Consider the following 144,179-nt stretch of genomic DNA (forward strand, 5'->3'; position numbering starts at 1 on the left):
GGATAAGATGCCGATTTTTGTGCCGTGTCAAATAAATTATAGATGAAGAAAAAAAAAGATGCCGATTACATCTTTGCGTTATCACTGACAGTGCGAACAAAGTATTCGTTGTGATAAAGTAAACAGTGAAATGCTGATATAACACTCAAAACTAGACGGCTCACGTGTTGTCAAAATGAGTCAACTTTTCATTGAATGCATTTACTAATGCCCATGTTCCATCCGTCACGACAGCAACAATAAGAACGCGAATACATAGACAAGGCAAATTGAGTACATACATCCCTCTCTACCTAGCAGCTTGATGGGTGAGCACCGATTCATCGATGCTATTCCCATTCATTCTATGTACGACCATTGAAGTGTTCAGTTCGTAGTTCGCGCGATCAAATTTAAATTTAAAGTTAATAAAGATAGTTTGCTAAGTGTTAATCACGTGTATTCCATCGATCGATCAACCGTATACAGTCCACTCTAAACTAATCCGGCCAGGGAATCGTGAACAAACTTTGAGTGTCACGGGTTTCACGTTTCTAACCCACGTCTTATGGTCCATTGATGTGGAACATAAATTGGTCCTTCGAGCCGGATCATAGCACAGTGAATGAAAAGTGACTCAAAGGATCGGTATCCAGTTCATATAAGGTTTCCTTCCAAGAAGGAATCATTCCAAGAACACGTGATAAAACAGCAGATCGAAAAGTACAGCCGTCGCGAAGTACAGTCGTCGCGTGCGCGTCGCGAGGTGAAATTGCGAGTCGATACAAGCGAGAACGTGTTCAAGGACGTTTTGCTGCGCGTGTGCTACGTTGCCGTTTTTGTGTGAAAGAGAGTCTCGATACGAACACTGTGTGAGAAAAGACCATCGAACAAAAAAGTAGTAAAGTGAGAAGTTTCGAAATGCCGCTAGAACATTCACCAGTAAGAAATATGCTAGAAAATCAAAACCAAGTGGACCAACTGCAAGAAGGTCAGAATGTTCCACTTCTGAGTCGAAGCCGAAACAGTAATACTCCAACCGGACAACATTCAAGGTCCAATTCGTCCGCTTCATTTCACGGATTCAATTGGGAGGAGGGAATGGAGCTGGAGTCGATGCGAAAATTGAAGGGCTTGTTCCGGCAGAGAGGACAGATCGAACAGAAGCTAGTGAGGATTCAGTTGACTTTGCAGACGCAGAGTAGTATGACGTTAGCCCAGTTGCAGTGCGCGGAGAAGAAACTAGTTGTAATCTACAGCGAGTTTAGCCACTTCCATAGTGAAATCATGGCCTTGATTCCTGATGAAGCATCGGATGAGCAAGATGAAATTTACTGCACTTTTGAGGATCGTCATACCGAGTTGTCGAATCACATCCAGGAAAGAATCAATGCTGCTACTCAAATGCAAACCGTGAGGTCATCTGTTTCCCCACAGGTTATTATTCAGCAGCAGCCGTTGAAAGCACCTATTCCTACATTTGACGGTAATTATGCTAATTGGCCAAAATTCAAGGCGATTTTCCAAGACCTGATGGCACAGTCCAGGGACTCAGAGTCATTAAAACTGTACCACCTAGACAAAGCATTGATTGGATCCGCAGCAGGTATATTAGATGCAAAAATAATCAACGAGGGTAATTATAAGCAAGCGTGGAAGGTGCTAACAGACCGTTACGAAAACACACGTGTAATCGTTGAGTCACACATTCAAGGATTGCTTACCCTAAGAAAAATGTCTCAAGCAACATTCAAAGAATTGGATGGCTTGCTAACTGAAGCAACCGGTCATGTTGAAGGCCTACGGTACCAAAAACAACAGTTAACGGGTATCTCCGAGCACATCGTGGTGCATCTTATCGTCAGTGCCTTGGATAATTCGACCCGCATGGCTTGGGAACGTATCCAGCAAAGAGGTGTGCTCCCGAAATACGAACAAACAATCTCCTTTCTCAAAACCAGTTGTCAAGTGCTGGAGCAGTGTGAATCGTCGCAAGCTTTCTCCCAACGAACCGCCGTAAAATCAAAGTTTTCACCAGTCAACAACAAAATGCCATCGCTCAAGACTAACGCAGTTACTTCAAGTTCCAGCAAGTCTTCAGGTTCCTGCCACTTTTGTGGAGGTTCACATCTTAACTTCCAATGTGAGGAATTCAAGCAGCTGACAGCAACTCAAAGGGCAGAAAAGGTTCGAGCAAAAGGTTTGTGCTTTAACTGCCTCCGGAAGGGACATCAGTCCAAACAGTGCACGTCTAACAACACGTGTCGAAAATGCAGCCGCAAACATCACACCATTCTCCACGATGATGCTGAAAGGAACAGCAGTCAGGATTCAAAGGCCGACATTGCCGCGCCAAAGCAACCTGTCGCGAATAATCAACCAACTGTTGTTCAACCTTCTGTTTCGGTGGTGGATAAACCAGTATCCACTACATGCTCAAGCAATCACGTTTCAACATCAAAGACCGTCTTGCTGTTGACTGCTGTCGTTCAAGCCATTGATGAACATAACCAGTCCCACCCTTGTCGAGTCCTACTTGACAGTGGGTCTCAAGTTAACTTTGTCACCGAGAAAATGGCAACCCGCCTCGGTTGTTCTAGAATGCCAGCAAATGTATCAATCACTGGAATCAATGCCCTGAGAAGTCTAGCTCGTGATAAGGTGTTCGTTAAATTCCAATCGAGCTACGGAGACTTTCAAGCCAACATCGAGTGTCTGGTTACAACCAAGGTAACTGGAACTATTCCTAACCGAACGATTGATTTCAGCTCCTGGGAACTTCCTGAAGGCATTCAACTCGCCGATCCACATTTCTTCCAGCCATCCGAAAAGGTTGACATGTTAATCGGGGGAGAATTGTTCTTTGATCTTCTTAAGCCCGATCAAATAAGTCTTGGTGACAATTTACCACAACTTCGAGAAACTCATCTTGGATGGGTGGTAGCTGGAGTAATAAACGAGCCGTACATTTCGAATGCGGCTATTCAACACGTCAACCATGCTTCGATCGATTCCATCGAGGAAATGATGCATCAATTTTGGAAGGTGGAGGAAGTACCAAACGCATCTCCATTTTCATCCGAACAGCTGTCCTGTGAAGCCCATTTCCTGTCGACGTACAAGCGCGATGCAACGGGTAGGTTTGTTGTAAAACTACCGTTTAAAGAAAACCTCAACCGGTTGGATAATTGCCGTTCTTTGGCACTCAAGCGATTCCTTATGTTAGAAAAACGATTGGAGCGTAATCCCGAGCTGAGGCAGCAATACAACGATTTCATAAGGGAGTATGAAGACCTCGGCCATTGCAGAGAAGTTAAGGAAGCTGAGGATCCAGGTAATATGGATACGTACTATCTGCCGCATCATGCAGTATTACGACCGTCAAGCTCAACCACGAAGTGCCGCGTCGTATTCGATGCTAGTGCCAAAATGGACCCATCAAAACTATCGCTCAATGAGGTTCTTCAAGTAGGACCAGTTGTACAGAATGGCATATTCTCTATTACGCTGCGATTCCGTAAGTACGCTTATGCATTTTCAAGCGATATAGAAAAAATGTACCGGCAAGTGTTCGTTGCGCCGGAAGAACGCCGATTCCTCCGATGCTTTTGGAGGTCCGACCCGTCACATCCATTAAGGGTTCTCGAGCTTAATACCGTTACTTACGGAACAGCTTGTGCGCCATACCAAGCAACAAGGTGTTTGGTACAACTTGCCAAGGAAGAAGGTTCCGAGTTTCCCATCGGCTCTCGAATCTTGACTGAGGACTTTTACGTTGACGATGCGCTTTCTGGCGCTAACACGTTGGAAGAAGCTCTCGAAAGCCAACGTCAATTAAAAGAACTGCTAACCAGAGGTGGTTTCCATATTCACAAATGGTGCTCCAATTCGGCAGAGTTTCTAGAGCACATTCCACCAGCCGACCGAGAAAGGAAGGTTCCTTTTCATGAGTACGGAGCAAATGAAGTAATAAAGGTGCTTGGATTGTTGTGGGATCCTGACGGCGACGTCCTCATGATAGCCAATCCGCCGAAATGTTCTTTTCCGGATGATGAGCTAGCCACGAAACGAATGATTTATTCCGAGGTGGCAAAATTGTTCGATCCACTCGGACTGTTTGCACCAGTAATTGTCATGGCCAAACTCTTGGTACAGCAGCTTTGGAAAATATCAGCTGGATGGGACGATCCCATCGACGAAACCATCCGCGAAAATTGGGCTACTCTGCGCGCATCCCTTCCAGACCTTGGACGCATTCACGTTCCAAGGTGTGTTATGTTCCCGAATGCGATTGCATATGAGTTGCATGGTTTTTCCGATGCATCGAACGTGGCGTACGGTGCATGCGTCTACTTGAGAAGTATTTTCACCAATGGATCCGCCAACCTACGTCTTCTATGCAGCAAGTCAAAGGTTGCCCCATTAGACGATGTCTCCATTCCTCGTAAAGAGCTCTGTGCCGCTCAGCTGCTTTCGAAATTGATCAGCCAGGTCGTTCCCGCGCTTCGAATGAACTTTCGAGAAGTTGTTCTCTGGTCGGACAGCACCATTGTTCTGGCATGGCTGAAGAAACCGTTAGATCAACTTCAGACGTTCGTAAGGAATCGGATTGCTTTGATACGAAAGGATACTAATGAGTATCGATGGAGTTATGTTTGCTCGGCCAATAATCCCGCCGATATCGTTTCTCGAGGAAAGCTGCCAGAAGATTTAAAACAAAATATTCTCTGGTGGAGCGGTCCAAGGTTCCTGTGTGAAGTAGAATATGACGTTGAAGACACCGAAGAGATTTTGGAGAATCTTCCCGAACTAAAAGTCCACGTCATAACCATGTCAGCTCACGATTCGTTTCCATTCTTCGGAAAATTCAGTTCTTTTCGGAAAATCCAGCGCACCATGTGCTACGTTCTACGGTTTATTCGAAATTGCAAACGGCCAAAGTCTAATCGTGTGAAGCAAGTACATCTTTCCATCGAAGAACTACGTCAAGCATCCGAAGCAATCGTCAAGGCGATTCAACAAGCACATCTTGGGGAGGAAATTAAGCGAGTGATTTCCAACCAAACATGCAAGCGTCTTGGTAACCTGCGTCCAGTGTATGAAAACGGTTTACTACGAGTTGGAGGGCGATTAGATCGCTCAGTACTGCCGTTTGCTGCAAACATCAGTTAATACTTCCCGATAAAGATCCTGTAACGAAAAAACTCATTAGAACTTTGCATATGGAGCATCTTCACGTCGGCCAGGCCGGTTTGATCAGCATCATTCGTCAAAGGTACTGGCTTTTAAATGCTAAATCAACTGTGCGACAAGTAACACGATCGTGCGTTACATGTTTCCGAACAAAACCCGTTGAAACCAAACAGCTAATGGGAAATCTCCCTACCTCGAGAATTGTGCCATCACCACCGTTCGCAGTTACTGGCGTCGATTATGCCGGTCCATTCATGGTGAGGCAAGGTTCTTATCGTCCGAAGCTTGTTAAGTCCTACGTCGCAGTTTACGTATGTATGGCGACAAAGGCTGTACATTTAGAGATTGTGTCCGACTTAACAACGGATGCCTTCTTGGCGTCTTTGAAACGGTTCATTAGTCGGAGAGGAATGGTGCAGCAAATTCACTCTGACAATGCGACCAACTTTCATGGAGCAAGCAACCAACTGCACGAGTTGTACCGACAGTTTCAGAATCAACAAGAGGTGAAGAAAATCCAGCAGTTTTGTGAAGTACGCGAGATACAGTGGCATTTCATCCCACCAGACGCACCAGAGTTCGGTGGTCTCTGGGAAGCGGCGGTCAAGGCGATGAAAACTCACCTGAAGCGAGTCATAGGGAATGCAAACCTCACTTACGAAGAAATGGCAACCATTCTAGCCGAAATAGAAGCCATTTTAAATTCTCGTCCGTTGTTCAGTTTGTCCAACGATCCTGCCGATCCACAGGTAATAACACCAGCTCATTACCTCATAGGTCGACCGTTGTCTGCACCAGCTGAGCCATCTTTAGAAGACACCAAGGTGAACCGACTCGATAGATGGCAACACCTCCAGCTCATGCGTGAGCATTTTTGGCGAGCGTGGTCAAGGGACTACCTTAATTCTCTCCAACCACGTAAGAAGAATACCAGAGCAACGTCGAACGTTCGACCTGGCATGGTCGTTCTTCTCCACGATAAGACGCAACCTCCGCTCAGCTGGAAACTGGGCAGAATCACCGGAGTGTATCCTGGTGACGACGGCTTAGTGCGAGCCATTGACGTATTTTCCAACGGAGCAACATACCGTCGTCCAATCAACAAGGTCTCGATAATTCCAATCGAGGACAACGTCTGCTCTGCCCCGGTCCTTTGTTGATACGAAGTTTCAACCCGGGGGGAGAATGTTCCATCCGTCACGACAGCAACAATAAGAACGCGAATACATAGACAAGGCAAATTGAGTACATACATCCCTCTCTACCTAGCAGCTTGATGGGTGAGCACCGATTCATCGATGCTATTCCCATTCATTCTATGTACGACCATTGAAGTGTTCAGTTCGTAGTTCGCGCGATCAAATTTAAATTTAAAGTTAATAAAGATAGTTTGCTAAGTGTTAATCACGTGTATTCCATCGATCGATCAACCGTATACAGTCCACTCTAAACTAATCCGGCCAGGGAATCGTGAACAAACTTTGAGTGTCACGGGTTTCACGTTTCTAACCCACGTCTTATGGTCCATTGATGTGGAACAGCCCACTATCGCACAGAGACTGCATTTCACTAAAGTGCCTCACTGCATCAGCCGCTCTCGATGCTGAGATCCGCTGCAACTAGTGCGCTATCTATTGCTACGCCACAGCTGTGGCCGCTTTCCGTCATCGCTGGTATCCACTGCACTGCTAGTGCTGCTGTTAAGGGAGGACGACTGCTGTTGTCGCTGTCTAGAACTATTATGAGCGGCTCCGGCTGAAACAGGCTCTTATATAGGCCAAATAGCATGTTTTCAATTGCAAGGTATATGATCCTGTCGACCGTGCTTGGGAAGCAAGCATATAACGACCAATCAGAGGTTGAATTTTTCGTTTTGACAAGGCTTGACTATTTTCAATAGTACAATAGTGTGAATAATAAAATTACAATTATCTTATTTTGGGAAGAATCTTAGAAGATTTTCCAATCTATTGCTGCAAGAACGAAGGAAATCCATCGAATACTAACCGATTTATTAGCATTTGAAATTGGACATATTTTTCACTTTTTTCGGTTTTAGATTTTCATTTCACATCCCTATGTAGCCGAACTTCCTGAGAGAAGTATTCTACTTCAAAACGTTGCATTATGCGGGTGGTACTGAAGGGTGGTACTGAAGAATTCTCTCGACGAAAGAGCGGCGAGAGCTCGCACGGTGTTTTTGCTGTTTGGTTTTGTATGAGGATGAGAGAGACCGAAATAATTCTTCATCACAAGCGCAAGATGTTGGTTGGTACTCAAAATAAAGAGAAAGAGAGAGATTTGGATCACCACTTATATCGGTTTCCAAAAAATCAAAAAATGGGCGAGGAGTGGATACGGTTCAAAAGTCAAGTGCCTTTTTCGCAAAAAAATATTGGAAACTTATTTTGTATATAATAAAGTTTGCTGTAACATATAAAAAATAATGATCTGATCTTGTTTCAAAAGGAATATCAAAGGTATAGTGGTATAAAACAAGAATTTTAACGGCAAAACCCTTATTCTGAACATAATTGAACATAATCAGATAGCTCAGTAAAATTGTGAAATAGGTACCTAGTGTCTTCAGCAAAGTTGTTTTTCATGTTTTTGGAAAAAATGGTAAAAATTGTTGATTTTTCGAGAAATTATTTATTTTATATCTCTGGTAGGGGGATCCATCGCGGATCTGTTGATGTTAAAAGCAATATCATTTTTTACTCTAAAACTTTTCCGAAGACAGCATTGCTCTAAAATGTAACGTTCGCGAGAAAATGACTATCGACCGATTTTCATTTGTGGACCACAGTGTGGCGCGGGAAGGCATTTTTAGCTTAAAACTTTCAAAATTTGTGAAAAAATCTTAAAAAAAAATTACCGACATTTTTTTTTCCACAATGTTTTTGGAGTTCTACGTCATCACTATAAACAAAAAAGAAGCCTACCTGATAGCGAATTTCTTTATTCCACTAGCTCACCTCGTTTTGACATGGAGCCCACCTAACAGCTGTCGAAATCCTTCTCTATTCGCTCTATTTTGACCCAGTACTGAAATGCACCGTGGAAATTTGTCAGTTCCAACTCAACCACCGCGCGTGCTTGGTTCGGAAACAACTATCCAGCATCTCTTTTTTACTTGCGTTGTAAATCGTATTGTTGTTTTTTTTTATTCCTCGGCAGATTTGCCCTGCGGCAGTGCAACAAAGAAATTCGCTATGAGACTCATGAAACTCAAATCATCTCCATCCCTCTCTATATTCCGTTGCTGGCAAGCGATTTTCGTTACAATTAGCGCTCCCTAGCTTTCACTTTTTGTAACCAATTGTACTAAGCGTATATACAGCGACGATTTCCCCTCAGGCGACACTAGCGACCCTTTCGTATTATTTGTGAAAACTACGTCTGTCAGTTGAGATTTCGTTTATTTTAATTTGGATGTTAAAAATTAGTATCTAACTTGTAAGTTTTCCACTAATAACTCAAGAAAATGTCCGTCAAAGATGAAATAACGCAGTTTAAGTTATGGGCTACAAAACTTGGATGCCCATTAGAAAAAATTCCACCGGACGAAACACTCAGAAAGTATGTTTTCATTTCCTCTACTACGATAAACGAAACATTTTCAAATTTCAGATACATTCGCGGAAAGCAAAGCATCGTTTTTCATCACATAATGAATGAAGTTCGTCCCCGACAGGAAATATCTACCATGCGAAATAACGTTCTAGTGGCTAAACTTCGTCAGTTTCAAAAACTAGGCAATGTTGTGGCTGTATGTCATGCAAACATTCGTGCTCTTAGAGTTTTTCAATTTATATTCGTTTTGTTTTAGAAATCCAAATTGAATCAAATGCCTGAGGAACTGAAAAGGTTTGAACAGATAGAAAAACTAAAAACTAAATGTAACGAAACTGAAACTCGAATTACCAACTCTATAAACTCCCTAAAAACTATAACAGCTAAGATTAAGCAAAAGAGTAAGAATCTCCTCTACATGGATTGTTTTCCTTTTAACTAATAGTGTGTTTTATTTTCAGACATTCAAAAAGTGCATCACACAACGAAATTGTCCGAGATAGACGACAAATTATTTTACCTCAGAGCAGTGAACAACGCGCTGACTAAAATGTCGAAAAAGGAGGTTGAAATTAAGGAAACGATTGACCACTTGATGCCCGTTAAATTGCACGATTCTACGAAAACCAAAGAGGATGCTATTGGTGCAATTCAACGGTGTCTGCAGTATCTTGAAGAATTTTATTCCAAATTTGCGGACCTGAAACAGGAAGGATGTAAACAGGCCCAGCAAAGTCTCTGGAACAACATGAGGGTCGCCCTGGCGGGTATTCCAAACTATCACCTTTGGACTGTCCTGATAGAGATGAAGGAGAAACAGTTGCTAGAAATTGCTGAAGTTGATCGACAACAAAATGAGCTGGAAAAGGAAGTAACCCTTTCAGATCAGGATATGCTTCAAGTAAATATGGCAAGGCTCTGTGGATCCCACATCAATTTGTTTATTGACCTTGTCTCAATGAAGCATTCGGTTCAGTCTCTAAGGGAGGACTATTTGGCCAAGTATACACCATTTTCACAGATGCTGGAGACAAAGATGAATTTGCTGAATACTGCTGTTAAGGGAGGACGACTGCTGTTGTCGCTGTCTAGAACTATTATGAGCGGCTCCGGCTGAAACAGGCTCTTATATAGGCCAAATAGCATGTTTTCAATTGCAAGGTATATGATCCTGTCGACCGTGCTTGGGAAGCAAGCATATAACGACCAATCAGAGGTTGAATTTTTCGTTTTGACAAGGCTTGACTATTTTCAATAGTACAATAGTGTGAATAATAAAATTACAATTATCTTATTTTGGGAAGAATCTTAGAAGATTTTCCAATCTATTGCTGCAAGAACGAAGGAAATCCATCGAATACCAACCGATTTATTAGCATTTGAAATTGGACATATTTTTCACTTTTTTCGGTTTTAGATTTTCATTTCACATCCCTACGTAGCCGAACTTCCTGAGAGAAGTATTCTACTTCAAAACGTTGCATTATGCGGGTGGTACTGAAGGGTGGTACTGAAGAATTCTCTCGACGAAAGAGCGGCGAGAGCTCGCACGGTGTTTTTGCTGTTTGGTTTTGTATGAGGATGAGAGAGACCGAAATAATTCTTCATCACAAGCGCAAGATGTTGGTTGGTACTCAAAATAAAGAGAAAGAGAGAGATTTGGATCACCACTTATATCGGTTTCCAAAAAATCAAAAAATGGGCGAGGAGTGGATACGGTTCAAAAGTCAAGTGCCTTTTTCGCAAAAAAATATTGGAAACTTATTTTGTATATAATAAAGTTTGCTGTAACATATAAAAAATAATGATCTGATCTTGTTTCAAAAGGAATATCAAAGGTATAGTGGTATAAAACAAGAATTTTAACGGCAAAAACCTTATTCTGAACATAATTGAACATAATCAGATAGTTCAGTAAAATTGTGAAATAGGTACCTAGTGTCTTCAGCAACGTTGTTTTTCATGTTTCTGGAAAAAATGGTAAAAATTGTTGATTTTTTGAGAAATTATTTATTTTATATCTCTGGTAGGGGGATCCATCGCGGATCTGTTGATGTTAAAAGCAATATCATTTTTTACTCTAAAACTTTTCCGAAGACAGCATTGCTCTAAAATGTAACGTTCGCGAGAAAATGACTATCGACCAGCTTTTTCATTTGTGGACCACAGTGTGGCGCGGGAAGGCATTTTTAGCTTAAAACTTTCAAAATTTGTGAAAAAATCTTGAAAAAAAATTACCGACATTTTTTTTTCCACAATGTTTTTGGAGTTCTACGTCATCACTATAAACAAAAAAGAAGCCTACCTGATAGCGAATTTCTTTATTCCACTAGCTCACCTCGTTTTGACATGGAGCCCACCTAACAGCTGTCGAAATTCTTCTTTATTCGCTCTATTTTGACCCAGTACTGAAATGCACCGTGAAAATTTGTCAGTTCCAACTCAACCACCGCGCGTGCTTGGTTCGGAAACAACTATCCAGCATCTCTTTTTTACTTGCGTTGTAAATCGTATTGTTGTTTTTTTATTCCTCGGCAGATTTGCCCTGCGACAGTGCAACAAAGAAATTCGCTATGAGACTCATGAAACTCAAATCATCTCCATCCCTCTCTATACTCCGTTGCTGGCAAGCGATTTTCGTTACAATTAGCGCTTCCTAGCTTTCACTTTTGGTAACCAATTGTACTAAGCGTATAAACAGCGACGATTTCCCCTCAGGCGACACTAGCGACCCTTTCGTATTATTTGTTAAAACTACGTCTGTCAGTTGAGATTTCGTTTATTTTAATTTGGATGTTAAACATTAGTATCTAACTTGTAAGTGTTCCACTAATAACTCAAGAAAATGTCCGTCAAAGATGAAATAACGCAGTTTAAGTTATGGGCTACAAAACTTGGATGCCCATTAGAAAAAATTCCACCGGACGAAACACTCAGAAAGTATGTTTTCATTTCCTATACTACGATAAACGAAACATTTTCAAATTTCAGATACATTCGCGGAAAGCAAAGCATCGTTTTTCATCACATAATGAATGAAGTTCGTCCCCGACAGGAAATATCTACCATGCGAAATAACGTTCTAGTGGCTAAACTTCGTCAGTTTCAAAAACTAGGCAATGTTGTGGCTGTATGTCATGCAAACATTCGTGCTCTTAGAGTTTTTCAATTTATATTCGTTTTATTTTAGAAATCCAAATTGAATCAAATGCCTGAGGAACTGAAAAGGTTTGAACAGATAGAAAAACTAAAAACTAAATGTAACGAAACTGAAACTCGAATTACCAACTCTATAAACTCCCTAAAAACTATAACAGCTAAGATTAAGCAAAAGAGTAAGAATCTCCTCTACATGGATTGTTTTCCTTTTAACTAATAGTGTGTTTTATTTTCAGACATTCAAAAAGTGCATCACACAACGAAATTGTCCGAGATAGACGACAAATTATTTTACCTCAGAGCAGTGAACAACGCGCTGACTAAAATGTCGAAAAAGGAGGTTGAAATTAAGGAAACGATTGACCACTTGATGCCCGTTAAATTGCACGATTCTACGAAAACCAAAGAGGATGCTATTGGTGCAATTCAACGGTGTCTGCAGTATCTTGAAGAATTTTATTCCAAATTTGCGGACCTGAAACAGGAAGGATGTAAACAGGCCCAGCAAAGTCTCTGGAACAACATGAGGGTCGCCCTGGCGGGTATTCCAAACTATCACCTTTGGACTGTCCTGATAGAGATGAAGGAGAAACAGTTGCTAGAAATTGCTGAAGTTGATCGACAACAAAATGAGCTGGAAAAGGAAGTAACCCTTTCAGATCAGGATATGCTTCAAATAAATATGGCAAGGCTCTGTGGATCCCACATCAATTTGTTTATTGACCTTGTCTCAATGAAGCATTCGGTTCAGTCGTTAAGGGAGGACTATTTGGCTAAGTATACACCATTTTCACAGATGCTGGAGACAAAGATGAATTTGCTGAATACGATGGACGATGAGGCAGACTCCATCTTGGAGGACTACATGCTTCAATCCACCACGAAAGATTACAACCAGGGTCAACTAGAATTTCTCAGTAAGGAGATTGAGCGAAAAAAGCAGGAGATTAATATTCAGAGCAAAAAGTTAGACAACCATGAACAATCTCTTGCTCAGCTCCGAGATATCTACGCAGAAGTGGACGCTCATTCAACGCGTATACAGGAGGAAATTCAGCTACTGAACCAGATCAAAGAAAAGGTTTCATATGTTAAAAGTTTCAGTTGTTACACAGTTCATAATATGCGCCAGAAGACTGGAAATCAAACGTTGAATCTTAGCGAGCAGTCGATGAATCTAACTCGATTGGAAAACAAACCGATTTCCCCTGGTTTCATATACTCTCCGGCTACGCTGCCACCTTTGCGAAACGAATTGACGCTTCTAGCTGGAACTCCATTTTACAAATTCAACCGCTCTAAGCACACCGTTTTTGCCCATGATATTCACATTTGCCTTTCGTCAGCAAGTGGCGAATCGGACTCGCTGCTGAGCCTTCTGCCGGCCTCTTTCTCATCGGCTGAGCATTCACTGCATGAGGTTAGGGCAATTATCAAGCTAGATGAGCTGGTTAAATCCTTCCAGCAAAACGTTTGTCCAGAGTTGGACAAGGTTACCCCAAATGGTGCCCAGTACAGGCAGCTGTGGCGGGCTAATCATGAAAAAATCTGCGAATATTTGGACGAAACTGAGGCACTGCTAGGTAACGCCCAGCAGATGATTGAAAAGGGTCGCACCTACTATGACTTTGTGCTAGCCAATGCGCTTCGGAAGTACGTGCCTCCAGAGAAATTGTTCAATGGAAGAAATTACCGCGAATATGAAAATGAGTATATGATGTATTATCGGATGATCAACGGTACGATGGGAGGAAAGTGAACTCGTTTGTAAGGTAAGTGTGGAATGTTCTTTTGTTTATCAGGATTATGTGCACAAACGGTTCAACCAAAAAATATTATTATAATGAAGTTTAACTTTATTATGTGATAAATATGATATAAACAAACTTTTTTGATGTCGAGGGTGAACATCTAACAGCTGATCCATATGTACGATTGTTGTTAATGTCTAAAGTCAGAAGGCAAACTTCTTTACATAGAATCCAACATAATAATAAACACAGAATTTAACATCGAACGGGTTTTGAGGAATCATTCCACATGCTTTCAAGTTAAATGGAGCTCTAATGTATATAATAGGCTTCTGCTCTGACTCAAGGCAAAGAAGGCATAAGCATGGTGTGCAGTCAATTTGTCTGAGTCCCTCACGTATGAAGCAGCATCTTCACCAGATCTCAAATCACTTGAATTTAGCGTGGGCCTCGGAACACTGCTGACACGATTGTCCCGCGGCGAGACAGGGGTTTGGGGATGGCCCAATAAACCTACTCTAAAATTACGTAACGCTGGACAACCTGCCCCCCTTCAAATTTGCAATTTTGAGCAACCATTACAGTTACGTAACGGTCTCAACAAAAACAGACATAACTCATCGAAACTAAAAAATAGCGATACACTTTCTTTTATAAAAATATGACATATTTTCTTAGTTTGAATTTTGAAGAATACTTAAATAATGGAAAAATGAAGATAAGAGCGCTATCACGCGAAAACATGTTAAGGAGGTACTTTACTTTTATACCTTGTAACTTTGTTAGAATTTTTCGATCTTCTACAAACTTGCCTGAAATAGTTAGGTTTATAATGTAGCGAAAGAAAATTATCAAATTTATCAAGAAATTAACAAAAAATGTTTTCAAATTTAGTGTACCCCTTTTACACGAAAAAAAACTTGCCATTCAAATAAAGTATTTACAAAATCGAGAAATTTTCTAAAAGACATCGAACCGCTAAAACCATTTCGTCACACACACCGATGACCCACTATTTTTGATTTCGTCCCACTTAGCGCTGGAGTCGAACCACAGACAAACAGACGTACCACGAAATTAATTTTTGTCGATCAAAATAACGGTCAATCAGAATGGGTTACAATCATGCGGAATGGCATTGATATACTTTTTCCCTTTGCACTCTGTTGACAGTTGTCGAGCGCCGTGCTGCCAAAAACAGCAGAAAGGCTGAAAGTTTATATTCTGCGGAATATGTCCAGCAGGGGTCGCACAAGTCAGCCCGAACCACCATGTTGTTAGAATTTTTATGAAGTAGTACGTCTGTTTGTCTGTGGTCGAACGTCCCAGAGAAATACGCGCAGTGCCCACAAATCTATTTATCGATTTCAAATAGGCATATGACACGATCACATCGATCGAGAACAGCTATGGCAAATTGTGCACGATACGGATTTCCGGACAAACTAACGCGGTTAGTTAAAGCGACGATAAATCGAGTGGTATGTGTGTATGTGTAGTTTGGGGGGGGGGGGGGGGGGGGTAGTCTCGAGGCCTTTCAAATGTTCAAATGTTTGGCTTCGCAGACGATATCGACATTGTGACTCGAACTTTTGTGGTGATGGCGGCGGATACGAACATCGGACTAAAGGCCGAAGCCAAACGGAATGGACAGGACATCAATGCATCGGAGACAAAGTACACGGAATGAAGGGATTCAGGAGAAGACAGTGCTAACTGCTCACCTTGAGTTCAAATTGAAATGAAATTGAGGTGGTCGACGAATTCGTGTACTTGGGCTCACTGGTAATTGCCGACAACGATACCAGCAGAGAAATTCATTTATGACAGGCAATCACGCATACTGTGGTCTCCGGAGCATGCTTTGGTGGACTGTAGATGAAGAACGGAACCTGGAAAAGGCGAATGAACCATGAACTGCTGGAGCTGCTTGGGGAGCTATCTATCATTCAACCGCTAAGATTGTCAGGTGCGATGAGCTGGGTATATTGAAATGGTTCTGAAATCAGTCCGTCAAGAACGAGATGGAAAGGTGTACAGCGGGCAAAGTGGATTGATCAGGTGGAAGACGACCTATGGACCCTACGTAGACTGCAGAGCTGACGAAGTGGAATTAAGACTCTTACGTACAGCAAAGGCCACACCACGGCTTAGGACTGTGGTTAGTGCAGGCCAGCTGTAAAAACCAGAGATAATTCGCCATCAACGAACAGGGATGAGTGTCAGATGTTTTGATACAAGAAGAATGTAGCGCGGGCACTGGTACTGCAGCAAAGGGCTTGTCAAAATGTGATACGATACTAACAGAAACAAAAACAGCAGACCCATATTTTCCGGGACAAAAAGCCCCGCCTGAAAAAGCTGAAGTTCGAGGATGATTGAGTAGCTAAGTCGTTCTCAAGAAAAGCATGAGTTTTACAAGAAATTAAACGCATCCCGCGCCGGCTTCGTCCCGCGAACCGAAATGTGTCGGAATAAAGATGAAGGAATCTTGACGGATGGATGCGAGGTGATTGACAGGTTGAAGCAGCACTACGGTAAACAACTGAATGATGTAGTGGCAGGAGATCAAGACGGCAGCTGAAACGACTTCGTCAGCACAGTGGGTGAGATCGAGCAGCTCAAGAACATCAAATCAGTTTGAGAAGATCGCATCGCTGCGTAGCTTTTAAACTGGGCCCGTATAGGTTTGATTCCAGTCTACACCAGCTAATAGTCAACATCTGGGATACAGTACAGCTTCCGGAGGAGTGGAAGGAGGAAGTAATATGCTCAATAGGGCGCAAGTTAGAATAGGAGAACGAGATTCACGATTCTTAACGCAGTCTACAAAGTGCTCTCCTAGATCATCTTTCGACGTCTCTCGCCGCTAGCAAGAAGGTTTGTAAAAAGTTATCAAGCCGGTTTTGTGGGTGGGCGATCGATGACGGACTAAATCTTCACGCTGCAGCAGATTCTCCAAAAGTGTAGCGAATATCAAGTACTCATTGATTTTAGGACCATCTACGATACTATCGACCTTGTAAAGCTATGGAAAATTATGAGCGAAAATGGTTTCCCGACGAAACTAACAAGACTGATTAAGGCCACGATGGACCATGATAGTGCTGACTGTTTGACTTCGGTTTCGACGAGGCGCCTCCTATTCAACATTGCGCGAGACGAGATTTTCAATAATCCCACAGCCAGTTCATTTGCTTCGCTGACGACTTGGACTTTGTCGAAAGGACATGGCAGGCGGTTGCTGAACAGTACATCAAGTTGAAGTGTAAAGTAGAAAGGGTTGGATTGAAGGTAAATACGTCGGAGACCAAGTATCTGCTAGCAAAGGGAACCGTGCGCGATTGAGTACACATACATCAATGTACATCAATGAGTACTTGATATTCGCGTGTATTAATCGACATAGATGAGCTCCAGGTGGTCAACGAATTTGTATACCTCGGATTATCGGTAGTGTCAGACAACAACTGCTGGAAAGAAATATCGCAGGCGTATTTTAGCTGGAAGTCGTGCCTACTATGGACACCATAAGATCGTTAGGTGTAGGAAACTAAGTCCCCGTAATAAGTGCACCATGTAAAAAACGCTTGTACGTAACACAGGTAGTCTTCTACGGGTACGAGGAGCACTTGCCAGCACTGACCGTCTTCGAATGATGTGTGCTTAGCATCATTTACGGCGGTGTATGTGAAGATGGTGCATGGAGGTTAGGGTTACAATGACTGTATGGGAAAAATTTCATTAACAAATTTCAAAGATGACCTGTGCAAAATTTCAGTGCAATTTTACATGGTTTACGGGTGCCCCAAAGCGCTCAAAGACATGATTTTAAAGCCATCGAAAATTCGCCAAAAGAAAAGTACATGAAATTGGTAAAATTGGAAATTTTTTTTTAATGCTAAATGATAAAAATGCATAAAACGCATACTTTTTCATGGCATCCGAGAGCCTAATATGGGATATTTTAGAATTGACTTTGAAAATGACTCACAACTTGCTCCAAACCACTTGTAAATTATTCGAATGTTTATGAGGCATCCTGGACTTGATTTTCATTACCTTACCTTACCAAACAGTCCCATGCCGTGGTGTGGCCTTTGCTGTACGTAAGAGTCGTCTCCATTCCACTCAGTCCATGGCTGCAGTTCGCCAACTCTGCAGTCTGCGTAGGGTCTGCAGGTGGTCTTCCAACTGATCGATTCACCTTGCCCGCTGTGCACCTCTCCGTCTCGTCCCTGACGGATTGGTTTCAAGAACTATCTTTACCGGGCTGTCGTCTGACATCCTTACAACATACCCAGCCCACCGCAACCTGCCTATCTTAGCGGTGTGGACGATAGATGGCTTCCCAATTAGCTCCTGCAGTTCGTGGTTCATTCGCCTTCTCCACACTCCGTTCTCCATCTACAGTCCACCGAAGATGGTACGCAACACCTTCTGCTCGAAGACCGCAAGGGCGCTTTGGTCCTCCACTAGCATTGTCCATGGCTCATGCCCGTAGAGGACTACCGGTCTGATCAGCGTCTTGTAGATGGCTAACTTGGTGCGGCGACGAATTATACTTGATCGGAGCGTCCTCGGGAGACCAAAGTATGCACGATTTCCTGCCATAATGCGTCGTTGAATTTCTCTGCTGGTATCGTTGTCGGCAGTTACCAGTGAGCACAGATACACGAACTTATCGACCGATTTTCATTAGAATGGCTAATTTATTTTTTACTTGGATGGTAACGTTTGCGGTAAAAAATGGACAGAAATTGCCGATTTTCTATAGGATCACCTTCTGACGAAACTACCCATTCAGCATCAATCATAGTAGTCTGACAAGGATTTTCCAGAGAATTTCGTAGTGTTTTAAAACCCCCTCCCCAACCCCTGAGTGCGTGACATCATTAATGGATGGTCCCTAACCCATGTCCAATCGAGCTGAAATTTTGTACAGGTCACCTGTTTGAGTCAATAAACAGAATGTATATGGCCGGTTTTTAAAATTTGACCAGACCCTTTTCCCTGCAACCTAATGTAAATAATACGATTTAAACAGTTCTAGTTTTTTGCTTTCAAAATGTTATTCTCTACATTTATTTGGACATGCAAGGGCTGTATCTAGTTAGTACACGATTTTCTCAGTTTTCAAGTACAGTGCTTTTTTGATTTTATCAATAGTCATTTTTATTACTACTCGCCACATTCACGCTCGATTTGCTCACGCTTTTTTCGTTCCCAGACAACCAGAAGTCGCATAAGATTGCACGGATTACCTCGTATAAAGTTCTATGGCACATCAGTATCGTATAGCTGTATAAACAACGTATGTGTTTTATCGCATATGGTGTTATACGTATAATGCAAAAATCTGCCGTATCACATCGTATCGCATATAAATTTAGTCGCAAAAGGTATCATTTTGTATCACCGTCAATGACTAAATTCATGAAAACAAGCTTAGATGACTAAAAATCGCATAAGATTGCACGGAATACCTCGTGTAAAGTTCTATGGTACATCACTATCGTACAGCTGTATGAACAACGCAAGTGTTTCATCGTATATGGTGTTGTTTAGCGAACTTCTTGCGATGAGTGTAACATTCTCGCACAGCAATACAGATAAACTCATATCATGTATATTCAAACTTTTATTAATTCCACAAAGTGATGAATATACGCGAAAATCAAAAGTCTCATGTTTAGTCGCAAAAGGCATCATTTTGTAACACTGTAAACGACTGAATTCATGATAACTAGATGCTGCTAGTGTTTGCACAGCTTACATCGCACAAGATACTACGATAGATCATTTCCTTGTATGACCAATGTGAATGTTTAATCAAATATAACGTTGTTTTGCGGAATCTTTGCGACAAATAGGTAATAAACCCGGATTCAAAAACCAATTAACTTTTCCAATGCTTGGATAAACTCACAGTAAATCCACACACTGACGAATATGCGCGAAAATCGAAAACCTTACGCATTACAGCGTATCACATATAAATTTAGTTCCTTCCCGCAGCTGCTGCTCCTTAAAAAATTATACACAGAAAACATCTGCGGACAACTCGGATCAATGATGCAATACTAAGCATAATATCTTTGTTGAAAACTTGCCTTTAATTGTTGTTGAATGCGGTAAAATCACTCAATTTTGTTTAAACAAATAACACAGCTCATCGAGCGGCCATGACAGTTCAACCGAAATGTAAACAACAAACGTTCCCGCAAAAATTCACAAACTAACTCGCAATACGAGATCTAATTAGATTCATGCTTTACGATGTCTTTTGGACATTTATACAATGAAACTAGAAAGTAATTACCAAAAGTCAGAGATTTCCGACAGCGAGACCACGGGGGAGTGCAAAGAATGCTGCTTGACAATCTAAAAGTTCGAGGTTCGAGTCCGGATGGAAACCCAAATGTTACAGCGTGTGCCCAAGGGAAAAAGAAAAGAATGGTAAAAATTAAACACTGACATTTGTAATTTGCTATTTCTTGTAATATGAATAGCAAGGGATAAATAATGACTACTGTTCGCTGTATTTTTTGACGTGGGACACGTCTTTGTTTACTATACTGGGATGCATTCTGTAAAATTGGAAATGAAACGGGCAAATGTTGCGTCAGATTTCAAACGCTAATAACAGCATAACCACATGATGGATAACAATAACCAATATGTTGTTGGATAGATAAAATGTATACCAATTTTGTAATGTGTTAGTTATCACTCTAATTTCATTGCTAAGCGGTAAAATTGATAATAATTTCAATAACAAATTTACGCGAATAATGAACCAATTACATGCGAGCATTCCTAGCACAGACGACGTGAATGGACACCATCCGTTCCCTGTGATATTCCCTGTATCAATTTCGAAATAAAAATTGACAGAGTCTCCCCGTCCCAATAGGTCAATTTATTTTTGCTTCCATGAGCTTAGACTAATATAATGTCTCGAAGGTAAAAGTTTTCCTAAAAGTTTGAAACAATACCCATCCTTGAACAATCTCTAAACCTGCGTGTTAGGTACTGTAGAACCTAATAAAAACTGATGTCTTGAAAGAAAACATGCCAGTAAGAGCAACAGTACCACTGGAGTATAGAACCGCAGGTCTCTCGTCGTCTATGATTGCATTGGTACTCTTCTATTCGTACTGCAGCAGTACTATTCGTATTGCAGTGGTACACTTTAGTTCGTACATTTCTATTCGTATGCAATTGAGGAAAAACTACAATGCTGCTGTTGATGGTGATTGAAAATTTATTTCATAAATATGATTGCCATGAATTACTCAACAAGAATTGTAAATTTTTGCAACGGATATTTTTAAATTTTATCTTCGATATTCACAAAATAATCGTGACCGGATAGTATCGAAAGAGTAAATTCCTAAATATATATATTTATAGAAGAGTAAGAACCTGCGAATGCTTGTGATTTTTTAGTTTATTCAGTAAGATTCGTACAGAATCTCTTTTTATATTTCAAAATTGTTAGATGATTATCATTATCATTCTAAGCTTTACCATAATAAACGTATATTTCCTGTCTTCGTAATACAGCGAATGTAGTTGCAGGCAAATGAAAAAATTGTCAAGCAAAAAATAAAAATTTAATTGTGGATTTCTACGATTTTTTGCTGGAACTTGTTAGGAATTTTGTTCAAAATATTTTCTTATGTTTTCCAATTGATGAACCTTTGTAAGGGCTTCCATATTATTTTGAAAGTAATATCCATACTATAGATTTGATTTAGTTAGAGTTAAATAAGACAAAACCATTCATTATGATAACGTAAGATTATTGGATTTGGTTTTTGAGGATATAGAGATAATTCTGACTTTGACGCATTATGAGAAATTCTTGGTGCTTCTTCAACAAGCACGATATGCTTGTGCCTTGTTAAATACATATTTTTTTGCACAAAAAAAAAATACTAAAGGCATAACATCGCCAAATATAAATGATATTTCTTCGAGTGTTGTTGAATATATTCCAAAAATTGATTTCCAGGGGAGGCTGAAAATAAACACATTGATTCTGTCTGCAGACTCTGTATATTTTGTAACAAAAATCCCCTAATTACAGTGTTTAGTCCCACGTCACCATTTCATACAACCCTAGGGCTGTATACCTTTTAGTATTTTGTAGGTGATTTAATCGCATGTTATAATAAACTAATACGTAGGAATGCATGGCGAACATCGCATAAATATCTGAAATAATTTGCTAATGTTGACTTGTGAAGTTGCATTAAGTAACAAAAGAACCCGTAGTGTATATTCATATATCGCTTATATTTTCGTTTCAAATCGCAAATATGAAGTTGTAGAGTGGCATTAAATAGTGAAACAGCTCGTATAAGTTATTAAGCTTTAACAGTTTAAGTCGCATATATGAACTTTTTTCATCGTAAAAGTTTTTTGATATTTTGGAAATGCACGCATTACGCACGCAACATTAGCAGCATCTTGTGCGATGTAACTATCACGTATAAATGCACGTACAATGCGATGACTGTTTGCATTATACGCGTTAATTGGTTGTCTGGGTTTTTATCAGGTTTTTTAAAAAAAATATTCTAAATCAAGAATAATGCACTTTCAGTTGTAGAACGAGAAAGTGTATTTGGAATATAATTTTCTCTTGTAGGGTAAGAGCACCAGTTTTGGCCGCAGTATGTTATGTATGAGAAATGTTTGTCCTTCTTCCTTTGAAAAATATGTACAGTGCTTTTTCGCTTTTATCAACAGTCGTTTTTATCAATACTCGCCAAATTCACGCTCGATTTTCTCACGTTTTTTTTCGTTTTTGTCACGCTCTTTGAAAAAACACTTTAAATCAAGAGTAATATACTTCCAGTTGTAAAAAAATTATTCGAAACATCATTTTCACTTGTGCTTTGTGTCCTTGCATGTGTATAGTTTTATTAACTCAATTTATATGATAAATTTTCTGAGGCAACCAAGTGTCATATCTGTAACAAATAATTTGTTTCATAATTTTGAGGAAAATAAACCGTGAAATATGTATTTCATTGCTTTTGAAGCAAAAATTACGTATTATTCGAGCAGTTGAAAAAGAAGATCTGTGAACAACACAAATAGCCCTACAGTTTGGTCCTCATAGTGCGTGGATTTAAAAATTAAAAAATCTAGCGGTTCCACAATTTTACATTAACAAGCAGTAGGCTCTGCTAGCTATGCTAAAGAATGGGCAGCACAAATCATATTGATATTGCATGTATAATAGCCGCGAGAAAGTCCGCGAAAATGCAATGGAGAAAAATATCATAAACTAACCTTTTCTTGTTTATTCATTTGAATTTTGAACTTATATTCCATTCAACTATGAAAGTGCATCATTTTACTCAAAATATCCTAAATTTCAATTGAATCCAACCGAAAATATTCATTTTTTATCATTTCGCTAAATTCACGGTTTCGCCAAATTCACGGTAAAATTTTTTTTGACCGTGATAAAATAGAAAAAGCACTGTAATTGAATAATTTCAACGGGGAAATCAGATGAAATCGTCTATATCCTGCACTAACAATGAGTTTCAATAATCAAATTATGTTGTATTGTTCACATATTATCCAATCAAAAAACTTTTCTAGGCTCCTGTTTTGGCCAGAGCATTTCTAAATTGGCCACTTAGGTCTCCTATTGTGGCCAATTCGCGAAAAAGTTGAAGTCACACGAATTTATTTTATATTTTGACTTTATAGGTATATTTTAACAGCAAAAAATTCTCGTTTTTGAGCTAACCAAAGGGTCAGTATATATAATAATCAAACTAAATAATGATATTATATTCACACATAGCTAGCACGGCAAAGTACTTCAAGTTAAAATTTGTTTAAACTTAGTAGGATGTTTAATAACACTGACATCACATCATTGACCTATATCAATTTTTCGTATGTCATTGATCTATATTAAAAAGCTTCCTCTTTTCTTTTTCACATAGAAACATTTTCGTATTATTTTCTACCATCAACTTCGGTAGCTTAAGTGCCATTTATTATAGTCAGGTTATGGTTGAGAGTCCGAAGCGTTAGTTTGGTAAATACAAATGAAGCTACAGAGTTGCAAATAATCTGGTGAAACGGAGATTCTCTAATCCCAAACCAGTTTTGTAGTTTCACATATCTCATGCGTTTAAAATATCTGCACGAAAAGCTCCATTCATTTCATGTTTTGCATAAACATCAATACGTTACCATGGTTTTGTTTACATATGGCCAATATCAGGATTATGAATCATGGAATTGCATCAATATGTGGCCAAGAATGGAAGCTGTAGGTAATTTTGATATTGCAGAGAAAAATCACACCAAAATGTCTACTTTTTTATACATGTGCTGTAGTAAGTTTTAAACAAAGTTATGCTCTATGAAAAATAGCTTTTTTTCCTGTATGGACTTCCTCACTGCGACCAGAATTGTGAGATATGCCCGGGTGTCTGCTGTATCCCGCACTTCTGTTAATAGCAATACCTCTATTGAAATGGGGCATGCTTTTTATTATTGTTCATCAGTGCTTGTGTGTAACGTGCTACTCTCTTCCTTACACGCTTACTGTTCTACTATACCGATACTCGTTCCTCTTGCCAAATATCACCAATTATAATTCCCTGGAGAAGTTTCATCGTGCGTCCTTCTGGCCAAGTTTTATTGATAAGAGGGACTTATTTTTTGTTAAGAGGAAGTCACGCAAAGGTATTTGTAGATTTCAGCGTAAAGGAAGGGTAACTGGTGGGGAGCCTGAGAATAAACCCATGCTTAAGTCCTTTTTGACATCGGATCGCCTGATTCTACTAAGATTCGAACCCACGGCCATCCGCTTGACAAAGCGGACTCTGTAACCTTGCGGCTACGCAACTCCCCAGCGATGAATGAAAAATTGCTTGCAAACTACCTAAACGTTAGGCTGTATAGTGAACTGGAGGAAGCATAGTTAGTTCCTTTATTGAAACTAAAATACAAATATTTATTTGCTTAAGTTTGCAATAGTTTTGTTGAATAGTATCAGCAGGTTCAATGGAAGACTTCGAATTAGGAGTAATCAAGATTCTTTTTCACAATTATCAATTTTATTCTATCATGGCCAAAACTGGTGCTATGGCCAAAACCGGTGCTTCTACCCTACCTTGTGTAATTGCACGTGTATAGCATTGTGCATATAGTTTTCTGAACTCAATTTATCTGATCAGTTTTCTGGATAGGGCAACCAAGTGCCATATCTGTAACAATTTATTTGTATCATAGTTTTGTGAAAAACGAACCGTGAAATTTGTATTTCATTAACTTTGGAGCAAAAATTATGTATTATTCGAGTAGTTGAGAAAGAAGATCTATTTATAGCTCAAATAGCCCTACAGTTTAGCGCTCATAGAATGACGATTTAAAAATTATAAAATCTAGCGGTTCACAATTTAACATAATCATGCATTAAGCAGGTATTATACGAAGCAAATATTTGCTATTTTTCAATACAGCTTTTAGTTTGTGCAAATAAAAATCGTACCAAAAATAGCAAATATTTGCGTCGTCTATTACCTGCTTTAGACTTTCCTAACTATGCTAAAGAATGGGCAGTACAAATTAAATTGATATTGTATGTATATTGTTTATATTTTGTATATAAATTTCAAAACCTAAATTTCAGAATCCAACACAAAAAATCCATTTTTATCATTTCGCTAAATGCACGGTTTCGACAAATTCACGGTCAATTTTTTTTTTTACCGTGATAAAATCGAAAAAACAAAATTGCTGTAAACGGTATACATACATACAAATCAAGAGTCATCTAAGGGAAAGAGAATTGGATTGTTTAGCTACTCACGGATTTCTGTTTTTTATATATCAGCTAGAAGAGTGTACTTTTCTGAGAAAAAACGTGATTTTTCAAAATTTAAAATCATTGTCCTTCGATTTTTAAATAAAGAATAAAAATCGCTACAACGACAGTGTGTATATGGACGAACTGTCATTTTAGCGATTTCGAGCAGTTTTAATTCGTGATTTAAAAAGTGAATGACAGCGATAAAATTTTTTTTTGAAAATCACGTTTTGCTTAGAAAATGCAGCTTTTGCAGACACAAAAAACTGATATAGCTAAACAACCCAATTCAAAAAACTTCAAAGTTGAACAACTCTGAGTTGATTTGTTTTTTTTTTTTTTTTTTCATTAAATGTGGCACTCTATCAACTAGACATGTGTGCCGACCATATCACCGGCGGCGGCGGCGTAGAAAACATTTTACCTCGGCGGCGATCGGCGCGCCGGCGTGACGCCATTAGTTTTCATCAGCGGCGGCGGCGGCGGCGTGAACGGCGTGACACTAATTACCACTTATAAAATATTGCGCATAATGTGTGCTTTTGTACTCTCATGTTCGTTTTTTTTTAATTGAACGTTCATAAATAAAAATGTATGCGTCAGAGTTATAAGAATGTCAAAAATAGAAATAAAATTGGTAAGATATCAAGTAAACAAACAATTGAATAACCAGAAAATAATAAACCAAGCAGAGTAAGTACAAACAAGTGTAAATCCCAAAAAAAAATCATCAACGAGCCCACAACAAAAAATTACATGGAATACTGTTCCCAGAGACGTTTAGTTTAGGAAAAAAGATAGATAGTTTTTTGATATGTTGATTTCGATTAACCGTAGACCTTCTTTGGGAAAATTCGATAAATCTTACGTTAGAGAGTCGTTTTTAACTTTCATACATTTTGTTAGGTTACCCATGGAATAACTGAAAAAATGGGAAACTCTTTTCAATCGAATAGAGTTCTTCGGTAAACACCACAGTTTCTTCATTTTCTATTGCGACTTTTGGGATAAAACTGACCAGAGGTGAAGCATTAGGTCCTCTTCGGGTAATTGTGATTGTGACGCGGTGTTGGTAGGAGCAACGAGGTTTCGTTAAGACTCCTCCCTCTTGACAAAATAAGTCTTTCTTATAACAGAACTGTTCTGAGGAATATTAATCCACTCCAGGGAATTGTAAATTGGTTTCGATAAGGTTCCTTCATCTTGACATAATGGCCAGAGGGGAACGTTAGGTGTAGTCTCACTCCTGGGAATTGTAATTTGGCAATATTGGTAGAATAGTAAGAGGCTCGTTATAGTAGAGCAGTAAGCTTGAAACGAAAGGGTAAACTCTCTCACACAAGCACGGATATAAATGAAAAGCGTACATTCACTGCCAATAATATGAAGTGCGGAATACAGGAAACACCTGGCCAATGTCACAATAGATCAAATGTCTCTGGTTGCAGCGATGAGTCCGCACAGAGGAAAAAAAAATTAACGAGAAATCAGCAAAAAATATAGTCGTGCTTGAAAATGTTGACGAAAAAACTATCTACAAAAATGTCTGTTTCAGCGCAATATGATCAACTATTTAATTTGCGCAAAATTTTCAGTGAATTGCCGCATTTTGATCTCCAAAAAAAAACTTTGTATTCTAAAGAAAATTACCAAATAAATAATAAAAAAAAACACGTGTCATTTTTCATAAATTTTTTGAACATTTTAAGACTGCTCATACGTTTGCATAAAAATAAAAAATACATCTGCATAAAAATAAAAAATAAATGTTATGATAACTGAAACAATTTTCTCGAAGCAAACTGTCGAAGCAAATCACTGATAATGACATTGATATTTTTGATTTCATTCGATAAAAAAGTCTGAATATTTATTGTCAAATATTGTATCAAATTTCCACAAATCAAAATAAATTACACTTAGGTACATTCGTAAATACACGCTCAGGAGAGGGAAGGTACTTAACGAAGTGTTACACTGCGTGAGGCCACCATGCAAAATTGCATTACGTAGGGGTGAAGGGGTATTGAAAATTTCCAAATTCCGCATTACCTAATACCTATACGAGTGTTCCCTTATCGGCTGTGATTTGCGGTATTTCTATAACCAGGAAAAAATCCAGCATACACAATCACTATCGGCGCGGTAAAGATTTTCTCGGCGGCGCACCAAAAATTTCTTCGGCGGCGCACCAAAAATTTCTTCGGCGGCGCGCCGAGTCCAAATCATCGGCGGCGGCGGCGTGCGTAAAAGTGTCGGCGGCGGTGGCGCGGCGTGGCGGCGCACAGGACTACTATCAACCCCGTAAATATATCCAACAGGGAACCTAATACCCAGAGCATTCTTCCCATCGACGTCCCGGGATGAAATTTTCCGGGACTTCCGATTCCCGGGAACTTTTTATCCAAATCCCGGAATATTTTCTGCAATGAAAATTATTGGTAAATCGAGGTAAATTTTTAGACCCTTACGAAATTGTGTATACTTTTAGGCAATGTTGAGAAAGATTGCATAACCATTTGCAAACCCGCCCCTGAACAGTACGAATCATCCCTTTCACACTGCATCTAAAATACGTTCCTTAGTATGCTAATGGAATGTGTTGGAAAATTTTTATCTTTGACTTCATCGGATTTCGGGAAGTGGAGCTTCAAAGCGTTCAGAGTTTCACTTTGTTGACCGATGAAAAATGCATAGAATTGATGAAATTGTAGAAATCGAAACCTTGATACATGAGACGTCGAGTTCTGATATTCTCTCGAAAAACATTTTTAATCGACTTTCTAAGACCAGAAAAAATCGAACTAGGAAAGTCTCCCAGTCCCAGGTTTTTTTCAAAAGAAGATTTTTTTAGATAACACCAGATCTCGACGTTTCATACATTTCTAAGAAATTTTTTTTTGAATTTTGGATGAAATTTTCTTCCGAGAAGACGAAACTTTGAGGCCTACCGCTGAGGAAATTAAAATAGTAGATTTTCATTGGTACTCTATTGCTCCTGTTAGTGTCCGTCGTTGCTCCCCCCTTTCACATTCAAAATAGTTATCAGTTTGTTATCGAAAACTGATCAATCTTTTTTTATTGTTTCAATGCTTTCATAAATTCGAATCATTAAATAATGTTTTTAAGCTTTTCTCATACTTATGACAAAAAAATCCGAATTAAATAAATCGCCGCTTTTTTAATTTTTCTTTGCATTTTTTTATCGAGAAATGTACCCTCTACCAACACCATTTATATTATAATTCCTAATATTTACTGAATACAAAACATTTTCGGAAAGGGCAATAAAAAGTAGAATCACAATATTATATATGAAATTTTTTATTGACTAGATAGCTTAAATCTATACGAAAAAAAACTATATTCATGTTCCTAAAGCTAGTGAGGAAAATAATTCGAAAGTCTGCTTCACCTGACCCATTAGGGCAAAAATAAACGACAAAATACTGGTCTTCGGTTTTAAATGCAGAACACCCACCAGGAAAAAAACTATAATGTATTTAAGTAGAACCTTTACTAACGGGGTTTTGGTTTTTATTTCAAACTCTCACAATGCTAGAGCATGGATGAACGTCACGATGCGTGATTATTCGGCTCTTTGTAGTAACGTGTGAAGCTTTGGAAGTTAGCTAAATTGGTAACCGTTGTGCTAACAGAGTGATAATGCATCGTTTCAATTACACAGAACATAACATAGCTTACGACTAAACTTATTTGGGGTACTCGGACAACTACTTAGCACTTTATTAGGAATAGATGGGGATCTTACAAACTCATAGCTCTAGCGAGTCGCACTCGAAAATCGCGATAAAGCATCTTGCCACCGACCGGCACTCGGGTGAGATACATATCAAGACTCATTAGACAGAGTGCCTTTCCATTCATGGGAAACTTTTGCGCCAACTCCGGACTGATGTCCAATCCTTCCGATTGGGCAAGGTTGATCAGCCAGGTCCAGACGTTGGCACGGGTCCAATCACGTGGATCGATCGGCAAACCATCGGCACCGTACTGGATCTTTTTCGACGGTGGCGGAGGGGGTGGTGTTTGTCCGTTGGAACCACCGCCTGTCGTGTGTAGGTGCTGCTGCTGCTGTTGATGATGGTGATGAGACAAGTGATGGTGGTGGTGATGGTGACCGTTCATCCAGCGGCGATCAGTTTCATTCGAGAGCACACTGACGGCTGATAGATCCAGAGGTGGAACGCGCCACTTTGCTGCACTTTCGACCTGCATGTTGAGTGGGTGGGAGTATTTAGCTGGAATCTGCGAAAGGGAAAAGAAGAAAAAAAAAACGGTAAGTGGCTGTTCTCTAAATGATTTGGATGGTTGTTTTGCTGAGAATTGAATGCTAATGAAAGGCCTTACAGTTTCCAACTCAATGCAACCATGATCCGCTAGAATATTATTTGGGTGATCCCGGCTGCGAGCGCAACTTGTTTATCTTACCGGGATTTCCGGTACAGATGTAAACGAAACAATTCAACTCTTGTGCAGCGGTAGCGGCGAGCTGCGAAAGCGAATGCAACAAATGGATTGCTCATCTATACACTTCAGAGAAGGAACCGGTGACCTTGTGCAATGTACGTTGCCGTTATTTACTTTAGAACTGTAGTTTTTTTTTAACCAAGCCGGAAGCCGCACGGTTGCAACTGCGTGAGTATAATAGCATGTGGCCGGATGGTAACCGTTGCAACAGTTGTTCTGTGCGGTTGATCCGCCATAAAATAAACCACCGATTTCAGAGGAAATCTATACGTTCGCAACTGTATGCAGAAGGATGGGGAGGGTGATGTTGAAATTCAAACAATTTATCAAGACGTAAACGTAAAATTTGAAATAACAGTGCTATGTAAGCAGAAATACCTTAGGCCTGGAACAAACATCAAATATCAGTGCACAATTCACAAAAATAGGGCTACCATTAATGCATTGCGAGCTGACAGCGAAAATTCAACAATGAGTATATAAATATAACCTGAAAATAAGGCACAACATTTTTTCTAATCAAATGCAACATTGTCGTAATAACACCGTTTGTATTTTGCTGAGGATCTTTAATTTCATTCGAGTAAGTCCTTCCTGCAAACGAAAATACTGCGCACTACTATGTATACTACATTGTGTTGTTAGCGGTAAATAATAGAGATTTTCATCAAAGTTTAATTGCGTCATATTTGTGCGGAAATGGCTTTTTTGGCAATTTTGATGCATTCATGTTTTGTGTGAAAATGTGCACATGGAACGTACAGTTGTTAACCAGAATGTTTTTTTTTTCATGTTCCATATATGTGAGCAGTTTACTAACATTTTGGGGCAGCCCGCTTTCGCTGAACGTGAACATCCGTCAGTCGCGAACGTATTCAATTAAACAAAACCCGTATGAATGGAGCTCAAGCTTCAATGAATAAGTTTGTTTTTCCTGTTCTCATATTTTGTTTGGCTGTTTGGTGGAAAGCGGACGGATCAAAATAATTAGATTTCATCTCTCTCGCCGTATTATGCCATGCGGTACAAAAGCCAGCTGATGGGAACAACTGTACTGCCGAAGCCAAACGTCATCGTATGTCGTGTACCCTTTGAAAAGCCATCATCATCATCAGAGTGGTTTATGGGAACTCTACAGAAAACGCTACTAACCAGACGCGAGGGTATTCCAAAGGATTTCCGCTTTGTTTTTGTTGTTTTTTTTTGTCGTTGTTTCTCTCCCGTTAGCGCATGCTGCTCTGATACGTATGTTAAAATGACACATACACACCGCATGACAAGCGTTGTTTATGTTCAACTACGTACACTTATTTTCCCACATGTGTGTAGCCAGCAAGCCGAAAGAAGGGTGTTGGTGGATGGACCACATTTTAGCGAGCAAGAGGAAGGAAATGTATCAACAGTAAACTAGACGCACCAAGAGCAAGCACATCGGTTGCCTCTCACGCGCCTTCTTCGATGTTTTACGTGTATTAACGGCGGCGGCGCGGCGGGAGCTAAATACAATGTCGTACCGGAAAGCGTATCCGCTCGGCAGCGGCACCTTTCGGCGCTTTCATCTAATGGGCTGGCGTGCAGGCAGATCAATGTTCCAATGACAGAATGTTTGCTATTTTTCGCGTAGGGTGATGTATCATTAGTGGACCAGTTCGAAAATGTATCGTAAAAGTTTATCAATCTTTACATGCGGGAATAGTCCGCAATCGACCCGTATCATCTTAAAATTTTTTCGGGTGGTGTTCGAAAAGTTTCATTAGAACGTTAAAAAAAGAGTTTTCGAGCACAATTTACCGTTAAAAAAGCCTTGATCGTTAAGGTTTGATTTCAAACCACCAAAATGAAAATAAATGTTCGAAGATTCTAGTATTTTTTTAGTGAAATGCCTCCTCAATATTTGAAGCTCCTGTAGAAAGACGCGAAAATATTTGCTGGAAAAATCTGATCAATTCAAATCAAGCCTAGGGGAACTGCTCCATTATTCATCTCATTAAACCGATATTCACTAAGAATGCACGGATTAAACGCCAGCCAGCCAAATTTTCACGAAATCATTGAACAAATAAACTAAATATGCTTACGTGCTCTTATGGAATCGTTTACTATTGTATATTCAGTAAAATTAGCTAGATTTATCCTGAATTTCGTAAAACAAATCATTTTTCACAACGCTTCCATATCCATCTCAAAACTTGAATCACTGCTCAATTATTCATCTCACGACGCTCTCATATTCATTACACTGTTAATCATGAATGAATCACGTTATCATGAATGAACGTAGCCGTAGCCCGTCGTAGTAGGTTACCTAGATATCCACTGCAGTTGTTTACGTGCAAAATTGGTAACCTAGGTAACCACTACAGTGCTTAAGATTTATGTCAATTACACTAAAGTCGCTTTTTACGCGAGGGATACATGTCGCGTAAAAAAAACACGTAAATTCCGGAATCCGCGTAAAAAACGTGTAAATTCCGGAATCCGCGTTAAAAAACAGCGTTAATTCTGCATTCCGAGTGAAGGGAAACCGAAATCCGCGCATAAAATATTACGCGTAAATTCCAGAATCCGCGTAAAAAAACCGCGTAAATTCCGGAATCCGCGTAAAAAAACTGCGTACATTCCGGAATCCGCGTAAAAAACCCGCGTAAAAAGAAATCCGCGTTAAAAAACCGCATAAAAAACGACCTTAGTGTATGTCGGAATAATTCAACATTTTCAGTATGATTTTTTCGTATTAACAGAAACTGATTTGGCAACTTTTGATTTTCTTCAACGCAGTGAAAACAGATGAAAATACATACAGTTGAAATTTAGGAATTGTTGAAATTCATCTCATATATTTCTGCTGATTCAAGCTTGTTTTTTGAAATTTCAGGTGAACAATTAAAGTATTCTTAGTGTAGTGAGTGTTTTCGTTTAGTGATTAAAATAAAAAGTGGTCCGCTAGTGATGAAAAAAAACTTTAGTTGGTTGCTGAACGAGTCCCGTTGTAGCCGTATAGGACAATGCGCGGATTTTGTTTTCTGAGGTAGGTGATTGAATTAAATGAGTCTTCGAGTGCAGATGCCCGACTATACTATCAAATTTAGTGCTTTTAAGTGAGTTTTTGAGGATTATACTTTATGAAGAATCTAAAGTGAACTAAGAAGAATCCATTCCACGGATTAGCAGATTGGTTTAAATAGAAAATATGCGTGTTTTCCTGTTTTCAATTTTGTTTTCATATTGTATGAGATGAATATATGGGCTGAGATGAATAATAGAGCAGTTCCCCTATTTTGTTTCATGACTGGACATGCCTGCTTTAGAAACACTAGGTTTTTTTAGGTTTTTACTGAATGTGTTTCTGAATATGAATGGTGAATCTTATTAATTCTAAGATAAAACGTTTGTAAAACGATGTTAGGATTGCAAATTGAAGAAAACCAAATAAAATGGGAAGACGAAAACTTCTGGTATATTTTAGATATAAAGGTAAAGTTCAAACTATTTTCGATTCACTCTAAAGCACATCAGCTAGAATTTCAGTTAAACATTATCATATTATCATTATCTAAAAAAATTAGAAAAAATATCATAAACTCAACAAAAGACCTGCACTGAAAAAAAATCACACGCTCATACCAAATACTCTTTATACATGAATACCAGTTAACCAACCCAATCGTTTTAACAGGTCGAATTTAATGGAGTTCACGGTATTTTGACGTGTTTTGGCACTTGACGCATTCTACCATTGAAATCTGAGTGTAAAAAGATCGATTTTGGTATGCATGTCATGGCAAACCGAAGTGTAAGACACTTGATTTTGTGCTGCGAAGTGAAACGCAAGTGTATTCCACTTAGATTTGAAATGTTTCATCTATTAGCACAGAAGTAAATGGAATCCACTTGACAGTAACGTGTCGATTTTTTATAGTGTGGCGTAGTCGGAAGGTTTCGCTTTGACAAGCGAGTTGTCCTTGGTTCGGATCTTAACATAATCCAGCCATCCGGCGATGTCAATGAACTTAGGCATGAAAACTGACCAGAGGGACACATAGTTGAAAACTTTTTAGGGTATCCAAATTGGCGTTTTTCTGCAGGAGAAACGAGGCACGGTATAGTGGAGCAGCAAGTTTGAATAATAGAGGCGCGGAATAACGTTTGCGTTAAGAATATGGACAAAAATTGACGAGTTTTTATGGGTTTACATTTACACGCACTGACGAAACTACGCATGCAGCATCAATCATAATAGCCCATGAGTCAGCAGAAAAAAATTGACAGCTCTAACAACCGAACTCTAACCGTGATGACGAAAACAGTAAAGCTACTCCGTTCAGAAGTGTGCGCGTTCAAAGAACGGTACTCCGTTGCTTCGAAAAAAGGACATCGTGCGGCAGTTCCTGGACACCGGATACGCCCGTTCCGCCATCTACAACATCTTGGCACTAACAATCAGAACATTGAAAGAAAGCTCGGTTCCGGATGGCCGACGACCCTGAGCGATAAGACGCTCCAAAGAATGCCGAAGAGAAAGACCGAAGGAAAAGTGGCTACATCGCTGTGTGCGCTCGGCCAGGAGGTCGGTGCAACCGGCTAAACAGTGAAAAAGTACCTGGCGAACATGGACATACATGTCAGGAAGCAGCAGTCCCGTTCACTAGTCTCGGAGCTGCAGGAAATGACGCCTGAATAAGATGGTCAAGTCGGTTTTCCCGGCAAATCACGACGTAGCGGTGGTGATGGACGACGAGACCTGTCTTAGCCTGGATGGCAACGACTGGCAGGGCACTTCGTATTTTACCTCCCCCACGAAGGAAGTGAGCAACGATTTAATCGATAACCTTTAATCGTTTTACAGATAACTAAAGTTCGATGTGTCGCAATCAATTTAATGTGTGCCACTTTAAATATTTTTGGTTTCTGTCTATTCCAGTGCTACCAGAATGACTGAAAATATGGAGATCGGAAACGAAGTTGACCAACTCCAAAGCCGTTCGCTAGATGACGTTGCATCATGCTCGTCTTCGATATTGAACTCACCGGAGGTCAACGTCGTTGATTCGGAAACCTTTTCCGATGGTGTATCTACTGCTGTGGAGGATACAGCGATGGAAAGCCATGAAGAGTCGGCGCAAGTCCAAGGGGCTCTTCATGGCAAGAAATTTCCGAGAAGACTGTGTGGCTCGGAAAGGAAGCGGTTCAAGAAGTTGCTTGAAGATGGGCACGATAGAGACGAGGCCCGTCTTCTCGCAATTAACCCTTCGAAAACGAGCCAAAACCAGACAGTCAAGAGACCGAGACAGATCGACTCCTCTAATTGCAGTGAAAGCCAAAAAGGAAGAAGGAATGTCAGACTTCTACTGCTACTCGGAAGGAGTCAGTGAATAGGCGGATGGAGGTGATCAGAGGTAATGCCACTAGGACTGCAAATAGCCCGGTCGGTAAACCTAAAGCACCCCCTACCTACACTGAAGTCCTGAGCCAGTTCAAGGTTGGACTGATGCCTAAGGACTATCCGATGTCTCGGCTCTCGACTACCATGATGGAACTAGTAGAAGAGTCCACCCTGGCTATAGTCGTTGATAAGAGAAAGGAACAATTCAAGCCCAAATTCACCAACCAAGGTCCGGGTTTATGGTGATAGAGTGCCAGAACCAGGAAACTGCAGACTGGCTGAAAGGAATTGTTCCGAGTATCAAGCCATGGGAAACAGCTGATCTGATGGTTGTTGATAGTGAATCTATCCCGAGACCAGAAATTTTAGCTGTCTTCTTTCCCAAAAGTGAGTAAAACGACAATGAAACCATATTGGCTCTGGTTGAAGGCCAAAACGACATTGCCACTGGTTCTTGGAGGGTGTCAGAGCGCAAGCTCATCAAGTATCATGTGCAGCTTATCCTGTCAGTAGACGAAGCGTCAGCGAAAAAAATCGCTGATTGGAACTACAAACTGAATTATAAATTCGGAATTATATACCCGCGGAAAATCAGGGCTGGTCGAAATTTCAAAAGCGCCAGGTCTGAATCCACGAAAAATGCTTTAATCGCCGAAAAAGTTCTGCCTTCACTACCGAGTGATAGCAAAAACCGGTGTAAACACCCTGTTCAAGGGAGCACACCTGATGGAGAGCAAAACAAGCACTCAAAGGTACCCTTGAATAATCACCGTACGCAGGGGGAGCGAAAAAAGCCTCCGGGAGCAAAGCTGTACCGAGATGGACGACAAGAACATTAAGTTCATCCAGGTGAACCTGCATCATGCAAAAGGGGCAAGCGGAATCCTTTGTCGCAGGTTCACCAAAGAAAAAATCAACGTGGCTATTGTCCAAGAGCCATGGGTGAACAAAAATAAAGTCTTAGGACTTTCAACAAATAAGGGTAAGCTCCTTTATGATGATTCTGCGCCTGCACCAAGCGCTTTTGGTAAGTAGTAATACCAATTTTACGCCAATTACAGAATTCATCGGACGGGATATAGTTGCTGTGCAAGTGGAACTGCCAACGACACGGGGAAAAGCGGAAATAATGGTGGCCTCCGCTACTTACCAGGGGAACTAGAAGAAGCCCCTCCCAGGGAAGTGCAGGAGTTTATAGCACACTGCAAGAGGCAAAATAAGCAGTTCATCGTTGGGTGTGATGCAAACGCCCATCACACAATATGGGGAAGCACAGACATAAACAAGAGAGGTGAGTGCCTTTTTGAATATATACTATCTAATAATATTGATATATGCAATCGAGGTAATAATCCAACTTTTGTAAATGCAATTTGACAAGAAGTGCTTGACCTAACCTAATCGAGCGCTAAACTATCGGGAACCAAAAACTATCGATACCAATGGGCCGTTGGCCTACAGTGTTCCAGGCCGAAAATTTGCAATTTATGTATGTGCACAAGTCTGTTTGGCTAGGAAATACAGGCATGCTAACATATGCATTTTTTCTGATGGCCAAGCAGCATTTAAAGCACTAAAAGCCTTCACATGTACCTCTAAGCTAGTATGGGAGTGCATCCTTTCACTGAAACAACTGGCAGAAAGGAACCAAGTATGGTTATACTGGGTTCCTGGTCACTGCGGAGTGGTAGGCAATGAAAAAGCCGATACGTTAGCTAGACAGGGGTCATGTACCGATTTCATTGGCCCAGAACCGTTCTGTGGGGTGTCATCAAGCGCCTTGAAAGCAGAATTGAAAACCTGGGAACATAGGACAATACAAGAGAACTGGATATGCTCAGTAGGGCTACGCCAGTCTAAACGCTTTATAAAACCAAGCGTCAAGAATAGCCAGCAATTGCTTAGTTTAAATAAAAAGGGACTAAGAACAATTACCGGACTGTTTACAGGACACTGTCCAAGTAAGCATCACCTAAAACAAATTGGTCAGTCAGATGACGAAATTTGTCGTCTCTGCGGGTTCGAATGTGAAACCGCAGAACATTTGCTCTGCCACTGCAGTGCACTAATACAGCGCAGAATAAGAGCCTTTGGAAAAGGAACTTTTGAGGTCTGGTCGGCGAATCCTAATGAGGTAATACATTTCATACGAAATTCAGTGCCTAATTGGGAGAAAGGGTGCGATATGACAACGACGATCACTTCCATCAATAGTGATATGTCTGCCACGAGTACCTAGACTAAAGAAGAGGTATACCACAAAAGATCAAAATAATGGTCGCAGTGGTCCAAATCTTACAAAAAAAAAGAGCAACGAGGTGAAGTTTATTCCACACACCAAGTTCCTCAAGAAGGTGCTGCTGTGGCTGACAATCAGCGAGAAAGAGATGTCAAAGTTGCTCTTCTTTTGCTCCGGACTGGCCGTGAACGGGGAATTTTATAATACGAAGTGCCTGCCGGAAGTTGCTTTGTTCATCAAGAAATTTTAAAATAGACTTCTGGGAAAGGCTGTAAAATGGAAATTTGAAGTCGGAAAATATAATATACTTAGTCAAATTTCTCGACTAGTTTTCAACGGATTTAACGAAGTTTTTGCAGCAATCGATTGGAAAAGCCGCAACGCGTCAACCAAAATGCAGAAAGTTGCGCTTTTTGGATGCTAACTATTGTACTATTGAAAAATGTCGTGCCTTGTTTTGAAAGCAGATATCGACGAGATTTCAATCAGAGGGAAGATTACGTGAATTTCGTAAGCTATTTATTTATTTGTACAGTCAAAAAATACATGTCTAGACAAACTAAAATCGAAACACTGAAAGCAATTGTCTAATACGCGACACATACGTTTAATCTGGTTGTACATTCTGTAGTACGTCCTGGATCTATATGTGCTAAAAAGCAGGCCTGCGGGTGCGGGTGCAAGCTTTAGCGACATCTCTTTTGACATTGAGTAAGTTCCGATGTATTAACCTGCAGCGCTCTTAAGGGTTTTTTAGGTCATGTCATGGCAAATGACGCACTGAAAAACTTACGAACTTTCGTTGAATCGTCTTGATTCTATTGATTCCGTTTTGGTAATTCTGGTAAACAGTACACATCCTGAATGTATTTGCCAATCCGGAAGATGAACCTGCACTGAGAAGAGGCTTTCGAAATTACGTACTTGATTTTTTAACGTTAGTAAAGGTCTCTCAGATCAAGGTCAAATACCATCCAATATGTTTTTTTTCGGAACCGGAGTGATATCCAAAAGACGGAAATCGGTTTCAGACGCCATTTTGAATTGAAAAATGTTGACTTCCGGTTTCTGGAAAACAGTCTAGAATGTCCAATTACCAATAGGATATTTCTTCCCAGACCGGAATGAAACTCTAAAGCTTTTACAAAGTCCAAAAGCATTTAAAACAGATTAACAACCAAAAATAGCACCTAATTTAAGTATTTCTTGAATCGGAATGTGCTTCAGACACTTGCAATCGGCTTCAGACGCCAATTTTAATTTCAATATGACGAGTTCCAGTTTCGAATGCCTGATATTCACTGTGTGGACTCATCACTGCAACCAGAGACATTTGATCTACTGTGAACCCAGATGTTTTATGTATTCCGTACTTCATAGTGTCGTCAGTATTACTATTAAAGTAAGCGACACGCTTATCAGTTATATCCGTGCTTGTGTGTGAGGTTTCACCCTTCCGTTTCAAGCTAATTACTGCTCTACTACACCGAGTCTCTTTTCATTCTACCAATATGGCCAAAATACAATTCCCTGGAAAGGACTAATATTCCACTGGTCAGTTTTAAGATAAGTATGAGTTATATTTTGTCAAGAGGAAGGTATAGAAACCTCGTTTTTTCAGCCAATATCGCGCCATAAATACATTTCCCTGATGAAAATCCATTATACGTTACTCAGACGACCTTATTATAGAAGAAACTTATTTTTGTTAGAAGGAAAATCGACAGAGGTACTGTAAAATTCAACTTCAATCAAGAATATGTGGTGGGAAGCCTGAGAATAATCCAATGGTAAAGTCTAAAAACAACAACCCGAATGCACAGTGGTCTCAACTCAAAAAATCGTGATCGTTTTAGATTTGACTGTGAAATATTGATTTTATGTACCCAGTGTCTTCAGCAAGTTTATTCCATATAACAAGGCCTTTCTTTTGGCGTTTTTGGTTTTTTGATCATTTCCCTAGTAGTTAGATATAAAAACAATTTTTTCTAATTTTCAAAATATCAGATTGCTTTCTTCAGCAAAGGGGCCATCCACATACCACGTGGACAGCTTAGGGGGGGGGGGGGGGGTTGGTTAATATCCATATATTTTAGAATTTATATGGACAGTTGTCTACGGAGGGGAAGGGGGGGGGGTCAAAATCGTTAAAAATATGTCCACGTGGTATGTGGATGGCCCTAAAGTTGTAGGAAAATCTATAAGAAAAAGAACTGCTGAACACTGTAATCTTCTATATGTACGTCTGATATGACGAAATAGAGTTTTGTGAGGAACACTCCTCAAAATTAGTTTTTCGTCCATAACTCTTTCTGTAATCGACGAAACAATTCAAGATGTTCTAAGATTTTGTTCATTTTGCTAAACCTCGCATTTTTGTAGAATGTATTGGTTTGATATTTCCATTTGTTGCAAAGATACTTATAGATTTTTGCTAATTTTGAGGAGTGTTCCTCGTAAAACTCTATTTCGTCATATCAGACGTACAGATAGAAAATTACAGTGTTCAGCAATTCTTTTTCTTATAGATTCTCCTACAACTTTGCTGAAGAAATTGTATTTGAAAATTGTATTTTGAAAATTAGGAAAAATAGTTTTTTTATCTAACTACTAGGGGGATTGCTCAAAAAACCGAAAACGCTTAAAGAAAGGCCTTGTTATAAGGAATAAACTTGTTGAAGACACTGGGTACATAAAATCAATATTTCACAGTCAAATCTAAAACGATCACGATTTTTCGAGTTTAGACCACTGTGGAATGGCCTGATTCTACTAAGATTCGAACCCACGATCATCCGCTTGTCAAGGCGGACTCTGTAACCTTACGGAGCTCTCCAAACGTCGGAAAATCAAGAGCATTTAAGAAGAAATCGCACTTGCATAAACGTGATTCCATTTTATTCTCTCTTTAACACGTTATTAGTTCCTTAAATTTCGTTCTTAGATAATCTTCCTGTACAACAAAAGGGTTCTGTGCTACAATACTTCAGATAAAGGGTATGCCAAATCTATTTTTCGCTTTTGATAAAAAGAGAATGCCAGTATATTTTTTGTTTTTTGGAATCCCCCTTTGAAAATAGTCTAAATAGGTCCACTCAAGATGCATCACCCTAGAATGCGTTTATGCTATTTTCGGCAAAAATACTCGGTTGACGTCGACGCGTTGTTCGCTTACGATCGCCACACAGGAAATTACGACTTCAGCGCAATGTTTTCATCATTCGGGATGACTAGCAGCTGAGTGGCAGACAAGAAATAATTAGCACCGGTGTGTGGTGTGGATGGCAGGTGGAAACGCTTGATACAATGTCGGCACGGAAGCCAGCGGAATCAATTCCTTTTGCGGCGAACACAACATCAAATACTTCGGATTTGTTGTGCTCAAGCCCTAGATCAAAACGCAGCAGTAATTCAATTAACCGGTCAGTCCCATCAAAAACCCATTCAAAATTTCAAATTAAAAAAAAAACAGAATCAACCCAATCCGATTTGCTGCTTAATTTCAGAGTAGAACAGAGATAGACGCAACAACCAACCACCTTTTAATCGCGGATCTTCACAGCCGGGTGAATCAAGGAAATGAAGAGGAAAAAAAGGTGTATAATGTACGTCTTCGTTTCTGTGCCTGGCCTTCTTGAACAAGGTAAAGGAATAGACGGTGTATCTACTTCTATCCTGCCCCTATAGGCGTATAATGCGCCGCCAGACACCAACACTGGAATAGACGGGAAGCAATGCTTTTAATAGGATAATTACATAAGCATCGACCTGTTAGGGGAATCGCGGCCGCACGGGTAGGAAGTCTCCGCCGCGACATACAGGGCTGACCGTACATGTCTTAGCCACCGCACCGGCAACAATGACGAACTGTGGCGGCAAATGACTCTCGTGTGGGCTGAATTCGACGACCTCAATATTACGCCTGGAACGGAGCGGAAACGATCGTTACAGTCGGTACGCCGGAAGCGCGGGTGCTGTTTGCTGGTCGTGTCTCTTGCGGGCATTCCCCCGCTACGCCGATCGAGAGATTGGTGCAAACAAAACACGCGGCATTGTACTGATAGCTGGTTAATCCAGGTACTTTTTGGATTCACATTTTACTTATGATTTGTTTCACTTAAAAAAATGTCCAAAAACATCTATCATATCTGCACTTGACAGTTTTTACAACATAAAATTTTTATGATTTGTTACAAGTGCGATAAATGTTCGTCCATTTTTTTAGTGGAGCCAAACGATAAGTTTGGTGAATTTTATGGAAGATATGTTCACGGTGAGATGCTTTACAGTCTCACACTCATGACATTTTTACAAGCCTGTTCCTGATTCCACGTAATCCAAGGTTACATAAAACTAAAAAAGACTTATGGCAAAATAATTTTTTCTATAAACGTAACTGATTAGTATTGAAACATCGTAGAACGCAGCAAATTGGGGAAAACTCCTAGGGTGAAACATTTTTTAATCAAATCAAACTCCTCGAAATTGCTATGATGATTTTTGTTTTTATTTTGATTCTGAAACATTTTTGCAAAACAGTCGTTACAAATCGTTTGCCGAAATGAGTCGAATGGTATGGTGTTTTGGTCTCTCCAGAAACTCCAGAACTTTGGTCTTTACACATGATTGGAAAAAGTATGAAATTATGAAACAAATTTTAGAAACGAGAAAAATTTTTTTTTCGTATTCTGTCTCATTTTTCAGCAAAATTTGATACCTTATTGGATATTGAACGTCTTTGGCATCAGTTTCTGTTGTCAGTTGGTGCAGAAAACCAAACCGAAGATGTTCAATACCCTACCTAATCTGTGATTTCTTTCTCAGATACTATTATTTTCTTCTAGTCATATCTTGAATATGTTAAGTGTGCCCAGTATTAATTTGTTATTATTTGTCATTTTATTTTAATAAATTTTCTCTCGTATAAAAGAGATAATTGGAACGCATGTTAGATTTTCACTACTTTCATCTTTTCGTAATATTGCTTTAAGATTTTGCTTGATTTTGAACACATTTGCGATCAAATAGGTCAGTTAAATTTTCCCTTGAGTATAGAAACATTCAAGAAAATATACACGTAGAATGGATTGTAGAGATAGCATTTGTAGTGAAGGAAGTCTGTTTTTTTCTTCAAAATATATTTACTCGTTATTTTTCAGACCGCGCAAATATAAATATTGCAGTGCAACGCAACCCGCACACGCCGTCGTTCAGCAACTACAATTCTCCGCTCACATACCGCATCACACACATAATTCAATAATCATCCCCCGCCACCCCCTTGGTGCAGCATCATCTGCTGCTTCAGTTTTGCGATCGTTGTCTAAAGCGAGTTAGCTCAACTGTTTCGTCTGCATGTACCAACACCTATTTGCATATCCACACGCGGCGACGCTGTCTGGTAGAACCGGAAGCACAAGTGGCGCGATTCTTACCCCACGCAAACAAACGCTTTACAAAAGTACACGTATGACTACAGCGGAAAAACAGAAGAGTGTTTCTCTTGTCGATTCTGTTGTTGCTTCGAATCCGATCTGGTCGAACCGCCGCGCGTATCCGTTGGGGATCGGGACCGGAGCTCTGCATGTAAGCTAATAAAATTAAGCAATTAGGGAAACAGGAAATCTAATTTAAATCCGGAACGGATCAGTCGTATAAACAAAAAAATATAGCCCGATTATTCGAAGGGATATTATTGATTCCCTTTGGCGTTTATATGATCTGCACTCGAGAAGTGTGTATCATTCTCGATGCCGGATTTTGACGGAACATCGATCTGGTGCAACGGAAGAAGAGTGGAAACAGATCCTATCATACGCGTAGCAGACAGTGTGGCATAGCAAGTGAGGCAAAACTGTTGCATCCGATTTTATCTGTCTACTGTCTCGACGTCGTCGTCGGTCGTTAGTCCAGAACATACAGATGATCACCTTTAATAGTTACTGGCTGAGTTGCAGTTGATTTATATGCGGTATTTTAATCGGCTTCCTCCTCGGCACCCTGTTCTGTGTACGATGACGCACAGAAAACTGTTGCTAACTTAGTTAAGTAACTTGGCGACACACGATTGCTTTGATTCATTGAACTCGAATAATCTAGCCGCCAGAGCAATAGCGCACTTCCTTCGATTAAGAAATTAGTCTCTTCATACGTCTAATAGCGGACAACTGAAGAATGTCTCATTCTTCTATAATCAGCCTCTTTCCGGCACGACTCAGTGTGTACGGCGTATTCTTCCAGGAAAATAAATAAAGCTCCAATAAATTGGAAAATAAATAACTAGCACAAAGCCCATCTGGATTTCCTTATTAACTACTGTACTACCGGCAGCCTGGCAACCGGCATTCAGTTTTTCTTCACCATTTCCTTTGCCACAACTGGCGGACTTCTTTCCTGCTGCGTTTCTTCTGGGTCATCTTCCGCTGGCACCGTCTAACGTTTCCCCTTTCTAACAGGTTAGACTTGGTGTGACGGGATGTGTGCCATTGTACCAACGTACAATTCCTCTACACATTATTATGGTTGATTATAGCAGCACATTGAACGGCGGACGTTATTAGAACGCATCGATGGGATTCTTCACACTTGTACAACCGCCCGAAGGGACGATTTTAATTAGCCACGGTTTGAATTAATCGACAGGTCCAGTTTAGGCGTTTTGACGAAAGGAAGCACGCTGCCCTTTTCTAAAAAGATTACTTCCGTGCATTATAAGGGTTCGATGAAGTGGTGTTCAGCCTTTGTCAGAATAACCTAAAAGTTTTCGATTTTCAATGGCGTTGCGAACTTTAATAATCTACACCATCAATAATAACAATGGCGTAGTATTGGAAGTGATCTACAAGAATTTATCAACTTTTTACTCTCCCCACACTACGAGAATTTTACTATCAGAAGCACTCCCTAAAGGTGCCCTCGCGGCCCACATCATACTTCTGTAATAGAATAAATATAAGACCATCCGTTTCATGTAGTCAAATCTCAAGTTCTGCAAGGAAGTAACATGGGTCTTCACATTTTATTGTACTTATTTATTGAAGGAATTTTACTCCGGCAATCCAAAATTAGCTTGAGAGAAATGGTCTTTACAAATACATATAATTTTACCAAGAAAAGAAAGCAGAGTATCGATAAAAATCAATTTAAATGAAAAATGAGCTAAAGTTTACATATTACTCAAGAAACTAATATAATTCTAAACTCTAAACCTAGTAACACGAATTTGGCGTTTTTGGGGTGTTTTCCACCCTACCAGTTTCTGTAAAAATTCACATTTTATCAGCTGTTTTGTTTAGTTTATGGTATTCTTGATTTATCTTTAATCGATTTTTTAATCAAATTCAAAGTGCAGTGCTTTTTCGATTTTATCACTACTCGCCAAATTTACGCTCGATTTTCTCACGCTTTCTATTTCGATTTCATCGCTCTTCTTTAAAAGAATTCTAAATTAAAAATAATGGAGTTTCAGTTGTAGAAAGTACATTGAAAACATAATTCTCATATGTGCCTTGTGTCCTTATTACATGTGTATAGTTTTACGAACTGAATTTATTTGCTCTTTTTTCTGGATAGGAATACCAAATGTCATATCTCTTACAATTTTTTTGTGGTATAATTCTGTGAAAAATGAATCATAAAAAGCGTATTTCTTTGATTGAAGAGCAAAAATTGCTTTTTATTCGAGCAGTTGAGAAAGGAGATCTATTGAAAATTACAATTGCTGAACAATTTGGTGCTCATAGAACGTTGATTTTTGACAGTAATAAATTCTCGTGGTTCCATAGTTTCACATAAAAAAACCTCCTAACTGTGCTAGAATAGGCATCTAATATATGAAATCAAATTTATATTGCATGTATAATTGGCTTGACCAAGTTCGCGAAAATTCTATGGAGAAAATATTATCAACTAACTTTTTTTGTTTAATAGTTTGAATCTTCAACTGATATTCCATTGAACTATGAAAATACATTATTTTACACAAAATATCATTAACTTAAATTACATCCAACACAAAAAAAACTATCATCTCGCCAAATTCACAGTGAATTTTTTTTTGGCCGTGACAAGATCGAAAAGCACTGCATTGACATGAAAAGAAAAACGATAAAAAATAAGTCGTACACTTAGAAACATGAACTTATACAAATATTTAAATAAATCTTTGCGAAAAATGTTAAAATACGGTAAATCATTATTTTTAAAATTTTACAAAAAATGTCATCTCATGTAGTTTTGAATTTATTTTTGACAAAAATTTTAATTGAATTTGATCTTCTTTTTGCCAACTAACCTAATAATTCATTTAACGGTGAATATAAATTCTTGAGCTGTCGAAACCTTTAATCCTGCTGCTCTAAAGCTCAAACTGGAAAACATGGAAGATTATATCTTTTAAACCATTTCTTTAAACTTTGGCACTTTTAGTAAATCCAGAAGTTGTTTGCCAAGTTCATCGCTTCTTCGTTCGCTACATTTAAGTCTCTAAACTTTTTAGCTTTGTATAGGTCGATAACGGCGCCGGCTACGTCCTTACGGTTGGTTAGGAAAGGAAGGAAGGATTTCAATCGTTGTCGCTAGAAACCTAGTTTACCTCTGCATCTCTAACAGCTGTTACGGAAAGGAAGCATACTTTTGCCATCGTGACGAGTGACGGATTTTTATACTTTCACCCTTCCGTCTACCACTTATAATTCTACTGAACTTCTTTACCGAGTCTCGTTAGTTACCCTGCCAAGATCGGCAATTATGATTGTCGATTCCAGAATTATAATCAAAATTAGGCCCAAGAGAAAATGGGGGAAAAATGAAAGATAAAATCTTGATTTTATAAATTAACAAGATAAAGCTGGCTTTCACAAATACAGTAGCACACAACTCAAAAAAATCAGAGTAAATTCGAAAATAAAAAGTTGACCAATTTTTCTACGTTAACACTATTGTTAGTGTTTGACATTTTTAAAAACCAACAGCAACAATGACAAATTTACCCGCAGGATTGGAGCTTCGAAATCATTTGACAGAACATAGAGATAGGTAACAGAAATGTATGGAATCATGTAGTTGTTTTCATTTTCGTCAAGCTATAAATCAGCACATTTCGTAGTTCGGACTTTTTGCCATTTTTTTGCTGCTTTTCCCGATTTAAAACCTAATTTGAAATATTCAATTAGTGTTTAATTGATTTTTTGTCCAGCTGCTGGAAACGTAGCATTGTAAATAAAACAACGATTTGCTCTCGTTTTCCTCAACGCATGGCACTGACACATTTGCACGTAAGTAAGTCATGCAATGCTGTCGTGCGTGGATTTTTTTACATTGAAAAACAAAAAAAAATTGTTTTTCGCAAAATAATATCCGAAAACATAAAAGAAAAATTCTTCAAACTACGCTTTATCGATTTAGGACGCTGATCCACTCGGTGGCCCACGGACATGAAGCCTGGACGCTGAAGGAAACTGTTCGACGAGTGCTCGGAGTTTTTGACCGTAAAGTTCTGTGATCGATACTTGGCGGTAAATTGAAAGATGGTGTGCCGCAGGCGCATGAATCACGTGTTGACACAGGTGCTTATTACGGCAGTCACTTCACGGTGAAATATATTTCACTCTCACGCTCACTTCAATTTTTTAGACCTATTCCCGATTCCACCTCAAGTGAGGTGACAAAAATCACCTCCGTGGAGTGAGGTTAACAGTGAAGTGAAATTGAGAACAGGGAAAGTGAAATGAGATTGTTTCCCAGCTCAAAAATGTCTAAGTCCCAGAAAGTCGTTTTTTCCCGTTTTTTTAGATAACACCAGATCTTGACGTGTTCTGCATTTCTAAGACATTCGGCATCAAATAAAAAATGTTTTTTTTTTCGGTATCGAAAATTTCCTGAACTAGATGGCATTTTTTTCATCGGGCAAAAAAATGAAAAATTGACCGCACGGATCAAACTCTGATTCGCTTCGTTACTGAAGAGTAAATCCAATATTTACCATTAGATCACAAATCAATCAACTTTAAGACTTATGGCAGCTTCGTGGAAACATTTCACCGTTCAAAATGAAAAATTGACCGCTTTAAGGCACGGATCAAACTCTGATTCGCTTCGTTACTGAAGAGTAAATCCAATATTTACCATTAGATCACAAATCAATCAACTTTAACACTTATGGCAGCTTCGTGGAAACATTTCACCGTTCAAAATGGTCGTGAAATAATTCCACGCGAAACGTCGCTTTTTCCGTTCTCACTTCACTGATATGACTCTCATAATAACCCAGATTCCACGGCAGATGTCACTTCGCGACGTTTTTCTCACTTACGTGAGTCCCGTAATAGGATTTTGTTCACTTCACTCTGATTTCACCGTGAAGTGACTCCCGTAATAAGCACCACAGGTATACAAATTTGCTGATATAGTGAAGGTAATATTGCGTGGCAGGCTTCAGTGGGCTGAACATGTATCAACAATGCCCAAATTCTCTTTAGTAGAGAATCCAAAAGAGGCCATCGACTCCATGGTAGGCCTGGCACTCGGTGGATGTGCGCAGTGGAAGAAGATGCATGATCTGCTGGTGTACGAGGTGACTGGAGTACGATTGTCCAAGACAAAAGAAAATGGACACCTCTAATTCATCAGACGCTAGATCGGTACACGGTCCGTCGGCCAGTAAGTAAGTGAGTAAAGTAAGCTTCATCGGTTAAGATTGAAAACAGGGTAGGGCGTTAGTACCAAGTTTATCCACCCTTTTTACCGATTCACATTTTTTCGGCTTTTCTTCAGGTCAGGTTAATTTAATGAGTGTTCCTTCGTGATTTATCATTTTTTGTTTGTTTATCACATTACCGTTGAAAATACGGCGTTTATATCTTGAGATGTTATGTACTGATTAGAGGTGCTTTATCCGCTCATGAACTGATCTAAAGAGCTGGTTCTTCAAAGTAAGTAAGTGATCTACCGCTCTTTTTCAAAGAGCGGTAACTTACCACTTACTTCAAGCAAAAGCCGATAACTGATGTTGTTGATCAGACACCGAAAGCCATGTGAAAGCGGAAACGAAACGAGAGCTTATGATCGCGAGCGGATTACCTGCGAGCTGATCAAAAGAGCCGGTTCATCGGAAGAACCAGATCAAAAGATTTTGTTCGTTCAAAGAGCTGACACTTCTGATCAGCTCGCGAGCAGATTACTTGCATCAATACAGATTCATAAGATCAGTGAACCAGTTCTTTCGCTCTTTTCGTTCCACTTTTGCCATCCATGAGTGTGCTTACTCAGCGTTAGCTAACCCGTGCACTTGTGTGTGGACTGTGGCAAGTTAATTTTTTTCTTGCTCTCGCGGCTGGTGGATGGTTATGCATAACAGAGCAGATAACCGGTGGCAGCTGGCTGCTGGGAGTTCTATTGCAGTTTTGTGCTCGATAGAAAGGATGTAAAGCTTTCACATGGCTCTCGCTTGCTATGATCCGCACACTGTAGTTTTTCCCACCTCTATGTACTGAATTATGAGAAAGGATGGAAAATATTCACTGCGATTTCACACAAAGTTTAGAGTTTTAGTGTTTCATTTAGTGTGTATTCTGCAACTTTCTCGAATGTAAGCATTGTGTCTAGCTGTAATTTATTATTATTATTATTTATTATTATTTGTATTTCGTAACTTAAGACTTCTGTCTTTTAATGTTACATTGTTAACTCTTTTGAAGTAGAATAGGCATCACACATAAATAACAAATAGTAAAGAAACTTCATGACAAAAACTACTCAAATCACAATAATACTTGAATAACTAAACTACTTATTTAAAATGCTCAAAACATCCTCTTCTAAATGGTGTGCAAGAAGGTATGTTGGCCAAACTATTGGGTAATGAATTCCAGTGTACTACACCTCGTACGAAAAATGAGTTCCCGTACTTTGACGTGCGATGTCTTGGTATAAGAAATTTCAAGGAACGATTACTTCGGGTCATAATTAATTTTCTATGTAGATAACCAGGTTGCTTCGTTTTCAACAAACCATGTAGAAATAGGCAACTACGCAGCTTACTAAAATTTTCCAAAGTACAACCGATTAGGCCATACTGAAGGTGGGAGACACGAGAAAACCTGTTTAAGTTGAACACATAACGCACACATGAATGTAACGCAACTTTTAGCTTATTAAAAACAGTGACTGGTACATCGTCAAGCAAAAAATCACATGCCAAAAAATGGGGAAAGATTAAACTCTTAAAAAGTTTCGATTTTGTGTTAGTTGCGAGGAACGACGTTGTTGTATAAAGCGAGCGTAAACATTTATAAATTTTATCACATTGTGAGAGCACATATTTATCCCAACCAAAATTAGATTGGATGCGAATACCCAAACTAACAGCATCCTCAACAAATTAGACAATTTCATTGCCTAGAAACAACACCGGTTTCAAGGTACCATGTATAGAGCCATTGTTAATAAAAACTGCGTTTGTTTTTGTACAATTCAATGTGTGCTTATTTCTTGCGGGCCAATCAAAGACTCGTTTTAAATCAGCATTAATTTTATGAGCTATTTCTACAGCCGAGTTATTACTACATCCATAATATAACTGGACACCATCCGCAAAAAGATGAATCTTACAGTTTTTGATGACTTCAGGAAGGTCATTTATGTATAAAGAAAACAAAATTGGTCCCAGAATAGGACCTTGTGGGACTCGGGATGATACAGGCAGAAACTGAGAAAGTATTCCATTATTGAAGACTGTTTGAGATCGCCCACTCAGATATGAATTTATCAGATTTGATGCATGTAATGAAAGTCCAAAGTTTGATCTCAGTTTTTGACATAAAATTGTATGTGACACTGTGTCGAAAGCCTTCGAAAAGTCTAATAAAATTAGAACAACGGGCCGACCACCATCAAGTACAAGACCAATATCATCAATTATTTTTAGCATCGCGGTTTTTGGGCTGTGTTTAGTCCGATAGCCGGACTGAAACTGATTTAACAGGTTCTTCCTGGTTATATAATCACAAAGGTCCATTTTGATTATTTTTTCAAAAATCTTAGACAAAGCGCAAAGGATGCTTATGGGTCGCAGATTATCTATCGTGTTAGAGTTGGATTTTTTCTTAATAGGTATAATCTTGGATTTTTTCCAAGCATCAGTAAAAACACTTGTTGTGATTATAGAATTGAAAAGATGTGTTATAGGCTCAACCAAAATAGGGCAAATATTTTTTATGAATTTCATTGGTATTAAATCGACTCCCATAGCATTAGAACTAATTGAGCACATAGCTTTAATGACATCAATTTGATTAACTCTACCAAAATAAAAGCATCGTTATTGAATTCGTATGTTCCGAGGGTACTAGAGAAAGTCGAGTTGTTTTGAGAAAAATGACTACAAAATTTGTGATTAATTTCACCAGCAGTGAAATTGTTCGGTGTTTGCAATGATAATTGACCAACTCCTATAGTTTTCAGTTTTTCTTAGGAGGCACATTCCTTAGTAGGCATATTCATGTCAAGGCGGGAGGTAAAATAATTTTGTTTAGCTGTGTCGAATTCTTTTGAACTCAAGATGAACATCCGAATTTTCACTTCTTTTCCATTCCTTGTACAATATATCACGGTTAACAATTGCCATACTTATGGTTGTAATGAACCAAGGATTACGCTTTTCGTGACACGAAATAGTACGGGTGGGAACAAAAGTATCGTAAAGATTCAACAATACTTTCTCGAAAAATTCCAACTGCAAATTAGGGTTATAATTTAGTGCTATCGATTTTTTCGTGCTCAAAATTTCAGTTTCGTATCCAAAGATAGAAGTTATTTATTGATCGACTTTCAATCAAAATCTGAAATTTAAATATTGAACATCACAAAACTGGCAAAAGCTACTGCAATATTTCCAATGTTGTTCAGCTTCATAAAGATACGGTCGCTAGGATTGTGCAAATGTAAAAATACGTGGTTCTATCTCAGCAACTAAGCGATCGGGGCTTCCTTCAAAGAAAACCGGCCGAATTGAAGAAGACGGATCTGGACCGAGGACTATCAGCTCCGAAAATTGCGGAACAGATTGAAAGCTAGTTTTCCATTCAACTGACATTTCGTACGAAACCACTCTCATGAGAAAGGTCTTAAGGGCAGAGTAGCACTTAAGAGCCTGTTCGCGAGAGCCGCAACCACCTTTCTGAGGGACGTTGTTTTGATGTTCTTCGATTGAGCTGAAATTTTTAGGAAGTTTTGCAAAATTTCAATTTTTTTCATTGAGGTTAAGTTGGGTAAAACGGCCCTTGAAAAACGACCAAATTCTAAAAAGTGCAATAACTCCTGCTAGACTTGATGGATTTTTCTTAAAATTTGTGGTATTATTTTACACTAAAATACTTCATAACGCCACAATATATGGCAAAAAGGTAACATGACGAAAAAATGCATTTTTTTTTAAATTGTCAATTTTCAGGACCATCCTACACTTCTCAACATCGCCTGAAAAAATATCTGAATACAGCGATTTGTAGAGCAACTCAAGAGCTTTAATATCATGTGTAAGCCAAGTGTGCCAAATGGGGTAAAACAGCCCTGGAATGTTTTTTTCGAAAAACCCTCAAATCCACAAAAATCACTATATTTCCTGCTAGACTTAATAGATTTTGCTGAAACTTTGTATAACCATCAGAACTACCTACTTTACCAGTAGATACGCCATTTGGGGTAAAACGTTCCTTGAAGATTTTTTTCGAAAAATGCCGTCCAAACCACCAAAACTGCAAGAACTCAGGTTAGATTTGATAGCTTTACTGAAAATTTAGATTATTATTCTAGTTAAATACGAACTTAAGGGCAAGATGACAAAAGTGACAAATGGATTTACATGACGATAAAAAAAAATTTTCTTGGAAAATACTTGGAGATTTTCGGAGTGCTATTGCTCTACAGAAAAGGTCCAGAACCCGTAGTTAGCATTTTATAAAACAACAAAAGAACTTTTATTTGATATCAAATCCAGATGCACATGGACATGCATATTGGACAAAAACACTAACTAAAAAGGTCTGAAATTTTTCTCGACTTTTTAACTAAGTTCAAGAAAAGCATCAAATAAGGTAAAAGATATTATCGATACGACGCGACGCTTGCAAAAATAAAGAATTCCCACCGAGTTCCTACTTATCCGTGGAACAAATAAAATTATTGTCTGCACGATTTCCTGTAATATTTATATAGGCAACACTTGGCGTAAAGGAAAATGGTGCTTTGATCATGGGTAGAAATTGTTAAGCATTTGTGTTCGTAGTCGTGATTTTTTCAAATGATTGTTAATTTTATTGATACAACAGCAACCAGAGTAACATGATTTTTTGGCCAACACTCTGGAAAAAAGCGAAGAATGAGAACGATGACAATAAATTTAAAAGTAAATCAAATAGAAAAGATGAACATGAAACTCAAACAATAACTTACTTTATTTGCTTCAACAAAACTCGAAATATGGCAGTCTTTCAGCAACTGTCTTATCGATAATATCTTTTATCAGGTTTGATGCTTTTCTTGAAACGTAGTAAAAAAATTAAGAAAAACTTCAGTCCTTTCTTGTCAGTTCCCAAATAATGCATCTGGATTTGATAGCAAATAAAAGCTCTTTAGTTGTTTTGTATAATGCTAACTTCGGGTTCTGGACTGTTTTATGTAGAGAAAATAGCACCCCGGAAATCGCCAAGTAATGCCAGTAATAATCTAAATTTCCAGCAAATCTATCAAGTCTAACCCGAGTTCTTGCAGTTTTGATTTTGACGGCATTTTTCGAAAAAAAAATCTTCAAGGAACGTTTTACCCCAAACGGCGTATCTTCTGGTAAAGTAGGTTGTTCTGGTAAAGTAGAGCGGTTATCCATCCATTTCGTCAATCTATTTAGTCTAGTAGGAAATATGATGATTTTAGTGATCTCGACAGTTTTTTGAAAAAAACCTCCCAGGGCCGTTTTACCCCATTTGGCAACCTTGGCTTACACATGACATCAAGCTCTTGAGTTGCTCTACAAAATGCTATAAACAGATATTTTTTCTAGCGATGTTGAGAAGAGTAAGATGGCCCTAAAATTTGACAATTTTTGAAAGAAAAATGCATTTATTTTTTTTCATTATTGTGACCGTGCGTTTTGAAGTACTCTTAGTGTAGAATAATACCACCAATTTTCAGAAAAATCCATCGAGTCTAGCAGGAGTTATTGCACTTTTAAGAATTTGAACGTTTTTGGACATATCATTTCCAAGGGCCATTTATCCCACTTAACCTCAATGAAAAAATTGAAATTTTGCAAAACTTCCTACCTTGAATAGACAAACAAACACTGGAAATTTCAGCTCAATCTGAGAACATCAAAACAACATGCGGTTGCGCCTCTCGCGAACTGGCTCTTAAGAAGCCATGGTTGTCAGCAAAAAAATATGTCATGTCCCAGTACTAACTGGCATAAGGTGAATTGATCAAATGAAACGAAAGTAATTTTTGGGTCTGATGGTATCACAGAAAATGGCAGCTAACCGGCGAAAGTTTGAAAAAGGAATGTTTGCGGCCTACAGTCAAGTTCGGCGGTGGTGAGGTACTTTACCAACATTTTACTGAGCATGACTTTGATTTTTTTTCTGCAGATAGAGTCATAGATCCTCACAGAATATCTATGGCTATACCCGGCGTTGGAGAACATGAGTTCATCGATGGAATCAGAACCAAAGAGGTTTACTTGGACATTTCGAAGCGAAATCTACCAGCGTCTGCACAAAAGCTAAAGTTGGGGCGCAGTTAGCGCAGTTAACGCAGCAAAGCTGGTTTCGTAGTGGTTCAAGGAAAAGCGTATCAAGGACATTGAGTGGCCAACTCTCTAGAATATTTGAAAAGATTGTATTATAATCTCTCATGACGTATGACCGTTTGGTTTATTAGTGAATTGATTGATTGTTCATGTACACTTTATTTTTCAAATCAAAACATCTTAGCTAGTGTACACTAAATGATTTTTCCACACCACATGACAAAGGTTCATGTGACGCCAACCCTTTGATATAGAGTTCAAAAATACAATAATAAACCATCGGCGCGAATCGCGTCAAAGCTACGGACTTCTGGTTGCTGGCTGCGAAGTACGTAATGAGCCTTGTTATCAGCTCTTAATGCACCTTCGTTTATCGGGTTGCTTCACATCGTTTCCGTTTGCTGCGATAAACAAAAATAGCACACCTGAGCGAGTCATGGCAAAATTGATAACACGGAAGCACCGAAAATAGATATACTACGAATTTAGTCATCATGTTTATTTTAGCCACCAAATTCAGTGCTTCATCAATACAGCAGGATGTCGCGGCACTTGCCGTCAAATATTAGCTACCTAATCGATGCCGAGTGTGTTTTTTTGAGTGCAAAACGTGACACATATGAGTCATATCTAATATCCGTAGATACTGTTTTCCTTGTAACAGAGGTAATTTCCGTCCGAGGAAATCGAAAATAATTGCCAAAAGGGTAATTGTACTTATATTCAACCAACATCAGCTTGATGATGTGGCATCAAATCTCAATGTCATAAGTCTAAGCGGAGCTCTTCAAGTTCACCTAAGCGTCTGTGCTGTCATGTTGCAAATCGAAGGCGCCCCAGTAACGGCATGATTGGTTTTCCGCCATCATCATCATCATCATCATCAGCACCGCGAGCGACAAATTCGCAATCAAAGCAATCCACCGTTGATTAGCCGCCTGCTATGGTCGGTACGACAACGAGGCGGAGTGTATGTGTACAACACGGAGCAGGAAAAAAGCACATACCACACTCGACCGCCAACGTACTGTCAGATTGTTGGTCTACCGTCGTCATCGTCTCTATCGCGTAAGCAACAGTCCGCCGCTATTTGAAACAACATCCGCCAAAAAAGAGCACTTAAAACCGATCATCTCATCTAGTTTTGGTATGCGCATAGCTTAGCGTTACACAGAGCCGCATCGTCGTCGTGCCGAACGGAAGAGGACCGTTGCGCTGGCGGGAAACAGGAAAACCCAGACACACACCCAGAAAACCGGCATGCGTTTTTTCTATCTCATTTTCACAGCGGATCCGCTTGCGGTGGCGGATAGCGATGGATGGCGATGTGCTGTGGAAATGAATCAACAAACAAACCATTCAGCCAACAGGAAAAATAGCAACCCGGCATTTTGCGCAGCTTGTAGCTGGAAGCCAGTGGCGGCGGCGGCGGCATCAGGGTAATGGAAGAATATTCATATCTTGAAAATGTGTCTGAATACAATTCGATAAATGCGGGGCTGGCTCTGCCGGTTGAAGTATTAATAATAGATTTCCTGCTCAGTAAATGCCAGCTTGGCTTGCCTCATTTCGTCACACTGGAAATAGATTAGCACCCGATGACGGGTAACTTTTACCCTGGGATGATGGCCAAAAGAGTTAGTGATGGAATGGTCCAAATATATTAACCCACTTTGACCTAGTGGATGGGATTTTGTGAGCTAAAATTCAATTGGTTTTTCGAAATCTCTGGGGACAAAAACTGGCAACACCAGCAATTTGACATTATAAATTTTTCGCATGTAAACGAAGTTATGAGATTAGTTGTGTTTGTAATTGTTCTGATCTAGTTCCCATAGTTTCTTGTAGAAAACTTTTATGTTACTGAGAAGCCTACGATACAATGAATGCTAAAAATATGATCCAATTCGCAACTTAGGTACTAAATGTGACTTTTTAAAGTTTTTAACTTTGGAGTATGTTTTCTACAAAATTTATTTTCATTTAAAGTACAATCTGCAATTGCTAGAATAACCACTCTGAGAGTATTTGCAAGTTCTAGAAACAATAAAAAAATTCGATATTCCCAAGAACTAACAATGGCAACACCATTCCAACAGGAAACACATACTTCTGTTTGTGCACAATAAAGAAAACATGACCAACCGCGCGGCAAAACACACCCGGATGCAGTTGTTCTTCTACTTTGTTCGCACCACTGCTGCAAGATTGCCTCAATTAGCGCTTCCCGTACGTCATTACAGTATCGCCATTCCCATCATCGTGCTTGGCTTCCGATCGTTCCCCACACTCGCTCTGAACGGGGACGATTTTCCCAAGATTTGAAGAAAATTTTATCACCGCCGGCTGTTTTGTGATCAAACCAATTTTCTCATACACGCCATCCCCCGGTGGAAAGCCGCAGCGTCGCTGCCTTGGCGAGGCAAGTGAAGTGTGTCTGCGTGTTCCGAAAAAGTACCAACCGAAGATGGGAAACAACATACCGGGTCGTAGAAACCAATCCGCGAGAGCACAGGGAAAGCGGAACGCCACATGTTGGCTTACGGTTTCCGCCCGAGAGCGCAGTCTGTTTTCGGGGGCTTCTTTACGCCTGCGCTAGAGAATTGATGACTTTCTAAATAAATTTTCTTCAATGTAACCGGATGGGTGACCTTTTCCCTGTTATTAAAAACTCGTCGACCCGGAACTCCAGTTACCGACTTAAAATCTGGCTTCGGCAATGAATGGAAGAAAACAGTAAAAGCGCTGACGGTTGCGGTTTACTGTTAAGCTCATGAATCGCAAAAAGCTTTTCCTAATCCAACGCCGACGTCAGAGCACGTTGCAGGTTCAGTTACCTTTACCTGACCGTTATCAATCACACGCTCCAATGGCAATGGCAAATTCGACGAAGCATAAAGCAGAATTTCCCACTATTGTACTCTTCGACCGCTGCACTTACTCCGAGCCGGGAGTAGCTAATTCATTCATCTGTGGCTATTTCATTGGCTTCCATTTCTCAACGGAATCTTGCAGTTGTTGAAAGTTCTACGCCAACAATAGACCATTGTTTTTCCTCGATTCTTGCCTGCACCCACAATCTAGATAAAAATTTACCCATCCAAGTTCGAAATGTTTGCCTAGACTAATTCCATCTCCTCATCGCCAGCGTTGCGCCAATGAAGACCAAGATTGCAATGTTTTTCTGCTTCTGTTCTAGCTTGGAGTGCAAATAAGCTCTGTAACAAATAACAGTACCAGAGACTGAGAAGGCGGATGGAATCATTAAAAATTAACAATGCTTCGCCAAAAACATAGAGCCCAAAACTTTTCCCAATGTGTTTTCCTCACGTTCCAGCGGGCGCGGGAAATTCCTATCCGCTTTCACGCTGAGCAGGTGATGGTGCGGGAAATGCGCAAATCCATCCGACCGATGCATGCTGATAGCTAGGCTTCCAGGAACTTCACGAAACCGCACCAGCGAAACGCGATGAGGCGGGATGATATTGGGATAATAACTTAATTATTCTACCACCTTGTTATTACTTGCAAGTTGCCTCGTCTGTGCCGGTCGGAAGGCGTATTCCCGTTTTTATACTACGCAATCGATCGGATCTAATGATCGGATCGCAGCCCAGCCGAACACGCACGTGGAACGAGAGAAAGTAGCAAATGAGTTCATTCAATGAGAGGAAGATCCAATTTGCCTGCGATTTTTGGACATGACGAAATCGCCCGTGAATGGTGGGTAGGATAATTTTTTCACTTTTGAGGATGAATCACCCGGTTTGTTTGCGTTTTCATTGTGAAACTATATTATCACGCAATAAGCTCTGGATAGATAATAATAAAAAAAGGCTCAGAAAATTCAAGACGAAGCTCAAATACAGATGGAAAAAAAGTCGAATTTATTAAAAATTCCATCAACATTGGCCCAATTTTATTTTTATTAATGACGAATAAATTACACCTTAATTAACATCAAACAATTGTTTAAATTGTCATCAACTGGAATGGAGCGAGAGGGTCCTTTTTGGTTTTTTTTTGGAAAGAAGGAAATCATCACTTTGCTTTGCCGAATAAGTTGTTTGAATCTATATTTAATTTTGGGACTTCTTCCGTAGCTCTTATTAATTGTGAGCAGCGTTGCCAGCCCTTCAGTTTTTCCTGGATATCTCCAGTGTTTTTGGGCACGCCAGCGAAACAGCTGGAGATTGAATATCTCCAGTTTTTTTTTAAATTATTCCAGTTTTATCCAGCTTTCTACTTGTCACCTTATTTATTGAATTCATTCCCCTTCAACGTATGATCTTTTCTTGTTTAAATCGAATTCCAGTCGCAACTTCGAAATTTAGAGTACGCCAGACTTTATATCTAGTGACTATAATCTCCATCAGTAAAAAATCAAAATAGCAATGCATTGTCTCTTTCACTATTTTTGTTGACATGAAATAATGTGGTGCAATATATGTATATAATCGTTATTTACGCAACATTTTTGAACCGAAAATCAAACAAAATCTGCAGAAGCTTCAAATTTTATATTTTCTCTAGTTTTTTTTTTAAATTCTTCCAGTCTTTCTTGAAAAAAAGGTTGGCATGGCTGAACAAAATCATAACAAATTGAACATTTCTATCCAGCTTTCCACGAGCGGTAATGGCGGATGGATTTGACATTTAATGTAGGTTGTCAAACTATAGTTCATTAGATATTTCCATTGAACTAGTACTAGTTGGGTGGATTTGACATATAATTATACTAGTTCAATGGAAAAATCCATTGAACTAGTTGTATAACAACCTCCATTCTATGTCAAATCCATCTAACTAGTTTCAGTTCCATGGAAATATCCAATGAACTAGCAGTTTGACAACCTACATCAAATGTCAAATCCATCCTCGATTACCGCTCGTGGAAAGCTAGATATGCTAGCTGCTGGCAGTGCTGACAACACGGGCGCAAAATTTGACACACGTCATTGACTTGACAGTAGAAAAAAGCAAAGATCGGATTTTTGCAAGGTGCGACACTTTAGAAGCAAGCCCATTTCGGCGAGTCAAGCTAAGCTAAGCTAAGCTAAGCCCATTTCGGCTGATGTTTCGCGAAAATTAGTTACGATCGCACTGTTTATTAGTGTTAAGTGAAAACCTAATAAGAGTGGTTACGCGACTGTTACGTTCCGGTATTTGTGGAAAATGTTCTAGTCGCAACCGGCGCGAAAGTATAAACAACACCGAGCGAGAAAAAAAAGGATGTGAAAAATAGCAAGATTAAAACGTTTTGAAGGTTTTACAGTGAAACCAATTGTGTAAACTGATTAAATTAGGTGCTCTGTAGCCGGTTTAGCATATTCACAATAAACAATCGCAGATTAGTTGAAAAAAATTAACATTCTATGAGGGATTTCCGAAATACGATAGTATGCAGGAGTAAGCCATCGGTCTTCCCGTTCTTGGATTCCGTCCTGTTTCACGTTTAAGTGAAAAATAGCCATCATAAACAAGGAAATATTTTAGTATCATGCAATATTCATTGTTCCTTCCGTCGTTTTTTGATTTTTAGTTAAAAAAGAAAATAAAGTCATCGGTCAGCCGTAGTGGTCGTAACGAAAACGTGGACTTTTGATTTTCACCGTTTCAACTTTTTTGAAAAATTATTACTCTGAGTTTTATGGTTTGACCATGAAAGAAGCGCGTGATATATTCCATCGGAATATGACAGCTCGGATGAGGATGAGATCTGATCTATCTGACCCTCCCTTTTAATGAAAATTGAAAACAATTGGTTGTAGCTTTCGAAGAATTTCGCCACTTAAAAAGGTTTTGCGAAATTCAGAGGTAAATAACTTTATATTTGAAAGAAAACTTCATAGAATTGGCGTGATTTTATTTCGATAATGTCAGATTTCGCTTGGAAAAGAAACGAAAAGTTGTTTTCGGAACATTATTTTCTGTTTAGCTTTCGCCTAATCCGCAGCTTATTATTAGTTTAAAGTATATTCTCTTTTAAGTAGCGTCTAAATATTTTTCAAACATTAATCTGTTGTTTTAAAATTTTCTGAAATGTGAGTCTGCAATATTGGCAGTTCCCTTCGTTTGTTTGAGAACTAGATATGAGAACATACAGAATACATTGGATCAATTGTATGAAAAAACAATTTCATTGCTCTTATTAAATGTAAAGTGTTCCGAGACAAATTATTTAGAGTCATTAGTGTAACCCGGGCTGAAATTTTTCAGTGCTTTTGCATGGAAGTGAAAATAACCATCATAATCGAGGGAATCTTTTACTGTCATGCAAAGTTCATTCGCTCTTCTTTCGTTTGTTAGCTTTTAGTAAAATAGAAAGTCAAGTCACCCGTTAGTCGTAGTGGTCGTAATGGAAACGTGTTCGTTTGATTTTCACCGTTTCTACTTTTCTATAAACTTATTACTCAAATTTTTAATGTGTGATCGTGAACGATGCGCGTGAAATATTTCATCAGAGTATGACAGCTCGTTACAAGGATGGTAACTATAGGTAACTTCCTTTTAAGTGAAAATTGAAAGCAATTCGTTTTAATTTTCGAATAATTTCGCTACTAAAAATGATTTTTATCAGCGTCGAAATTTTCCCCAAACGTTAATTTGCTGTTGTTTCAAAGTTTTCTGGTAGGGGAGGATTGTACAAAACGCACCAGTTAAGCGTTTTCGCGATTTACAGCGCTTCAAATAATTTCAAAGCGACATTGAACGTGTAGGATCTATTTATTGTATGTTTATGACGAAGTTTATCATAATGTACTCGATTTCAATGTCTTTTTTGGTAAAAATTACCATTGTCGCCAAACAAGCCCGTGACCAAAACGCACCACAACAAAAGTCAGTATACTCCAAAGCAGGTGGCTAATATGCCACTAGCAGAAATCAGCACGCGAAGTGAGAAGCGCTTGAAGTCTCGAAAGTAAAATCAAAAGTAATGGCACATGCTCTGAGTTGTCAAGCAATCTCCTGCAAGCTCTTCATAGTGCATTCTGCCCCGATTTTAATTTTGATTGTTTTCAGGTAAAAGTTGACGAAAGTTAGTAAAATAATTTGAAATACTCATAGTTTTATAAACTACAAAAGTTTAAAGATTGGGGAAACCATATTTTTTTGTATTATTTACTAGTCAGTTAATCATATCATTAAAAACCTACTTCATCGTTCAGCACAATGAGATGACTATACGATTCCTTACTAGGTCGAATAATCAATCTAACTTCCTGGGGCGCTGATCATTAAAAGTGATCGACATTCAATAATCGTCCACCATCGTTGCACACATTGGCTGGTAATGCCAGATAATTTTGGTTTGGCGGCTTCTCGATAATTTTGAAACCCATTGAACCCAATTCTAAAGGTATAATTTGCACCCTTGCTTAGCACATTAGTCAACCACTAAACTGAGCCCAAGGCAGCTCGGGATGTAACCTCGATTCGGTAATTACTATAATTGCCCGTAGTTATACCGATCGGTCGTAGCCCATAGCCATGCATGGATAGAAGCTGGTATTGCACGTGCACCGCTCTCTGCTCTAGAGCCTATTTGGACATTTTCTATCCTCTACATTTGGTCGATCGTCGCCCGTCGTCGAAGGTAATTGGAGTAAAACCGATTGCCTTGCGGTGCGTCGGCATGACGACAGAATTTTGTTGCCTCGACTCTCGCTTTCTGGCTCAAGAACTGAGAAAAGCAATGTTAAATATGATTTTGAACATACATCCAATCACATCTGTGGTAGTTATTCCATGGTATTCTACAACCAACTTGAACTACTCTAATATACTCGAAAGTTGATAAATGGAAAGGGTGGGTGTTTTAAATTATAAACTTTGTCTTTTAAGATTTCCTAAATGAATCATATTTTCCAAAACGAAATAATCAACAATTCTACTTATCTTTTGCTAGAATATATGTGTTAAAGTTGAAACGACAAGTTTATTTCATTTTGAATAATATTTCAGCGTTTGATAGATGTATTCAAAATTAACATTAAATATAAAATCGCCAGATCCCTGCGGGCGACTATTGTTTCCCAAAACAAGTTTCGCATAGGCCCAGCTACTGCTGATATCAACTAAACAGAAAGTGATGCCCCAATTAGGAAACTTACCTTCAATGAATTTACCGCCACCGGTGACGAAACACGTGCCCTCACGCGTCTCACGATCGATTACTGGAGTAGGTCAACAATGTACGGCGCAAAGTTGCAGTGCACGATTTTGGGAACCGGCGCCGTATGACGTCTGCTCGCTGGTTTTGTGTCTTCCCACTTTTCCGGTGCGAGTTGGTGTGTGCGCTTAGCCCAGTTTGCCACTGCTGCCCGTCACCAGTTGGGTGCACCTTTGCGTGTAGGTACGGTTGGTGCTTCCTGTCTCTGCGTTTCCCGAAGCAGATGTTGTTTTCTTTCGTTTCGTTTGCAACGCCTCGCTACACTTCCGCCGTGCGGTTCTTAATCCAGAGGCGAATATCTCAAGAAAACAAGCTGATTATATAGCTTCCGCTTGTTTCGCTTTGTAATTTTCAGGAATTATGACGTAACTGTCTGTTCTATGTATCGCCTATACCGCTCCCACTCGAACTATTAAGTACAACGTTTCTTTCCAATACTTGAACTATTCACATGCTCCACAGCACTCTAATATTACCCGCTCTAAATCATTCACGAAATCCAATTAGTTCAAGCAAAGCTGATGTACTACACGTTGCTGTTTCCACCATCTGCTCAGCTACAGAGTATCGAAGATTATCTTCAGCGTATGCAGAGTTCGCTCAAATCGTTTCCAAAAAGATCTCCCATATGTCACTAATCGAACCGAAATGAATGAAAAAGTGATCCACTCAAAAGGTTTATTATATCTGTAACACGAGACCAGACCACATCTAATTCGTGCTGAACACACACACGCTCTCTATCTTTTCTCTTCTGGTTCGGTTGGTCGATCGGCGGCTGCTGCTGCTCTGGATTTTCTTTTACTCCACCTCTAATCTGCTGACCTTCTTTTATGCCCGGTTTCACAACAGCTGTCCTTCACCTTATGCTGCGCAAACAACACTAAACAACTGTCGCAGATGATCTGGCAAAATACAGAGTAAAGAAAAATCGAAAGCTGCCACACAAGATAGAACCACACTCGCCGGTTGCTTCCGAAAAACTGATGGTTAACTTTGGCTGCAAGCTGGTTTTGTACCGATGTAGCGATCGTGCTTTGTCGCTGGGTTTCGGAAACACGAGCGCGCTTCGCGTCCGGCAGAGCCGAGTGGGAAAGAGCTGCCAGATTGTTGGCGATTTTGGGTTGGTGATTTTTCATTCAATTTTATTCAGGCTGCAGGAAGCTTGGGATAAACCTAGTTGAAAATACACTGAAATCGCTTTTTATACGAGGGTTACGTATCGCGTAAACAAACAACCTTAGAAAAACATCCATCGTCGATAAAGGATAAGGTTGTTAATCGATAATTTATCGTAAACGCCGATAACGATACCGTCTGTTATCGTTATCGACGATGACGCTTACGTCTTCAGACATTATCGTCATTATCAATGACGATAGCTACTGGACGGTATCGAATCAATAACGTTTGTTTATTACCATCCACTGCAATACCATCATTAGCTTTAATAGATATATCATTTAGATGCATTTTAAATGCAAATATGACAATGCTACATACCTTACTATTCGAATTTGTGCTTTTAAAAGCGCCTCATAAGCTAAAACAATTAAAACTGAGAAATTTATTTTCCTGATGAGAAGCGAAACATAAACAAATAAGGAAAAGTTTCTTCCTGTTGCCTAGTGATGTTTCGTCTCCAACCCTCCGAAGTGAAATAACGTTTCCTCACCCCGTGCCTGCTTTTTGATCAAGTCGTACACCATTCGCTACCACAGCCGACAAAACTGGCATAAGGCGTTAGTGAACTGATAACGTCTAGTGACTATCGTTATCGCCGATATCGTTAATGTTTGAAGACGGTATCGTCATCGTCATAACGATACCATACGTTATCGGTAACGGCGATGACGATTATCGACGATAATCTATCGTATTAACAACCTTGATAAAGGATAAACAAACTTAGATTTCGAATTACTGCTCCCTTAAATTTTTCTATTATTATTTTGCAAGAAATTTACAATTTGGAATTAAACCATCTTAAAATTTTGTTCATCACTTTCCTTGGTGCTTATTGTTTACGGAGAATTAAACATACGTGTGTAATTACCAGTTTTGTATGAGTTACCCATACAAGTATAAAGCTGCAGTAGAAACTTTTGAAGGCCGTGGAAACAATGTCGCGAAATAGAACGGAATATAGTAAAAATAAATTCTCATGTGGAAATATACTCAAGATTTTTAGTTCCCAATTTTATACATCTTCGAATTCAAGGTGGAAAAACCAAACTGTAAAAAATATGAACGAATTCCGCCCCAGCTCGACCAGATGCTCGTAGCACCTGGGCTGGTAGCAAGTCACTTTCTAGTGACTTGGTCACTAGTCTGAGGTTGGTCACTAATTTCATCCTACAAAATGAAAGAAATTTGAAAGTTTACGACAATTCAAGCAGGGACTGCGGTGTTGAAAGGCAACCCACGTGGACTTTATTTTTGCTGACTTTTATATTTTTATATATTATATAAATACTATTTCGTCAAGTCAAGTGCTATAATTGTTGTTACAAAAAATAATGTATTCATGGTCAATTAACCGTTATATTGTGTTATCAAAATATTAGAAGCACTTCAAAATTTATTAATTTGCTTGTGGTTAGTTAATGTATACAAATTTTTAGGCGACACTAACTTATGTAAATATATACCATACCAAGTGGCAAAACCGCCATGCAGAATTTCAGGTCAACCGGACTTCTGGGAGTCGTGCCTCAAAGTTTTTGTGACCGAAGAAATTGTTAAAAGCGATTTTCAAGCCAAACGTTTCGGAAATGCTTAAAACATCGAGATTTATTATTTATTTACTAATTTCGTCATCCAATTATACGTCTAAATGATAATTGGTGTTTGGACTGGGAAAAGCCGCCTTGAGTAAACTTTAGTCTTCATTCAAAGCGGCATAAAAACCCAGTATCTTTTGTACAAACCAATCACAAAATGAAACTATAACATTATAGCAGTACATTACACTTCACAAGCAAACAAATACAGTTGAAAAGTTAAACTATTATCACGTCGGTTATACCCTAAGGCCATCTGTCGAATTGGCTCATGCAGTCCGTAGTTGGTGCGATGTGACCTAACCCGCAGCAGCTGATTGTTCCGTTGTGGTCGAAGTGGACAGTGTAATTGAAGGAGCGACAATATAGCAGGGCAGTCATAAACACCCAATAATATTCTATGGGCGGTGCTTGCTGAGATATCCTTACGACGTTGCTCGAGTGGCGCTAAACCTATCAGTCAGGGTTGATATTTGTTGACACTTTTGAGTGAAAGTGAAAAAAAGCATCCATAAACGTTATTTTTTTACAATCCTTTCAGAGTTCTCCTTTCCCGCTTTTTGCATGGAAGTGAACTGTCAAAACACCTCACCACCACCTCATGCGATGAAAGCAAGACAACGAAATCAGTTTATCACTTAACGTAGATTGTCAAGGCATCGGTCAGTGTAAGTGAAAAAGTGTTTCGGTTAGGTTTATTTTGGTTGAGTGGACTGTTTGTTTTTCTTTTTCGCTTTGAAGTGAAGATCATTTGGTTGGATTTGTCGTCAAATTTTATTCCGTAACCGTGAACGATGCGCGCGACCTATTTCATCTGAGTATGACAGCACGTTACTACTACGAAAATCTAGTGTAACTGAAAGAGTGCTGCGATCATTGGAAGTGAAAATTGAAAATGATTGGCTGTAATTTTCGAAGAATTTTGTTGGGGAAAATGACTTTTATCATAGGGCGGTCGAGCATCAGGATTTCTCCATGGTAGCATACGGCAAATTTTGCGAACAAAACATTTCTGTATTCGCTCCAAACGGTTAATCCAGAACTCATAGTGTGGATTCCAAACTACACAGCTAGTTTCAAGAATGGAACGTACTAAAGAGCAGTAAAGAGTACGCAGAGTACCAAGATCAACGATTTCTCGTCCAATTCTGAAAATTATTCCCAGCTGTCGATTCGCCTTGTTGATAATCGTCATATAATGTTGTCTGAACGTCAAATGGGTATCCAACACCACGCCAAGATCAGTTACATTGTCGCTCCGTCTTAAATACGTATCTTCAATGCAGTAATCATAAACTAAAGATTGTTTTTTGCGACTGAACCTGATAACAGTGCATTTTGAAATGCTGATTGACATACGGTTAGAATCACACCATTGATCTAGTATTATTATTATTATCGATTGATTTTTTTTCCAAACAATTTTCACATAATCGCTTCCGTCTTTGTTTTCCATGGGAAACAAGGTGTATGGTATCAGCACTTAACTCGAGGGAAGAAATATCGGGAAAACATCTTATTCCGAACTGTGCATCGAATGTCTCTCTGTCTATGGGAATGGAGTTTTGTGACTATACAAGGGTCTAGAAAAAAAGGTTGCTGCACAAATAAGCTGAAATTTTGTTTGAGGATATTTTCGAGCAGACGAAACTTTTGAGTCCTATCGCCAATCATAATTCGAAAAATTGATTTCCAGTGGCACCCCACTGTTTATGTCATACGGTAAACAACAATTCGAATGTTGTTCTCGAAATGATCATTGACTGAACTACGAATGAAATTATTTGAATAGCACGTGCGGTGCACGGTAAGCGGTATCGCTAACAATAGCAATAAAACACTTTATTTGGTACGCTGTTTTCTCCTAATCTCTCTCGTCAATTTTCTGTCGCACTCATATTTCTACTAAACTCATATTGAGAATGGCTTAGGCAAAAAATCATGATTATTGAAAACTCAGCCAGCAGAGTTTTACTCGGCCCGAATTTGTCACAAATATATGGTCGGCGTGCGACCAGACCGAACCAAGCGCCATTTTTTAAAAAATGAGTTATTAACACCAGTCGATGTGAGAATGAATAATCTATCTTTGATGAAGAAACGAAATCATTTGAACAGTTCATTATGACATTATAACAAAAATTGTGTATACCAGCTTGCAGGAAACATACGAATCAGTGAACTAAAGTATCGTTGGTAGTGACACAAAAATTGAAGTCTAATTGAAAGCTGTTAAACAATCGTCAAGTGCTACCAGGAAACCGTTACCATCAACTCACTTTAAAATTTTTTCTTCATGACTCCCGGAAAGCGGATTGAAATTTACGATCTAAATCTAAAGAAAAGATTTCCGTATCATTTAGTCCAGTTTTGATCGTAAATAGCAAACCTAAGGTAGGCGTTTCCCACACTTGTCTATTTCTATCCTTTGACTGTAACTGACAGACGGAAACCTAAGACATTGCGTTTCACAGGACAAGTCACTTCCGGAGGAAATCAAACCCTAACAGGACATGGAACGAAATATCCCATTCATTGTTCAAAGCTGGATCGTCCCATATAAATCAAACCGCTTGCGCATCGGGTCTTCTGGCGTGCCGGCCGGCGATGGCTGTTTTAATCCCTATAATCACCGGAGGCATTTGCAGTGCCAACACTCGTTATAATTAGTCGGGTTTTGGTTTATGATTGCAGAAGCAGAGAAGAAAGCACTGAAAGTTCTTTGCTGCAGGATATGCCGCCCGAAAATACATTCGGATGCGACTCCGGCAGCAGGATGACAATGTGGACGTGTTGTGCGTTCGTACCTGACGAAAAGAAAGAGGAGAAAGCACCTTGCCCGGTAATCATTGTTGTGCGATTATAATTATGCTCTCGAACAATGCACGAGGACGGAAAGCGTAGATTAAACCAGGCCGAAGAGAAAAAAATATCATCCTGTTTTATTTTATTTTTTATTTTGTTTTGCTCTTCCTCTGCAGTATTCAAAAAATATCCCTTTAGATTGTTTTTCATCCTAAACCAAACGAAGAAGGCACGAGGAGCGACCAGATTAAACCAAAAGAAGGAAATGAAAAAAATGACGCTTATTTTAGATACTTTCGAAAAAGGATGCAGTATGTCTGCAGCACAGCTTAAACGTTCGAACGATCTAACAGCCATTCTGTACCTACTTAAGGATAAAGCTGCATAACGAAGAATAAAAATGATTTACATCCGGACACACGCCTGGAAGAGAACTGCCAAAACGCATTGGTTGTTGCTTGAGTTAGTCCGTGCCATGTCATGTTGCACATATGTCAGATTGCCTGATAATTATGCAAAGTAACTTAGAAGATGTTGATCTTTTTTTGTTAAGGGGTTTTAACTGCATTGCAGTCATTTAACCCGTGATTCAACCCTGAAAATATTGATTGTGCTCTGGTATAATTATTATGCAGCAAGTCCTAACTCGGTAGGTACTTTGAATGGATGGCGCAACAGTTCACGTATTTTTTACAAAATTTTTTACAAGTTGTGGGTAATGTTTAAGGTATAATTTTCCCACATCACATATGACTCATCCAATATAAATAGGAACTGCAGAATATAAGACAGTTATGCTTAGGATGATGAAACACCCGACACTTCTAAGTCTCACTTGGACTGCAATTAGTGATTACTGTTTATTGGGACGACACGTCTTCTGAAGATTTGATTCGTGTTTTCGACAGTGAATTGTTGATTCACAGGATATTTTCGAAGCGAGCAATGAAGATCTATTAAAAATGGTATTCAAATAGTTGTCACATATCTGACATTTTTAACATTTCTGACAGTTTTCACTGACTGCTCCCAACGATTAAAATTTGTATAATTATTATAGAACCTATCCCTCGTGTCATGTCATGTGGTCTTCTCACCGCTTTTAACCATGTGCTTTTTTCATTTCGCCAAAAATGCACTTTTTTACATCACAGAAAACATTGAATTGCTACATTGAAACAAATTTATCAAGACAAAATCATTTTATTTTAAATTCATCCAATTTCTCTTAAAAACATATAACATTTTTGAGATTTCACAGGTCAAGTTCAACTTGTTCGCTCTTCATTTTAACCGTAGCCAAGGTTGCATATCCAATCTTGCGGTGTCAATTCTATTCAATTGGTCGCGTGCCGATAATTCGCTCCACAAGTAAAATTTTGAAACATGATGTACGACAAACTTGAAGTCCTTAAGTAATGCTACACGTTTGTCAAAAAAGCAGTGCTCCAACTCTTATGCCCAAAGTGTGAGAGCCCATATTTAGTGGGATATTCGGCCAATATTCGCGGTGAATATTATGATCTTTACCGCGATTATTGGCTGAATATGGGCTCTCACACTTCAGCGTTGTAGTAATGTAGCAGTTTAGCTGCCGAATCTTAAGTAAAATTTGACATTATCTATTGATCTATTGACATCATCTATTACATTATCATCATATTCTATGTCCTATCTTAAATTGTACGGTCTACCAGATATGATTTTTAACTCTAAGGCGATGATTTTTAGCTCCTGATCCTTCACTCCAAATACTTACAACCCCCGGCTCCTCCTCTCCCTCGCCCATTTCTCCTCATTCTAGGCTCTAACCAGCCCTCGCGAGACGTGGAGATCGACGGTGTAGTGTCCAATCCGAGTCTGTCTGTCGAATACCTTTAAAGATGCTGTTGGCTGATTTAGATACAGCAGCCTTCCTGAGGCAAAAATACTAGACTGCAAGCTATCACTCGTAAAGGGTAAGAAAACCTACACCATGTCAGACTCGTATCGAGACAAATTTGCTGGATCTGCGTTGTCCAGCCACGTCTAGCTCCATCGGGTTCGACTTCCTGTGAGGTTGTATGTACGTCGAGTGACCCACACAGCGACCCACTATTGCAATGAAGCACGATGCGGTGAATGCGGGGAGAATCATGCCGATGATTCCTGCAATAGAAACGCTGAAAAGTGTATATAATGCGGGAAGACTCATCTCCTCAGTATCGCCTGGCTCGATGTACATACAGCGCGAAAACTCCAATTTTTGAATCATTTTTTAAGCAGTTGGCTGCTCAATGGCCCCTCCTTGCAACGATCGTGTTCTTCGATAGCTAATCAATCTGTTGAGATCAAGAATTCTATCTCTGTTGTACAGTGGAGTTGCGGACGTATCATATCAAAAATTTATTCTTCCAAAGTTTTGATTAATAAATACAAATCCGATGCATTTACCCTTTGTTAAACATGGCTTAAATCCAATGTTGTTCTCAACTTCCATGATTCTAAATTTTTTTGCCTTGATCCAGATACCCCTTATTCTAGGGATTAAGCGGTGCTATTGATTTTCTCGTATTAACCTCCCTTCGATTGCAGGCATCGAGCGCGTCGTATGTCAAATGACAATAGAAGATAAAGAACTTTGTATGGCCTCAATATATATTCCTCCAGAGCACAGGTTGGGGAACGGCTGCTTTTTGATTCTATAGAACTTCTACCCTCACCACGTCTGATTTTGGGAGATTTTACCTCTCACGGTTTGGTTTGGGGCACCCTAGTTAATGATAACTGCCCCTTTTTGAACGCGCCTCTATGCGATGACTTCAACGAGACAATTCTAAACAGCAGTGAATGACACGTGTTCCGAAACCCCAAGCGCGTCCTAGTGCTTTGGACCTATCCTTATGTTCGATATCGCTACGGTTGGATTGTGCATAGAAGGAAATCCCCGATTCCTACGGTAGCCACCATTTGCCTATTTTGATTTCAATTATAAACGGGTGAACTCGTCCGCGATCAATTGATATTCTGTATACCTTCACACGGAATACCAATTGAAAGTTATGTGAAAACTATTTGTACCTGGCGTCAAATGGCGAAATACCGCACAACAAACTGTTCTTCGTGATGCAGAGAGCTGAGACTGCCGAATGCGTACATTGTGATGATCATGCTGAGGAATCGATAAACCATAAATTCTGTTCCTGTGATCGAGTTGGTCCTGCCTGGGAATTATTGCAGCAAGAAATCACCAACATTTTGAGAGGATGGAGACGACTCTCTTTCGACGACTTAATCGTACCAACCTTGGAAAGGATTTATCAAAGAAAAAAAGATAAAATTATGAAAATGTTTGTAAATTATTTATATTATATTAACGCTCATAGTAACAATAGAATAATAAATTTGCAAGGTTTAGAGTTCCATCTTAAGTTATAAATTATGAAAATTGTTATACGCTATTTACAAAAAAAAAAAAAAAAAAAAAAACAAAAAAAAAGGATAATCACAGACGCTGTTGAGTCGATTGAAGATCTTTCACCACTTGGAGAATACAACATCTTTGCGGCAAGTGTTACTTATCTCATTCCATGCAAAAAAAAAACGGCGGCTTAAGTGCATCGAGAGCTAAAAGAAAGTTAACGAAAATACTGCTCTAAGGGAAACAACGTATCGTGATTGGTTCCTTCGCTTCAAGGGGGTTCTAGTATCGCGTGAAGGCAAAATGAAAATAGGATTCACTACAACAGCGACCAGAGATGTTTCTTCGACGTCGGCTCGACCGAATATACACGCTGCGAAGGTTAAGCTGTATATTTGGTGAGATCAGGTTGGTGTTATTTATGTTATTTAATCATCACTGTGGAACGGTACTGACTTTAATTGATGCGATTACGCTGAATACTGCGTTGTTCCGTTCGATTGCACATGGTCTGGCTGATTAGCAGTTCTGCTCAGATAAAAACAAAGAAATTTGGCTTAACTAGTGGATAGTCTCAAAAGAACAACAACAAGTATGTAGTTGCGCACCTAATAATACAGATCTCAAAAAAATCGACCACAAATGCATTATTTTTCTGTATCAACGAATAGCATTAATAATTTTTGACTTGATAGAATATAATTTGGCGACGATAACAAAATACGAAAGTCAGACAAAAACAGACCACGTGATTTGCTTTTAAAACATCCATGGTCTTTGGGTTATGAATTAGCTTTGCAGAACATCAGTACATCTCAAAATTACTATACGCTTTCGTAGCTTGGAGTGCAATCTATAATTTAAACAATTGAAATAAATTCAAAACTGTTTGATATTTATTCGCATTTCTTCTAAGTTTATTATGATAATGATTGTTTTAAAGATATTTCAAAGAAAAATATTGAATGTGTTTCTTAACGACCGATCAATGCATTTGATTTAGCGAGTAAGGGTAAACGCACCAAAACCCTGCATTCGTGCTTCGTGCAGTCACTATCCTGTTTGATGCTTTAGAAAGGTTTACCGCCCACCCTCGGAAGCGAACCGTTCGTAACCATTTCCTACGACATCATCGAAATGTGACACTTTCCAGTTCGGCGTTTTTAGTTTTTCACCAGAACCGAACCAACTCTCGCTTCCGGGTGGTTGAACGTAGACAAACATAACGAAAACCAATTAATGACTGAAGTGTGTCCTCGCCAGCGCAGTAATGTTTGCAGTTGGCCCGAAAAGTGTGTGTACAAATATTAACAAGTTCTCAACTCGTATTCCTTGCACGTGTTCATACTTTGCATGATCCTTGCATCGCGCTGACATTCGACAGAAGTTTCCGACTGCAGACGGAATAGGAAACAGCATATTCCAAAAAACAGGACCTTTTTCCACAGTTTGTTACTTGGAATAGAGCAGATTTCCGTTGACAGTTGAAAGGGATTATGTAAATAGTAAACCTTCGAATGTTTTCTTCCACAATAAGCCCTTCCGTGTGATGGAGTCTCTTTCCATCACTTGCGGTGCAGCTGCATCCGTAGCATCGACATGGTATCGAAAATCAGGATTTGATTTCCGACTAATCGAGGATGCTAACCAATCGTTTTTTTTATAATGTGGCAAGTAACTGACTGAAAATGAAATCCCAGACTGGAATTAAAACGGTAGAAATTGGCCTTTTGAGTCAAGACCGCTTCTTACCGATTGTTTCCGCCCGCACTGAATATTCTTTTGCTAGTCATCGTGAGTCCGATCTTTTTACGGCCAAAATTGGAAGCAATTTCCGATGCTAGTTTAGCAGGGATCAGATCACTTCTGGAAAGCGTTCACTAATGCATTTTAAAATGCAATTATATTGTTGAAAACGGTGATCTTTGTCATAGAAGATATTCAGTCAAGAAAAAGGTTAACCAAAAAATTTTACAGGTCAACCAGAATCCGTCGAATCGAGCATTAGCTTGGTCAATTACCGAATGAACATTTGGTTGCTAAATACTTTCGAATGGATCTATTTTTTAAATTTGGTTCTCACGTGATTTTCGTTGTATCATGTTCTTGCGCTGCAAGTATAACTATTACGGTCCGCTTCTGGTTCTGACTCATAAAATACGAGAATGTGTTGGCAAGTGCTAAATAGCATATTTTAAGGCATATTGGTTAGCAGCTTACCGACACAACATACTGAAATATGAAATTCGTACTCAGCTTATGATTCATCGTACTCGTCGTTGCCGTCATAGTTATTGTCAATAGAGTTTCAAGATTTTCGGAACGTTTATTTTTAACTGATTGCTCCTGTCATGTTAATTCAATCGGTAAGCTATGTAAAACCTGCTAACACTCCATTATCAAAACATAACCTTTCTGTTAGTTGAACACAGACTCCAATCCAAAATTCGAGCATACGACGGCTGGCTTGTCATTCAATATGAGCAATCTGTTAATCTCCGCAATTTACTGCTACCTTGCACCATCGACCATGAATGGAAAGGAAATTCTTTCCAGGTTTCCAACATCCGTTCAGTATTGTAATGATAATTTAACAACTTTATACTACCGAGCGCAGTGGTCCTATTCTTATGATCACGTTCAATGCAGTGAAAAGAAGAAAGCCCAAAAGCCGATATCCTTGGAGAGGAACTGTTTACTTTTCGGCCTACAAACCCACGCTGTGATGAATCCATTCAAAGTCGATTCTGTGACCACCAACCGGAGAAGGAGAATCGAAAAAAGGACAAACCAACTTTGTATCTCTTTGCTGTGGGAAAGTAAGAAAAAAAGCGTCAAACTTATATCCTGGATAATAAAGTTCAATTAGCATAGAAACAAAAGCTGAACGTTTTTTTTTTGGCAAGATCGATCGAACTTCCGGTTTTGCTAGAATTCTCTTCCAGCTACATTTGTGAAGCATGTGTGTTTTCGGCTGCTTGGTTACAATAATCCGATGAACATGCAGCATTATTCTTTCCTGAAGGCCCGTGACGAAGTAATACTAACAGGAAGCAAAAAATTAGTTTGTCCGATATCGCTTAAATAGGACATCCTCTTCCTTTCGTTTCCATTGTCGTCATTTATATTTATTTGTACACGCACAGTTGACGGCCGACGACGACGATTTGATTTCAATGCTCTCACTTTAGAAAAAAAAAAGCGAAACCCCACAAAAGGAAGGATGTGAAACGAAGAAAAATAAACATAAATCGGAAGAATCCGTTCTCTAGGTGTTGAGAAAACACCACAGGGCTATGGAAAAGGAAGTTCAATTTTAATCGTACTTGCCCGGCCGCTTGTTTGCCGTTTTAGTGCGTGAAATGTGATCCGAACCAGACGCAGCATAACTGACACTAGCCAAATTGATACAGGCTTTTTCAATTATTCGCTCGTTTAAATTTAAGTCCTTTTTGCATTTTGACGATGGTACATGAAGTTGCTTTAAAATAAAACAAAATAAAATGTTAAGAATTATTGGATCTAATTCTAAATTTGATCAAAAAGGCAAAAATGACAAAATAATCAAGAGTTATAAACATTATATGTACATATGGCAAATATGACAAAAAATACAAACTTCAAACGATATTTATAAAGTACGTTATGTATACAGGTAGGAGAGAGGGTTGCCGGTTTAAGATGGAGGAAAGCTAGAGGGAGAGGGGATATGAAGTTAATTTTTTGAATTTCTCTTGTTTTATAAAAACGACAAAACATTAGCAAAACGTTAATAATTGTTTGATCATTGAAAAACTAAAAACTTCAAACGATATTTATTAAGTACGTTACGTATACAGGTAGGAGAAAGGATTGCCGGTATAAGACGGAGGAAAGCTGGAGGGAGAGGGGATATGAAGATATTTTTTTTGAATTTCTCTTGTTTTATAAAAACGACAAAACATTAGCAAAACGTTGATAATTATTTGATCATTAAAAAATGAAAAACAAAACACAACAGAACAAAATTTTAATGTAATCATCAATATCAAAGCAAAGCAAAGCCCTGGCGCTAAATTCCAATTCGGAACTCGACCTTCTATTTATTATACACAGACTTCGAAGTCTACTGTTTTAGTGTTCAGGACAATTGCGGGGCTAGTGTTACGATCCTACTGGCACTAACAGTCTATCCCGAGCCGGTACTCGACCATACGACGGGACGGCTGGCTTGTTAGACCAGCATCGTACCTTAAGACCAACTGGGAGAGAAGATCATCAATACCTAAGTTTTAGTAAGGGCAAAAATGGTCGTTTAGAATGGTTACCAGTTTTTGTGGGATCAGGTTGTTTGACGGGTGACAACTAAGAATTAGGATTTTTTTGAAGCTCTTTTCAAAATGGCGCCGAAACAAAGAGTATTCTGCAAGCGCATTGTTCAGTTAGCTATTAACTGCACAACAATTGTGGCAAAAAGTTCACGGCAAATCATTGTGAAGGCGAAAATATTCCGGTTTCGATTACGTTTATTTTCTTGCAAACCTCAACAATAATCCGGCAGCAAGGTAGTGGAAGACCGGCTAGAGTAGTGGACAGAAAAAAACTTTTTTCTTCTTATCTAAATCATGGTTCAAACCTTGTGGTTTTGGTATTAATCAAGATGTACACCAGAACAAATGTTTAAACAAAATTTTAGCTCCATTTTTTCCAAAATATCATACCGACGAAAAGTAGTTGTTTTGGCCAGAATCACATGACGTCAAAAACACAAAAGTTCTTGAATTACCACTCGACTCCATTTGTACCCCTAAAACGTAACCCAACGAATCTACCTCAGTATCGTCCAATCGAAGATTTCTTCGAGATTTTGAGTTCCTTCGGCGCAAAATAACTGGAGATCAACGAACTGCAAACAGCTGATTGCTAGAATCTAGAGATACATTCGAAAAGGCAACGTACAACGCACTTGTTCCGGTGTCGTAAGAAAGCTTCTTTGGAAGGCCGGTAACGGATCTTTCTCAAACGTTCAGTTTTTTGAAGTAGAATACTTCTCTCAGGAAGTTCGGCCAAATGGATGTGAATTGAAAATCTAAAACCGAAAAAAGTGAAAAATATGTCCAATTTCAAACGCTAATAAATCGGTTAGTATTCGATTGATTTTCTTCGTTCTTGCAGCAATAGATTGGAAAATCTTCTAAGATTCTTCCCAAAATAAGATAATTGTAATTTTATTATTCACACTGTTGTACTATTGAAAATAGTCAAGCCTTGTCAAAACGAAAAATTCGACCTCTGATTGGTCGTTATATGCTTGCTTCCCAAGCACGGTCGACAGGATCATATACCTTGCAATTGAAAACATGCTATTTGGCCTATATAAGAGCCTGTTTCAGCCGGAGCCGTTCATAATAGTTCTAGACAGCGACAACAGCAGTCGTCCTTCCATAGCAGCAGCACTAGCCCTGTGGTTGGTCACCACGTCTCAGGAGAAGCGCGGTTTTTCTCAGCGTGTGTCGCCAGACAGCCATTATTCCCCCCGTGTTGGGGCAGCATGAAGATTGCCATCAGGAAATTCAATTTTGGAAATCAAAATGCCTTTTTCAAGGCAAATAAACAAATTATAGAAGGTTATTAATTTTCTGGCATCAACACAAGCAGACATTCTGTGCGGGATGCAATCAAATTCTGTTGTAGTTGTCTAATTTTTACTTTTACTTTATTTAGTAAACCCCCCACTGTAGGGGCAGCGCAAAGGCTGCGATCAGCATAACCAACTTTGAATAACAAACTGCCCTGTTAGACCGCATTCACAAAGACAGTTAGCTCGACTATGCAGAGCTAATATGAAGTCGATTCAATCAATCAGCAGTAACAGAATTTCGTCGTCTCCCAGTTGCCAAGTTGCAACATGATGCAACACGCAACAGCGAGCAAACGAAATCGCTTGATGTTACAAACGGCAATAAGATACGGGTTAAAACCGTTCCGTTGCGTGTGTGAGAGCACCATCGGTGTTTATTCGCTGGATACAAAAATCAAATGCGAATTGTGGAACAATTCGTCTAAAGAACATAAGGAAATGGTAAACCTGAACTGAAAGGCGTGGCCTATTACGTAGCACCCTTCGGCTATAAAAGAGTGTTTCTGGGAAAACTAGCTACATTCATTAGTCGGAAGGTGAACTGAATGGACCGTCCACAACGTTGACAGCAGTAACAGCAGATATCGGCACTCAGCAGTAACAGACCATAGCAGCGGGTTGCGCCTGTGGTTGCCTTCAAATTAAACAAATCACTTGCCCTGTGGTTGGTCATCACGTTTCAGGAGCAGCGCGGTTCTTCTCAGCGTGTGTCGCCAGACTGCCATTATTCCCCCCGTGTTGGGGCAGCATGAAGATTGCCATCAGGAAATCCAATTTTGAACATCAAAATGCCTTTTTCAAGGCAGATAAACAAGTCATTGAAAGTTAATAATTTTTGTCAACGCAAGCAAGCATTCTGTGTTGCATCCTAGCAATTTAAATTTGTCGCACCCGTCTAATTTACTGAATGTGAAATAGCTTCCACAGTGCATGTTGTCCGTGTATCTTAATTCCCCCAATGTTAGGGCAGCTCAAAGGTTGTAATCAGCAACAGATTTTGAACCGCAAAATGCTTTTTGAAGTAGAATACTTCTCTCAGGAAGTTCGGCTACATAGGGATGTGAAATGAAAATCTAAAACCGAAAAAAGTGAAAAATATGTCCAAATGCTAATAAATCGGTTAGTATCCGATGGATTTCCTTCGTTCTTGCAGGAATAGATTGGAAAATCTTCTAAAATAAGATAATTGTAATTTTATTATTCACGCTATTGTACTATTGAAAATAGTCAAGCCTTGTCAAAACGAAAAATTCGTCGAATATCAGTATCGAAAGCAGCTGGGGCAGCGTTACCAATGGCAGCGTATAGCGGCCACAACTGTTGCATGGCTACGGATAGCGTAGCAGTCGCAGCGGATACATCTGACCATGAATCATTTATGCAATAATTGAATGAAAATTGCAATTGCAGCAATCGGCCTTTTTCAAGGCTACTAAATGTATTTGGAAGAGCATAATGAATGGTTATCAATAAACTGCAACTGAGGTTCGATGCTGCTGCAAATGCACAGCAGTGTGATGTTCATTACGATTTTTTGATACTGTGCTTAACAAGCGGTATATACGAAACAAATCCGATTTACAACAGAAAAGTTCAGCACGTTCTGCTCACGATGCTGAGTCTCTTTTAGAAAATTCACAACACTTCATTCAAAAGGTTGTAACGTCTTGAAGAAGACGGTTACAATATAAAATCACAGCAGAATTTCGACCTTCATACTCATGTCTACCATTGGCAATATCAAACACGCAACAATCTGCATCTATGCGACACGGGGACGGGAACATTTTCTTCTTCCAAGCCGCGCAACACGACACAATACATGTTATTTTGTTGCCTCAATGAGAGCTCTATCGGTCCAGCTGGACAGAATGTCCACAAGAAATCGTTTTTGTACATCCGTGTTACGAAACTGAGAAAATCTGTAAGAACTGAAAATAAAGGTGGGGCCAGAATGAATGAGATGTATTTTTGGTACATTAGTATTACGACATACGAAATAAAAATTTTCGAACGTTGTAGAATGGTATAACTAAAAATAATTAAGTCACGCCTAATGTTCCAGTTATATCATTTCCAAGGTTGTTAATACGATAGATAATCGTCGATAATCGTCATCGCCGTTACCGATAACGTATGGTATCGTTATTGACGATGACGATACTGTCTTCAAACATTAACGATATCGGCGATAACGATAAACACTAGACGGCAGAAGAGCATAGCTAAAAAATTACAAAATTCTATCAACGCTAGATACAAATAACATATTTAGATAGAATTTGGAATTTTTCCATACGATTTTGATAACAAAATTGAATCTGAATGAGTTATAATAACAAAACCTGAAATGAAATAGTTCTGAAACAAGTCCAACTAATTTTTCGTTTCTATCAAAACCTGTTGTTTCCAACAATGTTTGTTATTATATTGTTCTATATACTATCTTCTTTTGTTAGAAAGCTGATACATTAGTAACAAATTTTGTTATGTGTTTGATACTATAATCAGTGGTGATAAAAGTCATTTTCCCCAGCAAAATTCTTCGAAAATTACAGCCATTACAGCGAAAATACAGTGAAAATTGAAAATGATTAATTTTCACTTCCAATGATCGCAGCACTCTTTCAGATACACTAGATTTTCGTTCTAGTAACGTGTTGTTATACTCAGATGAAATAGATCGCGTGCATCGTTCACGGTTACGGAATAAAATTTGACGACAAATCCAACCAAATGATCTTCACTTCAAAGCGAAAAAGAAAAACAAACAGTCCACTCAACCAAAATGAACCTCACCGAAACTGACTGACTGACACCGATGCACAGTGGTCCAATGAGGCAAAAAGTGGAACTTAATTCCATAGCGCCTTTCAACTTCATCCTAGCTTAATAGTATCTTCAGAGCAATTGTTTGTATGAATGACCCGCATAATTGCAAATTGTCAAAAATATGAAAAGTTTACTATACTAAAACTAAAAAAATTAACTTTTTTGTGTTAAGAGATAGAAGAATATTTTATTCAGCAAAGTTGTAGGAAATTCAAAAATATGAAACTTTGTTGAACAAATGAAAATCCTATCTCTTTTCGGTACAAAGTTATAAAGTACACTACATGAAACTTATTTAAAAGTTAGTTTTTTGTACTTAACTTTTGTTAGTTGCATTTTACACGAAAGTGTAGTTTGGAGGAATTATTAGGATACACAAAACACACATTTTTGCCGAAGACCATATATCTCCAGGACTTTTCCTTACAAAGTTACATCATATTTTAGCTTATTTTTTCGATAACTTCAAGAACGTATAGGTTAAAAAGGGGCAAGTGGAATCATGATGTCAATATTTTTCCTTGCAGTTAAGCTGAAGTACTATAAACTTCTTTAGGTTCCATTTGTCCCAATCCACTCATTTTAGAGTACGGCGAGCATATGTTACAGTAGGTTTTCATGTATTAAATATACTAACTTTTTTGTGTTAAGAGATAGTGGAATGGTTTATTCGGAAAATTTTTAGAACATACAAAAATATGAAACTTTGTTGAACAAACAAAATTTCTATCTTCATTGGGAACAGAGTTACAGAGTATTTCATGTAAAAGTTACTTAAAAGTTAGTTTTTTGTATTTAACTTTTGTTAGTTACATTTTACAAGAAAACGTTGTTCTAAAGAAGCATTTGGGCATACAAAACACACGTTTTTGTTGAAGGTCACACATCTCCAGGACTTATCCTTACAAAGATATAGTACATTTCAGCATATTTTTTCGATAACTTTAAGAACGTATAAAGGAAAAAGGGGCAAGTGGAATCATGATGTCAATTCTTTTTCTCAAAGTTTAGCTCAAATGCTCAAAACTACTATAAGTTACATTCGTCCCAATCCACCTAATCTTCCATACGTTGTTGAAGTTATCGAAAAAATATGCTGGAATGCGCTATAACTTTGTAAGGAAAAGTCCTGGAGATGTGTGGCCTTCAACAAAAACGTGTGTTTTGTATGCTCAAATGCTTCTTTAGAACAACGTTTTCTTGTAAAATGTAACTAACAAAAGTTAAATACAAAAAACTAACTTTTAAGTAACTTTTACATGAAATACTCTGTAACTCTGTTCCCAATGAAGATAGAAATTTTGTTTGTTCAACAAAGTTTCATATTTTTGTATGTTCTAAAAATTTGCCGAATAAACCATTCCTCTATCTCTTAACACAAAAAAGTTAGTATATTTAATATATGAAAACCTACTGTAACATATGCTCGCCGTACTTTAAAATGGGTGGATTGGGACAAATGGAACCTAAAGAAGTTTATAGTACTTCAGCTTAACTTCAAGGAAAAGTAATGACATCATGATTCCACTTGCCCCTTTTTAACCTATACGTTCTTGAAGTTATCGAAAAAATAAGCTAAAATATGATATAACTTTGTAAGGAAAAGTCCTGAAGATATATGGTCTTCGGCAAAAATGTGAGTTTTATGTGTCGTAACAATTCCTCCGAACAATACTTTCGTGTAGAATGCAACTAACAAAAGTTAAGTACAAAAAACTAACTTTTAAATAAGTTCCATGTAGTGTACTTTATAACTTTGTACCTAAAAGAGATAGGATTTTCATTTGTTGAACAAAGTTTCATATTTTTGAATTTCCTACAACTTTGCTGAATAAACTATTCTTCTATCTCTTAACACAAAAAAGTTAATTTTTTAATATTTAGTATAGTAAACTTTCCATATTTTTTGTTAATTTGCAATTATGCGGGTCATTCATACAAACAATTGCTCCGAAGACACTATTAAGCTAGGATGAAGTTGAAAGGCGCTATGGAATTAAGTTCCACTTTTTGCCTTATTGGACCACTGTGCGATGCCTTGACAATCTTCGTTAACTGATAAACTGATTTTGTTGTCTTGATTCCATCGCATGAAATATAATGAGGTGTTTTGACAGTTCACTTCCATGCAAAAAGCGGGAAGGGAGAACTCTGAAAGGATTGTAAAAAAATAACGTTTATGGATGCTTTTTTTCACCTTCACTCAAGAGTGTCAACAAATATCAACCCTGAGAAGAATCATTTCTGTTATAATTTCTGTTATTTTAACACCTAACGGGATCAAATTGAAAACACAGTCTGTAAGGTTTTTCTCGTAACAAACTAACAGCTTCTGTTACATTTTTGTTTTTTCTTTCTGATCGGGTAGTGCTATGATCCTGCAGATTATATTAGACTTCTCCCGAGCCGAGACTCGAACATGCAACGACTAGCAGTTTTGTGACGAAATTTGACGAGGGGGAGGCCAGGGGGACAAGCCAAGCTACGTAGCAAATATTAAATTTAAAAATTTAAATTTATCCAAATTGTTTTTTTTTTTCACGGTTTTGTTTATTCATAGGCAATTTTAATTCTTTGTCTTATCTTATTCATTTATGATACAATGTATGTTTTTAGTAATAAAATTTGCAAAAAGGGGGGGGGGGGGGGTTGGAGTTTGTTATAAAGCTACGTAATTATCTATAGGGGGTCTGACTTTGTGACAAAGTGCTATGGTGGGAGAGGAGGAAGGGGGTATAAAAAACCTAGAAAAAGCTACGTCATTTAGGCATGCTCCCTCAGTAGCTAGTAAATCTCATCGCGTAAGCTGCTGTGATAAACAATGCCGTTTTCCAGCGATACAAATTTGTTTTAAATACAATCCAATTAAACACACCATCTTCAAAAATGAAATGACTGCACACGTGATGAGAGATTTTTTACAATTTTGAAATTATAGCAAACCTTAAATCAGGAAAAAACATGGCAATTCGCCTGTTAGGAGACGGTTTTAAATAGGATGATTTTTACAATGTGATAAACCAATAAAATGAAGAATCATGGGAAAAGTGTAACCAAAACTATCCTGTAACTTTTCGTGAAAATGATTCTAGAACGGGATTTTTTGCGTTACATCATTAACGGATGCTCCTCTAAGGAACATCTTTTCGATTACACAAACGCCTACTAGGATACCATTAAGATAGCAGCAATTTATGTAGAAGCGCTTACGTGCGTAGACAAAATCCAAAATCTTGCAATTTTGAAAATGCTGTATCTCTGGAACGCTACATTTTGTTTTTTGCTGATAAGTGATTCCTATGTAAAATCGTCTGCTAAACACATTGGCGTGGTCAAAATTAAAATCGAAGGGGGGGTATTTCGAGAAAATTGCAAATTAAGTTTTGAATCGAAAAAAATGTTATGTTGGCAACACTGCAAAAAAAATTGACCACGTAGTTCGATTCTACGTCTCAAATCCTTCAAAATGATATGTCAATATCACCTGTAGCTCTGCAGGGTCCCGAGATATTCACAAAATAAAAAAGGTGTTTTGCTAAATTCGCAAAAAGTGGAGGCAGTCCCATTGGTCGAGGGGTCCACCAATCGGTACAACACTTTGTATTTATAAGTTTCGGCCCAAAATACATCGATGAACAAATTTTGGTCGAAATCGGAGATGGTCGATGCATTTCCTCGGACACTTGACATGGATTGACCCTAATGCAAAACCAGTAAAAGAATAATTTAAATACTTTTCAGAAAAGAATAATTCTTCTAAATTCTAAATTCTGCCTAAAGTTCTGAAAATGATTTAAATGTTTTTTAAATGTGACTTTTTTGGTACTAAACAATTCAGAAATGATTGAAAAGTAAGAGTAAAAATTCATTTTGAATTCCAAAGAATGTAAAATTCTCAAATATAGACTGTTTCGAAAATTATAAATACACTTTTATCCTTAAACAAAAACATAGGAGTTTTTTTTCACCATTTTCCGCTGGTTTTATATATTGTCTTAGTTAGCCTTCTTCAAAGCCTAGAATATTTCCATTGAGTGAGCTTCAGGGTAGTTTGGTAGATTCATCTCCTTTAGTACATATGGGACATCGTTAGTGTAATGACAGGAAGCAAGATTGCGCCAAAAGATTGTACGACTGTTGTGCTTTTCAATCAAGGGTTACAACCTTTTTTGCAAACATTATTTCACGAAGTTTCTATCATTTATTGTGTAAGTCGTAATGAATGGACGAGATATTTTTTTTAACGTTCGCAAATGGCTTACCACACCATAACCTTCTTGCCGAATTTTTCGGTGTAAATGGCTTTCACTGAATTGGGGACTTCCATTCCATTGGGGGGTCAACAGGCCTGGGTTTTTCTATCACATATTGGGGTATCTGTTAACGTATACTCTTTTCTGACTGTAATAAAATATTTTAGAATCGTCGGGGCAACTAGACATTTTATTTGATTCTAAGAACGCCAAAATCGATATCTCAGGAAAGGGTGTGATTTTAAAAAGTCTTCAGAGTACATTACTTTTCATAACTTTTGAACCACATGTCCAATCATAATGAAATTCATTGGTTGGGGGTAGTTTCTGTGGTTACGCAGAATTGTGATTTTCACATTTTGGTACATAACGGACAAAGTTACCGTCTGGTTACAGTGTGATTAAATTGTGTATTATAGGGTACCTGGACCTTTCATTAGACACTAATTTAGTGAAAATCGATCTAACCATCAATGAGAAAAATGAGTGAGTTTAAGAAGTCTTTGGAATATGTTTGTTTTCAAAATGTGATTTCACTTTTTCATACACAACGGACAAATTTACAGTCCGATTACAATAAAATTTAATAGGGTCTTATGGGACAACTAAACCTTCCATACAATACTAATTTTGTAAAAATCGGTCCAGCCATCTCTAATAAAAATGAAGGAGTTTCAACAGCCTCCGAAACACGTTTCTTTTTATAACTTTTGAACTACATTTTTTATTATCATAAAAATCATTAGATATGGATTTTCAAGGCAGTCTTTTCATTTGACACCAGATTTGTGAAAATCGGTTGCGTAGTTTAGGAGATAATGAAGTTTTTTCCACATTTTGAAACACAGTGCCTAAACTAAAAGTACGATAGCACTAATTTTGTTAAAATCGGTTCAGCCATCTCTGAGGAAAATGGGTGAGTTTAAACAGCTTCTTGATAACATTTCTTCACATAACTTTTGAACCACAGTTCAATTTTCATAAAGTTTAAAAGTAAAGGGCTTTTTGGGTAGCTCGTTCATTTGAAACCAATTTTGTTCAAATCGGTTGTGTAGTTTCTGAAATATTGATGTTTCGTGATTTTTACATTTTGGTACATAACCGCTAAACTAAAAATCCGATTACAATGAAATTCAATAGAAACCCATGGCGCAACTAGACCTTTCATTTGAAATTTATTTTATGAAAAGCGGTCTAGCCATCTCTGAGAAAAGTGAGTGAGAAAAAAAGTTGCACATACACACACACATACACACATACATACATACATACAGAAAATTCTCAGTTCGTCGAATTGAGTCGAGTGGTGTATGACATTCGGTCATTGGGACCGCTTTTATACTCTTGGTTTTGCCAGTGATTGCTATACCTTTCTAGGAGAAAGGCAAAAAGACAAAATATATTCAGAAACAATTCAAAACCGAATCAAAAATAACACAGTGCAACAAAAATTGACTTTTTTCTGCCTTGGCTTCTATATATATATTTTTTGTGTATTTTTATGCAAAACTGAAAACCGGTAATTTTTGTGTTTTTTTCGACGCCATTTTGTTTTGAGGCCAAATATCAAAATTCTAGGAGTTTGTCCACATATTAGCATCTTTTTACCCATCTTTAAAAAAAAAACAGAACCTATTTTAGTATTGTAGGGGAATTGGGGCAAAATCGACATTTTGCTGACATTTTACGTTGATCAGACACCTACCATTCGATTTCTGAGACTTTTTTACTCAAAATAAGATATAATTTGACTACCACATTAAGATATTAGCGAATTACTATTAATGCTCAGAAATAATCGATATTATTTTGCTTTGTGAAATATACTAAAACTATGCCAAAACCGGTTTCGTAGAATCATCGTTTTGAGCTCAGTTTTTGTCCGATTTAAGATCTTTTTTTTTTTTCAAAAGATGGATAAAAGGATGCTAATATGTGGACAAACTCTTAGAATTTTGATATTTGGCCTCAAAACAAAATGGCATCGAAAAAAACCACAAAAATTACCGGTTTCTCTAAAATTCAAAATGGCGCCATTGTTGCCCCTTAAGTTGAAATATGTTCAAACTCGGGGAAATTCAGTTTTGCATAAAAATACACGAAAAAATTATATATAGAAGCCAAGGCAGAAAAAAAGTCGCAAAGTTTTCGCATCAAACTTCATCAAAAAATCATACATAGGAGCCAAGGCAAAAAAAATTGTTGCACTGTGTAATAAGAAAACGACTAAAAACCGATTTCGCAACGACCCAAAAAATATTCAAATATAATAGTCTTTTTACGCGGTTTTTTGTCGCGCCTTTTTCATGCTGATTCCGGAACTTACGCGTTTTTGGGCGCGTATTTCGGAATTTAGGCGGTTTTTCCCAGGAAAGTCGTTTTTCACACCGTATGCTTCAATTGTTTTTCGCTTTCGAATCGTTTATTTAGAGTGTCCGATGAGTTTACTTAATCCAATTAGGGATTATTCACTGATTTTCAGCTCGATTCGCAGGTGGAAAGGCCACTGCTATTGATTCTTTTTCGAAAGTATTTAGCAGAAACGATTAACAACATAATCCTAATGAATTTTTTTTTTTCATGTATTTCGGGAATTACTCTTTTTTTCACGTGAATTTCGGTATGTACGCGAATTTCGTAACTTATCCCAGCGTAAAAAAAAATAGTATTAATCATTTTAAGATTTTCGGAAATTGGATGAAAAATAATGTTTCAAATGGTTTTGAATTATTTAAACGATATTCAATAATTTAAAAGCAATCCGAGAACAATAGCAAAGCAAAGCCCTGGTACTACATTCCGATCCGGAACTCGACCTTCTGTTTATTATTCATACACAGACTTCGCAGCCAACTGTTAATGTGTACAGGACAATTACAGGGCTAGCGCTACGATCCTACTGACACTAACAGTCTCTCCCGAACCGAGACTCGAACCTACAACGACTGGCTTGTTAGGTCAGCATCGTACCTCGAGACCAGTTGGGAGGTCCGAGAACAATACTAGACTCATAAAAATGATTTTAAACACATCAAAATTGTTTATAAGTAATTCAAAGCTAGTTCAAAATAATAAAGAACAAATATTTCTAAAATAGTTCAAAAACTGTAAAATGTTTGATAGAATCAAATGCAATTTAGAAATAGCTCAAAAAATATGTTAAAGCCGTGAAACTTTTTTTTTTCAAAAGTCTGTAAATGATGTTTAAAGTAACTTTTAACAAAAAAAAACCCAATCAATAACTAAAAATAATAATAAAAACCTTCTATAATGATTCCACACCAATTTTGAAAAATAACAAAAATTCTTGTTTAAGCTTGAAAGGGATTCAATAGCTAAAATTGTTCATTAATTCGAATAATATTTAGAAGTGAATTAAACTTAATTCTTAAAAAAAAACAAAAATTAAGTTACAGTTAAAATTGATTCAAAAATTTTTGAGAAACGATTCAAATGATGAAATAATCCTTTATTAGAAAAGAAATTTAAACAAATGAAAAACTCAATTCAATTCAGAACGAGATTTTAAATATTCGAACATAACTTTTAAGCAATTCAACACTGTTCAAAAGACTTTCAAATTATTGCCAAGATATTTGAAATTTGATGCAAAAACGACACGGAAATAATTCACAAATAATTATGAAAAAAATAAAAAAAATAAAAAAAAATCGGAAAATGATAATTGGTTTAGACGATTCAATTCAGAATCATACAGGTTTTAGTCGTCCAGCGGTTCTTGCCCGGTGGACGGCCAAAAATTGTAACTTTTACTCTTGTTTACTCGTGATTAAGCTCCAATCTCACACTACTGAGAACCTTCAGTGCTTTTTCTCAATTAGAATCGGTATATGCATGTATAATAGTATCAACGGGCGCTCTCTCCCCATTTACTTCTAGAAACCAACGGAAACATTCGCGGTCACGCTCTTTCAGGCCATTCTGATGCGGGCAGTCTTTTGTTGCGCCCAGCTAATGTAGTCTCATACTAACACCACTTGCCATTGACTGGTTGGTGATGGCAAACGAAAATCACTGGGTGGTGTTGTGTGCTATTTGTCTTTTGCGTGTTGATACCAAGGGTTGGTTGGCGGTATCGTAGTAAGCTACTCCGCTGCTACCTTATTACTCGAAATCGGTTTGCTGAGCGAAAGAGACACAAAACTGGCCACGATTGCTGCCAGTACGTTATCTAAGCTATTTAGCTAGGCAGTCATTCAGTCACAGTGCTGGTAGTGCCGCGAAACGAATTCGCAAATTGTCCTCGCCATCGCCATCGTCGTCGTGGTCGCAGTCGTTTTCACTTTGCAGTAGTGAGGCGCATACGTTTGTGTTCGCTTCAAGTATAGCAAGATCTTCGACAGGAGAAAGAAAACCAATGTTAATTGAAAAATTGTGATCTTGTTAAAGCAAAGCAGGCGAGCGGAGGTCATCCTGCATTGTACGGTTCGATTTCATTAAGACCACAGAGCCCGATATGTTAATTCTACACCGGGAAATTATCAGACCGGTGATAGCGAAGAGAAGTGCGATTAAAATATAAGTATTTCGTTTATCGACAGTGACAGATAACAGTCGAATTATGGTGATAGTACAAGATATCAATTTATTTTTTCATTGGCTGCAGCATGAATGACTCTGTCGGTGTGCGTGTCATTAAGCAGTGTGCGTAATAATGTGAGGATGCCATGCAAAATGTGTAAATTAAATATTCTTGAATCAACCACTTTGTTATATCATAATGGTGTAGGAGAGAACTGAAACAAAACTAAATGAGCACCTGCTACAGAAACAGCACCTTTATGCATAAGCATTTAATACAGATTATAGTGTGATGAATGTTTGCTCGCAGTGCAAGATAAAATTAGACAAAACAAGTGTGTACTTTTGCAGTCTTCTTCATATTCCAGCACCCAGAAACACCTGATCTCAGTTCTGAATGGGCCTACGATAGTAACGTGTCGCCATCTTGCATGTATTTGAGTGAATCTCTACTCTTCCAATAGGAATCAACCAGTCTGCTCTTGCATGCTGCTGTCGTCACGAATCTTTTTCGCTAGTGGTTTTTGCATCTGAAAAATACCATTGTTGAAGTGTGAATTCGTGCAAGTGATGGCATAAAACGTGAATAGAGGAAATTACTATCCATCGTGCAGGAAACATGTGAATAAGGTGTTCAAAATGAATGAAAACTACGCGGCTGCTGCGGCCGCACAACAAATGCCATTTGAAAAACTTGTGCGTGTTGGATATTACGAACTGGATAAAACCATCGGGAAAGGGAATTTCGCTGTGGTAAAACTGGCCTCCAATGTGATAACCAACTCGAAGGTAATGATTCATGGAAGACACAATCAGTGCAATGTATAGAAAACTTAATTTTGTCAATTTTCTACCTGAATCGAGTTAGATTTTGACAAGCAGCCATTATTGTACGAAACATCGATTTCGAACGTCGCAACTGATTGCCGAGCGCATACGCACACTGACGTACGGCACCAGTGCTCGTTTCGAACATGACGAACGTCAAAATGTGTTTTGCTCCGACCAAAACAAATGCACACAAACCGTTTTCGAGATGAGGTACTCGATTGCATTCCTGAAGATAACGATTGAAAACATTGGAATGTCGCTTGGGTAATCAGTTGCGATGTCTGAGAAAGAAAAAGTTCTATAAGTTGCTTCGGCCGTAGGCGGAGCTTTTTTCTTTGTTGGATGTAAACAAATTTAGTTTTTTCAAACATTAACAAAAACTGACCAGAGTTCATTTGTTAACAAGTTTTATTTGTTAAATTCAGCAAGTAAAATCCTAAAAAATCGAGTGAAGCACTATACTCTATTGTAATTTGAAGGTTATAATTGTTTGTAATAGTGAGTTTTTGGAAAAGTAAATACTTTCCTATTTAGTAGTATATATGGTCAAATTACTAACGACTTGACCTTCAGTTCAAGTGATCATTTCACTACAAAAAGCAAGTCTATGTAAAGTTGAGTGACACAACAAAGCATGAAGCACATAGTGTAGTCAACTGAAAATAAAATATTAACAAAAACTAAAATTTGTAAAAATCATACATATCGTAAAAATACAAACAGAAATATTATTACTTATTTTCATCTAAATCATTTGATTATAACTCTAGTGTTAGAGTAGGGATTCAATAGCGCAAAATATAAGAATGTGCCATTATTTTAAGCAACTGTGTTCTGATTTTGCTGAGGTCGCGCTCAAATAGCATAAAACAAGTGTTCTCTAGTTGCCTGTTATCCATACTATAGTAGGACAGCCTAGTTTCAAGGAAATGCTAGGTCAGGAAATAATGTGAACGATGTAACTGTACCATGTAGACACCAAAAATACTCGAGGACAGAAAATAGCCCCTGTTGAAAAAGTGTCCATCGGACTGTTTCCTTTGTATGTTTTCTTGCGCTATATGACTTTTATAGGGGAATATCCTCGTTCTCGCTATTTATTGATTCCTGTATCGTGTACCTTGGTGTACAGTTGCAGTACACTGGCAAGTACCATTTATAAGCAAGTTGACATAATTTGCCTTTAGTAGGTGGACATCTACTCAGTCCAGTCGGCATCGGAAATTCGAACATCCTGATGACCTTATACAGTTTTTGTTCATTTTGAACTCGTATGTTCGCCGTTTTACTGAGAAATAAAAAAAAAAGATATGCATAAAAGTGGCTACGTTTGCCTGAATCTTTTTGATGAAATCTCGACTGGCTTTTGTAAATGCAAATGATGTTTCCCAAATGACAAAAATGGATCGTTTCCGTTGATAAATCACGCACTCAATACTCAACTAAATTCAAAAAACACAAACTACAAATTATACAAATCTTATCACAAGCGATGTTTGTATTGATGTCTTTCAATCATTTTGTTTTGTGAAAGTCACAAAGTCGATGTGTTTTGAATTAGGTCCAGAAACATAAAGAGGATATCACATAGTTCACTCGGGTTGAAATTTTCTACCGCAATTTGAAAAAGCACATTTAAACCCTTTTCAAGGTCATGTATAATGATAGCTCAAAGAAAAGTGGAATTAAATTTTCCCTTTTAAGGCAACAATGAGAGGTTTAATGGTTTGTAGAAAACAGCCGAGTACTGTCGATTGTTTAAAAAACTAGAAATCTGGAGTACTTTGTGATAAGGTCGTATATCTAAACGTAAACAAGAAGAGTGAAAGTTTTTTTTATACCTGTAGGAGACTGAACCACAGCGACCATTGGTAGTAGATCTATTGTGGTATACTCTGCCTTAATCTAGGTGCATTCAATTTCGGCGCATAACTATTATTGAGTATCACAATTCGAATGAAGTGTAATATCTGAGAAGGGGTTTCGTTCCATATTTCGGAAGGACTTAGGAATCCTTTACCGAGGATTCGCAGTCTGCGTTGTATCAATACTCTGCATTCGCAAAGTAGGTGTTCAGAGGTTTCATTCTCAAGTCCGCAGAAGCGGCATTTCTCGTCATTGAGTTTGCCCATCTTCTTCAGATGGTACTTGCTCGGACAGTGACAAGTGAGAAGTCCTGTTATCGTACTTAAGTTTTTTTATTGAGCCTAAGTAGCGTCATGGTTTTTGCGTAGTTTGGTTTTATAAATTTTTTTGATTGTCGCACACCAGATACAGCATTCCAATTTTTACTTATGAGCATTCTCTCCCACTCATCTAGTTCTGTTTTTAAAGCTCTTGATGAGACGCCACAGAAGGGTTCTGGTCCTATAAAATTTTTAGAAGAACCTTATCTTGCTAGTGAGTCGGCTTTTTCATTGCCTTCAATTCCGCAGTGTCCTGGTACCCAGTATAGTAAAACCTTTTTTGTGCTCGCTGCCGAAGTGAAAGAATGCATTCCCACACTAGTTTTGATTTGCAAATGGGTGCTATAAGCGCTTTGAGTGCTGCCTGACTGTCGGAGAAGATACAGATATTTGCGTGTCGGTGATTTCTCTTTAGACAGATGTATGCACATTCCATGATTGCGTATATTTCAGCTTGAAAAACTGTTGGCCAGTTTCCCATAGAGATATATTCATTTATTCCTGGCCCGGTGATGCCAGCTCCGGTGGCCTTATTCATTTTTGAACCATCGGTGTAAAAGATTATTGAGCCCTGTCGATCTGCCGGACGTCCTGTTTCCCAAGATTCCCGTTCGGTCTAAATGATTTTATAGGGAGTTTTGAAATTTGGCTTATTTTCCAGCCAGTCTTCGTTTCTCACTATAAATTCGTTTATATGAAAATCTTTCAGTGTTTTTATGTGACCTGTTAGATTTTCGAGTGAGAGTTATATCCCTTGTACTTCACTAGCACAAATCATCGTTTTGTTCAGTTACGTTCAGACATACGACCTTATAACGAAGTACTCCATAAATATGATATCCTCGTTAACCACAGCACAAGTCATTGCTGTAAAGTTCTATGTTGAGAATCAGCTATCAAGAATAAACCTTTGATGATGATTTGTACCTGAATGCTATAAGTATTTATATCACTTAAAATACGCGGCTCCAAAAATGTCACCATCTAGTCGATACAACGTGCAATGGCGCGTTTAAATACTTCAATTGACACATCTGTGTATACAACAAAATGCGCTCAGATTCTGTGGAGTCTAGTGACAGGTCAGAACAACGGATCAATCTCTAGTCGAGCCTACGTATCATCTGAATCGGAGCGTTTTAATAAAATGGAAGAACACGAATATTTATGTCACTTCAACTTAAGGGGGGACCCTACTCTAGAAGGTCGAAAAATCATGAAATTTCATTTTTTTTTGGCTGTCTAGAGTAAAGTGAAGTGTTTGGCTATTTTTGCTATTGATTAAGGTATGTTTGAAGATGTATTTTCCATGTCGTGAATGTAAATATAGTGAGTATTACACTGTTGGCAGCTGGGAACGTGGATGCTCTCTCTAAATCAGTACCTAACTGGTGGTAGGTTTTTCTCGGCTTCTAGTAGACCGATCGGGCTGAAATTTTTTTTCAGTATATAGAAACATGTTATCTATCTTGTTACGTAGCCGTTTTTGAAAATTCCAAAAATTGCCAAAATGGCGGCCATTTTAGTTAAAAATTGTTTTTTTTCATGAAAAATCACTATTAAAAAAATCATAAAACATTGAAAAACTCAGATATCAAAAAACGGCTACGTAACAAGTTAGATAATCCATTTTTACATGTTAAAAAAAAAATTCAGCAAAATCGGTTCAGTAGATACTGAGAAAAACTTACCACCAGTTGAAAAAACATGGTTTCGAGAAAAACACTCCCAATAGCGTAATACTCACTATATTTGCACCCACGGTACACAAAATACATCTTCAAATATACCTTCATCCATAGCCGAAATGCCCGAACACCTCACCTTTCTCTAAACATCCGTAAAAAATATCACGAAAATTCATTATTTTTCAACTTTCCAGAGTAGGGTCCCCCCTTAATATTTTGCATGATATACTTTGCTTTACAAGAGCCAATATTGTTTTACAATTTGACCAAAGACATCATTAAGTTTGCGTGACTTTTTGTTGGCGTAAAATGATCCTTACAAGTAACCTTCGAAGCCGCAAGGTTACAGAGTTCGCTTTGACAGTAGGGTTTACATATTCTCAAGCACCCCATTTTACTCTTTTTTTCACGTTGAATTTTTAACAATAGCTCGGCTTTCTCTTGACTAAAAAAGTCTTTTCATAATAAAACTGGTCAGAGGGACACCTAGTTGAAACCTCCTTAGGAAGTTAAAATTAACGATACTTGGCAGAAGGAACTCGTATAGTAGTGAGCACTGAATAAATGTGTAAAAATTGTACTCACAACCAGCCATGCTCAAACCACTCTCTGCACTGACATATTTGAAACACGGCACGACACTAACTTCGTAGAAACATCTCGAAGCGAATCGTTTTCAAATATACTCACATTGTTGATATTATTCCTTACGTGAGATCAGTGTTTTAACAAAGCTAAAGCCCACGGCTCCGGTGTTTTCCAGAATATGAAATACCGGGGCCAAAATGTAAAAATCACGAAACATCAATATCTCAGAAACCACACAACCGATTTCAATGAAACTGGTTTCAAATGATCGGGCTGTCTCCAGAATTCTTAACTTTCAAATTTCGTTCTGGTTGAACATATGGTTCAAAAGATATGTAAAGAAAAGTTATCCTAAGGTTGTTTAAACTCACTCATTTTTCTCAGAGATGGCTGAACCGATTTTCACAAAATTAGTGTCAAATGAAAGGTCTAGTTGCCCCATAGGTTGCTATTGAATTTCATTGCAATCGGATGGTAACTTTGTCCGTTGTTCACAAAAATCTGAAATCACATAATGAAAATAAACATATTGACTTTCTCCTAACGATCACTGGCAACTTTTTTTTCTCACTCACTTTTCTCAGCGATGGCTGAACCGATTTCAATGAAATTAATTGCAAATGAAAGGTCTAGTTGCCCTATAAGACCGTATTGAATTTTATAGTAATCAGATTTCTAGTTTAGAGGTTATGTATCAAAATGTAAAAATCACGAAACATCAATATCTCAGAAACTGCACAACCGATTTGAACAAAATTGGTTTCAAATGAACGGGCTACCTAAAAAACCCTCAACTTTTGAATTTAATGAAGATTGAACATGTGGTTCAGAAGTTATGAAAAGAAACGTGTTCTGAATACTATTTAATCTCACTCATGTTTCTCAGAGATGGCTGGACAGATTTGCATAAAATCAGTGTCATATGGGAGGTCTTGCTGCCCCATAAGACCCTAATGATTTTTTTTTGCAAACGGATTATTACTTTGCCTGTTATGTTTAAAAATGTGAAATCCAGCTATTGAAAGAAACATATCCCGAAGACTACTTGGACTCACTCACTTTTCTCAGAGATGGTTGACCCGATTTCCACAAAATTAGTGTCAAATGAAAGGTTTAGCTGCCTCATAACACCCTATTGAATTTTGCTGTAATCGGATTGTAACTTCGTCTGTAATGTATCGAAATGTGAAAATCTCGAAACTTCATTATCTTAGAAACTACACAACCGATTTGAACAATATTGATATCAGATGAACGGGCTAGTTAAGGGTTAACTGATGAATTATGATTGAGCACGTGGTTTCAAAGTTTGGCTGCCCTATACGTTACCTTTTCATTTAATTGTAATCAAACTTAAGCAACCGTTATGTATTAAATTGTTAATAAAACAACGAAAGTCTATTATCTCAAGTATTACACGACTTACTTGAACATAACTAGTGTCATACAAACGAGTCATCTCTCAAACTTACAAATAACAAACTTCATATCAATTTGATATGTGGTTCAGAAGTTATGGAAAGTAAAGAAATTAAGAGACTATTCAAAACTAAACCTGCTTTGATCAATATATGTGGCCTCAACATAATTTAAATATGTTATCGTTCTATTTAAACGTTTCTGGTATTGCTGGTGATTGAATTTTTCGAAATTAAGTCAAATTTCAAATTTTCTACTTCAGCTACAACATCAATATTTTAGTACCCAAAGAGTGAATATTCCTTTATTGGATTGCAGCGTTAATATAAATCTATTTTTACAAATAATAAGTTTAAATGAGAAAGGCTGGGTCTGACCGCTAGGTGGATTGATTTAGGTTTTTTATTATTATGTAGAGTAGTAAAGTTACAGTTGAATCAGTTCAATTCAAATCTTTCACCTTTGCCTTCGATTACGGCCCGCAAACGCTGTTAAAAACTATCACAAGCTATACGCTCGATCGGAATTTTATCCCAGATTTTCACCAAACGATTCTTAAAAGTGTTCATAGTCATGTGTTTTACTTCACCCAGCATTTACCCATAAATGCTGAGGTCCAATGGATTTAAATCAGGAGTGGATGCAGCTCATTCAGCGGTGCTAAATTTCCGCCAATTTCCTGTCCTGTCTTGTCCTGTGCACGAATAATTTACTTAAAATAAAATGTGGCAGCTGTTGCTCATTCCAGCAAGATATAAAATCTTCATTTGTTCTCTACCTGAATCCATTGCAATTTACCCCTGAAAAAAGTGAAATACCGCCTTTTCATTTATGAGTGAACTATGAACATTTGTCGCAATCAAAACAAATATGGCTGATTAACAGGGTAGCCCTCTCAATGCAAAAAGAAGGACTCACTTATTTACGAATTATTCTCTTATTTATGTTACTGGTTTACTTATGAAGTTTGACTATATGCTTAATTTTGCAAAAACTCTCAAATTACACCAGTTAGTGAAGTTTATTGAAACTAAAATTCGGTGAACAAAATATTAGTTGACGACTTTGGTAGTATTTTTACGGAAATAGCTCGTCAAACATTTTATTTAGCTGCAAACCAAAAAAAAACACATACACTCATCGGATATCAACAGAGAGGATTAAAATACAGTCCAAAAATCAAAAAATTGTTATCAAGGTGTCGAGTCGCTAATCAGTTTGCGTCCGAATTTAGTGTATAATTGATGAAATACTGTATGTAATCGAATCAGATCTTTTTTATTTGTTCATTCTGCATAAACGTTTTGTTGTTTTTGAATAAATAAGAATGTCATTTCTGGTATACCCCTGGTCCTGTCCTGTACACGAAAATAAATTCAGAAACCACTGATCTTTCAAACAAATTATTTTTCGATGTGATTGCAGTCAAATGTAAAGAAAAAATTTGATGAGTGTATACTCATAATCAGTGTATATTTCAAGCGTAAACTTGAAAGAAGGCGATTGACATACGTGAACAAGAGGTTTTGAATATTTAAAACCAAGAGGTAATGAAGACTTCGATACAAACTATCTAGAAAACAAGGGGTGAACAACATGATTTCGGTAATCAAAACACTGGTCAACACAGGTATGGCCGTAAAGCTCAAACTAGAGGAAAATGAAGGATTTCTAGGGCAGCTATTTTGAGCTTGAGGGCAGCATTTTTTTCGCTTTAGTCGATCCAGCTGACGAACGTTAATTTTTTCTGAACGTCAGAATATCTCGTTTTAAACAAAGCGAATATCCTCTATGACTTTTTTTGCTTAACATAAACAAATCTGATGCATAAAGCAAACTTTGAAGTATTAGGTGCGCAACTTCTCGTTGTTTTTTTAAAGTTTTTTATTTATCAATAAATAGCACCAGCAGTAAGTACCGGTCGACTTTGATATATCTAAATGTTGATGATTTTATTCTGGCATCATATGCACATACTAATTGTGTGAATATGTCTGATTTTTTTCCAAATAATCGTCAGTCGCGGGAATTGTTTTTTTTTTGTGGTTTTATTTCGGTACAGCTCAAGCGTAAAAAAATTGACTGAAATGCTATGTGAATCAACCTGTCGTGAATGGTTTCGTCGCTTTAAATATGTTGAGGGAGCATACTTAAATGACGTAGCATTCATGGTGGGGGGAGGGAGGAATCTTCGTTTTGAGACAAGTTGTGACATAGGGGAGGGAGGAATTGAATTGAAATCGACATAGCATGTTTTGTTTGATTGAGAGGTCGATTTTTTTTAAACAATCGCTCGCATTTCCAACACATAATCTATTTACAAAAACAAAAATAGTTGATTCCGCATTCCTTTTAGTGGTGAAAATTGCAAGATACTCGTCAGTGCGTCTGGAACTGTCTTACAGATCAGACGTGTTTTCGGTTGCTTGTGGACTGGTGTTTGACTGCCTATAGCTTCAAAGTTTGTGTTTTGTCAGTGCGTCTTCTAAAAACTACCTGAAAGTTATTTGACATCAGTCTTTATCAAGACTACCTACTTTTGAGTTTAACATTTGTTTTTAACTTTTTTCGTATCACCTGAAATGACAGGGCGAAAAAAGAAACCGCGCATCACTACGAGGAGAAAAAAAGCATATTCTCTCGGACAATTCGAGTGTCTGCAACGAAAACCTTTTTGATATTTTGGCCTGAGCAAGAAGCCGATAAGATGGAAGTTGGGCCGATACAAATATCATTTTTATTTTATGTCACCCCCCCCCCCTTAAAAATGTTACAAATTGGAAGGGGAAGAAAAAAATGCTTAATTTAGCAACAAACAACTACAGTGACAGTGAAGGTGTCGTCAAGAGGCAAGCCAAATGATTAATAATGATAATAATGAGGTATTTTTCTACACACTTTTGCATACAAGTTACAAACGCCTTAACTTGCACACACTTTTTTATGAAAGCTATTCCTTTTTTTTTCTTCTCAGTGCTATTTATTTTTTGCCCTGCCCTTAGCTAACTTTGATAACCGTGGACATAAAAACTTCTCAAAATTTGTATCAGCCTTATTACTAATGAAACTATACAAAATGTCAATTCTTTTAAAAAGGAGAAAATTCCGCCTATTGTGGTAACTATTTCTTCTGAATTTAATATTTTTGAAAAGGAACTTTAAACGTTTATTTCTTACGTTAAAGTTACCTATCAAATTGGCCGTAAAGGCGAATATTGCTTATTATCCGACTCAATATAGAGTCGTGATCGTCTTGTTCAGTATTCAACTGACAAGATGTACACATTTTTTACCTACGACCCAAAGAACACCAAGCCGTTCATGGTTGTCTTGAAAGGTCTCACCAACGATCAAACCGTTGATGAGATCAAAACTACTTTGATAGAATTACTTGGCATAGCCCCTACCCGAGTAGTTCTTATGAAACAAAAATCACGAGGTGAAAACAGTCAGAGAACTGGAGTTTCCCTTGTAAACTATTTAATTCATTTTAACCGCAGTGAGGTTAACAACTTAATTTTTTTTTGGAAAAGCATGCTTTATATAATGTGCGTAAAAAATGGGAAATTTATAGGCATGGGAATAGCATATCACCCAATGTCGTACTTGCCAAAAATATGGCCATGGATCTAATTTCTGTAACATGGACCAAAAATGCTTTTAATGTGGAAACTCTCATAAAAAGGACCCATGTCCTGTGAAAGAGAGTAAAAATTTTCGGTGCGCTAATTGTAACGGCAACCATATGTCAAATTTTTGCGAATGCCCTGTTCGTTTAGCCATTGTTAAAACAGGGTAAACAAAATTCAATTTCCCTATCAAAACAAAATTCTAAAAGCGTACCAGTGGTACCGCCCAATTTTCCTACTCCTTTGCATACCCGATTAACGTATGCACAGGTGACAGGTAGTTCGAACATTATTCCACCTAATGCAGGTAGTTCGAAGATGACCGTTAATGTGAGGGGTAAATAAAAGACGGTAGAGAATAAAAATATATTGATTGTTCCAGCTATTTTTGCTACCGAAAATATTCTTCTAATGTCAACTGCCTGAGGCCTATTACGGCAGGTAAGCTTTCTTTTCTGCAACAGGCAATGTTCGATCTAATGAACGCCATGTTGCAGGCAAATTTCATGTTTGAAGCAATTTAAATTGGAACAAATTTTACACTGAAAATTGTTTCGAATTTAATATTTAACAATGATCGCAAATAATTCAATCGAAATTTAAAATTGGAATGCTCGTTCATTGAAAACCAATCAGAATGAGGATTTTATTTTTTAACAGTAAATAATGTGCACATTGCAACTATTACTGAAACTTTTTTGAAGCCTGGCATTAAATTGGAGTTGCAATTGTTATCAATCGCCGAATCAAACATCGTGCTCTTCCCCATCTTCAGACGAAAGTTATTAAATGACAAGAAATTTTTTTATGGTGGATATACCTCTTAATTACAAAATTGATGGTGATACTGAAAAATTGATGGTTGAGAATCCATGATAAACGCAGAAACAGCTTGCTTCGGTATCAGAAGTCGCTCGGCAAATCATTTCAAAGCGATTGCACGCTTTCGAATTATTCAAAAACAAGGAACTTGGGTTCACTATGATGGTTTTTCTAGGACGCGCTATACATTTTTACTATTGGTTTACGGCGAGAACAGAACTTTATTGTTGAAAAAAAAAGGCTAGCTTTAATCTTGGCTTAACAAGATGGGAGCAAGACTTTGCGTCATTTGGCAACGTGAAGCCAAGCATCGTCATGCTGAAGAATTTCTTTACAAGGTGTTCTTTGGCTATGTAAGGCCGAGCGTTGTCATGCTGCAGAATCAACTTTTTGCAAAATGCTCGGCTCAATCGCATCAATCTGATTAGGGGTTCAATTTATTAAAATTATGAATGCATCTAATCTAGGGGAAAGAAAAAGCTATCGTTAAAACTACTTGTTGATTACTCAATCAGTGAGGTTTAAATAAAAATTATATTAAGTTAGAAAGCTTACATTACTTTATCGTATTCAAATCACTCACAGAACACCCAAGGCTTTAAAAAGCACTAAAAACGCTAAATTATCTCTGTATGTTTTTGCTTAGGCGGTGAAAATATACGAATTATTTCTTTTAAACTTGATGAAGAATTTGAGCGATTCCCAAACTTCATAGATAACAGATTGACTAACTTCTCGTGCAAAACACGATTGAGATTGCATCTCTTAAGCTTCATATTTGTTGAGCAATGGAATACTTGGAAGCCGAGTTCACTGTACACGATAATAAGCTATATCAACGAATTTTTCAGATCGACTTGAACTGTCCTACAGTACGGTCGCATTTTACCAACAGCTCGAGGCTAAGTCTTAGACTACCGAGAGATATTGAAATTTGTTTTTCGCTTTCAACAGGCAATCTTCTTGAAAGACTACCTGTTGAAACGCAAAGTAATAAATTTGTTTTTAACGTTAACGAGTGTTTAGTGAGTAAATTTGGTTTGAGATATTTCTACTTAAATTCTATAGTGAAGTGAAAGTGTAGTGAAGTTTTCCAGTTATGCCTGGAAAAAATAAAAAAGCCCGCTTTGATGCGGCTTCAAGGAAACGTGAGGCATCTCCTCCAAGTGACACTGAAATTTCGACTAACAGGTATGATATTCTTTCTTCCGTTGGGGATCAAGAAATTCAAACTTCTCATACTGAGCATAAAGCCGTTATGAAGAAGGTTAAAGTTTCACCTATTGTGGTATATGTAGCAAATTTGAAAGCATTTCGATCAGAGCTTTCATCGTTTTTGTCGAAAGTGAAAGTTAATTTTCAAATTGGCCGCCAAGGCGAAATTCGTATTTTGGCCGAATCTCTTGATGGCCATAAACATCTTTTACAGTATTTGACTGAAAAGATGTATAAATTTTATTCTTTTGATGCCAAAAACGAGAGACCGTTTAAGGCTGTTTTGAAAGGTCTTTCAAATGACCAAACTATTGAGGAAATTAAAGAATGTTTGTCAGAATCACTTGGTTTTGCTCCCAACCAAGTAATTTTGATGAAACGAAAGGCAAATGCCAAAATTAATCAAACTGGAATAAACCAGGAAAATTACTTAGTACATTTTGATCGTACCAAAGTAAATAATTTGAAATGTTTGGAAAAAGCACGTGTTTTATTTAACGTGCGAATAAAGTGGGAAAATTTTAAGAGACATGGAGAAATCCATAATCTTACTCAATGTCAGAATTGTCAAGCCTATGGTCATGGAACTCGAAACTGCCATATGGTAGCAAAATGCATGATTTGTGGTGACACTGGTCACACGAAAGATATCTGCCCCGTGAAAGAGACCACTAATAGTTTCAAATGTGTAAATTGTGGGGGAAATCACAAATCTAATTTCTTTAATTGTCCTGTAAGGTCAAAAATTATTGCTTCCAGACAACGTAGGAATTCTAAGCAACCTGTTGTCGTCAATGTGGGTATACAAAAGACTTTCAATACTGTTCAGGCATCACCGGCACTTTCATTAGCAGGTGTGCTTGTAGGTAATAATTTAAATTCAGATAACAAATTTCAGACAAAAAATCCTATTCAGGCAACACCAGGCTGTTATGAAATTGAAAATTACATGGATCATAGGTTTGATAGAATTGATGTTGCCGGTGGTGGAGTTGCAATAGTTATCCACCGTCGAATAAAACATCGTGTTTTACCCCATCTTGAAACCAAAGTTATCGAGAGCTTGGGAATTGAAATTGAAACAAGTATTGGCATTTTATTTATAGCCGCAGTGTATTTGCCTTTTCAATGCACTGGTGAGCGAAAAAAAATATTTCAAGGGAGATTTGCACAAACTCACAAGACATAAATCTAGATTTTTAATCATCGGTGATTTTAATGCGAAACATTGATCTTGGAATAATGCTTAAAGCAATTTCAATGTAAAAATATTGTTTAATGATTGCTCGGCTGGATTTTATTCAGTTTTATTTCCAAATGGTCCTACATGTTATTCTTCTATTAGGAATCCATCTACAATTGATTTGGTACTTACAAATCAAAGTCATTCATGCAGTGATTTATTAACTCATGCTGACTTTGATTCTGATTATCTTCCCATAACATTTTCTATTTCCCATGAAACTATTTTAAATCCCGCTAGATCTGTGTTAAATTATCACAAGACTAATTGGGACAGATATCGCTCTACGATCGAAGAAAATTAATTAAATTAAATAATTAGATAATTTCAGTAGCTTAATTCTCAATGCCCGGAATTTATCAGTTCCTAAGGCTCGAGTGAAATTCAATGCACCAATTATTAACAGCGAACTTCAACTTCTTATACGTTTGAAGAACATACGGAGATGTCAATACCAAAGATCTCGTGATCCTGCTTTGAAAATTATTTTTCAAGAATTACAAAAGGAAATTAAACATAGATTCACTCTCTTGCGAAATGAGAATCTCATGAGAGAAGTTGAACAACTAAAACCTTATTCAAAAGCTTTCTGGTTCTTAAGAAACCTTCGAAGCCCATTCCAGTCCTTAAAGATGGTGATTGCATTTTTCTAACGAATGAACAAAAATCTCAAAAACTTGCTCAGCAGTTTGAGAGCGTTCATAACTCCAATTTGAACGTAGTAAGTCCTATTGAAAATTAAGTAAACCAAAAGTATGATCAGATCACCACCCAGGAATTTCTTTCTGAAGAGGTATTGGAAACAAACTTGAATGAGGTTCTCAAAAAATTCAAAAACATGAAAGCACCAGGAGATGATGGGATTTTCTATATCCTTATTAAAAGACTTCCCGAAAACTCTTTAAATTTCTTGGTAAAATTTCTTAACAGATGCTTTGCACTAGCACATTTTCCTACGAAGTGGAAAAATGCCAAAGTCACTCCAATTTTAAAACCCGAAAAGAATCCAGCTGAGGCATCAAGTTATCGACCAATTAGTTTACTTTCCTCTATTAGCAAACTTTTTGAAAGAATAATTCTCAATAGAATGATAACACATATTAATGAGAACTCAATTTTTGCAAATGAGCAGTTTGGTTTTCGCCATGGGCATTCCACTACTCATCAGTTACTTAGAGTAACAAATATGATTCGAACGAATAAATCTGAAGGCTATTCGACTGGAGCTGCGCTTCTAGATATAGAAAAGGCATTCGACAGTGTTTGGCATAAAGGTATAATAGCTAAAATGTCAAATTTCAGTTTTCCGCTTTACCTTACAAAAATGATACAAAGTTATTTAACTGACCGCACTCTTCAGGTTAACTATCTAAATGGTAAATCTAATAGATTGCCTGTTAGAGCTGGTGTGCCTCAGGGGAGTATCTTGGGCCCAATCTTATATAACATTTTTACTTCTGATCTTCCTGATTTACCACCAGGTTGTGAGAAATCTCTGTTTTGTGACGATACAAGCATTTCCGCAAAAGGAAAAAGCCTTCGTGTTATATGCAGTCGGCTACAAAAAAGTTTAGATATATTTTCTTCATACTTGCAGAAATGGAAGATTTCCCCTAATGCTTCTAAAACACAGTTAATTATTTGTCCTCATAAGCCAAGAGTTTCATTTCTCAAACCCACCCATAACCACGTTATTAAGATGAACGGTGTGATCTTAAATTGGTCTGATCAAGTTAAATACTTAGGGCTAATTTATGATAAGAATCTTACTTTCAAGGAGCACATTGAAAATATCCAGTCAAAGTGCAATAAGTATATCAAATGTTTGTATCCCCTCATCAACAGGAATTCTAGACTTTGTCTCAAGAATAAACTGTTAATTTACAAACAAATTTTTAGGCCAGCAATGTTATATGCAATTCCCATCTGGACAAGTTGTTGTACAACCAGGAAGAAGACACTTCAAAGGATTCAGAATAAACTTTTGAAAATGATTTTGAAGCGTCCTCCCTGGTTTAGCACGAACGAGCTACATAGGCTCACTAATGTAGAAACATTAGAAAATATGTCAAGCCAAATTATCAACAAATCCGACAAAAATCGTTGCAATCCTCAATTGCAACGATTAGCTCACTTTATTGTCAGTAAGATAGTTTTAAGTTTTGTTTTATTCCTTTTTTTTCCTTGACAAGTAGGTTTAATAATTTTCCTACAATTACATTAACTTAACTGCGAAAGCTAATAACATTCAATAATATAAAAAAGCGTACAAATACAAATATATAATAGTGTTGAAATGCCACCATTTGTGGCAGAACACACAATACTAATTCTGAATAGATATTAGTACATAAATAAATCATTACAAACATTCCCCCCCTATCAAAAAAAAATTAAATAATAAAAATTCAACGAATTGTATTAATAGAGTAGATTGGTTGGTTTTGGGAAAAGTTTTATGACCTATCTTCAGAATAATTTCGTTTGAATTACTCACTGCAAAAAAACCAGTTCCGGTATTCTTTCGAGTCATTGCAGGATAAATGAAATAAAAACTGAAAGCGCCTATCACACTAATAGCAATACCTGTTCATCGATGCGTGTGCATGAGAGTAAAATCTAATCTGCGATTGACTGTTTTAATTAGTGTGTCTGCACGGTATCTAATCTAGCGTCTTTCTATCTTGCCTTTTCATGTCCGGCTTGCTGCCTTTGGGCCGATAACCGACGATGCACCGTAGGTTGCAATTAAAATAATCGATAAAACATGTCTCGACGAGGAGAACCTGGCGAAAACATTTCGCGAAATTTCAATACTGAAGGTGTTACATCATCCGCACATTACACGATTATACGAGGTCATGGAATCACGCAACAAAATCTATCTGGTAACGGAGCACGCCGCACGGGGTGAGATATTCGATCACCTGGTTGCGAATGGCCGCATGAAGGAGGAAGAGGCGGCGCGGATTTTCTCGCAAATAATCTCCGCAGTGGATTATTGTCACTGCAAAGGCATCGTACATCGCGATCTGAAAGCGGAAAATGTTCTGCTGGACAACGAGATGAACGTTAAATTAGCCGACTTTGGCTTCAGCAATACATTTACCGAAGGCACTCCCTTGCGGACCTGGTGCGGGTCGCCACCGTATGCAGCCCCGGAGGTTTTTCAAGGAGTGGAGTATGACGGTCCCCGGTCGGACATATGGAGCCTTGGAGTAGTTCTGTATGTGCTAGTATGCGGTGCACTTCCGTTCGATGGTGCTACTCTTCACGATTTGCGAAGCGTCGTTGTAGCTGGCAAGTTTAGAATTCCATTTTTTATGTCGCAAGAATGTGAGCACCTGATAAGGCACATGCTGGTTGTCGAGCCAGAAAAACGGTACACGCTAAAACAGATTGCGCATCACAAATGGTTGGAAATGTACAACACTATTCCTATACTTGAAACTGGCTCGTATCAGCAAACCGAAAGCGCAAATTTGGACACAATCGTTATGACTCATATGCTGCAGCTTCCTGGTCTTACTGCCGACATGATCGCACAGTCAGTCCATGAGAATCGCTTTGATCATATTTATGCAATTTATTATCTCCTTGTAGATAAACTGAAGCAAAAGCGAAAAGAAAAAAGCCGGTTGCAGCATCACGCTAGTTTAGCGTATTCGCGGTCGCGTAAGACTAGTATCACAACCGGTGTTGTAGATCGAACCGAAGTAATTAAGAATGATTCTCTGGAGCGGCTCAGTCCACTGACTAGTACCGGTTCTCCGATTCTCAATATGTCCGCTGGAATTGCAGCAACAGATGAGCTGGAAAAGTATGAACTTGACTCTGCAAACATCGCAAGAACACCTGAGTCTACGGATCATCTGTTCCCGCCTACTTGTGCAAACACTTCGGCCAACACACGACGGCACACTGTTGGCCCAGGGGATGTTGCTCACGAACAAGCGTTGGCCAATCCAAACGCACCGATCAATTTCAAAGTTGGACCAGCGGAACTGCAACCTCCAACCCAAAACGTTCCCATCAATATTCCGATGCTACAAAATCAACCAGTTCATAATCTCACTATCAAGGATCAGCATCTGTTGAAACCACCCACCGTCATGGGTGCAAGTAAGTTTCACTCGTTGACCTAACTAATTTGAAATGGTTTTTAGTATGTACTTAAATTTTTTATTCAGGTGCATTCGGCAGACGGGCTTCTGATGGAGGCGCTAATTTACACATTTACTACCCAACGTCAGGCAACTTTAATGATCAACCGGCGAGCGGTGAAGTGATGTACGGCAATCAGGCAGCACATGTCATGATTCCAACGGGTGATCACCCGATGCCCGCGGTCCCCGGGACCGAAGTACCGGATGATTCCAGTGATGAAATACAAAGGTAACACTAAAGTTAGAAAATATCACTCATTGGAGGCTTATCCGATCTCAATAGATACAGATAGTATGTGGCAATTGACGGATCGAATTCGATTCCATTGGGTGCTTTGCACCTATTAGTCATCAGATTTCAACTTAAAAAAACATTTTCCATCATTTTAAGATTTACATCTTTTTCGACGTTTTTGCTCAGCTTAGCGTAACCAGTGGTTTCCAACCAGGAGGGCCGCGGCCGGCAAAGTAGCCGCGAAGGCCTTGGTTAATTTGATAGATGAAAAGGTTTCATTTTAGATACCTCAGTGACAGCGGCTGATTAGAAATGCTTACCTTACCTTACCAATCAGACGAGAGCCGTGGAGGCTCGTGGTGTATCAAGAAATTGTCGTCATGTTGCAAAGTTTCTGAGCTGTGGTTCGCTAGTTTGCCAAGCGTCTCATCACCCGTAAATCTCCTTTGATCCGGTCGAGCCATCGTGCACACTGCGCCCCTCTATTTTTGGTGCCGGCAGGGTTGCTAAAGAAGAGTGATTTAACAGGGTTGTCGTCCGGTACCTATACGACGTGACCGGCCCACCGCAACCTATTAACTTTCGCCAGGTGTGCAATGGGGTTCTCTCCAAGCAGCGCGTGCAGTTCGTGGCTCACGCGCCGTTGCTCCGCGAGAAGCGTTGTTGTCTCGATTCCGTAGAGGACTACCGGTCTTATCAGGGTCTTGTAGAACGTCAACTTCGTTCGTCTTCGCACTCGACTCGATCGAAGTGTCTTCCGAAGTGAAAAGTCGGCACGATTTCAAGCCTGGATGCGTTTCTGGATCTGTTTGCCGGTGTTATTGTAGGCGGTCATCAGTGACCCCAAATACACGAGCTCATCGTCGTCCACAAAGACTTGAGTTGGAAGGGTGATGTTGTTCTGTGACGCATTTATTCGTCGTTTCCAATTCGTCCGGCATAGGCTTTCAGTCGGACGTAAGTTTCATCCGCCGTCGCAAAATCACGTGTTAGAATGTCGAAGTCATCCGTGAAGCCCTCGTGTCGATGCCCGCCCTCCGGATCTCACCCTCAAGGGCGACGTTAAACAGGCAACAGAAAAGTCCACGACCTTGTCTTAACCCTCTATTAGATTCAAAGGGGCTCGAGAGTATCCCCGAAACACGCACGTAGCACATCATTTGCGCCTTGACCTTTCGAGTCAGTTTATCCAGAAATCCATTGTCGTGCATGATCTGCCATGGCTGTTCTCGATAGACTGTATCATAGGGCGCCGTGAAGTCGATAAAAATGTGATGTGTGGACACGTTGTACTCGTGACATTTCTGTAAGATCTGTCGAATTGAGAAGATTTGGTCCGTGGTGGCACGGGCTCCCATGAAGCCCGCTTGGTACTGGCCCACGAACCTCCTGGTTAATGGTGATAAACAATGGAACAAGATCTGTTAGAATATATTCTAAGCTGCATTGATGCAGGTATCGCTGCTATTCAGGTGTCTATAGAAGTACACTAAAGTCGCTTTTTACACGGGGGATTTTACAGGATACGTAAATTGCGGAATCCGCGTAAAAAAACGCGCATATTCCGGAATCCTGGTAAAAAAACCGTGTAAATTCCGGAATCCGCGTTAAAAAAAACCGCGTAAATTCCGGAATACGCGTAAAAAACCGCGTAAAAAGCGACCTTAGTGTACTCCTTCCACCTGTAGACCACCTCGCTGGCATCCGTTAGAAGGTACTCCTCCACGTCGTTGCACATGTTGGCTAACGGCACATAGCCTCTGCGAAACTGGTTTACCTTCGCATAGAACTTCCGCGTATCACTGGCACGCTATAGCTGCTCCAGATTAATCAGAGATGCACGAAAAGCTTTTTATAATTGATACCGGTTTACACCGACAGTAATTATGAATACTGTTGGGACTACACACAATACACAATAAAGCACAAATCTATTTAACATCCTGATTCAAGATCGATTTATACCAACAGGCAATATAGTGCTATGGGAGTCACGTACAGGTTTGTGTGATGCATCTCAGTGAAATTCAAATTTTGTGGATCCCATTCAAACCAGAAAACCATACAAAAGCTGTTGGAGCCACGCACAAATTTGTGTGGTTTGTCTAGTAAATATCAGAAGTTTATCAAATTCTACGTTTCGAATCCGGCTCGAACCAATCGTAAAGATGCTGTTGGGGCCAGACCGACGTGTGCGTGGTTTATATCGAAAAATACACTAATTCCTATATATTTGCATAGGTAGTAGGCTATCCCAAAAATATCGATGTTGAAAAAGTCAAGGTGCTCAGCCCTAAATTGAAAGATAATGTTATTTATAGAATTTTTGTAGAACATTTCGACTTTCTAAAAAACTGTTTTCAGGTTGCCCAAACGTGATTAATGAAAAAATGACTTTTTTCAGCTACAAACCCACTCTTTTGCACTTTTTTCAATTCTGTTCGATTCCTAAATTTTTCCATATATTTTATTTTTTATTTTTGTGGGGTTGTTTTTGAATATTTTGCATGATTTGGTTCAGCATCGCATTCAATTATTTGACTCCCAGAGCCCATTGAACATCACAAAAAAGTGAATTTTTCTCATAATTTCAGACAAAACCCTTCAAAACGCATATAAATTTTTTTGATTAAGAACTGAAATTTTTACTGCAAAACGGGATTCAAAATGAAAATTTACATGAAAAAAGATCCTTGATATCTTATCGGGGGACTGAGATATTAGCGTTTTTACATGTGGTGGAAAACTTTGCTCTTTGTCAAAAATGCCACAAAAGCTCAATATCTCCATTGCACAGTGTTTTATTTTACCGTTTGTGCGTATAATTTCATAATAGTGATTCAAATGATGATTATAGCCATAAGGTATGTTCGGAGGAGTTTCAGGTTATTCAAAAATGCATCTTTTAATGTAAAAAGATGGGTGATCAATCCACCTATGAGTGAGATAAAAAATTTACTTTTTAATCAGAATAAGATAGACGCACGGTGTCTTCGACAAAGTTTTAGGTTTTATTAAAACAAGAAACTTTGCCGAGAACATCATGTTTCTATCTCTTATACATTACGAGCAACATTGAGTTTTCAAATAGAAGGCACTAAAAATCACAATTTCCGTTCTAACTTTTTTCGCAAATTTTTCCGAATTTTTAAACCTTCTACTAAGCTGTCAGCCATTTAAAAATGCATTTGTTTTCTGAACATTGTTTTTTTTATCTCCAAAAATAAAACATAACATATTTTTTTAAATGCATAGTTTTCCATCACATATAAAAATGCCAATATCTCAGCTCCCCGATAAGATATCAAGTATCATTTTGCATGTAAACTTTCGTCGTAAATCCCGCTTTGCAATGAAAATTTCAGGTCTTGATCAAAATTTTTTTTATTTGTGTTTTATCAAAAAATTATTAGAAAAATTATTTTTTTTTGATGTTTAATGGGCTCTGGGAGTCAAAAAACTGAACCATGCAAAATATTCAAAACAACCCCACAAAAATAAAAAAATATATGGAAAAGTTTAGGAATCGAACAGAATTGAAAAAAGTGCAAAATAGTGGGTTTGTAGCTGAAAAAAGTCATTTTTTTATAAATCACGTTTGGGCAACCTGAAAATAGTTTTTTAGAAAGTCAAAATGTTCTACAAAAATTCTATAAATAACATTATCTTTTAATTTAGGGCTGAGCACCTTGACTTTTTCAACAACGATTTTTTTTTGGCACACCCTAATAGGTAGTTCACATTTGAGGCAAAAAAGATTCGCTAGAAAAATTTAGAAATGAGAGATTTGAAAATCACAGTGTTTCGTGTTCTTGAAATATTGACTTTAAAAATTTTGTATGTCGCAATCTTTCAATAAGCAGTTTTACTACTTTTTCTTGCTAGAGAGTGCTTTAGGTATTCTTTAGAGCTCTTACGCACAATCAGAATATCAATGTTAATTCGATATTTTTTTATCTCTCTCAAGTTCGACTTCAACGTATATAGATGATTTCGAATTTTAAATTCTACTGACAACATTTTCCAATATTCCGGGTAGAAGCAGAGTCTAAAGCTTGAAATTACACCAATCACAATAATATTTTTCCCAAAAAACAGCTTTCCTAACTAAAACGTAAACGTAAAACTAAAACTCGCATAACACTTACATGACTTTGCTGCCAGTTCCCCAGGATAATTCTGTTATCATTTTTGACATTTTTGCTCAGTCTAAAATCACAAAATGAAGGCTTATGAATTTGTCTTCTACTTGCCTTATCAAACAGTCCCAAGCTTTGATGTGGCCTTTACTCTATGTAAGTCTCTTCTCCATTCGATAGCTGCATTTTTCCAGCTCTGCAGTCTGCGTAGTATCCGAAGGTCGTCTTTCACTTGATCCATCCACCTTGCCCGTTGTGTAACACTTTGTCTCGTACCTGACGAATTGGTTACAAAAACCATCTTTACCGGGCTGTCGTCCGACATCCTTGAGACATGCTTAATTCACCGACACCTGCAAATCTTAACGGTGTGTAGCATAGATGGCTTCTCAAGCAGTTTCTGCAGTTCGTGGTTCACTCGCCACGCCCCGTTTTCCATTGCAGTGTTGGTCTTTTACAAGCATAATCCATGTCTCATGGTCGTAGACAATTAATGGTCTGTGATTAATGGTTTACACTGATCAGTGATCAGTGTAAAGTAGATGGTCAACTTCTTGCGGCGGTGAATTTTACTCGATTGGAGCGTCCTCCGGAGATCAAAGTTTGAACGATCCGATTGATTTCTCTGTTGGTATGGTTGTCGGCAGTTAACCGTGAGCCCAGGCACACGAACACGTAGACCACTTCGATTTCATCATTACCAACTTGAACTCGAGGTGGGTGGTTAGCACTAGGGTTTGCAATATTCCCGAGAATAGATTTCCCGGGAAACGGGAATGAATAATCTCATTTCCCGGGAATTCCCGGGAACCGGGAAAGGTAAAATCCTTGGCAAAAATGAGATTTCAAATAAAGTTTATTAAAAAAAAGTTTCAAACAATCGTTTACAATTTAATTATCAATTGATGAACAATCGTCTATCAATCGCCTCAGTTTTGCTGACAATTTTTCGTTAGGCCCATATAATGTAGTTCCCTTCTGCAAAACTTTGCTTAAGATCGCTGAATCACCGCTGGTGTCTGATTTCTAAAATACTTCTTAATCACCGATTCCAGCTCTTGCTACATTTCATTAGAAACTGAAGAGTCCAATACTTTTAGTTTGTTGAAGATAAAGCTGAGTGTTTGGCCCAGAGCCAGATTTTAGAGCATTTGAATGCCTTCGTAATTAATGTGAAATCGCGACCACGACCCAAGTTACACTGACTGAGTTTTATTAATTCATTTATTTCTGGACGCATTGATTTACGGGTTTCAATTTTTTTTTTATCAATTTACAGGTTTCAAAATTTTTTGTCAATAAACAATGAAAAAATCAAGCAACTATCCGCTTAGTAGTAAACTCACTAGTAAAAAAAAACATGAGACGAAGAACATATTTCTTAATTTATCGTTTACTGAACAAGACAGCATATATTTTTGACAAATAAATTAAACAAATAATTTGATATTACACGGCAAGCAAATATTGATCGTCGTTTCAAGCAAATATTTGCTTCGTGAAATGCACATTATGAAGCTGCTCTACACTTCTACGACGTAAGTTTCGTGTTTTGATATGATATTTAGTTTTATTGCAATTGTATGGAAAATTTCCCGAGGAGCTCGGGAATCCCGGGATTCCGGGAATCAATATTTCTATTCCCGGGATCCGGGAATCCCGGGAGAAGGCAGTTCCCGGGAAATCGTTCCCGGGATCGCAAACCCTAGTTAAAACTTGAGCCTCTTCCTTGGCTTCGGTCTTTAGACATATGTATGAAGGTTCGAGCCATAATATCGATATTGTTAGTGAAGCCTAACACTTTAATTAACTTTTGGAGTTTCGTGCCTCTCGTGTTAACGCCTGCTCTTCTAATTACACCTTCCAGAGCAATATCAAATAGTAAGCACGAGAGACCCCAGAAATCCGATCTACTCCATTGTTTTTCAGCCGGCCATTCTCCTCCTCCTTCTTCGGGAAATCAGAAGCTTGTCTTCTACTGCTTCCTCGTTCAGATGCTCATCGCAGTGCTAATTCAACCTTTCGATCACCTGACACTCGTCCGTAATGATGTTGCCGTCCAATCACATATCGGCTTGCGGCACGTAACCTCTGTGGGGGTGTCGTTAACTTGGTACAGCTCTTTCATCGCTATGCGATTCTGTCTTGTGCAGAGAACTAAGTTTTGGTATCATTCCACCTTCGCTCTCGTGAGGTGTTACTCTACTCACTGTTTGTATTTGCCGTCAAACCAGTCGTTTCTATGATCCGGAGTCCTTGTACCTAAAAGTGCTTCATCAGTGCTATATCTTCAAGAGCAGTGTTGCAAATTTTCACTGTCAGTGATAAATTCTCAGTTGCAACTGAAAACTGCGAATATCACATTCAACAAGAACGATCTGACAGTGATAATTACTTTCAGATCCAATCAGTTGACAGTGATAATGCATTACTGTGACTTCGCACACGCTATGTTACTTTAGCGATGTTTATGCGGTGAAGGATACAGTTACCTAACTACTTCATTGACTTCATGCAACGCGGCTCAGTTCAAATAATTTCGGTATTAATTAGGACATAACATTTATGTCACTGACATGATTTCCACTGACAATTGACTCGGGTAACACTCAATATTAGTTTGAAGAGAGTGAAAGTAAAACTGCTGTTGAATCATTTTTATTTTGCAGTGTGGAAATTTCGCAACACTGTTCAAGAGTAACTGCACCAAACTGCTCTTCCGTGCCTCGTCGTGCCTATTTTGGTAGCGGCATTCGATTTCGTCGGGTATTAGACACCTTCGAGAGCTTTGATAGCATGCATACAGCTACTAGGTGGTCCGAATCTATATTCGCAGTGACGTCGGAGAAGAACCGGAGAAAAAGAACGTGGCCGATTTGATTCTCTGCCTGTTGGTCGTGTGATCTCCAGGTGGTTTTGAGGCGGCAAAGTTCACGCACCGATGGTCGTTATCATAAGACACGGCGTGCAGAATTTCAGGTCCAAAGGTGGACAAAATTATCGCATAACAATCATTCGGGTATCATTTCTTAACGTGCTATTCATAAGCTTTCAATCCCAGCAAACCATCGCTATTAAAAGTTACACATTCTCACGCATGCAAAAGACAACTTAAGCAGGTATTAGACGACGCAAATATTTGCTATTTTTGGTACGATTTTTATTTGCACAAAATAAAATCTGTATTGAAAAATAGCAAATATTTGCTTCGTCTAATACCTGCTTTAGAGCAAAGGAATATATGGTAGCTTTCTTTGATGATTTTGTTTCATTATTGCCTGCTTTAGTTGGAGCGAGCAACATATAGTGAGTGTTTCACGAAAGAATAACGATAACGTAAACGACAGCACTCGAGCGATCGCAACGATTCTTTCAAATGTTGGTTGCTTGGTGGCTGAACTCGGCCACTCCACGTCGTGCTTTCACCGTCATTACCACGATGATTCTTAGTGATTTCAAATATCACATGCTAATGCACCAAGCTACAATTTCCGTAAGCATTGATGTTACCTACTTGCTCCGGTAAGCAAACAGTTGAACGCAATCTAACGATCATTTGGATTCATAATTTTGAATCACTGGCGAAAATATCTCAAAGATTCTCGCGATACTGTTGAATGCAAGTGAATTTGGATACAATGAATACTTCTTCTATGGTATTCGGAACTCTTAAAAGCGAAAAACAATCAGCAGGGTTTCTACGGAAACCTTGTACGCGAGTGGAAATAATTGAACGATAGCTGATGAATCAAAGAACACATTTGCATGGAACATCTCTAGTGAGTGAAAATTTCCATGCTTGATCAGGTCCGATCAACGGTCTGTCCATTGCCTCCCGTCCTACCTGAACATGTATTCCTCGATGACGAAAGACCTGCTCCAGCTGCGCGAAGAACGCTTTCTTCCCGTCATCAAGTCTTCGTTCATGTGGGTAGTAGAGGTGGTAGGGTTTGGTGTTTTTCAAACCCGTACCCGACCTGAACCCGATTTTTTTTTTTTTCGGTTGAAACCCGAACCCAAAACATTTTTTTTCGATCAAACCCGAACCCGACCTGAGCCCGAAAATTTTATTTCTATGAAACCCGAACCCGTGATTTCATGGATTATAAAGTTGGGTTTTGGGATTTCACACCCAAACCTGACCTGAACCCGAAATTTTCCCGAACCCGACCCGAACCCGAAATTTTTTTTTCACCAAACCCGAACCCGACCCGTACACTTTCAAACATTTTCAAACCCAAACCCGACCCGACGGGTACGGATCGGGTTCGAGTTTCGGGTTTGATTACCAGAAACCCAACCATCTCTAGTGGGTAGTGCATGTTGATGATGCTGTAGTTGAAGAATCGATCCTTCATCCTCAACCTGCACGGGTGTCATCCCATTACGCGCAGTCACATCTTCCCCAGAACTATGAAATCGGTTCCTAGCTCGCACAACTCTAGTAGACAGTAGCCGTCCGGTACTTGTATTCCATACCTTCTGTCCCGTCCAACAAAGTTACTGCAGCGCTACGACTTCGAAGTTGCGTCGATATAGCTCATGTACCGAGTTTCCAATCGTAGTCCTTATTTCTTTGCCTAGGTCCAAGTCGGTTGTTCCCTTTCGTAAACTATCCCTTACGTAATTCGTAACGATTTGTTTATCGGGGAAGCTTGTTGGACCTTCCTCAACTCTTTGTCTTGCATGGGGACACACCAAGACGTTGATCAGTCGCTCTTAACATGGAGATCAGACGCTGTTTTGAGCCGCACAATCTTGGGGTTTACGCGTCGCATCTTAGCTATTGTCGGATGACAACATCGCCTATTCAATGCCAACCAGTTGTATCCATGTTTCAGCAGGCAGTTTACTCTGATCGTATGACTCGTGGAGGTGTGAGATAGGAACTTGTGAAGGCCGGAGCTAAATTTTAAGCTCCTTCCAGGTTGCCAACCCATTATTTGAAGTTCGGATTTGTCTTTTGTCCCTTCCTTCAAGCTGAATTCTACAGTACCCCGGTTGACTTTCCTCCTAATAAAAATAGACAGTCCCTCTTATAATAAAACTGGGCTGAGTAACGCATAATAGTTCATTTCAGGGAATTTTAATTATGACACTATCTTGGCTGGAGGAATAAGGTTTCGATAAGACTCCTTTCTCTTGAAAAAATAAAAGTGCTACTTATAATAAAACTGACAGGGGTAAAAGCATTAAGAGCCTCTTCCTCTTGGCAAATATCAGTCCTTCTTATGATAAAACTGACTAAAGGACTCTCCAGAGATTTATAATTGACAATATTTGCACATTGGCAAAAAAAAAATATTGGCACGGGGAACGAGGTTTCGATAAGACTCCTTCTATTATGTTGGTTATTATGTTAACCCAAGCAGCAAAATTTGTTTCGATTATGAACATTGTGCATCACAGCAACAAATTCTTATGCGAAACTAATGTCGTTTTCGTTTTTGCGGTGTAGCTACCCCGCGGACTACACTTTGTCCTATAGCTGTTTTTTTTTCATTTTCCGGACTATCCCGGACAGTCAGCGAAAGAAACAAAATGCCGTTTTGAAGACACCAACACATTCACACGTATGTGTCAAAATAAAAAAAATGTGTCAAAATTCGTTTGCCTTGATTGTCGTTCTTCGCGTGTCAAACATCAGATTGGATTTTATTTATTTTATTTTGTTTTTTGCCTTTCCGCTAGAAAGGTATAGCAATCACTGGGAAAACCAAAGGTATAAAAGTGATCCCAATGGCCGAATGACATATACCACTCGACCTCTTTCGACGAACTGAGCATTTTCTGTATGTATGTATGTATGTGTGTATGTGTGTGTGTGTATGTGCAACTTTTTTTTTCTTACTCATTTTTCTTAGAGATGGCTGGACCGATTTTCATAAAATTAATTGCAAATGAAAGGTCTAGTTGCGCCATAGGTTGCTATTGAATTTCATTGTAATCGGATTTTTAGTTTAGAGGTTATGTATCAAAATGTAAAAATCATGAAACATTAATATCTCAGTAATCACATAACCGATTTCAATAAAACTGGTTTTAAATGATCGGGCTGTCTCCAGAACCCTTAACTTTTAAATTTCGTTATGATTGAACGTATGGTTCAAAAGTTATGTAAAGAAAAGTTATCCTGAGGTTATTTAAACTCACTCATTTTTCTCAGAGATGGCTGAACCGATTTTTACAAAATTAGTGTCAAATGGAAGGTCTAGTCGCCCTATAGGTTGCTATTGAATTTCATTGCAATCGGATTGTAACTTTGTCCGTTGTTCATAAAAATGTGAAATCACATAATGAAAGTAAACATATTGACTTTCGCCTAACGATCACTGGCTAATTAAAAGGTAGAAAAGTGATCCAAATGGCCGAATGGCATATACTACTTAACTCAGTTCGACGAATCGAGCATTTTCTGCATGTATGCATGTATAGGTGTATATGTTTGTGTGTGGGTGTGTACCTGTGTATGTGCACCTTTTATTCGCACTCACTTTTCTCAGAAATGGTCTGACCGATTCTTTCTACCTAGGTGTCAAATGAAGGGTCCGTTTAGGTTGCTATTGAATTTCATTGTAATTAAACTTTTAGTTTTGGCGCTGCGTCAGAATGTAAAAATCGCTCTTATATCTCAGAAGCTATGAACATAAAAATCCCGAAACATAAATATCTCAGAAACTATACAACCGATTTGAACAAAATTGGTTTCAAATGTACGGGCTACCTGAAAAACTCTTAACTTTTGAATTTTATGAAGATTGAACTTGTGATTCAGTAGTTATGGAAAGAAACGTGTTCTGGAGACTATTTAATCTCACTCATGTTTCTCAGAGATGGCTGGACCGATTTTTATAAAATCAGTGTCATATGGAAGGTCTTGTTGCCCCATAAGACTCTAATGATTTTTTTTTGCAAACGGATCATTACTTTGCCTGTTGTGTTTAAAAATGTGAAATCCAGCTATGAAAAGAAACATATTCCGAAGACTACTTGCACTCACTCACTTTTCTCAGAGATAGTTGACCCGATTTCAATAGAATTAGTATCAAATGAAAGGTCTAGCCTCGTAACACCCTATTGAATTTTGCTGTAATCGGACTGTAACTTCGTCTGTAATGTATCGAAATGTGAAAATCACGAAACTTCATTATCTTAGAAACTACACAACCGATTTGAAAAATATTGATATCAGATGAACGGGCTAGTGATGAATTATAATTGTTCGCGTGGTTTTAAAGTTTGGCTGCCCTATACGTTACCTTTTCATTTGATTGTAATCAAACTTGAGCAACCGTTATGTTTTAATTTGTAAAACAACGAAAGTCTATTATCTCACGACTTTTTTGAACATAAATAGTGTCCTACAAACGAGTCATCTCCCAAACTTACAAATAACAAACTTCATAACAATTTGATATGCTGTTCAAAAGTTTTGGAACGAAAAGAAATTTAAAGACTATTCAACACTATACCTGCTTTGATCAATATAAATGGTCTCAACATGATTTAAATGTGGTATCGTACTAACTGAACGTTCCCGGTATCGCTCGTGATTAAATTGTTCGAAATTAGGAGTCATTTCTTTTATTTCGCTATTTCTTAAACACTAACATGACGTCAAATTACTTATTTTATACTCTAACTACAACATCAATATTTAAGAACCCAAAGAGTAAATATACCTCTTTATTGGATTTAAGGATTCATGTAAATCTATTTTTACAAATATATATGTTTGAATGAGAAAGGCTGAGTCTGACCGCTAGGTGGATTAATTTAGGTTTTTTTTGCCATTTTGCAGTATATTAGCAAATTTTTCATACAGTAGCACAAATGCGACAAAAAGATAATGGCGATAATGACCAAAACAAAGCCACCTTTGGTATTACGCACACCTTTGCAACAGCTCGGAAAGTGTTTTTTTTCAGCTGCAAAGTGTAGTCCGGGACGGTATAGTCCTGCCGTAAAAACGAATTCGACATAAGTTGCAGCTACATCTCAGTTTCTTATATAATGACACAAAAAGCGTAGGAGGTGGAGCCAACTGCAAAATTTTCGTTGTTTCAACACAAGTTTCAAGAATGAAACCGCAATGTGTACGAACTTATGCATGGAATTTGATAACAACATGGTAAATGCTGCATGGCAAAATTTCAGCAACGAAGATGTATCGTAGCAGCAACTAGGGCGCAATAGCAACTACATGGCGTTGTGGTGAGATTGTCAAATGGCAAATGGTCAGAATGGAAAAAGATTGTATAATAATAATCTGTTTATCTTTGATTATTGATTGATGGATTCAACTCCAGTTATAAATTTCTATTCAATTTTCTCGTTTTAACTATTTACGTCATTTGCTGTAGAAACACTTGCAAGTTTATACCCTAGTAACAAATTTGGTTTTATCAAAGTTTTATAGCGTTCAATCCAGCCAAAACAGCGCTATAAAACTTTGATAAAACCAGTTTTGTTACTTGGGTAGCTTAGTATTAAATTTTGCTTCCCTTATCATGCTCATGGTCGTTCTCAGCTTTCAATTTTGTTTCTTCAATTCATCAGCACCTCAGCGTGATAATGAAATTCAAAGCAATTTATCTCATTTCATCTTAGAGAACCACACTTTTTGAACGACTTCTAGTCCAAGTACCGTAAAACGGAGTAACATTGATCATTTTTTTCACTTTTTCGTGAGTTTTTATATATTTCACAACTGAAATTACAGGTTTCATATTTTTAAAACCAGTACTGGCATCCTTAAAACTTGAGAAGTTAGTTTTCAAAGCCCTTCGAAAATCCTGAACATTAAAAACATTTATTTTTCGTCGTTGTTTCAATTTTCCTTATTTGGGGTAACTTTGATCAGTTTCAATTTTGAATAGTTTTGAAACCTTTTTGAACTAAAAATGTTAGATGATGCTTTGATAACATATTCAGAGACGCTTCCCGTTCTCCTTGACTGCTTTTACTGCGAAAGATAGTCCTGTCCTTGCATTTAGCCGCGGTATGTACTGCGAGGCATTTTTATGCCATATGTAATTTTACCTTTCGATGATGAAAAACGTAAACGTTGGTCGCGAAAGTTGCTAGAAGTACTTTGTAAGCCAACAATCGTTGTAAAATTTTTGTGTTCAGAAAACGTATGTTGATCTTATATGCAAGGCCTTTTCAACAACGGAAGTATCAATAGGCCAGCTCTAGCCCCTTACGTTCTATGCTCTAGCCAAGACAACATGTTGTCTTGGCTAGAGCATAAAACTGGACTTTCTTAACAAATATAAACTAATTAACATTGAATGTAATAAATTTGACTAAAATTTGTTCTGGTTGATTGAGAAAATTTAATAGCGAATTCGGAAAACATGTCAATGAATACGAAATGTTCAATATTCGACTAGTATAAAGTATAAAGTGCTTTTTCTGGCACTTACTGAGAGTAAGAAATATAACGAACGAATTAATTTCAAAGTTTGGTCATCAAAACAAAAAAAATGTTATACTCAATTTTAGCAAAAGTAATCACGAAGCAGTTTTATTTCAACTGTTCATGAGAAGGGTAAAACTGATCAATGTTACCCCGCTGATCAATGATACCCCGTTTTACGGTACCCAAAAGTTACAACACAGTAAATAACTTCATCTCAAAAACAAATATAAGGCGAACGATCGAGCAAAAGTTGTTGTTGCATAGCTTGAGAGCATGACAGCAACTTTTAGAAGTATTATTGTGCGTTTGTTTTGTGTATCTCGCAAGCATCACGTTGCACAGTGGGGCAACTCCATACAAAGGCTGGCCAAGCAAAAAAAGTGTCGATAAATGCGACTAAAAGTTGGTATTTACATAATTTTGGGGCGCTGAACACGAGTTTGGCATCAATTTTTTGTTTGGGGCCGTCCATAAAGCACGAAATCCAATTTTTAATATTTTTTGGCACTATTTTTTCTTTTTTATAGAATTATATGATCTTTGACCACAAGTAGTGCCACCGAGCGTCCTCCCCATTGAAAAATACGTAATTTATGGACGACCCCTCGAACTAAGCAAATTTTGCCTAAATATATATATATATATATATATATATATATATATATATATATATATATATATATATATATATATATATATATATATATATATATATATATATATATATATATATATATATTTTAATAAACTAAAACAACATAAGTAATACAAACTAATTACAAATTGAAAAAATTATCATCAGCATCATCATCTTCCACTGTCATCGCTTAAATCTCGTGTTGGATTGTTTCCAGAAAATTTGAAGTTCATTATACTTATCAGCAGGAAAAATGTCTCTCGCTGCAATTTTAATTTCTTCTAGTAATTTTCGATGTTTCATTGTTTCATATATATGTTATCTTCCTAATCCGGTTTCTATGGTTGCAAGAGGACATTTAAATACATGTATAACACCATGAATTGACAACTTACTAGACATTGAATTAGGCGGTGCCGCTGAAGTTGAAGTTCCATAATAAAATTCAACGAATTTATGAATTTGAAAACCAGTGTCTTGGTTTTGACACAACGTTCTAAATGAATACGAAAAGATGCGGAGGGCGACGACTGTTTTTTGTTTTTTTCTCATAAAGCAAAATGTGTGCTTTACTTTTGTATGCCAACGAGTGCGAAGCAAAAGCAATCTTCAAACGGGCTAATGTTAGCCGGAGTTTGATGGTTTGAATTTGCTGCTAGTATTTAACACTTCAATCAGTTTAGCGGATTTCATGATCATAAATTGAAAAGGGCTGAATGTTTTCAATATTGTTTTAAATTTGCAGAAAGTGATAAAGTTTGACATAATTAAAAGTTTCATAAAGATTTGTTTACTATTTTCTTATTTAACACTTATTTTGTAACTTTTAATTGATAAATTTTGTAATTTTTGCCCAAATATTTATTTTATTCTTACGTATTGAGTTCGATATCATAAATTTTCATTAATGGAGTATCATGGTTATGACTAAAATTAATCCTGGATGAAATTTCAACCTCAAAAAAAATGAAAAAAAACTGCTATCGCTTTTTTTACTTAAGTGACAATTTGCGCAGTTTTGCGCAGCAGCGGACAGTATCTATTTGAAAGCTTACATTTTTACCTAAATTTTAAATGTAGTCACAACCGTGGCAAACTGCGGCAACTAAACTTTTAAGCTACTTTTCTACAAAAAATCACGTTTTTTAAATTTTTTTCTAGTGTCAGGCCTATTATGACCAAATTTTACAATATCTAATGGAGAGGGTTTGTTTTGCACAATATTCACAACAACTTTTCCTTTGATGTCAAAAAAATCCAAGCTATCATTGAAGCTACAGAGCGTTTCAAAGTAATGTACTTTTTTTTCAAAAAAATGACAAAAAACGTCAGTTCGCCAAGCTTTGAAAAGTCATAAAAAACTCAGATTTCATGATATTGCGCCCATATTTTGGATTTAGACACTTGAATGTTATAGCAATAAAGGAAAAATATTGTGAAACAGCTAACGAAAAAAAAATTTTTGGCTGATGGCCAGCGATTCCCCACTGTGCGTTGGCAACCTATATGCTCCACCCACTAGATCTATTCAGAGAAGGTTAGGTTTTCAAATGCCGTTTACACGTTTCAACAACAAATCCAACCACGAGAATGACGTTGATGGTGTAAAGTTTTTTGAAGCAGCGATGCCACTTTAGTTGTTGCTTGTATCTGTACAATTTCATCGTAGTAACAAAACATGTTTCTTAAAACCTCGGAATTTCATTAGTGCAACAAATGATCACAATTTATTTTTTTATTATGTTTCAATTGTTGCTTGGGAAGTCACTCTCAAAATAAACCTGGCCAAAGAGGAACGTTACCATGAGGTCATTCTCCAAAGAATCGTAACTTGGTGATATTGGTAGGATTGAAAGAGGCTCGGTATAGTAGAGCAGAAAGCTTGAAACGGAAGGGTAAAACCTCACAAACAAGCACGGATAAAAAATCCGGTATAAGTTATCAGATCTCGGGTTTTCTTTGATATTATGGTATATTATTGCGTTCTGCATCAATTTATACAAAAAACCCAAAAAGTGAAAAAATGGCACATGTACCACTTTTGCTCTCAACGGCTCAAATAAAAAGCGTATCATTTACTTCGATAGTGATACTGCCAATGACATAATATGCGGAATACAGAAAACACATGGGCAATATCACAATATAGCAAATGTTTCTGAAATATCCCCAACAAGGAACCATACAGCCTGTATCTTCACGTTTTATACGCTTGTCATTGTTCAATACCGAAAACTGAATTTCAAATGGATTTGTGGTATTAATTCTAACTTTTTCAAATGAGAATAGTCGACAATTTTATTTCCAGTAAATATTGTCTAAGTTTACAGCGGTAATGAAATGAAAACTGTTGCTAGTGTACTGGATTTGCATTTAACATATTTTTTATTTGTTGGCAAGCATTGGCTAAGCAGAGCGTTTTTGAAAATATGACATGAAAACAAAGTATAGATAGTATGACAAAAAAACCATCGGCCTGACAAATTGGTTCTTTAGCTATTGTTAGTAATAACCTTTTACATTTTCACTCAAACACCCATAGGTACATGCACGGGAGAGGCTGTTCCAAGCGGCACACCGTAGGATGTACGGATGATTTGTCTGGTAGTAACGGAGCACCTATGGAACCTCCCCAAGCACACTCTCCTGCACCAACCACAGCGGGGACTTCCGGTGGAGGTCGCACACGAAGAACAGGCCTGCTAACGGTTATGGAGAGACCACCAGGTACGTAAGGGGGCACTAGAAGCCTGCACTCTTTGTAATTTTTAAAAAAGATGTTTCGATTGGTTATGCATGCATGCTTTGTATATGGATGCGATATTTTTTTTTTATCGATTGACATTTATTTTCTTTATGTTTTATTGTATTTCTTTTCGTTTGATTTTGGTGTTGTTTCGATGTTGTAACTCCTATACAAAACTAAAATTGAACCGTGTAGTGATTAGTCCTGATTTGATACGTGAAGTAGAGGCACGAATGAATCGCAACTATCTACCTCCATCGCTAATGAGCACACCGCCAACGACGGCGCCACTGCTGCCAGCGCACATGTCCGGAATCGGAGTAAGCGGTCCCTCCGCGGTCACATTGGGAGGTGTGCCAAGCATACAGTCTGGTAGACCAAATTCACTGACTCCAATGATGGGAGGATTCGGGCTACCGGCGGGACTAGAGCAAAATCCTCCACCGCCAGCGCCTGGTCCTTCCTTGCAATCTACCTCGGCACAATCAATTGCCACTTCCAATGCACTGCAGAATGTGTGTAGTAGACGCTTTGCTAGAACATGTAAACTGCCTACCGTTCAGGAGTTTGGTAAGTAGCACGCGCTACCACATTCAGCCACGTTATCTTCGCTAACTAACCCAACATCTGATGGAAGCATACAGACCACCTGCTAATCACTGCATTAGAAAAAAATATGTGCTTTTTATATTGATGTAGAACTTTGGATTGATCATTTCATTTATCTTTTCTTCTAAAGAATGGTTCATTTCTTTCACTCCGCTTATCGGTTACGTATTCAAACTCTCGTCTCTGTTTTCTTCAGGTCGCTACAGTCCCGTTCGGAGAGCATCGGAAGGCTCCAAAATCAACACACAATTCCAAGGACCATTCCAAGAGTGCCAGCAGCTGCAAAAGGGTCTCAATGCTGGCACTCAACAACGAAATCTGCTAATCACACCAAGTCCCCCACTAGCGGATAACTCGGTAAGCCTACCAGGTTCCCCAATGCACTGCAAACCTTTCGATGAGAGGTCTCAGCAAGATATTCAGCTGCCCCTGGACATGGTGCTCTCGTTGATACCTGGCCTGGAAAAGTTGGTGCTCGAAAAACGCATTCAAATCGAGACCGCCAAAAATATCATAAGCACACGAACGTTACCGTACGAAGTAAGGCAGCAGTTGGGATTGTTTGCCCACTCGGTTGCACCGGACCTAGGTTACACTTTGCAGCAGCAGCTACAGCACAGTCAGAGCGTTTCTCCACTTACTGCACGGCCAGCAACTTTGCAGCCTAACAACCTTGCTGGAAGCAGTATCGTTACTCCCAACTTTGGTTTTTACGGTGGCCTGCCTTATTCCCCCTTTGGAGCCCCTGGAGTGTACCCAGGAATCAACTTTGCTGGCAGCAGCAGTAACAGTGGTTGTCCTTCACCAGTATACTACAGCGAATGTCCATCGCCTATCCTACCTGGACCATCCAGTGCGACTGCTGGTGGTGCTTCGCCTATGCACCAGATCACACATGGTATTAGTATTATAAACACTGGCAGTGGCACGACTTCGGCTGCTGGAGGATCCATCACCCGTGGAACGTCTGCCGCATTTCCAGTGTCGTGCAATGAACCGTTAGATCTTAGTATGGACGTAGTCAACAGCGTAGAGTTAGATTTTCCACGAAATAACTTTACGATGAATGCTTCAATTGCGGGAAGCTCAACACATAATTATTTTGACATGAAAAACTTCAGCCTTATGCCACCGCAACAAATGCGACTTACCGCGACACCCCCGACTTCACCGAATCTATGTATCATACAAGAGGAAAATCATACTGCCGCACCGTTCCATGGAGGCGTACCGTACAAAAGCCAATCTGCCGGAGGTTCACCGGAAGATTTGAGCTTTCAGCATACGCATCCACAAATCTGTCTAACAGATGTGCAAGGAAGCGAGATAACCCTAGTAGCGCTGTCAGACTCAAGTCACGATAGTGACGATTCGCTGAATTGCCAAAGCTCAGGATTAGGCTTCCAAGGCTTACTAATATCGGAACCCTCTAGCGATATGCCTTCTATCACCCGTGGGGTTGGAAGGAAAGCTAGTCTCGAAACTGAGAACAACTCAACATCAACTTCAACCAAACTAGAAACGGACACTAGCGAATCTTACGCGAGACGGGGTAGTGACAAATCTCTCGGTTTCAGCGATGATAGTCTCAGTAACGATTCGAATCATTCGAATCTCTCACCTAGTCAGGAACCATCGGCCAGTTCCGGTTTCAAAAGTTGCGATTCTCATTCCGAGCAGGACGCTCGGCTCAGTCCGGATTCGCTGTGCGACACACGAACTCTGACGGACGAATGCTTCGAGCTACCGCTGCCGCAAGAGTGCTCCACGCTGGATTCTTCTCGAATATTGGAAATGGTGAAACGAAGGATCGATTCCAAGATGCCACCGATGGGCTGCGTGTTCAATGCAGCCAAGGCAGACCCGGACGGTGGCCAGCACAGCCGAGCGGATTTAGATGCCACGCTGGCACCCGCAGGCGATAGTTCAAATCTCAGCCTAGAGTACTCCGGAGGGTTGCAGATCGAGCTGCAGGTGTTTGAGGGTCGCATCAAGGATAGCCACAGTGGCAAGGGTATTAAGTTACGACGGATTTCCGGTGATCAAAATGAGTATGGAAAACTGTGCCAGCAGCTTATCACTTCCCTTACCGTTTGAAAGCGGCAGAGCCACTTGATGGCTTAGTACGGACGGCGGTTTTGAGTGCATTCTCGCGCAGAAGTAGCGGTTGGGTAACCTCCCGTTATTTGGTTTGAAGAGTTGAGTTTGTACAGTTACGTTTCACTCCGTCTGGGTGTTGTGATATTTGCAAAACATTACAATTATTTTAAATTCCACAAATTAATTACTGTATTATATCAGCTAGCAATTTGCATAAATAGTAATGGTTTTCTTTTTTTTTGCCTGTATTTTTGAGGTTTTCAGCCTGCGGCTGGTTCGCCTCATAATTATGGTTACATCGGTCATGAAACTATGACAAACTTTTAAGTTACTTTTCACGAACACTGTTGATGTGGGTGACCGAGTTCTTTAACATATTCTAATTCTAATTTTGTTACTCACTGAAAGATTTTTATTACAGAGAAATAGTCACAATTTTCAATTAACTTGGAATGTAGAAATATTTCATACAAGCTACAAATTTAGGTTCGAATGAAATTTTTTAGCAGATGTTTTGCGTATTTTCTGATCCAAACTACGGAGCAATCACGAAAGAGGAGTTTCATGAAACGAACTGCACAAGGGTGAAAATCATAAATGAAGGATTTCTTCATTGTGTTCATAGGTAATCTACGTAAAATGAAAAGTCTCTTAAAGTGACTCTTTAATCGTTGATAAATTGTTCATACACAAAACATAATCGATGCAATACGAAAAATTTATCATTTGTGATCAAAATAGCTAGCGAATGAAAACACTTAAATGTTTTGTTTGTTTTTGTTCTTTCGGAATAGTATTTCCCACTTTTTCATACGTTAGAAAGAGGAAAGAAAAAAAAACGTTTGCCATATATTGAACCACGTTTGAGTCGTTTTTAACTTGGTAGTATATGAGATGCAATCTCGTAATGATCACATAGTTTATGTAATGACCTCCGGGTTGACTGCAACACCCTCTAATATTATTATGTTGATACTAGTGTTTTACTACATCGGATCGGAATCAAAAGAATAAAGCGGCTTTCCTCGGATATGTTTTTTGCAACTTGAGTGTACGTATTCGAGTGTTCAAATAGAAAAATAGTTTACCTCTAGGAGTTTGTGAAATATTTCAACATTTCGTCGCTGTTTGGAACTGGAATCTATCGAAAGAATATGTTTGTACCAAACTCTTGCAATGAAACACTTTATAATGCACTCTTGATGGCAAGAATTTACTATTTATTTTGATCAGCACAATGTAAACAGTTCTGTTGTAAATTAGAAAATTTTCGAGTCCACTTTATTTTGTTGATCGGAGTCATAACAAATTGTTTATCTTTTTTGTTTAAAAAGTGTATTTCAGAAAAAAAATGGTTTTAGTTTTGCATACTATATATAGAAAAAAAAATCGTGGTGTAAAAATCGGTTCTCAATTGATAAAATCGCAGAAATTAAGCTCAAACATTGATTCGTTTTAATGACCTTCTGCATACGAATAACTACAAAGTCTTGTGATTTCCCCTTTAAAATATAAATTGTAAAGTTCTAGTGCAATTAGTACGATCAAAAATGTACATTCCAAATGTAAAAAAAAGAAAACCTAACACTATTTCCGGCTAAGTACCGTCAGCTTAAGAAGCCTTCCGACTGTAAATGATTCCATCGCTGTTACGTGAGCGTCGAGATACTTTGTTGCAAAGTTATATATTCCTCTTCTTAATATAAAACAAAAAAATAACTTAAACATTCCTGAATGAATACTACAATCTAGAAGAGGAACACTGAGGTTATTTCTGTAATTTCAGTTGTAACACATTAACCCGTGGTTTTTGGAATCGACCAGTGTAGAGTCTACATAGCCATTTGAATTATATTTGCTTCGGAACAAAAGTCATCAAGAAGAGTTAATCGACATATGTAAGATACGATTAGTAGAGGAAACTGCAGCACAAATTTTGTATAGCTAATAAGACAACCAAGGAAGGAAACAAATAAAAGAAAACCAGCTGAACTGATAAAAAGCTCTAATGAGCCATACACGTGAATGCAAATACCTCCCCGACACACATTCAAATTCAGAATGAAATTCTGTTACTATCACGTACGGAAATTTATGTTATTTTATGTTGCAGATTTTTCAACAGCCATCCTGTTTCAAATCATCTCCCAGGTCCCCCCCCACAAAATGCCATAGATACAACGTTGACACGAATCAGTCGAACTTGCAGTTAGAACAGAAAACGGGATTCACTTGCTATCATTGCATATTTCTGCAACTGAATTTTGCAAAATAATACGAAATAATCTAGTAATACAAATCAACCTAAAATGACAACAACAATTCTGTCGATAGAAATATGCAATTTCTTTAAAAGTAAATAAAACAATTGATTGGGTTTACACTTGTAACAGTAAAAACGTTTTCAGATTCTTCAAACGTCTGTAAATATTGTACCAACTAAGAACAAAAAATTATCATAAGAAAGACTGCTGTGATTTTAACATAAATGAAGAATAAAACGATAGAATATCATCAATTTCCACACTTTTCCAAGAGCTGTCACTAGAGATTGAGAAATCGACACGAAACGGTCCCAATTAGGTCCCAACGATAGTAAAACTTATCCCTAAGCTGAGTAAACGATTTCGTTATCAATACGGTTAATATAAAAGCCTAATAAGCTATTATTCGGCGCAATGTTTCTTACTTGATGGTATCATTCCAGAGATAGATTTAAGCCCCATATGTTAAAAGCAAACTGTATTGAAGCCACAAATGGCCGGCTTCGAGCCACCACGTGGTCGATTTCGGATTTTCCGAAGGCACGAGACTTGGGAATAGATAACGCATTCCCTGTAAAACTCATCCAAACCCGCATAACCAATAACCATAAAACGTGCCTAACAACTAGTTCGGGATATAGTCCCGACTGTATGGGGTATCGTTAAACCATATGGATTATCATCCGTTTATGGTTATTGATTATGCGGGAACCTAGTTTTGTGCTTTTGAAAATTCGTAGTCGACGACGTGATGTCTCGAGGTCGGCCATTTACGACTTTAACAGTTTCACTTTAACTAATGGTGTTTAAATCTATCTCTTGAATGATAACATTCACGCAAACTCAGTAGAGTTTGCTCATTGTATTGAAATTTTCTTCTTTTTTTTTTAAATTTCGTTCATCCATTTTTTTGAAATCACATGAAAAAAGCCTGTGATTTTTTTACGTAGGACTACGTCTAACCGCACTATATCAAGATACATTCTGCGGAAACTAAAACCAAGGTGTATCGTCGGAATGAAAGATTTCAAACGGTAACACTGATGTAACCAACCCGGTGGCATCGGCCTTGTTTCCTGAAGCTGCCGTGAAAGATAGTGGCGCTAGTCTCATCTATGTTTTGGAAGGTTTGTTCACACAGAAGTGTAAGCATGACGAACGAAGCATAATATATCTTGTACAGAGTTATGCGCTCGAATCAATTCAATCATTTAAAAAAAAGGTCAGCTTAGCTTTGTAAATGTTCAAAAGTAGCGTTGATATTTTATCTCATACGTTGAGATGTTAATCATTAAATCATCGCGCGATGTCAGCTGCCTGCAAGAAACGCCGCCGTTCGAAATCGGCAAGAATAAGCGTTGTGTACATTCTATAATAATGCAACGCGTTCATTTTTTGTTTCATCAAGCAAAGCAGTCGACGTTATGTGCAATAAATACATCACCCGAAAACAACACGTAAATACACTGCCTGCTTTTTTCCGTGTTTCGATGAATCAGCTGTCAAAATGCATTGTAATATTGAAATTGATTCAGCTAACGCTGGCTTTACTTATGTTGTACGTAAACGTCAGTGATGCCACCGGGTTGGATGTAACCACATGATGGATCACAATAATCAATATATCGTTGGATTGATGAAATGATGGACAATTTTGTGATTCTTCAGTTATCGTTATCATTTAATTGTTAAACAGTGAAAATTGAATAAAAGTTTAAAAGTCGAATTTTCACGAACAATGTACAAATCACATGCGAGCACGCCTAGCACAGACTTCATGACTAGACGCCAACTGCCTGCTGTGATATCCTGTATAGCAGTGGCAAAAAAATAGACAGAATCTCCCCGTCCCAATAGGTTAACTGATGTTTGTTTCCATGAGCCTAGACTATTTTGATGTCTTGAAGGTGAAGCTTTTACGGAAAGATCGTAACCACCTCCACTATCAGACAGTTTTACATTCTGCTGTGAGAATGTTATTAAAACTGATGTCTTGAAGGAAAACATGCTGGCACAGGCAACAGTACTGCACCTAGCAATGTATGAATAGAGCGCTGGTCACTCGTCGTCTATCAGTGCAGTAGAACTCAATATTCATTTGTGTGCAGCCAAGCCAAGTGAAGACTACATTGCCGCTGTCGATTAACGCGTAGGTATCGTTTGGCGATCTGGAACACAATCGAATTGCCGTTTGAATTGTTTCTTCTTCTTATTTCGTATAATAGCAAATATCAGAATTCAATATGATTATTCGGGAGCCGCAAAATACGCTCCGCCACCGAGGACAACAAAACTCTGTTCGTGTCGGTAGAGGCAGATAGCAGGGTATAAAAATTTGGTGTATTGTACGTTGTTTATTTTTGAACTCTACACTCTGTTTAGAGTTAGAGCATTTAAAAAACAATGGAAAACCAAAATGCTCCGTACAGATCTTTGAAAATGTAGTTAAACGAGCTGTACTGATGATCATATTTTGCTAGCTAAATAAATTTAGTTTAATATGACAATCCTCCTTCAAGAAAGTATTACTTTTCATAACCTTGCTTGTAATTGAACAACATTATGCAAACATTAATTCATCATTGTTCTTCATTCTTGTTCACCATTCTAGCCCGGTTTATTTTTGAAGATAACAGACATATGACTTTCAAATATGGCACCTTCGTTGTTTTTTGGTATCTTGAAACCGATAAATTTTTTTTCTGATTATCTTTACTGATACTGTACATATAAATATATGTCAATTTTAAATTGTCTGTGAATACACATTTTCGTAATTCTTTATCTATATTTTTTCCACGAACTTGCAACTGCAGGAAAATTTGTTATGTGACATCTTTGCCGATTGGTGATCAGTGAGTGAGCAAGACAAATGAATATAGAAGGAAGTTTAATTTCTTCTAAATCGTACTCAAATTAGATCTGTATAGAAGGTTGCCTTTTCGCGTATTGAAGAGAATGAACTGTATTAGAATGAAAAGTTTCTTCTAAAATAGAGTGCTGGGATATACGGGGTCTGTCTGATTTGCCAAACACGACACGGCAGAATTTTTTCTGTTGCCAAGATTGAACCATGACAAAAATGAACGACATTTTAAGTGGCCAAAAACGACATTGTTAAAATTAAATTGTTAAATTGTTTTTTTTTTCAAAAACTTCAATTTAAGATGCACCAGTTTCTGAAAACTTTATTCAATTTACTAAATTCCAATCGGGTTGTTAAGCTATTCACGGATTTCTAATTTTTATATATCAGCTAAAAGAGTGTAATTTTCTGAGCAAAACGTGATTTTTTTAAATTTAATATCATTGTCCTTCGATTTTTAAATAAAGAATAAAAATCGCTCCAAATCGCTACAATGACGGTTGGTATATGGGCGAACCACATACATAAGACATACGTAACACTTAGGAAGAAATCTTCCAAAAAAGTTGGTACAGAATGAACTACTCGAATGGTACCAAGCTCTGAAAAAAATCACTGTTTGGGTTGTTTTTGAAGGCAGTGTATCTGCGAAGCCCTGCATTTGTCTCGTTCCTACTCGAAAAATGCTGCATTGATTTTGTAAATAACTTTTTGACAGTTCCTTATGGGATTTTCTTTGCGGCTCGATAAAGCCGAGAAATAGAAAATTCACTTTGTTCATTATTTATCGAGCAGTTTGACATGACGTGGTACTATGGGGCAACGTGTACCAGCAAAAAAATGCCAGTGTTAAGTATGTCTTATGTATGTGGTGGTATCACATACATAAGACATATGTAACAGTGGCGTTTTTTCTGGTACACGTTACCCCATAGTACTCCGTACCCTCTCCTGTCCAACTGCTCGACAGATAATGAACAAAATGCAGTTTTTTTTTCGGCGGCTACAAAATCAATGCCGCATTTTTCGAGTAGGAACGAGACAAATGCAGGGCTGTGCAGGTACACTGCCTTCATGAACTACACAAACAGTGATTTATTCAGAGTGTGGTCACATACTTGGACATACGTAACACTGGCTTTTTTTTGGTACTCTTTGCCCCACATCACCCGGTGCCAACACCAGGATGAACTGCTCGACGAAAATGAACGGAATGATTTTTTTTCATAGCGGCTCTACTCGAGCCCTCAGCAAAATCCCTTACGAAACTGTCAAAAAGTTGTTTACGAAATCAATGCTGCATTTTTCAAATGGGAACGAGACTAATGCCGGGCTGCGCAGGTACACAACCTCCATAAACTACTCAAACAGAGGTTTTTTTTACAGAGGTTGGTACTTTCGAGTAATTCATTTTGTACCAACAATTTTGGAAGATTTCTTCCTGAGTGTTACGTATGTCTTATGTATGTGATGGTATGGTACCACTCGAGTAGTTAATTTTGTACCAACTTTTTTGGAAGATTTCTTCCTGAGTGTTACGTATGTTTTTTGTGTGTGGTGAAACCGCGTACTTTCTTACAAATTTTAACCGAATCTAAATATTGCGAACTGAAATTTGTTTCGAAAGTTAAAAGTAAACTTCGCGCAGCCCTTTGATGATCAACTGACATTTATGAATGAATTAAATTTTTAGTTGTAGCTTTGGCAACACTGCTTCATTATTTAGTTCATTCTCTTTGTTCATTTCTGCTGATGTTGTCAAGTCTTGACAACTTGCGAGCAGTAGAAAACCAGACACGAAATACAGTTAACGCTTTGGGATTTACGGTGAAATCTGTATTTTTCCAATCATTTGCAAGCAGAACGACTAATGTTATTTGTGCAAATCAGTTTGACTAAAATGCAGATTTTGTGCTATGCTTACATTTTGTTGATCAAGAACCCGTGTCGAAAACAATGTTAAAGTAAAACGAACGCTTTGTGTTTACCCAGAACTGCTTCTTGGCACCCGACAGCTGATTGTTGTGTCCAGAATTTTATCGATAAACAATTGCAAACGGTACGGCATAATCCGATCGTCGTCGCCCACGACAGAGGAGTGCCGCAGGAGTAAAATTGTCAATGCCAGTTTCAAGACCCCGGTGGAGAATCATGAGTACTAGTTATCCGAAGGCACCCCTTGGAATCCGGCTTGTTACCGCCCTCAGCGGAAAGCTTTGTTCCCGATGGCAGGCTAATCGATTGGTTTGGTGAGTAAGCTGTTCAGATTTTCTCTCGTGCGCAGATTGTGACATGTGGCATTTTTGACCGTTTTGCCCGTTCGCTCGAGTGATGCTGATAAAGATCCGATGCGAAAAAACTGCTAGGCAACGGCATCAGTACTGTAGAGAAGATTGCCTTGGGCATTGCCAGTGTTAGCCTGCATGACGCTTTACCCGCATAATTAATAATGACTCACGATGCTGGTGGGAACATGGCAATGTTGACAATCACAGTTTATTTCTTATCATGTCTATAAAAGTGATTCTTTGTTGAACGCTGCGGTAGCAATGAGCTTTATGGCGTAACATTTGTGTTGGCGAAATTTGAATTGATTAAGTACTTATTTTGCTTACGCAAAGCTAAGAAATGAGCATTGAGTCGAGAGGTGAAAAATTCTTGTTACTAAGCTCGTGATAGCATACATGTTGAAATTCCTCTAGAAGACATACTCATTTGTTATGTGTGCTGATAAAGACAGTTCAGAAACCTTGATTAAAAGGCAATTCTCATTAGAAGTACACGCAACGCAACAGTTAAGGTGTTATTATCAATATGCTGTTATTTGTTACTATTAGCAATGTAAAAAATAAAAAACATGATAACATGGCGAATGTTTGTCATTTTCATCGCTCATGGACAACAGATACGAGATAATTTTCCTAGACTGTCCCTGGAAATAAAAGTTTTTTTTTTCAAAATTTGAACCCTCTAGTGCCCGATGATTCTTTTAGAAAACCGTCTAAAAATTAATTTGGACACTGAAGGGTTAAGCCTATTTACCTATCAGTGTAGAAGTGAGTCTAATAGTGTTGTTATTAGTTAACGAAAAGTTGGCGATTATCTCAAGTTCATTTTTGCTCGAAAGATATGAAATCATGTTTGCGGGGAATTATTCAAGTGAACTCCATTGTTGTGTCGCGTCTGCACGCACGACACAGACTGACTTCGGTCTCGCAAGATTTCGTTGGGTTGGATGAAGGTTGGGAGTAACGAAAGTAAATTTAGCTACAAAGGTATAAAATTGTTTCAGTCTACAGTAATGTTAAGGTAAAGCTTTGTTATTTTTTTTTTTCTAAAATATTCCGGATCCCAGTAGCATCCATGTCAGTAGACAACAAAAATGGATCTGTTCAACCAGGTGCGTAAAATTTATCAGTTTCAAGTTTGGTGCGTTGAACACATTTTTGTGTGTATTCCGCGTGCTGTATGTGACGTGACCAACTACGATCCAGAGCATTTCCAGCAAAATAGAAAACAATTTTATCAATTTCTATTTCAACTTTGAGCTGTTGCCGTTCTTAGCGAACGGCTTTTTTTATTGCTAGTTTGTTTATGCAAATCGACTAGATATGGAAATGAATTAGCTTAGCTGCATTGCTGTTAATAAATCATTCAGGACCAGTAACTGAGCGCTATATCATAAAATTGTTGCAATGCTGTGACAGTATTTCCACATGTTTCATATAACATAATCAGCTCTTATTGTGGTCACCTTGCTGCTTAGTTATTTCTAAACATTCTTCGTGGCATAAATAGGGAGGGGATTTAAAAACCTCTAAACCCCACCCCTGATCCATCTGGGCACAGCTTCAGTTTGTCGTCTGCCAGCTCTGTATAATCGTTAAAACGATTTGGTGTTAGTAAGTAATATTTGCTCAAATAGAAGCTGTTTCTGGAGAGCAACTTTCACCTAGTTTGCAACTTATTTTGCTTGTTCCAGTGATAAGAAGACCAAAATGAAGATTTAATATGATTAGAGAATTAACAAAAAAAAGATAGTGGAGAGATAACGTTTTCTAAATCTGTTGTTCAATTTATTCTGTTCAACTGATATACGGTCACAGATGCTGCTGGCTTCCAAAGGGTATAAACCTTACAGAACATCTGAAGTCTTAGTCCAAGTGCAAATTGTGCTTATCAAAGTTGTTTATTGTTTGTATTTTGCAGGCCTGCAGTACCGTGCACGTGCTTACACCGTGACTCTTCACTATGCACTTTGTTTATATTGTTTACAAAATTTAGATAATTATCTGAGGCAAATGAACCGCATGTTAACTTAGCAGTATGCTTGAGGATTTTGAATGAAGAACACTTCTTAAAACATTTTCTCTTCTCTGCAATAAAAATTGTTTTGTTCAATAATAACGGAGCATCTTTGTTTCCCTCCCACAGGTTCAAATGTTCGGTGCTCACGTTAACTTACCTGGCGTACATGTGCTACCACATGACGCGAAAGCCAATCTCGGTCGTCAAGTCGGTTCTGCACCGTAATTGCACCGGTGTCCGGTTACCGCCGGAATTTATCCACAATATGGGTGAGCCACCGAACGACAGTACTTGGTGTGATTATCCGCCCTTCGATGGACCGGACTCGGCGGCCCTGCTAGGCTCACTGGACTCCTCGTTTCTGTTTAGCTACGCCATCGCAATGTTCTTCTCCGGGTTCATTGCGGAACGCGTTTCACTGCGATACTTTCTATCGCTGGGTATGTTGTTCTCCGGCATCTTTTGCTACTTGTTCGGGGTGGCCAAAGTGTACGACATCCATTCGATGTCGTACTTTGTGTTCGTCCAGGCAATGGCCGGAATATTCCAAACGACAGGATGGCCCGGTGTTGTTACCATCGTAGGTCGCTGGTTTGGCAAATCGAAGCGTGGGCTAATATTCGGAATCTGGAATAGTCACACGTCAATAGGAAATATTTTGGGATCCTTGATTGCGGCAAACTATGTCGAAACCGATTGGTCAATGTCGTTCATTGTACCGGGTTTTTTGATGGGGGTTTTCGGTTTTGCAATGTTCCTGTTTTTGGTTGATCGACCTGAAATTGTTGATTGCCAGGAAAAAGTCGGCGATAGGAGTGGTGGCTATAAGAGGCTGGAAGACGGACGGGCGATAGAATCTGGAGGAAATTCAGACAATGAAGAATCGGTGGGAACCAGCAGCGAACAGGTACGCAAGCATACGGAATTCGATGTTCGGTAAATTAAGTTTTCCTTTTCCTTTTGTTTTATTTGCATGATGATAACATAATATGTAGGAAAATCCTTCGTTAAGAAGTTTACACGGCAGTTTTTATTCTAACGTTGTAAGTTCATATGGCTTTTCCATAGCGTGCCGATGCATGTTGCTTAGACAATGATTATTTTAAGCAACTAACATAACGCCAATTCTAGGATACAAATGAACGGACACCAATCATAGGCAGTATTAATCGTGCTCCCGTACAGGAGGATGCAATAGGTTTTGCAGGAGCACTTAAAATTCCGGGTGTAATCGAGTTCTCTCTAAGTCTGTTTTTCTCCAAGCTAGTCAGTTATACATTTTTATATTGGCTTCCACTATACATTCAATCTTCCAGTAAGTAAAATGGTGTCAGAAGATGATAAGTTTCTTATTCATGACTATTATATTCTGCAGCTACTTTGGGTGCTGAGCTGAGTGCTGATTTATCTACGTTGTTTGATATTGGCGGTATCGTTGGAGCTATAGCGGCCGGCTTGATCTCAGATTCTACCGGGATGTCTGCAACTACCTGCTCGGGAATGCTGTTCTTGGCCGCACCGACGGTAACTAGTTTGCCCCAGTGAAAAATCAGTTTCCAGAGTTGACAATGTTTACTTTATAGTTGCTAGTTTATCAAAAGCTTGGCGCGGTCTCGTTGTCTTTTAACATTTGCCTGCTATTTCTGGCTGGGGTGCTCGTGAACGGCCCTTACGCTCTTATCACTACTTCCGTCAGTGCTGAACTAGGTAAGTTTAACAGCAAACTAGTACAGTTTTCTTCAAGCAATGTGCAACTAAGCCACCAAGAGAAATTTTTGTCACCTGTTTCTTGTACGCAACCGACGACGTTTTTTTCAAGATTATTGTATTCACTATTTCAGCCCAAGTGAGTAGAGTTACGCCAAATTTTAATTTAAATTCTTTATGTAATTCAAGTGGGATATATGTGCTAGGCGTATAAATTATGAAATTCATTTATCATCTTTCATCAAAGAAATAAACCGAAATCATGATTATTCCTTTTTCTCTACTTTTAAGGTCAGCACAGTTCTTTAAATGGAAACTCTAAAGCACTAGCGACTGTTACCGCCATCATCGATGGAACTGGTTCAATAGGTAAGTATGAAGTCCTAAAATGTTTATACTGTCAATCACTGTATTTTTTTTGTAAATTTTCTATCCAAAAATGAAGTTAGAATTTAAGTGGCCTGTCTGTTACCGCTTTATAGATTTTTTAAAAATTATTTTCGTTTTCACAATTATTTCGTTTTCACAATTTGATAACAAGCAAAAAAATTCTCAATATGAAAAATAAAAGTTTTCATTTTCAAACACGCAAACTGTGATATCTAGTGTAAAGATTTAAAAAAAAAAATAGAAACAAATACTGGCTCATACTAAATTTAGTTATGGTCACTTTTGAAATACAAACGCTCACCTTCATCTTCAATCACAGGAGCGGCTGTTGGGCCCCTTTTCGCCGGCCTGGTGTCATCGTCCGGGTGGCAAAACGTTTTCTACATGCTCATTGTGTCGGACATTCTGGCACTGCTACTGCTTTTGCGACTGGTCGTAAAGGAGCTAACTCGCCGTTCACGGCGGCGGAACGTCCGTATTGAGTAAGTACCTACTAAAAAAAAGCTGTGAACGGTTGCGTGAGGTCGCGTCGTACGTTTGGCTGTCCACTTAGGCGTTTAGTTATTTTCAAATATTTTGAAACACACTAACTAAATAATATAGGTTGCAAAGTTTTGGTTGCAACAAAGGCCTATTAAGTATGTAATTTTTTATATTCGATTAAATCTTTTTATTACGACTTGCATAAATAAACTAACAGATAATGGATAAATAATTGAAAGAATTTCCTTGCTTATTTCGGATAGACTATAACCGAGTTAAAGCTCATTGTTTGCTTGGCAATCAACTTGGTCTGGCCAGTTGCAAACATTGAGTACCGGATCGAACAGAAGTCCTGCCGGACACGAAAAGTCGTATCGGTGTCCTTCGGTCGTGCAGATGTAATAGTCTTGACAATTGTCCGGATTCGGGTGTATGCCTTCAGTCTCACAATCCGGTGCGACTCCTGGCTTAGAAGTGGTAGTCGTAGTCGTAGCGGCTGATGGAGTGGACGGAACGGGCGTAGTTGGTGGCGCTGCACCATTATTAATCGCTGCATAAATAACATTCATTAGTGGATATTTTTGACTGCTGCACTGTCCGTGAAAATCATCGCTCTCCAAAGACCACACCATGGCTCCTCCGAGATCCAAATCCAGCATAAATTGCATCTAACAAACGAAACAGTTTTCATACAAATAGGAATATTTTGCAGTAGTTTGAATGAAAGTATAGATCACCTTGAGTGCAACTGAGTTCACATCCTCGTAACCCAACCACTGGTTGCCTTTGGTTGCATAATACGCTTGTTGTTCATTACTGAACCAAATTTTCCACGGTTCTTGCAGCTGCTTTTCACAAAACTCATTGTATGCCAATATGCCAGGTTCTCGGGAATGTTCTCCTGCCAAACCCGGACCTGTGACTGGTGCTCCGATATCTGTAAGGTCGGGATTCGCCAGTGTGAATGATCGACCGTACAGCGGAATGCCTAAGATAAGCTTTTCCTTTGGGGCTCCCTGTGAAAGCCAGTAGTGTACACTGGCATTAACGTTCAGTTGTTTTTGTATTTCCGTTCGATCGGCGGGACCCTTGTAGAGAGGGGCATTTATACCGGCGGTGTTTTCCCAGGCTCCATGCATATCGTACGTCATCACGTTGATGAAGTGCAGTGCCGCGGCCACTCGTGGGATGTCATACGATATACTAGAGGAAAACTCTGCTGACGCTACTGCTGCACTCAGCAGTAAACCTTCGCGGTCAAATCTGAAAAAAAGGATGAAATTTGGTGATTTGGGTGATTTTTGTGTTGTTCGGTTGAAATTCAAGTCAATTTCGGGTAGAACCTTTAAACCTGAGTTGGGACGCATGTAACAATTTTTTTTACAATTTACAATTCAACCTAAATATTAAGCAAAAGCAAAAAGTGTTTTTTTTTATTCTCGCTTATTTTCCGTCGGTCTAATTCCGCCACCGTTGTGGCCAATCACCGACGCCCAGGGAGGTGACTCCACGACTCCACACCCAGGACCCTAACTCATGACCCGCTTATTAACGGACCGGCGCCAACGGCTTTATTCCTCATGCGATGGAAGGCGTGATCCCAGAGATTTTTCGCCTCAGAAAATCTCCCGGTGTCGGCTAGGATTGAATCTAGACCAGTTGGGTTGGTTGTGAGTGGATCACGCCACCTCACAACCATCGACACCTATGTTGGCGGTGGGATTCGAACCCAGGCGTCGAGCGTGGTTGGCGGAGACGTTACCAACCACACTAGGCCCCCGCTCAGCAAAAAGTGTTGTTGTCTTGTTCAATCATTGTTGTGTTGTGAATTTCTCTTTACCGCTTTTTTACCTTGAAAAAAAAAATAAAAATAATATGTTGAGGCAACTGAAGAAGAGCCTCCCTTTTCGCGCAGATAGCTTTGACTAATTCCACTAGAAAACTTACTAGTCTAGTCTGCGTATGTTTGAATCCCGACTCGGGAGAGACTGTAAGTAGGGGAAGGGGTGATAAAATGGACACCCTAAGCCATTTCCAAATTTCCTCCACAGTTTAACACTACAACTATGAGTCGATAGCGCACATTAACTAAGCCACTAATGGTTGATAAAAAAATAAGAAGAAGTACTCAAATATAGTATTTTTCGTAGTTTTAATGAGCATTTTTGAAAGCAGTTTTTTGGGGGTAAAATTGATAAAATAACAAACCGAACACGTCCGATATACACGCAGTCATAGATTTAATAGAGAGAATAAAAAAAAAAAAACTTTTGTTTTATATATACATTTCGGGGTAAAACACCAGTCACAAACTACGTTACACGTTAGTCTGCTCCTCAACATCCCCTCTCAGACCAAGCGTGGAACGATGCTCCATGAACTGACTTCTCGGGAGACTCTTCGTGAAGATGTCGGCAACTTGCTTCTCCGTAGGTATGTACTCAACTTTTACCAATCCACCTTGAATACAGTCTCGAACGTAATGGTATCGTATATCCAAGTGCTTTAACCTCTTCTGATCGCGGGGTTCGTTGGCAATATGGATACAGGATTGGTTATCCTCATACAGCGTGGTGGGAGCACAGCAAACTATTCCGAAGTTTTCAAGTAGATTTCTGAGCCACACTGCATCACAAGCTGCTAGGCTGAGTGACACATATTCTGCCTCAGTAGACGATAAAGAGACAGTCGATTGTTTTCTTGTTGTCCACAGTATCGTATTGCCGAAAGCAAGAAACACACTACCGGAAGTTGATCTGCGGTCATAAATGTCACTTCCCCAGTCGGCATCAGCATAGCCAACTAAAGATTCTGCATTTTTGTTGCGCCGGTATATAAGGCTATAGTGCTTCGTGCCCTGTAGATAGCGCATCACACGTTTTAAATGTGACCAGTGGGTATCCGTCGCTCCACTCTGGAACCGACTGAGAAAGTTTACTGCAGAACTAATATCAGGGCGTGACGAAAGCATCAGATACGTTAGGCAACCTACAAGTTCGCGGTACGGTTGCTGCGTTATGATTCCTGACTCGCTTTTCTGTAGTTTCAAATTTACTTCCAACGGAGTAGCTACTGCCTTACAGTCCTGCATGCCAAATCGCTTCAACAGAGCACGGACGTATTGAGTGTGGTTAATCGCTAAAACTTCTTCATCCATGTTTCTGTCCACTTTCAAACCAAGAAAATATTTTAACTCTTGCATATCGTCCATTTCAAACTCTCGACTTAAACATTGTTTGATTCTTATGAGCTCTGCTAACGAATTGCACGACAAAATAATGTCGTCCACGTAGAGAATCAAATACACCACCACATCATTTGTTTTACGCACATACAAACAACTATCGTATTGCGAACGTCGGAAGCCAACCTTCAGCATGTAATCGTTAAAGCGTTCGTTCCAGCTACGAGGCGCCTGTTTCAACCCATATAAGGATTTGTTGAGTTTACATACACTATTTTCCCTCTCAAATCCTGGAGGTTGGTGCATATACACGGTTTCCGATAGATTTCCATTCAAAAAGGCGGTACGGACATCCATTTGATGGACGTGAAGAGTCTGTTGAACAGCTATTGCTAATAACGTACGGACGGTACTGATGCGGGCCACGGGTGCGTATGTTTCCTGGTAATCGAAACCCTGGCGTTGGGAACATCCCTTTGCAATTCATCCTCGATCACCTTTTCCCACTTTGGCCAGTCCTCTCGACGTTGTAGTTCCTTTACGTTATCCGGTAGCTCTTCGACATAATTTTCTGCATTCAATGCATACGCCATACAGACTTCGTAATCCGCAAGATGTTGCGGAAACTTTCGCTTTCGTTCGCTTCCTCTTAACGGTGCACTATCGTCTTCGGCACTTTCATAATTTTCGATTGGATCTTCTGCATCCTCTTCATCTTTTGTTGAAGACTCAATATCTTGAGCATCTCTGATTGGAACACACACTTTCGGTTCTGGCAGACGGTCTGAAACTACATATATACATATGTATCATATGATCGTTTGTATAAACTTCCCGATGAATAGTTTTCTTCACAGGAAGTTCTTCGATTATCACGTCACGACAGATAATAACTTTCCGCTTTTCAGGACTCCAAACGCGGTAACCATGAATACCATAGCCGGCCAGATAGCATACGGTACTCTTTACATCCAATTTGGACCTTTTCTCTCTAGGAACATGACAAAACACTTTACTCCCAAATACACGTAATCTCGATACGTTTGGTTTTCGATCGCACCACATTTCGTACGGTGTTTTCGCAACTGACAAAGCGTTCGTGGGGCTTCGATTAATTACATGAACCGCTGCTTGTATTGCTTCTGTTCACAGAGTTCGGTTTACACCCGATTCATCGAGCATTGCTCGCGCACGGTCTAGGATTGTTGCGACTCCGTTCTGTTGCGGAGTATATAGCACACTAGGTTCCATAACGATTCCCGATTCACTAAAGTACGTCATTAACTCATCATTCATAAATTCACTTCCGTTATCACTACGTAATCTCGTAATTTTTCGTTCAAAATGCGAGGTAGCCATTGCAGCATACTTTTTAAATGCTTTCACAACATCACTTTTTGCTTCCAAAGTATACACAGCCGTGAAGTGTGTGTAATCGTCGACAAAAATTACAAAAATTTTCTTTCCGTCCCAAGACTCCGGTTTAAACGGACCACACACGTCCGTGTGTACTAATTCCAATGGACGCGATGAACGGGGTTTCGAACATTCTTCGAAAGACAACTTCGTTTGTTTGCCCATTATACATGGTTCACATATACTTTGAGCACTGGTGAGACGAAAATTGTTATAGATTCCTTCGACCATATCACTTCTAATTAGTTTCAGCATACCAGCATTTCCTATATGGCCAAAACGACGATGCCATAGTGACAGCTTAGTTTCTGATTCACCAATCAAAGTAGACGGTACTTCAGTGACACTGACGTTCAGTTCGTACAATCGATTTTTGCGATCTGCGGTGCACACAATATTTCCGTTTCTAGTAATCCGCGCACAGTTGTTCCCAAAAACCACTTCCATTCCGCGTTCCGCTACTCGTTTGACGGAAAACAAATTTGCATACAAACCGGGTACAAACAGAACATTATAAACGGTACAGTTAAGTTTCTTGCCATTCACCATAGCTCTCATTTTCACATCACCAGCATATTTACTAACTAGCGATACACCCGATTTCGCCACATTAATTACCGTCGGTACATCAAGTTTTCGAACGTTCATGAGGCAGTTTCTTGTGTTTACCATATGCTCCGAAGCACCACTGTCAAGTACCCATCGAAAATCACTACTACCACTATACATAGCATCTCTATCGGTGTTTACACTAAGGCTACTGTCATACTGAGGCGTCAAATAAAGCGAAGCGTTGAGCGTTTGAGAAGCGGAATAAACAGAAGCGTTGGGTGAAGCTTCCTATGACATACTGGAGCGAGCGTCGCAAATGCGTTGTGTTCTCATATTCCTAGATTCCAGTAGCGGTTTTGTTTGAAGGAAATATGAATTCGTCCAATGAAGATTTTTTTGCTTCTTCAAGCACGAAAAATTACGTTTTAGTAAACATAGAGATTTTTTCATGAAATAAAATAATATTACTGAAGTGAGTTGCGCTACAGACGTAGTAAA

At 38.5% G+C, this 144,179-nt stretch overlaps 8 protein-coding genes across 11 annotated transcripts in view; 6 read left to right on the plus strand and 2 right to left on the minus strand.

Annotated features, from left to right (window-relative positions):
• Nucleotides 1-900: 900 nt before the first annotated feature.
• On the plus strand, nt 901-5,151 carry LOC129719658 (uncharacterized). The gene has a single exon (XM_055671050.1). It carries the CDS (start codon nt 901-903, stop codon nt 5,149-5,151), a length of 4,251 nt encoding a protein of 1,416 aa, XP_055527025.1.
• Nucleotides 5,152-5,201: 50 nt separating this feature from the next.
• LOC129719659 (uncharacterized) lies at nt 5,202-6,332 on the plus strand. Its single transcript, XM_055671051.1, has one exon. The coding sequence runs from the start codon at nt 5,202-5,204 to the stop codon at nt 6,330-6,332; it is 1,131 nt and encodes a 376-aa protein (XP_055527026.1).
• A 2,249-nt stretch (nt 6,333-8,581) lies between these two features.
• On the plus strand, nt 8,582-10,096 carry LOC129723550 (augmin complex subunit dgt5-like). The gene is made up of 4 exons (XM_055677840.1): nt 8,582-8,754; nt 8,806-8,944; nt 9,005-9,149; nt 9,210-10,096. Exons 1-4 carry the CDS (start codon nt 8,660-8,662, stop codon nt 9,863-9,865), a joined length of 1,035 nt encoding a protein of 344 aa, XP_055533815.1. The 5' UTR covers nt 8,582-8,659; the 3' UTR covers nt 9,866-10,096.
• A 1,418-nt stretch (nt 10,097-11,514) lies between these two features.
• On the plus strand, nt 11,515-26,042 carry LOC129722602 (augmin complex subunit dgt5-like). Of its 2 annotated transcripts, XM_055676194.1 has the most exons (5): nt 11,515-11,688; nt 11,740-11,878; nt 11,939-12,083; nt 12,144-13,679; nt 25,889-26,042. In XM_055676194.1, exons 1-4 carry the CDS (start codon nt 11,594-11,596, stop codon nt 13,664-13,666), a joined length of 1,902 nt encoding a protein of 633 aa, XP_055532169.1. In that variant the 5' UTR covers nt 11,515-11,593; the 3' UTR covers nt 13,667-13,679; nt 25,889-26,042. The 2 variants fall into 2 exon arrangements, with proteins under 2 accessions (XP_055532169.1, XP_055532167.1); XM_055676192.1 differs by lacking the exon at nt 25,889-26,042 and having other exon boundaries at nt 12,144-13,795.
• A 2,973-nt stretch (nt 26,043-29,015) lies between these two features.
• On the minus strand, nt 29,016-63,579 carry LOC129722044 (nuclear receptor subfamily 4 group A member 3). Its single transcript, XM_055675243.1, has 2 exons — nt 62,541-63,579; nt 29,016-29,784 (listed from the first exon to the last, which is right to left on the minus strand). The coding sequence occupies exon 2, from the start codon at nt 29,752-29,754 to the stop codon at nt 29,284-29,286; it is 471 nt and encodes a 156-aa protein (XP_055531218.1). The 5' UTR covers nt 29,755-29,784; nt 62,541-63,579; the 3' UTR covers nt 29,016-29,283.
• Nucleotides 63,580-89,230: 25,651 nt separating this feature from the next.
• On the plus strand, nt 89,231-128,230 carry LOC129722550 (uncharacterized). 2 transcript variants are annotated; one of them, XM_055676065.1, is made up of 6 exons: nt 89,231-89,623; nt 105,197-106,577; nt 106,646-106,850; nt 123,599-123,783; nt 123,998-124,372; nt 124,608-128,230. In XM_055676065.1, the coding sequence occupies exons 1-6, from the start codon at nt 89,474-89,476 to the stop codon at nt 126,506-126,508; spliced, it is 4,197 nt and encodes a 1,398-aa protein (XP_055532040.1). In that variant the 5' UTR covers nt 89,231-89,473; the 3' UTR covers nt 126,509-128,230. The 2 variants fall into 2 exon arrangements, with proteins under 2 accessions (XP_055532040.1, XP_055532041.1); XM_055676066.1 differs by lacking the exon at nt 123,998-124,372.
• A 5,166-nt stretch (nt 128,231-133,396) lies between these two features.
• On the plus strand, nt 133,397-138,739 carry LOC129722525 (glucose-6-phosphate exchanger SLC37A2). 2 transcript variants are annotated; one of them, XM_055676010.1, is made up of 8 exons: nt 133,397-133,890; nt 136,076-136,856; nt 136,945-136,992; nt 137,081-137,264; nt 137,325-137,473; nt 137,533-137,656; nt 137,948-138,025; nt 138,366-138,739. In XM_055676010.1, the coding sequence occupies exons 1-8, from the start codon at nt 133,763-133,765 to the stop codon at nt 138,530-138,532; spliced, it is 1,659 nt and encodes a 552-aa protein (XP_055531985.1). In that variant the 5' UTR covers nt 133,397-133,762; the 3' UTR covers nt 138,533-138,739. The 2 variants fall into 2 exon arrangements, with proteins under 2 accessions (XP_055531985.1, XP_055531986.1); XM_055676011.1 differs by lacking the exon at nt 136,945-136,992 and having other exon boundaries at nt 133,399-133,890.
• Nucleotides 136,930-144,179, minus strand: part of LOC129722528 (chitinase-3-like protein 1) — a 28,344-nt gene continuing 21,094 nt past the window's right edge. Inside the window, exons 3-4 of the mRNA XM_055676015.1 lie at nt 139,267-139,792; nt 136,930-139,197 (exon numbers count right to left, since the gene is read on the minus strand). Coding sequence (XP_055531990.1) covers nt 138,805-139,197; nt 139,267-139,792 — 919 coding nt within the window. The 3' untranslated portion in view covers nt 136,930-138,804. The remainder of the gene's footprint in view (nt 139,198-139,266; nt 139,793-144,179) is intronic.

The sequence above is a fragment of the Wyeomyia smithii genome, chromosome 2 (assembly GCF_029784165.1).
Source record: "Wyeomyia smithii strain HCP4-BCI-WySm-NY-G18 chromosome 2, ASM2978416v1, whole genome shotgun sequence".
NCBI lineage: Eukaryota > Metazoa > Arthropoda > Insecta > Diptera > Culicidae > Wyeomyia > Wyeomyia smithii.

Bases quoted from the DNA above. Each gene is read 5' to 3' on its own strand.
- LOC129719658 (XM_055671050.1), top strand. From the start codon at position 901: ATGCCGCTAGAACATTCACCAGTAAGAAATATGCTAGAAAATCAAAAC.
- LOC129719659 (XM_055671051.1), top strand. From the start codon at position 5,202: ATGGAGCATCTTCACGTCGGCCAGGCCGGTTTGATCAGCATCATTCGT.
- LOC129723550 (XM_055677840.1), top strand. From the start codon at position 8,660: ATGTCCGTCAAAGATGAAATAACGCAGTTTAAGTTATGGGCTACAAAA. The intron at 8,945-9,004 runs GTATGTCATGCA...GTTTTGTTTTAG, and splicing joins AACTAGGCAATGTTGTGGCT to AAATCCAAATTGAATCAAAT. The intron at 9,150-9,209 runs GTAAGAATCTCC...TTTTATTTTCAG, and splicing joins AGCTAAGATTAAGCAAAAGA to ACATTCAAAAAGTGCATCAC.
- LOC129722602 (XM_055676194.1), top strand. From the start codon at position 11,594: ATGTCCGTCAAAGATGAAATAACGCAGTTTAAGTTATGGGCTACAAAA. The intron at 11,879-11,938 runs GTATGTCATGCA...GTTTTATTTTAG, and splicing joins AACTAGGCAATGTTGTGGCT to AAATCCAAATTGAATCAAAT. The intron at 12,084-12,143 runs GTAAGAATCTCC...TTTTATTTTCAG, and splicing joins AGCTAAGATTAAGCAAAAGA to ACATTCAAAAAGTGCATCAC.
- LOC129722044 (XM_055675243.1), bottom strand. From the start codon at position 29,754: ATGCAGGTCGAAAGTGCAGCAAAGTGGCGCGTTCCACCTCTGGATCTA.
- LOC129722550 (XM_055676065.1), top strand. From the start codon at position 89,474: ATGAATGAAAACTACGCGGCTGCTGCGGCCGCACAACAAATGCCATTT. The intron at 106,851-123,598 runs GTAACACTAAAG...AAACACCCATAG, and splicing joins TCCAGTGATGAAATACAAAG to GTACATGCACGGGAGAGGCT. The intron at 124,373-124,607 runs GTAAGTAGCACG...TGTTTTCTTCAG, and splicing joins GCCTACCGTTCAGGAGTTTG to GTCGCTACAGTCCCGTTCGG.
- LOC129722525 (XM_055676010.1), top strand. From the start codon at position 133,763: ATGCCAGTTTCAAGACCCCGGTGGAGAATCATGAGTACTAGTTATCCG. The intron at 136,857-136,944 runs GTACGCAAGCAT...CATAATATGTAG, and splicing joins TGGGAACCAGCAGCGAACAG to GAAAATCCTTCGTTAAGAAG. The intron at 137,657-137,947 runs GTAAGTTTAACA...TCTACTTTTAAG, and splicing joins TTCCGTCAGTGCTGAACTAG to GTCAGCACAGTTCTTTAAAT.